Source organism: Argentina anserina, chromosome 7 (assembly GCF_933775445.1).
Source record: "Argentina anserina chromosome 7, drPotAnse1.1, whole genome shotgun sequence".
Lineage (NCBI taxonomy): Eukaryota > Viridiplantae > Streptophyta > Magnoliopsida > Rosales > Rosaceae > Argentina > Argentina anserina.
In genome coordinates, this window is record NC_065878.1 from 14,054,545 (window position 1) to 14,169,356 (window position 114,812).

Consider the following 114,812-nt stretch of genomic DNA (forward strand, 5'->3'; position numbering starts at 1 on the left):
TTTTCTTTTTTGTCATCTTTACTTGTTACTTTCTTTTCAATTATTATTTCAATCTTATCTTTCAATCTATCCTAATTTCATCTCGGTTTCTTTTGGATCAGTCCTATGATAGTTCTTTTTATGGGTTTTCACTTTTAAAATGTGGTCACCCAAAATACAAAAATAGAAAAATGTTGATCAACACCCCAAAGAAATCCTAAAAAAAAGACATGGATCACTTTATAGAAACTTGGATTCAACCGACTGGATACGTGCCAGCAGAGAGGTCACTGTGCCAGAAAGACTTCTCAGTCAACTTGGCTTCTTCCCCAAATGTCATGGCAATGAGTCAAACCAAAAGCTCAAACCCCCTTTCCTTCTCTTGTGGCTTCTTCACCACTCCGAACAACAGTAGTATCTCTACCTCTGTGCTACCATCAACTCCACACAACACAATTTCTTAATGGATTTCTTAACAGCAACTAAGGACTTAAAAAACAAAGTCTAAGCACAAGTCATATCATGGTCTCTCTGTGTGTCCGTACCTCTGCAGCAGGTCACTGTCTTCCACCATTAATACTCACCCCCTCATTAATTTTCACTCTGTCATTTCTGGGTTTGAGAGAATCCCAACATTAATGCCTTGGCTTCCCTCTCTCTCTCTCTCTCTCTCTCTCTTTCTCTCTCACCAGTTGAGTGTAAATGGAAACCTCAAAAACAAGCATTGAAGTCTCTCTTGCATTGTTTGGGGCCCAAGTCTCTTGCTTTTACAAACACGGTTCAAATTTCTTCTTCCCTTCCTTTTCTCTCTCTGAAACCAAAACCCCCCAACACATTTATTGCAAGAGACAGCTGAGAGGGAGCTTTCATTTTCCTTTGGCATTTGAGACAAGCCTTCATCCATTATTTTGCTTCCACTGTTCTTTTGGCTTCAGATAGACACCAAAAACCAGAGCATTTAATAACCAAAGCTCTGGACGTAAAGACTCTAGGGGGCTTAAAAGGGTGTTGCTTTGGGGTGTTCTTTAATAGTTTGGAGGACTTGCTGGTTTGGTAGTGGTGAGTTTCTGCTTGTGTTGGTGGTGGTTGTGACTTCCTTCTCTCTCTCTCTCTCTCTCTGTTTTATCTGTTTGGAATTAAAATCAAGAGAGAGATGGGAAGGGCTCCATGTTGTGACAAGAATGGGTTGAAGAGAGGTCCTTGGACTACTGATGAGGATGAGATTCTTGTCAATTACATCAACAAGAATAACGGACATGGCAGCTGGAGATCTCTTCCACAGCAAGCAGGTTTAGATTTCTTTTACTTCTCTATGTGTAATGCATGCTTGTTCTATCTGGGTTTTGGTCAAGGTTGCTATTTGGATTGTAAAGCTCAAAGCTTTTGAGACTCAAAAGTTGTTTGAGTTTGTTGCTTTCTGGAACCAGAGTTTAAAAAAAAGCCCCCCTTTGGAAGATTTGGGAACCCAAAAGGGTGTTTTGGCTGCTTGTTTTGTGATTTTGATATCTACCTGAAAGTGCTAAACCCCAAGTTGCAAGCTTTTCTTGTATTCTGAGAGTTATGTAGTTGTGCTTAAACTTTGATATACTATGATTAAGGATTTAAGGCGTTGTTGGCGCTCTCCAACCCTTTTAACCCTTTGGTTTACTTGGCATTTGTCGGTTTACAGTGGTAAAGTTTTCATGTTTATGACCGTAATCTTTATCTTATTTGTGCGTCTGCGTGTGGATGGAAGACTCAGCAAAAATTACAGTCACCTTCGCCTCCAATCTGTTTTGTTATGCAACTTCAAACATAGTGAGCAATCTCTTAATAGTCCAACCTGCTCTTACCATTTGGGTCACCTACAAATTAAAATGAAATCTGCTGCTTTGTTACTTCTGCTTGTGCTTTACCCTTTATTCTTCTGTATATCTGGATAAATTAGCTATAATTTACAGCTAAACTTCCCCTTTAACTTGCCTGTACTTATGAATTGGCCTTGAAATTCCAAGATATTGCGCAAGTTAGCTCAGAAAAAAAAAAAAAGCTTTGACCAAGTGTTTTCTGAACCAGGTTGGATCAAACAGGCTTTAATCATTCTCAAAAAAAGAAAAGGCTTTAATCATCTTAGCTAGAGACTATTATATTTCCGGAAGTTATGTTTGAGCGAGAGTATTAAGTAAGAATATAGCAAATACTCATCTACGATTTTCCACTTGATTAGGCCTTCTTCGTTGTGGAAAGAGTTGCCGACTCAGGTGGACAAATTATCTTAGACCAGATATTAAGCGTGGCCCATTCACTGAGGAAGAACAGAAGCTAATCATTCAGCTCCATGGCATGCTTGGAAACAGGTTTGTGTTCCTTGCCAAATAAAAACTTTAGTCAATTTGTTTGAATGTGTTTAGTCTCAGTATATACATGAAACCACAGGATAATTTAAAGGCTATGAAGGTAAAGATGACCCTGTTTACTATTTGCTTGTCTAAATTGTGAAGCTTAAAGTAGAATTATTATTTCTTTCGAAGCCATCCCAGCAAATGATCCCTCCTTTGCTGCATAAATTTAATTACAACCTTTTTCAGATTGAGCATTTAGGAACTGTATGTGTAATGAATTTGCACAACTTTATTATTTCCTGTATCTAGTAATCAATGTTGTAACTTTTTTGAAAAATTACTTTCAGGTGGGCTGCTATTGCTTCTCAGTTACCTGGACGAACCGACAATGAGATCAAGAACTTATGGAACACACACTTGAAGAAGCGCCTTGTCCGCAGTGGGATCAATCCTCAAAATCACGAGCCTTTTACTTCTGACGGTTCAACTCCAAGAGCATCAGCTTCCACCACGACACGCCACATGGCACAATGGGAGAGTGCTAGGCTTGAAGCTGAGGCTAGGCTGTCAAGGGATTCATCACAGTTCAATACGCCATTCCTGGAAAAATCTGATTCGGACTACTTTCTGCGCTTATGGTACTCTGATGTTGGAGAGTCATTCAGAAAGCTTCCCATGTCAGGTAAAACTCCGTCGGATAGCCCCATCTCTGAGGCATCTTCTTCAGGGAAGTGTAGATCAATCTCAGCTGTGACAACAGAAATTAGCCATTGCTTAATGGGGTCAGCAATCATGGGGGCCGATCAAGATGATGATATAGAATACAAGGTTTTCAAGTCTGTTACTGGTGAAGATATGGTCTACAGGATTTACAAGTCCATGGATGACAATGTGATACGTGGTTCTGACTCTTCAAGCACCAACAAATTAGATGACTCGTCAGAATCTCCAATGGATATGCTGCTGGATTACCCCATGAACAATGACATGAGCTTCTTTGAAGATGATATGCATAACTATGCAACAAGTACTTCTGCCAACGTAGAAAATGATTTCATCTGCCCTCTATGATTTGAAGCAGACCTTTGGAACTTCGTTTATATACGAGTTCGCTTCTTAAATTTTGCTATATGGTAGCTATTTCCTGTATTAGCTTTCAAAGTAGTGACTAGTGAGAGAGCAAAGATATGGGTCCTGTGCTTAATTTTTGGCTTACTGTTAGAGCAGTGCTGCTGCTTCTTGGTAGGAATTTCCTTATCAAACCGCGTGCTAGGATTCTGTCTGTACAGTAGTTGCAGATTCCATAATCGTTGCAGATATCTTATGTAACTTCGATGCTATTAAGTGCTAATATTCCATGTTTCCAGTTGCTCTCTCTTTTGGTAGTGGTGTTATGCCATATTATGATGTCATCTGGTTTAGCTGCTTGGCATCTCATACGTGTGTACTACATCAATTGGACAAGGTTGTTAATTAGAAACTAATACATCATTATGAACTGTGTTAATGGATCAATGAAAGTTTACCAACTCACTGCGGTAAAACAAATAGTGAAAACCAAAAGCTTAGTTTGGATTGCAAGATGAAATAGCACAGAACTGACTTTAAACAGGAAATAAGTTTGAATTGCAAGATGTATGTGTAGAGTTATCTATCTCATTGCTAGAAAGTAGAAACAAAAAAGATACAATCAAAACGAAAATAGCATTCTGACTTCACAAACGAAAGACACTTTCCTATACAGAGAAGAATATAATGAACACTACCTGAATTTTCCAATCAGGTTTTTGACACGATATGACAACAAACAGAAGAGAAAGATATACACAAAACACCAGTAGCTACATTGATTGTTTTTGAAACCAGACTCAGACTAAAGCTTCAAAAACAACCAAGGAACTTCTTAGGAATGCCCCCGGTTGCACGGTATTTAGCAGCCATTTCCTCTGCCTTGAGAAGTTCTTGGCCTCGCTCTGCTTGAATCATTGCCCTCTTTTCATCTGCTTGTTTGTGAAGCACGCCAATCTGATTTTTCATTTTTTCTGCGTATTGTGCCTTTTTCTTCTCCAATTTTTCCTGGTAGCATTCAGAGTTTGTTATATTTGAATTAAACTTAAAAGGAACTCTAACAAAAACTGCTTCAAACTCAGCCAACTTGGTTTCTAATCAAAGACTGGTTGGTTCCACAATTAGTGCCAAAATGTCATTTCTGCAGACAAGTGTGATATATGGTTCACCAAGAATGCGAATCTTGTCGTTTTGTGATACTAATCAGATAAGAGATCAGTTTTATTGGCAAGTTTGTAATGTCAAAGAATCATTTATGTTAAAAAATATTAAAAAGCCACAACTTTACCTAATCAGTCTGTGGATGAACCATAAGGTTCCACATGCTGTGGTGAATCCAACACCAAACAGAAACTAGAAATGGAAGAAGAATTTACCTCCATGGATCTCAATTTGGCTTCAATAGCTGATTTCTTGGTGTTTTCCCATGCAGTAACAGTTGAGAGCTTCTTTTCAGCCCTGTTTCACACAATTACATCTAATCCTTAGAATATGAAACTACTCATATAATCCTTAAAACTACAATATCAAACAGCAGAATAAGAAAGGCTCATTTCATCAATTATCAATCTGAACTGATTACAATCCAGTGATCCACTCACAACCTAAGAACTACTCTATCCTTGTGCCTCCCATGGTTTAAAAAAAACACAATCAAATCTAGCATATCACTAATTTAGCCAGATAAAGAAACCCAGAAGACTAGTTTAAAAAAATCAATCTGAGAGGGTAAAAACACAAAATCAGGGGCCTTACTTATTCTCTGCCTTATCCTTTTCACTGTCTTCCCATGCCCTCACAAAAGACATACTCTTCTCCTTCTCAAGATTTGCAAGAACCACATCTGCAACAAAACAAAAATCACCATCAACATGTATCATCTCAAACAAGCTCTACAACACCAACTCACCCCAAACAATAACCAACATAGTTAAATCAAAATAACCGCAAAAAAAAAACTGCAGCAGCAGAGGTCATCGGTTCAAATCTCACTACGAACTGAAACAGACAATCACCTCTATCATGTGATCCTCCGGAGGGCTTCTTATCAATGGTCTCAGGAGCCTCTGTGACAAAAAAAAAAGTAACCTTTTTAGTGTCACACACAATAGTACACATGGTGAAAGTTTGTTACTTTTTACTCCATATATTTCATGAAGAAACCTACTTTCAGGCTCAACAACAGCTAGAGCCTTGGTGTCATCAACAGAAGCAGCACCGGGTGGAGGTGGAAGCAGAGCCTTCTCCTTCTCATCTGGGGCGGAGGCCAAAGGCGGCTCCGGCGCCGGAGTAGGCTCGGTTTCCACTTTCTGAAGCTCACCTTCCATTTTTAGCTCAGTTTCAACTTTCAATAATGTAACGGATAACTCACACCTAGTGTTGTCGATTGTTTGGGTTATAAATATCAGAGTGAGGGTGTATGCGGTGGACGCGAGGATTTGTGGGCGTTCGATCTGGGTGATGGGTGGATCACACGGTTGATATGCGGTCTTGGAATTCATGTCGACGGGGGACTAAGGTGGTGGAGAGGCGCCACGTGGGCGCGGTTGGGATATGATTTTGTCGGCAGAGGCGGGTATCCGATGTGTCATCATCGTGGCGGGACATTCCTACGCGCGTAGAAAACGCGGGGACACCATATCTTCATTGCCTTCTTTTCCCTCTTGTTTAATTTTGCCTTTTCATCTATCTTTGTTGGAAGGAGAACAAGAACTGATTCTCTATAGTTGCTAATTTGTTATGCTTTTGAGGATTGAACATAAAATAAGAGTGAAATTCATGATGAAACTAGGTAGTAGTGCTTAAGCTCTTTTAACATAATTTACATAGTGTCATATGTTAGCGGAATTAGCGTTCAAGTGTCTACTAATAACAAAAATAAAGTAAAAATTTCATGTTTATAAGGGAAACACCATGATGGCTATATTGTAAAGATTAATTAATACGTCGACCAACCATAAAAATTATGTAGGTCATGGTTAATTCCAATTCTAAGAACAAATCAAGCGAAATACAAGCTATTTGAAAATTTCACGAGTGAAATATTTCATCTCCCATAGTTAAAGCTCGGCTTGATACTAACTTGGCTAATTTATCTTTAAAGTACGAGATGAACAATCTGTACACGAATTAAACTCAAACTATATGTAGTTCAATTAAACACTTAAGACTAGTTAATTTCTCATAAGACGGAGATTATATTTTTAATAATAAATGTGTAATAATATCACGCGCCTGGAGGGGGAGTACCTGCCTCAGAGCAAAACAATCAACAATTGACAGCAAAGATGGGTCACCATATTCTTAGTTGCTACAGTTATGTGGAGGACTGCGCTGTTGGCCAGCTGGCAGTATCCGATGAATACTATTCAAATAAGAAGCTAGAACCCAACATCTCCCCCTTCATTGCTTCCCTCAATATTTCACTTGGATTATTCCAAATTTGGTTTGGTGCTTTGCATCTTTGCTAATAGAGATACTGCTGGCTTTACCTGTCTAATGCCAAGATCATTGCCCTCTGTTTTCTCTTTTCTTGCTGGATTAACAATGACGGGCACTAGTTAGAAGACTTTACACCCACATAATTCAACTTTATACTTCTCTTTGAATATATTTTAGTAAGGCATTAAGTGTTAACTTATCAACATAAATCCCATCAATGAGATAGCTTGGCCGAGCATAACCCCAATTGTAAACACAAGTTTATAGGATTTGTTGGACTTTCAATATATTTCAATATATTTTCTTATATATTCGTTTCACTATAATATTACAGTGAGAAATTTTGTGTACACTCCTTAAACCTCTTAAAACACATCCCTAATATTTTAGAATTAAGAAGAAATTATTTAAAAAATGTAATTTCAATGTGAAAATGTTTAAAAAAACTCTAGTTTATCACTTGATAAAAAATGTCTTTATACCATAGTGCATATGATAAAAAGTTCCATTGATTTTGAATGAATGATAAAATGAGGCTATTTTTTTTCCATAAACTTTATACCCTCGCTTGTTAAACTTTAATCTAAACCCAACTATCTCCTCTCTCTCTCTCTCTCAAACCAATCCTTTTGTTTATGATTTTCTCCATTTTCCAATTCTCATTGTCCGAGCAACGAAGAAAAGTGAGCTATATGGACCAACCCTTGAAAATTTAAAGCCAAGAAGAAGAAGAACAACACTGCCATCAATTGCCTCTTGTATCAAAACGACATCGATGATGCGGTAGAAGAGGAGAACCAAACTGGGTTCATGTTTGTCAATGACTTCCGACTCGAGTCATAAGATGAATCGTCCATAAGGATGTGAATATGCTCAATGCTCTATTGAAGTATTAACATGTTTAATGAATTGAAGTAAATCCCTTTGTGGAGGTCAAGCTGGTCAGCATATATACAAAATAGGGATTTTCTAGAAGATGCATGGAAGGTGTTCGATGAAATGCGCGAGAAAGAATCTATAAATGTGGTCAACCATGATTGAGGCACATTTGAAAGATCAGATGTGAGGGGAAGTGGTGAAACTTTTCTTGATGAGTTGATGATGTGAAGGATAGAGTGTTGCTGAATTAAATTTGTTCCCAATGGTGCTACAAATTATGAGAACTGTTAGTCATTGACACAATTATTAATACCAACATAGATATTTGACAATTACTAACAGAGTTACCTATTAGTTACTATTATAGTTACCAAGACAGTTACTCAATTCCAATAGAGTTACTAATATAGTTACAAGATAGATACGCAATTCTAACAGAGTTATTAATATAGTTACCAAAACGGTTACTTAATTCCAACAAAGTTACTAATAGTTACTCAATTTCAATAGAGTTACTAATATATTTACTAAGATAATTACCAATATAGTTACCTAGACAGTTACATAATGTCAATACAATTACTCAATATTATCAGTATCTGCTCATGTAACTATATAAGTAATTGATCATGTAACTAATTATTTGGATAGACAATCAAACAACGATAGTTACGTGACCAGTTACATGGGCTAGTGACATGGTAAAACATATAATATTGGCATTGAGTGGCACACTGTAAATAATTAGTTGCATGAGTAGTCACTTGACCACATACTTGGGTGGTTACCTAGCTAGTATTTAAGTAGTTACATGGTTAGTTTGGATTCTCTTACTAAAGTTCTGATTAGAGACACAAACCTACTTGATCTTACATAGTTTATAACAATTTTCGGTAACTCCATTCTTCAGTTTCATATTGTGGCTTGTTTTTTTTCATATAAAGGTATTTTGGTCAAGATATTGAAGTACAGTGTTGGGTTTAGTACCATGCTACTACAATTATCATTATAGTTATCTAATAGCTTAGACAACAACATGACAATTACTGCTCCAGTTTCATTTCCAGAACCAACAATATGGCCAATAGCTTGGTAGTTACTGCTCCAGTTAACAATATAGTTACATGTCTAGTTATATATATGGTTAGCTATATGATCAGTTACTTGAGTTGTTACATGACCAATCACATAATAATTTACAAGACCAATTACATGAGCTAGTGACATAATCAGTTACCTAGCCAGTTACCCATATAGTTACTTAACGTCAATATAATTACCAAGGCATTTACTATTGATGTTAATACAGTCATTCAAACATGCTCAAGTAACTATCATTCAATATGGCATTGTAACATTTTGCTCGTTGTGATTGTTGTGATTATACTACTATAACTGACATGATGTCAACTGTCAAGTAGATTTATGACTATTATTGTAACTATGTAGTATGTACAATCAAAATATTTACACTTGTAACTATGTATGTAACTATCATTTACAAAAAGTTTGCAGTTACAAAACCAGTTACATAAATAGCGCTCAATTACTTGAATAGTTACATAATAAGTAACTTAAGTAATCTAGTTACATTTCTAGTTACTTGACTAGTTAGGTAGTTACTTTGTCAGTTACATGACTAATTACCTTGTAACTTTCATGTAAGTCGCACACTAGTCACTTGAAGTAATATTATGAGAAATTAACAACATATACATGTAAATGTTGGGTAACGGCTAGAATCTCAGTACTCCAACGGACGAGGGATATAATTTGGTTACATTGGTAGTTACTCAAGTGCGCCTTCGGGTATATAACCATATTCTTAGAAGTAAGGAATAGAGCTTTTGAATTGGTAAGTTAGTTCCTGGAATTGACAAAATAAATCATAATCAAACAGTTGCTCAACCAGTTACATGACTAACATAGTTACTCATATAGTTACCTATTTGGTTGCTTCACACTCACACAGTTACCTATCTAGTTACTTTAGACTCACACAATTACCTATCTAGTTACTTTAGACTCACACAATTACCTATCTATTTACTTTAGACTCACACAATTACCTATCTAGTTACTCACATCACACAGTTACATATTTAGTTACTTTAGACTCATATAGTTATATATTAGTTACTCACACAGTTTCTTATCTAGTTACTCACATCACACAGTTACTTATCTAGTTACTTTAGACTCACTTGGGTGTCTTTTGGATTGTTGTATGTACTATTGCTAGCCTTCTGTATTGTTGCCCTTGCTTTTATTGTTTTCTGGTAATTTAAAAAAAAAAACAACAAATCATAGGTAGATAATAAATACACGCACTAACACAGTTACTTTACACTCACAGTTACCTATCAAGTTACTCAAACAGTTACAATGATAGTTACATTCTTTGTAGTTATCTTGAGTGGTTTTGCAGGAGTGGTAGGCTTCTTTGTTGTCATTGCTTTTTTTTTTATACTGTAAATGTTTAAAGTAAATCATAGTTAGATGATACATACACTAACAATTACATTACCAAAGCATAGTAGTTATGCTAACAGTTACAAGCAGTGGCGGATCCTGGATCACAATACTAGGGATGTTTAAACTTCTCTACAAAAAAAAGTAGTGGAGAATATCGATAATGTGAGATAATTTTATTAATCAAAACCAAAATTTACACACAAAATTAATATAAATCTCTCGCACATACTAAAATTTTCTCACATATTAGTCGATGAATATTCGATCTCTCTAATCACCTCCTCATCATCTAAGATTCAACATTCTCTTTCTTAATATAAATTAACCAATGAAGACTGAAATCTTGAAGGTTGCAGTTGGTCATAAAAATTTAGAGAAGATATGGAAAAATAAATTTGAAGATTCTAACTCGCAAAGTCTACATTTCTCATAAAATCATGAAGTAATTTGATTTGAACGCTTTTGTTTTGGCTCAAGATTTTACATAATAGGATAATAGATTATATTTGAAAACGTACAGTGGTAATAGTGGCAGAGCGCATCGTAGCCTAGTTGGTTGAGTGAGACGTGCTATTGAGGGTGTGGAAGAACCGAAGAAGTGTGAAGTTAAGGAAGAGAGGAAGTCAAACTAGAATCTAGGGGATTTGGGGATGCTTCAAGAAACCCAAGCTAAAGAAATAGAGTTTTATGTACCTAGGTTTTTTTTTTCTCTTGTCTTAGATTGGGGGATGCTTGAGCAACCCCATAGACTAAGGTAGATCCGCCCCTGGTTACAAGTATAAAATGAAGCTACAATGACACTTATTATTGGATTTGGATCATTAATTCGCTTCGAGCGTTGCTCGTGATTTCTACCATCATCGTCATCGCTACTTCGTATGTCCTTTCTTTTCGCCATTTTGATTTTCTACTACAGAAACAAAGCAAAGCCAAAGTTATATCACAATTCTTGACATAGTTACTTACATAGTTAAGTGTATAGCGTATAGTTTTAATTTTCTAAAACAGTTACTTACATAGTTACAAAAGTGATCATAAACACAGTTACTCAATACTTTGAGTATGAAAAGCCCAAATGAAAAACACAAACGTATAACTTCAACTCATAGGATTCCTAACCAAATAATTATTAAAAGTTTATGCTCCATACATATACATGCTTACAGATCTCTGAACCTTAATAACTTAGCACTTGACTATAAGGAAAACACAACCAACCTACATGGATGGAAGCTTGTATCATATCTAGCCTATTGAACTAGGTATATATATAGTTACATAGATAGTTACTCGATTATCATCTAATTCTCATAACCTCCCTTATAGCCTCCACTTCCTCACCCTCTCGCCCTTAAACCTTTTTTGAGTTCCTTAGGCTCTTATTCACCAGAGTTAAAGACCCAATCTGCTCATCATCACCATCCGAAATATTTTCAAAAAGAAAAGAAAAACTAAGTCATCTCTCCTTGAAGATTCAAAGATTATGGTCTGTAACATATTTCCAGTATAGAGATTCCAATGAAGATGGAGATTAAGGCTTTGTTACCCAAAGATTCAAGTGGATCTCACCTTTGAGAACGCGAGGGGAGTGGATGAGGGAGAGAGAGGCGCCAGAGGGTTGTCTTTGTCAAGTTAGAGAGAAAAAGAGAGAATCTGGTCGCCGAAGGGTTGTCTCCATCGGGTTGGAGAGAGAGATGGTTTTGGTCTTTTGATTGGCAACTTTGATCCGGCGTCAGAGACCTTGTCTCGGGTTGGGAAGAGAGAGAGAGAGAGAGGCACAATTTAGGAGATATAAATCATATGATCGAGTCAGTTAAGATTAATGACACACTCGTAATAACTCAACATATAAAGGGTACAGATTTTACTCATACCCTTATTTATTAGAAGTCCAAATTAGGGGCCCTAATTAACATTTTGGGTATTTTGATGCCCTTAATAATCAAAACCTCTAGAATAAACTGAGATTATGTAGTTACGTAACATGACAAAAACAACCATATATAGCAAATTTGGGAAATATGAAATAAATTAAAAAACAAAAATCAAAATAAATTTGGAAACTAATTAATGTGAAATTGCAAGAGAATTTAAGATCACTTCTATTATAAAGGAACTTAAACGAGAAATTTGGATAATAGTTGATTCATTTATATCTTTCCACAAATCAATTCATAACTTGTTAATCTCTTCTCACGAAGTGAGTTGATCATTTGGCTCTTCTTCATATGAACACACTGCCGAGGTGTTGAAGCGTGTGTTCTTCATTTGTTTAGTTGTGATTTCTTGTTTAAAGATCTAAAAAGTAATAATAATATATTTTCACGATTTTCTAAGACATCTACAAATATATATATATATATATAATTATTAATATATACTAATAATTAGATATAGTCAAATAATAAAATAGTTTTATCTTTTTATGTGATTAGGGATATTTTAGATACTTCAGGTTGTGTATTTAATAAGTTATTAGAATTAAAATTAAAATAGTGGTGTATTGAGAAATGAGTGTGTATTAAGAGTTTTGAGTAATGTATATACAATTTCTCTGTTACAAACTTACGATGATAGGAGAATGTTGTCTCTTTTGGTTTCTTTCTCATCAATTTCTAATAGTAAATTAAGGATACAGCCAATGCTAACCTTATTCCTGTTTTGTAAATGACGATTTGAGAACTCGGGCCGACATAAATGCATGTCATGCAAAATCTTGTTTATGAGTAGTCGAGTTTAAACTATAAAATACATGAATTGTTTTTTAAATTAAATTCCTTGTCTAAAAAAGTGATTTGAATAGAGAACCATCAGATATTTATCACTTAGTGCTATGGTGGCACTGAAAAACTTATCACTTGAGTCAATTTCACTTTCTAATTAGTGAATGTGGTTTTACTTCACATTCAGCTACGGTAACACATAGTGATGGTAGTTTTACTTTATTTTTTTCTAGGTGGGAGAAGATTGAAGCTCAAAAATTTAGAGATTTCTCACATTCTCGCACTTCATCTTCATCATTCGTTGAGCTAATCCTAAAAACGTAATTCTTTTATGGTCATCCTACTTCACAATAAATAGTTCGACGTAGAAAACGGGCTAAGCTAGTCTGCACGACTGCACCTGTAAAAAGTAACTGTACTGTACGTAGAACGTATAAATACGGTCGTCATTTGACTCAATAAGTTTCAAGCCTTGTAGAACGCAACCGGCCTAACTCTTACCTCGCCGGCGCTACTCCCGCCACCACCCGTCCCACCACCCCACCGCGTCAGCATGACGCCACCTCCGGACTCACAGTGGGGCCACAAAGTCTCCGCCAAGGTGCTCTCACTCTACAACTCGCTCCCCAAGAAAGGGAAGCCTCAGGGCCGCGAAGTCTCCGTCGTGGCCGCCTTCCTCCTCTCATCTCCTCTCCAAGGTCACACTCCCCTCTCTTTCACTCCCCCTCTCAATTCTCCTTCTCCCCCAAACGCCGTCGTTTTATTTCTCTCAAAAGCATTCTCAATTCCTCAGAACTGGAAGTTGTCGCGTTGGGAACCGGGACCAAATGCCTCGGCAGCTCACTCCTCAGCCCCCGCGGCGATGTCGTTAACGACTCCCACGCTGAGGTCATCGCTCGCCGCGCTCTGATCAGGTGCTTCACTTTGAGTTCAGTCCGAGTTTTGTTCGGAAGCTAATGTACATTTGTTTTGTTTGTACGTTTGTTGTGTTTTGTTGTTTACTGTGTCGGCGGCGGTCTTGTAGTTAGTAATGTGTGTTGTATTAGGTTGTTCTATGCGCAGATTGAATGTCTTTCTCGAGTTGATAGTAAGGAGAGGGATGACAATGTAAGCAAACGATTGCGGAGTGATGATGTGGAGAGGTTTATGTTTGAATTGGAGCAAGAAAGTGGTGATGGAGGAGGGAAGTACAGAATGAAGAAGGGTTGGAAGTTGCATATGTATATATCCCAACTGCCTTGTAAGTTTTTTTTTGGATTGTGAATTGAAAATGATGAGTGTTCTCTTGAGGTTTTGGATAATTGGATTGTACTAAACTACTTATTGTTGGTCGGTTTTGTGTAGGTGGGATTGCTTCGTCGAGCTGTCTGTTGTCTCCCCCGAAATGTATCACACCTAGTGGAGGGGGTTCATTTGACGAGTTCGTAAATGAGGAGGCTTTGATTGAGAATAATGGTATTAGTTTTGAACTTGTTCTCATTTTGCTTCTGTGGATACTTTCAGGGGAAAGTATTTGATGTCTTTATTGAATGTTGTTACTTTCTCTGTGAAAGGAATTGTTAGTCTTGGCATGAGATTTGGTGACAGAGCATCTGTATGTTTTATGTTTTTTTTTTCAGGTGACGCTTCGCAACTGATTGGTACGGTTCAAAGGAAGCCTGGTCGTGGTGATACAACATTGTCGGTTAGCTGCTCTGATAAGATAGCCCGTTGGAATGTCGTTGGAGTTCAAGGTTCGTCCTTTGTTCTGGCATGTACTTCATCCCTGAGTACCCAATACTTGACACTTTAGTTTTGATATTATTTAGAAGTGAATGTTGTTAAAAGACATGATTTTTTTCTTAGATCAGGTATGCTTGCAGGTTAGATAGTGTATGGTGTGCTTGTGCTTGTTATACTTACAGTACTTTAATGATTGCACCATCAGCTGTAAGTTAACGATATAATTTGATTTATTATTCAGGGGCTTTGCTTTCCTTCTTTCTTCAACCTATATACATTTCTTCTATTACTGTTGGGCAATCCCCTAACAACAACTCTGAAAAGGTTGATGTGATTGATTGTCTGAAACAATCTTTGCATGATCGTGTCCTACCATTATCAAGCAAGCTGACCAGTCCCTTTCAAGTGAACCAGGTCTGTGAAGTGTCTACTCTGTGATATTGAAAATGTCAAGGTTGTTATAAATGTCTGCTAATGTCACTGGCAGCCACTACTCTGGGAAGCTCCAATGCCACCAAAGGAATTTCAACATTCTGAGACTGCTTTGTCAACTATAACATGCGGGTAATTTCAATATTCATTTGACATGTTCTGATTGCAAATTCATCCTATAACTGTTTGATTACCACTGATTTATTCATGATTTGATTCACAGGTACTCAATATGTTGGAGTAAGTCTGGTTTGCACGAAGTCATTCTTGGAACCACAGGAAGAAAGCAAGGCGCTGCAAAAGGGTCACGCAGTCCTTCTACTGAATCGCCAATATGCAAGTACGGTGATAAGTATATTGTAAAATATATTATTTAAACAATCCCCTACTGTCATTGAAAATTTGTACTTTGTACCATTTGGCAGAAAGCGGCTTTTGGAGATGTTCGTGTCCCTAAGAGATAAATGCCCCACCAAAATCCATGTCAATGAGATTTCATATCGAGATATCAAGGTAGAATCAGTATTCTGAATTTGGTTTTGTTTAAGTTATACTTGTGTGGCCAATGCAGTAAATGCGGGAACTTTGTTTAGAATGGAATGACTATTCCATGAGACCATGACATTAGACATTGTCAAAGTTAAGTTGTGGTAAATACGAACCCGTGGAGCCGGTGTAAGAGCTTTAGATGTAGATGTTGTAGTGCGCTTGTAATTATTTGTGATGCTCTCTGTTGCTGATTTGTTACTCTTTGAGTAGAATCAGTGTCAAATTATGAAACAAAACATAAAGAACTAATGTTCAAGTATATCGTTTATCTATAGGTTTCCTTTTGCTCAATTTTGTGCAGTACTATTAGTTATGTGGCCATCTACTCTGTTGTCTATCATATTTCGGAATCGCCAAAATAGAGTAGAAATAAGAGTTTCTAAGCTAACTACTAGCGATGTGTGCATTAGTGGCCATCACTTGTCATCCATTAACTATTTAATCCTGGAATCTTGATGCAGGAAATGGCTCATGAATACAATGCAACGTCAAAAGTTCTAAAAAGCGCACATACCTTTAGTAACTGGCTATTGAAGCCCCGAGCTTTGGAGGAATTCTCTACTATGGGAGAGGGAGGTCATCAGTTTTGTACTGCTCAATCTTCATCTACAATTAATGATGGGCCAGCGCATGTTGTGATCTTTATAGTGAAATTTATATAGTAATCTGAGTTTTGGCTAATGCTAGTGTTTTTAAACATGCAGACTCAAGACACTGATGTGGCTAGAAAGGGGTTCTACCGGCTTTGAGGACCAACATATGAGCTATGGGTTCAAGTCACTAACTGGGAAAATGTCATCTACCTTCAATAGCATGTTGCTGCAAACTGACACATCAATCTGGAAACATGTTTGTTGACAGACTCAAGGTTAGAGGATCTCACACTTTCTAGTGCGAATTGGTATTACTTCTCAGTGTGAATTTTTAGCTCCCTCCAACTGGGCATATCTGGAGTTTGATTCTGTGGCTTAAGCCATCTTGTGATTCATTGCAAATCAGTCGAACACGAGGTCTTATATGAATTGTTCAAACAGGCAAAAGAATTAGATGAACTAAAAATGAGATCTTGAATCTGTATCCTATTCGCTCTTATCACTAATGCACCATTTGTCAACTCCAGGAGTAACACTGCACCGGAAGATTGGTTCTTTGTCCCCCCCCTCCAGTGCAAGTGCCTAGGGAGAGCAAAAGAAGCAAATGAATTTGCGTAGTGCAGTAACGTAATGTCTGCCATGGAATTCCAAATGGTTCACTGACGTTCAATGGATTGCTTAACAGGTTAAGTACTTGTTACTCAAACTTCCCAAGTCATTAACTTCATTTTCATAATCCGTCGACTTATTCTTTACTTTAGTAGACCATCGACTTCTTAAACGACGAGTAAGTTGCACGGAATTGGTTGTGATGATAAGCCTAACTCTAACCCACCAGTCCAACCTACCAGTTATTGCACCCGAGTTGGAGAAACACTCCTGTGAGATGGGTGCAATGCTACTCCCTCGAAGAATTAGTGTTCGATAATGATATCGCAGTACTGTTAGCTAGGTACATCGCATGGTTTCGACGCATATTCAGTAATGTATGTAGATCCTTCACACTTGAGGAACGTGTGCATTCACGCCCGGCCCTTGGAAGAGAAGGAAACACAGCAAGACATCCCTATAAGGTGGAGCATAAGCCGGGGGTCTCCAATAAGTTTCATCTTCCTATGTGCTACTGTTACTCTTGGCAACCCTCCATATCATATTACGTTTTTCACCAGCTTCATTTGACGTTCAAACTGCATTTCTCTGCAAGTCACCTTTAACTGTCACTAGTTTTCACCCTTCAGTAACTTACCCGTTCTTAATACGCTGATCAATCCTTGTGACTTTCGTAATGAAGCTTGTTACAGTTTCAGATTCTTAATTACGCTAACCGAAAATCATGTTATTTATTAACTTCGACTTGACCACAAACCATGAATTTGCGACAAGATTAAGTTTCTCACTGATATATTAACAAGGTCAGACTAAACTTATCCCACCATTGATTTTGTTCCATCCTAAGAATAAATCGAAACCAATTGCCGCATTTTGAGTTGCCTTATTTACTTGGAGGTGCCTAATCCTCCCACTTAGCTAAACAAAGACAATTGAGCATCAAGGAATGGACAAAGTTGCCCTCTTCTGTAGAACTAACTACTTCAGTTTCTTGTGAAGTACAGACAAGGCCACAAGGGTACGTCGGCAATTCGATCTGGACATAATGTACAAGTGTCCCATTTCCATGATTTGAAGAAAGACGCAAACCTTGTTTTGAGGTCGGCCAGTTTGGCTCGATGTTAGGCCAAAACTTGGACTAGCTAGGGAGACTCGTGTTGTATAAGGAATCCTGCATTTGATTTGGAGCGTATTGTGGGTAGAAAACTTGTCTCAACCCTTTCAAAGTACGAAACCAGACTTCAAATAAGCGTTGGAAAATAACTACATTCGTTATATATCACTCCCATGCTAGTAGGACTTTCGAGTCCACAGAGCTGAGACTCAGAAATCCAAAAACAAGAAGCTGAGCAAGGCTCGTGAGGGTTTGTTAGGGAAGGCTGGCAAGGTGCAAATCAATCTGCTTACATAGCGATGAAGAGGAACAATGTGAAGCATTTGTATGATATCTTGGAGGGGTCAGGGTTGCATAGGCATTTTGCCGGATCTAGTTGGCAGCCATCGAAGAAGAGAAGCCGAACATTTACAACCGTAGCATTCTTGTCCTTGTTGTTCTTCTTTGTTGCTGCGCTGCTGGTATATGCTGCAGGCTGGAGTGTTAAAATTAACTCTGTAAGTTTAGTTAAACTCCTTTGCTTACCAAGTATGCATGAAGTTTCGTATATGCCGTCGTATTAGCATATATGAAGTTTAGTTTCATGATATCGCTCTTTGCAGTTTATATTTTCAGGTGCTTCTTGTAACAAATCAATCTTAACACCAACAACATCAATACCCAAAACCATTGAATTTCCACTCCAATGTGCTACAGACACTAATGTGACACAAACTTGTCCAAGAACCTACCCAAGCAAACACAACCCTGCAAACTCTAACCTCCCATCAAATGTCACATGCCCGTCATACTTCCGATGGATCCACGAAGATCTACAGCCATGGAGAGATACTGGAATCACGAGGGACATGGTGGAGCGGGCACGCATGACGGCACATTTCAGGCTTGTGATTGTGGACGGCAAGGCTTACCTAGAGAAGTATAGGCAGTCTATACAAACTAGGGACATGTTTACATTATGGGGCATTTTGCAGCTTCTAAGGGTATACCCTGGTAGATTGCCGGACTTGGAGATCATGTTTGACTGTGATGATCGGCCAGTGGTCCGATCAAGAGACTTTCAAGGACCAAATGCCGGCCCCCCTCCTATTTTCCGATACTGTTCGGATGAAGGCAGCTTAGACATTGTGTTCCCCGATTGGTCTTTCTGGGGCTGGTAATTGCTCATGTCCTACACTATGTTTGCATGTGAAATCCCTTGATTGTGACCATGTTAATCTATTAAAATATAACAAACTTTTCAATGCGGGGGTTTCAGAACACGAGTGTTCAAACTTTGAAACTTCAAATACTTGCCTATAGAAGGTTCTTAAATACTTGGATTCTCTAACATATAAAGCCATGGAATTTTGGTAGGGCGGAGATCAATATAAAGCCATGGAAAAACTTATTGCCAAGCATAAAGGAAGGCAATAGAAGAACAAAGTGGAAGGACAGGGTACCCTATGCTTACTGGAAAGGTAACCCACATGTAGCTCCAACCAGGAGAGACCTTCTCAAATGCAATGTTACAGATCAAAATGACTGGAATACACTCCTGTACATTCAGGTATATAGTAACTTCCCAACTATATCTAATCATATGAATGTAATTTTCTTGGCTTTTGATTTTAAACATAGAATGATGTATTGTTTCTGAACGTCTGTACATCAGAATTGGGAGAAAGAATCGGAAGAAGGGTACAAGCAGTCCAGCCTAGAAGATCAATGCAAGCATAGGTAGCATTCAAACTGTAGTTCGAAATTTGATCCCGACAATTTTATGTTTCACATTGTCTGCGCACTTTAGCGAGTTGATATACAAAGAACCTTGGTTTGTGCAGATACAAAATATATATAGAAGGATGGGCATGGTCTGTGAGTGAAAAATACATATTGGCATGTGATTCCATGACCTTGTATGTAAATCCTCGGTACTACGATTTCTACAGGAGAGGCATGCTACCACTGGAGCACTATTGGCCGATTAGGGACAACAACAAGTGCACCTCACTCAAATTTTCTGTGGAATGGGGCAATAATCACACAGAAAAGGTTAATCTTGGTCTCTGTCCCATAAAAATGTACATATCTGAGATAGTTTAATGTGTTATGTTCTTATACTGGTCAGAATCTAATACATGGTGCAGGCAGAGGAAATTGGGGAGGCAGCAAGCAAGTTCATACAAGAAGATTTGAAGATGGACTATGTGTATGACTACATGTTTCATGTATTGAATGAATATGCAAAGCTCTTGAAGTTCAAACCGACGATACCTCCCAACGCAGTGGAACTATGTTCTGAAACAATGGCATGCAGTGCAACTGGCACATGGAAGAAATTCATGGAGGAGTCCATGGTGATGTCCCCTCGCGAAGAAATTCCATGTTCTTTGCCTCCTCCATATGATACCGAAGCTCTTCATGATTTTCTTGAGAGAAAAGCCAACTCAACTAGGCAAGTGGAAGATTGGGAAAATGAATATTGGCAGAGTTCTGGTAAAAAACTATAGAGGACCCTTTTCTACATGCGTGTGCTCTCTAGTGCGTTTTCTTTGTGTTCCATTCCCTGCTTAGAGTATCAAATTGAAACCAACTTTACTGACCATGGCAACTGATCATGCCCATACTTCTGTTTACAGTATTAGGATGCCACTTAGAATTCCTAATGCTCGATTAGATGCCCCAACTTCTACTGTACCACTACTACCAAACACAAATTTGAAATGAGTAAGACTTTATTTTTGTTAGAACTAATGAGTAAGACTTGCTTTGTAAGAAAATAGAAAAGGAAGAAATCTGATCAAATAAGCCATAGCAAAGGAGTACTTTAGATCTGAAAAGCAAGCATCAGTGTAAGTAGCTCACACGCAGTTAACTTAGACTTTAACTTGATGATCAACATGTGACATAAAGACAGTGAGGGATGAATGAATCTCTACATGAAAAATTTAGAGTGCTCGCCCTTTTATGACATCCAAACTCATCTCACTGACATCAGTTGCCTGCAACTCGACTTGAATGCCTTCCAATTCCCGCTTGAATCTGTCCTTGGAGCTTGCATAAAGCATCTTACTTCTCACCCTCGAGGTATCCGGCGACCTGTATACAACAGAAAACAGCAGTTACATCGTCTAGTTTGCATGTCGTGAAAAATGCACCAGTGTTTGAAGAACAGCCATGTTCATGAACTATGTGTAACAGATTGATGTTCCCAATCATATCAGATATTTAGCATGCTATGGCGAAGTGAATTTTGATTTATAAGCTTCCTACAGAGAGCCCTTCAAAATTCACTCAAACTATTTGGTGCTTATGCAAGTACTTAAACGCTTCAACATTGTCAAGTAGTGACGCCCCATATATGCCCATGCTTATAGTTTTCTAGTCAATAGTTCATATGCATTTTTAAGGTCTACATATAATGCTTGAATGCTAACCATGAAATGAAGAAGATTTTGCTTTTCTGGCAGTTCTCATCAGTTGTGAAATCAAAATCATAGACAGCATAGCGGCACTCATCAGCAGGTATGGAATTAGTGAAGTCATCCTAGCTTTCATCAGGACCTCCAACCTTCTCTACAATCACCTGTTGCATCTTCTCTTCAATCTTGAACACAATGAACCGGTGGTTCCTCTTTGCTTTCAGTTCCAAGAACTTGAGCTTACAATCATCATGCACAGCCATTCCAGACGATGCGTTCGACTGTACCCAACAAATTCAGGGAATGTATAACTTGTAAATTTCATGATAACATATCACCACACAAGTGATACAACAACGTACGTGAGAATGTAACAACTCTACAAATTTGTAACAGTATGAGGTAGTGTGGTAGGCTAGGACTTAAGAACTTGGATGTAAGAGCACATACTTCAGATCACTATTTCACTACAAAGAGCATCACCATGGAGCAAAGGAACTCAATTTCTTTTTCACATTCCATAAATCTGAAATTTTGAATATGTGAAATTTCGATCTGAATGCACTCACTTTTTTCTTGAAATTTATCTCACTTTTATGCCCCAACAAGGAGAGAATAACACATTCTTTGTTACTCCATTATTAATCAATCAAATTTGTATCATGGGAAACTGATTATGTGTTATCTATCATATAATTAAGAAAAGAAACGATGCATATATATATATATATATATATATATATATATATATATATATATATATATATATATATACAGACCAAACTCCCTTAGTACCTGTGAGATTTTTAATTTGGCAAGTAGCCGTTTTCATAATTCTGTACGTTATAAGTCTCCCTCGATCATCATCTTTCATGGAAAACAATTAAGCATCAATACCATGTTGCTGTCTTATATGAGATGAACCTTCAGCAATGAACAAGGAAAATGAAGAAGAAAAAAAACAAGAAGAAGAAAATATGGATGTGACAGATCTGGAAAAAATAACGGTGATTTTGTTAAGTGCATAAGAAAATGAGTTGGGGATGGGAAGGAAGCCAACTGAGGGAGGAGAGATTTTTGTGGGAGGAAAATGGGGGATGTTATTTTCTTTTGGGATTATTGAAAATAATCTCATAATCTTAATTAGCCAAGGCTGATCACGTCAACAAAACTTTCATGTTGCCACATTTAACGGTGTATTGTGATAATATCAACTTGATGAAAGCTATCTTTTCCTCCTATAGTGATTTCTCAAACCTTGGTCTCTAATGCACTTCGTACAATTAACTTGATGGGAATATTTTAGGTGAAGCTTTATAATTTGTATCCATATTATTGAAGTAGAGGGATCAAAGTCATCAAAATTCAAACCCTTAATTAGCCTAAGCCAGTAAGCCCTAATAATGCAATCACTTTCGCTAACCCTAGATATATGTTCCACCATATTATTATACTCTTCAAACTTAAACGTAGGTAGCTAGAATATAAGGCAGTGAAGCTATGTTAACACACTTTTAATTATAGATAATTGTTTAGTAATTCTAAGTAAATTAGGAATTTAAAGTAACAAGTCGTTGTAGTATAGTAGTAAGTATTCCCGCCTGTTACCCGGGTGACCCAAGTTTGATCCCCAGCAACGGCGTTCCCAAAATTCTTTTGCTATTAATATCATACTAATGAAATTGCATGAGTCATAATTTTCCAGTTCATTGGCTCGTTTTTTTCGTTTTGCTGCAATTAGATGAACTTTATTTTGTTAATGCATGGTTTTGAACAATTAACTGTTCCAAATTCTGATTAGAGGAGAAGATAAAGATGTGAAAAGTTTTGACCAGACACTCTTCACTAGCATGTAATCTTCGCCAATTTGCTTTAGCTAGCCTCGGCAATGTTTCTATTCAAAACAAGCGAAACATTACTCAAAACTCTTATATAGACTACTATCAATCCGCTGGAAATTCTGTGAGGGAAATTAGTCTAAACAGTTCTTATGTGTTTTTTTTTTCTTAACGTATCATATAGTGGATCATAGTAAACTTTTCCCAATCATCCTCTTGGTATTGAGACCTAGAACTTTACACGGTGGACTCTCCATACTTGAATTGAACTAGGAGAGGGTTCACACTTCACATTGTGCTCATCATTCCAAATGCTTGGCTTGTTACTGCAAATTTAGACATTTGTGGACGTGAACATTGTGGTATACATGATTATCAACGGAAGTTACGGAACTACTTAATTTGTTGTGACTTAATTATTATCAATCATGGCATTACTGATGTAGATTTTGTGGTTATTAAAATCGAAGTCAGTTATCATAGAATTAAATATTACAAGAAACCCTTATCCACTTACTCTATACAAATATGCATGCCTAATTTTTTTAAGATATCAAATCTCATATGCATCCATATAGGTGATGTGTAGTACTTAGGCTATATAACTAATTCTTAATGATACTTAGTGCTGTCATCTGAGTCAGAATCATACCAACCTACTTTGCAAATTATAATTGAGGTTAATTAAACATGCATGTTGTGGATAATGTACGTGTATAATGTGTTCCCTTGAGTAGATGATCAAATTGTATGATCGATGCCGTAATATTTTTATATTGAGTCCCCATGTAATTAGATCATTCCAAAACTGATCACTCAGCTGCTTATTATGTAGTAATTAAGCATAATCAATGAAATAATCAGCTCATTCTGTTCTTCAAGAACATCAAAACCAGTTCAAAAGAAATAAACCCAAAAATCAAATCTCACATCTTTTGTACTGTGTGCATGTACACGTATATTGTGATTGTTGTCCCATAGCAAAACCCTGATTCACTTCTTACACTCAATTAAGCCAAGCCAGATTTGATTCTATTTACATTCATACTATTCACGAAGCATGTGAGGTAGTAAGGAATGTTCGTGTTGGATCGGAACTGAATCTTCTTAAAAGCTCGACAAGGATGTAATGTCCTGTCACCTGCATTTATATACGAGTCTTTATATATATATATATATATATATATATATACATTAATTCAAATTTTTTTTGGGGGTCAATTCAGAGAACTTCAATAAAAGAGGGCAAAGTCCAAACAGAGGAATAAACGAAGAAGAAAGAAGAAAGAAGAAGCAACAGCTAGCTAGGAAAAAACAACATAGAACAACATAAAGCAAACATAAACATACAAAAGCAAAACAGAACTGCAGGCCAAGATATATCCAACACTCTATATATATATATATATATATATATATATATATATATATATATATATAGTCCCTATTCAGAGTGAAGTTCTAATTTTGGCACACTTTTCGGTCAAATTTTTTCACAATAAACGATTCAATATTTAGGTATGTTATTCAAGATCATCTCTACAAAGTTTCATCCAATTTGACAATGGTTTGAGCTTTCAAAATTGAGATTTACACGAACGGTTCACGTTGAACCGTTTTAATTCATTCATTGATTTAATCTAATTTCAATACCTTAAAGATGTCCGAATTAAGTGAAATTTTGTAGAGATGATCTTGAATATCATACCTAAATATTGAATCGCTTATGGTGAAAAAATTTGATCGAAAAGTGTGCCAAAATTGGAACTTCACTCTGTAATTTCAGAGTGAAGCTTCACTCTAGATATGAACTATATATATATACACAGTCCCTATCCAGAGTGAAGCATCACTCTAAAATTACAGAGTGAAGTTCCAATTTTGACACACTTTTCGGTCAATTTTTTTCACCATAAGCGATTCAATATTTAGTTATGTTATTCAAGATCATCTCTACAAAGTTTCATCCAATTTGACAATGGTTTGAGCTTTCAAAATTGAGATTTACACGAACGGTTCACGTTGAACAATTTTAATTCATTCATTGATTTAATCTAATTTCAATACATTAACGATGTCTGAATTAGATGAAATTTTATACAGATGATCTTGAATATCATACATAAATATTGAATCGCTTATGGTGAAAAAAATTGACTGAAAAGTGTGTCAAAATTGGAACTTCACTCTGTAATTTCAGAGTGAAGCTTCACACTAATTAACTACGAACAACTCTTACAAAAGATTATACCTTAAGCATTTTTAAGTTAGAACTTAACAAAATGAAAATAGCAATTGTAGGACAACTTTGCAAAGGGTGCAACATATTAACTCTAATTTTGGTCGATGAAAGAGACAATGACTTTTCCTAGCCTTAGAAATTAAGCATTGGAGCAAATCAAGCAATACCTCATTCTTTATGGACTGGATTGGTTTAGCATTCGCAGTCATGAATTCCAATAATATACCTGGTGAATAAAGCAAAGGGACCAAAGAATGTTCCCAAAATCTTCTGATCGAGAACCTTGTCTGATCCAACAAAGATTTAGTCGGCTGCTTGATCAAATGGGGATACAGGCTAACTTGTTAGTTTCAATCCATCTGCCTATATATTTACAGTTTTACACACATAAGTAAACGATAAATTTTCAGATTATTTTTAATTTTCTCTGTACGTGTTCAATGTATTAAGAGCCGATGAATTACGGGTCACAGTATTAAGTTTTAATTCAATAAATTCATAGTCATTCAACGTCCATATGTTCAATTATCTGTAGAAAACAACTTGCTCTTAACATATGTTTTGCAAGCTAGTGTATGTTAGTATCAATTAACCATCAAAGGAGTCTACATTAACCTTAATTTTAATCAAACCAAATTCACTTGATTTGAAATTTTGTTTTCCAAATTAAAGAATTGAAGATTTTAATCTAAGCTACATTAACTATGTTAGGTAGCTAAAAGTCTTTTAGGAATTGAAGATTTTCTGGCCCCCCTCCCTCAGAAAATTAGTAACTACGTACGTTATACTTCTAGCTCCGTCGTGGAAGCTGTATGCAGTGTTCAATCTTCTAGCTAGGAAATCTCAAATGAGCAATTCTTAGAGTCGTTAGTAATTGACCATATTTGTAGAGCGTGTACCTTATGGTGATCCATTTGATTATCAATCACTTAAATAATTTGTTATAACTTATTATGATATTATCAATCATGGCAGCTGTTGTACTTTGGTGGTTATTAAAATCGAAGTTACTTATCGTATAATTAAGATACTGCAAGAAACCCACCAACTCTATACAGATATGCATGCCTATTTTAAAGATATCAAATATCGATCATATGCATCCATATGGGTGATGTGTATGCATGTTAGCTTTTAAACTAATTCTTAATGATACTTAGGGCTGTCATCTGAGTCAGAATCATTCCAACCTACTTTGCAAATGCTGCTGCCAAATCATGATTAATCTCAATAAAAAAATATGCATGTTATGGATAATGTGTATAATGTGTTCCTTTGAGTAGATGAAAAAGTTGTAATGATTTTGTGAACAAAAAGATGCACCTTGATTGACTATGATTATGGCCTTAAAAATGGTTGAACGTCGAGAATTCGTGCAAGATAAAATTGTAAGTGCATGTCCATATTGGCATATTGTAATGAATGATAGACTAAAACATAAGCAGTGAACTTTAGTAATAGTTGAAACCAAGCCTAAGCCAGTCCTAGGTAGGGATGAATTTTTAGACACCGAAAAAACCAACACTGAGAAACCAAAACCGATCTATCGGTTCTGATTTTAACATTAAACTGAATAGTTCAGTTTCGGTTTGCAGTTTCGTCCGTGTAAAAAACTAATTAAACTGAACCGGACCGAATCGACATATATATATATTAATTATTAATATTTAATATAGTAATAAGTATATGTCATGTTTTTATTAATTAAAAGTTAAATATGATATACATGATTTTACATGATTATAGCACCGAAATGTTTAATTTAATTGCTCACAGTTTCTAATTCATTAAATATTACATTTTGGTTAATACTCTATCATAACTTTGTTGATTTTATTTGTTGTTTATAACTTATCGCAATCGTTTACTTATTTTACTAATTTTGAAGTACTAAACTTGTAGTTTACTACTTTACTTTGATTTTATGTTAAGTGTGAAAGTTATTACAAATGGTAAGTTATATAACCGAAACGAACCAAATTGAATTGTAGGTTAATTGAAATCGTGGTTTTTAAATATTTTTTCTGATTTCGGTTTTGAGAAATACAAAACCGAGACCTCGATTTCAATTTTCGATTAGTGCTTTTAAACCGAATTGATGGAACCGAGTCCACCCATAATCCTAGGAATACTTATTTTCTCCTCATAAAAGGAATATGTGTATTCACTACATTGTCCCATGCAAAACCCTTGTATGCTAAATATTCCAATAAAAGAAATTGAGAAAAATTATACACATGTTAAATGAGTGTAAGAGTAATATCAGTGCATGAAGGGCCCAAGCCAGCAGGTTTCCTTCCAGTCTACACATGCTTCTCTTCTTTAAGGCATATTTTGTGTTGGATCAGAATTCAATCTTCTTTAAAGCTTGATAAGAATGTTATTAACACCACGCCTTTTAAAGGGCTAAACATCATGATTACTCGCTATTTTAGGGTATGATTAGCCCAAAAACCCATTACGCGCATTATTAGCCCACGATGACAGTTTGGTAATCTTAGTGGTCACACACTATTTGTCTCTATAAATATGCTTCTCCTCTCCACAACAAGGTAAGTTTCCTAAGTCTATACACTCACCTCCTCTCCTACCTAACTCTACATGTCTATCTTTGTAGTTGACTTAGGCATCGGAGCGTGGAAGGCTGGCCAGTACAGTCTTCACCCCGTGACGTCGTGTGTTCATGGTTTCAATTGACAGAGAGCTTCATCGGTTTGCCGGAGTTCCACCGACGGAATCCCAACGTAACATTTGGTGCTAGAATGAGGGTCCTCATGAGAACGCCCTCATAACTCTCTGCGAGAAATCCTATTTTTTGAAAAAATTTCTTCTCCGGTCAGCCACTATCTCCAATCTCTTCTGGGTCTCGTCAAATCTGCATAATGTATGAGAGAGAAAGTAGATCTGAAATCTTCTCCCTCCTCCAACACTTGCCTACTCGCACTAGAGTACCTCACAACCACAACTGTGAGACCCCAAGCATCAACCATGACCTCTGCGACATCCTCCGTTGCCGAAAAAAGGCCCAACCGCCAGCACAGCCGTGCCTAGATTTCCTTTGGACACCCACCAGAGTTCTAGAGTTTGTCCTCTCTACTCATATTGCTAGTGCGTCAAATTTATAATAAGTTTTGGGGTTATATCGATAATCGTATCTCGACTATATTGTTGTTTAGTTTCACTCAACATCTCTTCAACGATTACAACAAACAAACCTCTGGGTTCTCCAAATTGAGGAAGAGAAGAAGAAATTTACCTTTAGCTTTTGGGCTCACCGCCGACACTACCCGACGACTTGAATCGGCCTTGCCAAGGTTCTTGTTTCACCACAACATCAAAATCGCAACAACTAAACTTCTAGGTTATGCAAATCTAAAGGAAGAGTGTAGGACAGAGAAAATAAATCTCAGCCAGAGCCATTTGTCTTCGAGTTTGATGCCCCAACTAGCCGCCTCTTCTCTCCACTCGGGGGCCCTGTCTCGGCGGCTCCCATCATGTTATTCTCGACTCGTGGCCTTCATCCGACCTCGTAGCCTTCACTAGGCTGACCCCATGCCTCGTTCGGCCTAGCTTCCATGCGCCTCTGCCCGGCCTTGGGAACCCTGGCTGGAACCCCCGCATCTGCCTCTTTCTCCCGGCCTAGAAGCTACCTGATCAACCCGGTAGCTCTCTCTGCCCGGCTTGGCACTTCCACCTCCCCGACCCAGTTGTTGGATGCCCTGGCCAAACCCCCACCCCGACTGCACTCTCTGGCCCCAGTCGCTCACTCGCCCAGAGCTCCTCACCCGGCTGAGCCTTCTCTTCCTCCCAGCCTTGACACTATCCCGGATCAATTCTCTCTCGCCCAGAACATGAAGAGAGATGAGAAGCTTCGCTGCGCTTCTCTCCACACGTGTTGAGGACGAGAAAAGAAATAAAAGAGGGGGGGGGGTAACCAATCAACGAGCTTACTGTCACTTTCTGATTTCCCCCATCTAGATCGGTATATTTTTAGCAAAAGCCCAATTGCAATTTGTGCTCACTACCACAACACTTTTTAAATGGGCAATTGCATCCGTCAACCAAGTTATCCTTGCAATTGAGTGTCATGGGGTTGTCTGCAACAACACTTACATTTCTGGCACAACTACCACCGAAGACTATTCTTATATGTATTACCCCGGTGAGGAACAAACCACTGAGACGCTTTCTTATGTCGGCATATCTTGATTCATACTTCACCATCAAGACGCCACTGCCTCCATTATTTGGCTCTCTACTATTTCTTGGGCTAATGATTTCTTGGACACTTATATATTTCCCCGGTGAGGTACAACTACCACCGGGACACTTTCTTATATGATCAACAAGCTCCTTATCCCCTGACACTTGTATATTTCCCTGATGAGGATCAGATCACCAAGATGCTTTCTTACATGAGAAATAAACTCATTATCTGCTGACACTTACATATTTCCCTGGTGAGGCACAACTACTACCTGGATGCTTTATTATATGGACAAACTTATGAGCTTTACACTCTTGCATTTTGATTGCATTATCGCCATACATGTTTTCCCTTACGCCGCATATGCTACATCATTTTTGGATATAATTGATATGTGTACACATACTAGGGTAACGCTAAGCGGCAACGTCTTACGATCATGCCACACGGTAACACCTCGGGGCTAACACCTAAATGACTATACCTAAAAGGCTACACCCTATGTTTATTTCCTACGACATATCTCCGTGCATACTTTTTATGTTTTCTATACATAACAACATTTCATGCAAAATTATATAATTTCCTATCATTCACATTTTGACATATGCTTGCTGAACTGACTCTCTTTTTTATGGTTAATCTCTCCACGGGTGCTAACATCCATGGCTTACTCTCCACGGGTTCCTTACACCCACGTATTTGCCACTGGGGATCCTACGTCATTCGTCAGATCCATGGATGCCTGAGCTGCTCTAGTCGCCTATGGGCGTAGCATTGGTTACTCGCCATATCCATGGATGCTCCGGCTGCTAGTTAACCCACGTGTCTAGTCTCGAGATCCTAGGTTGCTCTCTAAGTCCATGGACGCTCCGGAGGCTAGTTAATCCACATGCCTAGCTCCGATTTTTAGTTAACCCATGTGCCTAACACTGAGATCCTAGGCCACTCTCCAGGTGCGAAGATGCTCGAGCATTTAGCTAACCCATGTGCCTGATACATAGATCCTTGACCACTCACCAGATCCATGGATGCTCTGGTGACTATTTAACCCACGTGCTTAGCCCCGAGATCCTAGCAAGTCACTCGCCAGACCCATAGATACCCCGGCTGCAAGTCCGCCAGACGACCTCATGCGTTACATGCATACTCGCCATGCCAACCGAGGCGAGTCCATAACATTCTCCGACACAACCCAACTTAGCTCCAAAGGAACTACGTTTGGTTTGATCTCATGCATGAGTACGTATATGTAGGCACTCTAGCACTCACCTAAGGGCAACCATCTAGCACAGACATCGCCATATGATCCCCCGGATCACAGATGTCACAGATCTCGCCATCTAATCCCCTTAATCATGTAACATATCGCCATATGATCCCCCAGATTATGATCACATCTAGCGCCCACATCGCAATATGATCCTTGGATCATGTCGGCACCTCGTATACACCACCACATGATCCTTCAGGTTGTAACATTCACCTATTTGGATTTCGGTTCTCTTCCGAAACCATACTTATCTCCTCATCTGGTCTCTCTGAGACTTGACGTCTTCACACCTGGTCTATCTCTTGCTAGCGCCATAGGGAGACCATGGGACTTATATATCATACCCACTGCATATACTCATCATGCATCAAGTGCATACTCATCGTGCACATCATTCCTCGCCATCACATGTCCCACGGACATGACACACATCACATTCACAATCATATTAACATTACACACATACTTGCATCATACGGTCTCTCTGGGACCTCGCATCATTGCACACATTTCTTTCTATATGCTTGAATAGCTCAGTTGGTTAGAGTATCCGGTTGTTAACCACAAGGTAGACCGCCCAGTTCATTCCCTCTCTTGCATGGGGACTTAGGGGACTAGGGACTGGTAGTGTCGCCGTCAGTGCTCCAGTTGGCACTCGTTCAGGCACACACTCCACGTGTTTTATTTGATAAAATCCCCACCGAAGAAAGTCTCTTGACTGGGAATTTAGGGACTTGTTAACACCACGTTCTTTAAGGGGTTAAACATCGTGATTGCTCGCCATTTTATGGTTTGATTAGCCCAAAAGCCCATTACGCGCATTATTAGCCCACGAGAGTAATTTGGTAATCTTAATAGTCACACACTATTTGTCTCTGTAAATATGTTTTTCCTCTCCACAACAAGGTATGCCTCCTAAGCCTCTACACTCACCTCCTCTCCTACCTAACTCTACATGTCTATCTTTGTAGCTGACTTAGGCATCATAGCGTTAAAGACTGGCTAGCCCGATCTTCACCGTGTGACACCGTGTGTTCATGGTTTTCAGGTAACAGAGAGCTTCATCGATTTGCCAGAGCTCTCCGGCCGGAATCCCGACGTAACAGATGTAATGTCTCACCTGCAAGCATTTACATATGCATTTAACTCTAACAATAATCCAAGATTTTGATGGATCAATTTTGCTGAAGCACATGCACACTAGATTTTCACTGATCTCATGGGTTTTCTCTCATGATCTTCAGAGAACCTTGTCTAATCCATAAAGCAAAGGAACCAAAGAATGTTCCCAAGATCTTCAGAGAACCTTGTCTAATCCAACAAAGATTTAGTCGGCTGCTCGATCAAATTGAGATATACGGCGACTGTACGTTTAGTTCCGATTCATCATCCTCATTTCTTTTGGTATTCTTCGTAAGATTTTGTGTTTGTTTTTACTATACATGTGCGACACATTGAGAGCCTTTGAATTATTGGTCTGCAAATAATTTGAACTTTACAATTCATAGCCATTGAGCGTTCATATGCTTCAACTTTAGTGGTAGAAAAAACTTGTTATTAACACATAACAACTTGGTCTTAACACATGTTTTGCAAGGAAATGTTCACAATCGAATAAGTTACCTTTTTTAATGGATAAATTACCAATTTTTATCAAACCAAATTTACTTGACTTGAAGTTCTATCTTCAAAATAAAATCTCTAACTCTAACAGTGTGTTTGGATAGTCTCAAATTTCCTGGAATTTTAAATAAAATTTGATATTTCATGATTTATTTTCACAAAATTTTTTGTTTGGATTAAAACTCTATGAAAATTATAATACTTGTGGAAAATAAATCAGGGAATTTAAGATGGAGATTCCCCACTTGAAATCCATCAAAATTAGGTGTTTTTTTTTCTGAATTCATTCTAAATGACTTTAATTTTTGTTATTTTAAAAGTTATACGTTATATAATCCAAACAATAAAATTCTCAATTAATAAAATACGTTTTATAATTCGCGGTGATTGAACAGAATAAGAGACATATGACTTGATGGGACTTTATATCGAGTTATAGACTTGATTTTACTTGGTGATTGTTAAACAGTTAAAGCATGACATCCAATGGCTGCTAACAAGATCAAACACTCCAAGTTAGGGGTCATCATTTGGCCCATGAGCCCGAGCCGCCCTACCCGCTAGGGCCGAAGTCCGACCCGGCCCTAATTTTTTCCAAATAGCGTAGGAGCAAATCAAACCTAGCCCGACCCGACCTTGGAAGCCCGCCTTGTTTGGCACTTTTAGGCCATAATTATAATTTACTTTTTTTCTTTCTATTTTAAATATTTTTTTCTATTTTTTTCTATTTTATATATATTTTATATACAATACACCTCACATTTTATTACAATTGATTTTGTAAATTTTATGCCTTATATTTCTATTTGTTGTGAAAAATAACAATGATTTTTGTGTAATTTGATATAAGATATTCATATATAATCACTTAGATTTAAAGTTGTAGATGTTTAAGTTAAATCTAAGGCATATATGTATTTATAATATGATCATATACTTGAAATAAAAAGCTTGTGTTATACTTACAACCACATAAGTATATTTTGAGAAACAAAATTAAATATAATATTTTATTATTTTTTAAACAAAAAAGCCATATTCGGCCATATTTGGAGGGCCGGCCCGACCCGCCCTCTTAGCCCTAAAGGAATATACATTTAGGGTGGGTAATAGTTTGAAAATCGGAGTCATAACTCGGCCCGGCCCATTTTTTGTTGACTTAGTAAAAGTCCGACCCGACCCTATCCTAAACCCTAAAATTAGGGTAGGGCTTGGCCCGGCCCGGGGCATGATGAGGTCTAAAATAGTGATTTGTCACCATGAGAGTTCAGATCACAATATGACGATCGAAATCCAAAATAATGCTTGTGTAATAATAAGACTTGGTCCTCCATCATTGTTTGTCCATTTCTATCATGACTTTCATGAAGTACGTCATAGTTGTGATTAACTTGATTTTCGTATCTTGTTGGCACGTCCAAATACACTGAAATCAAATTATTCTCTTTCTCACACCTTATCCCTAATTTTTAGTTAATTCACTCAGCCAGTCTGGCTAATTGCTACATACGTATTCTCTTATCTTGCTTCAAATGATAATGAATTTGACTACAATTGTTTCAAGGCCCCCAAAACAATCTACAATAATTGCTTCTTCTCCCTTGTTTATCCCAACAAGCACCAATATTCTATCCTTCATTTTGAAGCGAAACACAATTCTTGTTTGTTAAGTCAACTTGGTTACAATTTGACCACTGTTTTATAACAATACTAATGTCTTCCCATTTCCAAATCATGCCAATTATTCAGAATTGCGACAATTCTAATTAACAAATTGAGGGTATTTTTATCCAATTTTTACCAATGCCACCACTTCATCACCATGTCAATATCATTTGAACTCGATAGTCATTTAAAATAGCCAACACACAACAACTCACCATGCAGAGACCTTCGAATAAACTTTTGCTTATGCTTAACCTACAAGTTTATTAGATAGATAGATAATCCTCAAATTTTTGAAAACTCGAAAACAGCCAAGAAATAAGTTGGTGAAAGCCACGTGTCACATAGATCGTCTGTCCCTGTAAAAACCGCACTCAGAAAACGGAGCAATGACTACTGGTCTTTCTCTATGCACCAAGCTAAAAATACAACGCAGCGACTCAGAGAGAGAGTCAGAGTCGTCCTTCAACACAGAGCCTAGTAGACCCCCCACCCTTCTTTCTATGTAAAACACCAATCACAACCATTTATTCATTTAACTCGTTTTCGACGACTCTCTCTCTCTCTTCTTCTTCTCTCTCTTTGGAACCATCCCAGAAATACTACCACCCCCTATAAACTTCTCTTGGTCTCTGTGTTGTTGGGTTTCTATCTCAAAGCTGTGACCTTTTCTGAACTCAAACCTGTCAAGCTCCAAAAGAAGGTGAGTGTTCATCTTTTCAAACTGCCTTTGCACATGTTATATTGGGTGTTTTGCTTTGCTGTTGTGTGTTATGGTTGTTTGAGCTGAATAGGTGTTTGACCATTGAGGAAAGTTGAGAGCTTTGGGGTTTGGAGGTGAAGTTTGGTCAAAAGGGGAGGTGCTCTCATCTGGGTTTTCTTTTACTTGCTTAAATTTGAGAATTATCAGATAAAAAGGTTTAATCTTTGTCTGGTTTTTTACTTAAAAAAGTTATCTTTATGATTCCTCTTTTAGCTGGGTAATTGGTTTTTTGAATGTAAAAGCTTTTTATTACATGAAGTTCCTAGTAATCGTTGACCAAATTTTTAGTATCTGATAAAAAAAGTATTGGGTTTTATGTGGGATTCCGGCTGAACTATTTTGCTTGCATTAACTTTAGGTGAACAGAAAGGCAGGGTATATACCATAACTTTAAAGACCTGACTTTACAAATAGTTTGAAGTAATCTCAAAGAACATAGCAAGGAACCTGTGTTGAGATTTATTAATTTTTGCTGAGAAAACTGGACAAAGAGAGGGAATAAAGGAAGATTCTGTATGTTTTTGCCCCCCTTTTTGTCACTGATGGAATGAGAATTTGGATGTTGATGAATCTTAGAAAGGTCAAGCCGTTTTCTGCTCGTCACTCCTTTTATTCTGTTTTCATATTCTGTTGTAGATCATAAGCTTAATAGGAAGCTAAAAGATTGAAGCATTTTCTGATTTCATATTAGTGCTGATCTCTGTACTTACAGTGTACAATGTATTCGTCCCTTTTCCCTTAACAACACATGTGTTCTGTTCAGAAACACCTAACGAATGAAATTAGATTTTCAAAGGGAACAAATATGGGATGATATGAAAGAAGTTCTCCTGAGTATACGTTTATTAGGTAGTAAATTGAGGTAACCTAAACAATTCTGTTAAAATGATTTTATCTATGTGAGTTGTTTCATGACTCTTCTTTTTCTACTTTGAGTGTTTTGCATATCATATATATAATTTGAACCTCTTTGTTTTTGTGGGTTCTCAGGTTCTATTCATCTTGCCAGTCCCTGCAAGCAGCTAAATATATATTCTTCCCTTGATTTGCTTCAATTGTATCTAAGCCATGAGTAACCTCAAGTTAGGGGTTGAGGTTGTGGCTGCCCATGACCTCATTCCCAAAGATGGATCTGCTAGCGCCTTTGTGGAGCTTCATTTTGATCATCAGAGATTTCGAACCACTGTAAAAGAAAGAGATCTCAATCCTGTCTGGAATGAAACCTTTTACTTCAATGTTTCTGATCCGAATGACCTTTCTAACATGAGTCTTGAAGCCTGTGTTTACAACCATGGTAAAGCCAACTCCAAATCATGCCTGGGGAAGGTTTGTTTAACTGGGACATCATTTGTTCCATACTCTGATGCTTGTGTCCTGCACTATCCTTTGGAAAAGAAAAACCTTTTCTCACGTGCAAAAGGAGAGCTTGGCCTCAAAGTATTTGTTACTGATGATCCATCTATTAGATCCTTAAATCCACTGCCAGCGATGGACTCTTCAATGGATAGAGGTTCACGCCGCACACATGGTCAAGCACCCTTGCAACAAGTTCCAAGTGTTGTCCCAAATCCATTCTCTGATGACAGAGCTGATTCGAGACACACATTTCGTCACCTTCCAAATCCTAGTCTAGCACAGCAGCAGAATATTCCTTCAGCGGCTATCCAGCCATCAGTGAACTATGGGATGCAGGAGATGAGGTCTGAACCACAAGGACCTCAAGTTCGCATGTACTCAGGTCCATCATCTCAACCTTCTGATTATATGCTTAAAGAGACGAGTCCTTTCCTTGGAGGGGGGCAAATTGTTGGTGGACGGGTTATACGTAGCAACAATCCATCCAGTACCTATGACCTTGTTGAGAAGATGCAATACCTCTTTGTACGAGTTGTGAAAGCTCGCGACCTTCCCACCATGGATGTTACAGGAAGCCTTGATCCATATGTTGAAGTAAAAATAGGGAACTACAAAGGAGTGACAAAGCATTTTGAGAAGCAGAAGAACCCTGAATGGAATGAGGTCTTTGCCTTTGCTAAGGACAATTTACAAGCTCACACATTGGAGGTTGTGGTCAAAGACAAGGATCTCGTGAAAGATGATTATGTTGGGTTTGTGCGCTTTGATCTCCATGAAGTTCCTACACGAGTTCCACCTGATAGTCCATTGGCTCCAGAATGGTACAGGATTGAAAACAAGAAAGGGGAGAAGAGGAATGGGGAACTAATGCTTGCTGTATGGTATGGCACACAAGCTGATGAAGCTTTTCCAGATGCATGGCACTCTGATGCAATTGGTCCGGATGATAATTCTTCAGCTAGTTATGCGCATTCACGCTCAAAAGTTTACCATTCACCAAGATTATGGTATGTCCGGGTAAATGTAATTGAGGCACAAGACTTGATTATATCTGAGAGGTCTCGGTTCCCAGATGCATATGCAAAAGTACAGATCGGTAATCAGGTCCTAAAGACAAAAACAGTTCAAAGTCGAGTTCTGAACCCAATGTGGAATGAGGACTTGATGTTTGTTGCTGCCGAACCATTTGATGACCATCTGATTATTTCAATTGAAGATCGAGTTGGTCCCAACAAAGATGAGACCTTAGGAAGGGTTGCCATACCATTGAACACTGTTGAGAGGCGAGCCGATGATCGAAATATCCGTGGGAGGTGGTATAACCTTGAAAAACATATGTCAGATGCCCTGGAGCTGGAGGGTGAGCAGCGGAAGAAAGATAAAGAAAAAGATAAGTTCTCTAGCAGAATCCATCTTCGGGTTTGTCTTGATGGAGGTTATCATGTGCTTGATGAGTCTACTCACTATAGTAGTGACCTTCGACCAACAGCTAAGCCGCTCTGGAAGCCATCTATTGGAGTCTTGGAGCTCGGAATTTTAAATGCTGATGGTCTGCACCCAATGAAAACAAGGGATGGGAAGGGCACAGCAGATACATATTGCGTAGCAAAGTATGGGCACAAATGGGTTCGCACTCGAACCATAAATAACAGTCTAAGCCCAAAGTACAATGAGCAGTACACTTGGGAGGTATTTGATCCTGCAACTGTTCTCACAGTGGGGGTTTTCGATAACACTCAGATTCTTGGTAGTTCAAATGGTCACAGAGATGTGAAGATTGGCAAGGTCAGGATTCGTATGTCTACCCTTGAGACTGGTCGCGTCTACACACACTCTTATCCACTACTAGTCCTTCACCCTTCAGGTGTCAAGAAGATGGGTGAATTGCATCTTGCAATAAGATTTTCATGCACATCACTGGTCAACATGATGTTCAAATACTCTAGGCCTCTTTTGCCGAAGATGCACTATGTAAGGCCATTGACTGTGATGCAGCAAGACATGTTACGTCACCAAGCTGTCAACATAGTTGCAGCTCGGCTTAGTCGGGCAGAACCGCCACTCAGGAAGGAAGTGGTGGAATACATGTCTGATGCAGACTCTCATCTTTGGAGCATGAGGCGAAGCAAGGCAAACTTTTTCAGACTGATGACCGTTTTTGCAGGATTGTTTGCTGTTGGAAAATGGTTTGGAGAAGTATGCATGTGGAGAAACCCCATCACAACAGCACTTGTACATGTTCTCTTTGTGATGCTTGTGTGCTTTCCTGAACTGATCTTGCCAACTGTGTTCCTCTACATGTGTCTGATCGGCATTTGGAACTTCCGTTATCGCCCAAGGTACCCTCCTCACATGAACACAAGGATCTCATATGCAGATGCCGTGCACCCAGATGAGCTTGATGAAGAATTTGACACATTTCCAACGACTCGGGGTACAGATATAGTTCGGATGAGGTATGATCGCTTAAGGAGTGTTGCAGGAAGAATTCAAACTGTTGTGGGTGATGTTGCAACTCAAGGGGAACGGATTCAGTCACTACTCAGCTGGCGGGATCCTCGTGCCACTATGCTGTTCATCACATTCTGTCTTGTGGCTGCTATTGTGTTATATGTGACACCCTTCCAGGTTTTGGTTCTTTTAGGTGGGTTTTACTTCCTGAGGCACCCCAGGTTTAGGCATAAGATGCCATCAGCCCCAGTCAACTTTTTCCGAAGGCTGCCAGCAAGGACAGATAGTATGTTGTAGATGGCCTACTAAGATGTTGCTACATTTTCCCCTGCTGGTTTATCAATTTCGGATAGTCCTGGCAGTGGCAGTGCTTGTAGATCTTTCGGGTGTATCGGCTGCTCTTTTTATTGTGTATTTCGATCATGAAATACATATGTATGCAAACTGTAGAATTAAAATTAGTGCTTTTGAAGTCTGTATGTGAAGTATTTATCAATTGAATGCCAGTATTTGTTACATGTCTCTAATTGTTCATAATTCGTGTGCTGAATTCCAAAGAGCCTCTTCATTCAATTTCTCTCAAGCTACTAGCAAAAATGCAATAGCCTCCCCTATATCAAACCCCCGGTCATGCACGGTGTCATAGGTATCACATGTGATATATGTCAACCGTGCACAAGCTAATTTTTCTCGCCTGCCTTCTACCTATGATGGCGCTAAGGTGATCAATCCCAGCCAGCTTTCTTTCTACGCAGTAGAATCTCTACGTTTTGTTTACCCTTATGAGCGATTAACTCCCAACTCACAAGTCACTATACACACAAGTGTTTCCCAATTGTGCGGGGGTCAGGATCATGCAAACACACACACACACACACACACACACACACACACACACACACACACACACACACATTTGCCAAGGCATGCAACTGCCAAAGTAACTGCCCCTGAAATCGTGCACCAACTGCCCTTGAATAACCCCCTCTCAACATGCGCCAACTGCCCCTGAATAACCGCCCACTAAGCAGCTAAGTAACCACCCATAAAGCCCCTGTAACTGTTTAAGTAACTGCCATTATCCTTGCTTTGCAACTGCCCCTATTGATGAGGCTAATATCCCCGCAACCGCCTGCTAACAAGGCTAACTGCCTGCACGGTCTGCAACTGCCTGGTGAGGCTAATCTGCCTGCACTTCCCTCCGCCACTGCTGCTGCTGGCGAGGCTAATATCCCTGCACGCATCTGCGTCGCCTTCGGGTCAACCTTGCCTGGGTCTGTGTTGCCTTCGGGTCTCAGTCTGCCTGCGCTGTTACTGATGAGGCTAATATGCCTGCCTGCTATCGAGGCTAATCTGCCTGTCTGTCACTGAGGCTAGCCTCATTGCTAGGGAGGCTAATAGCTCCGCACGGGTCTGCACTTGTTCTCCGTCTTGTTCCTATGCTCATACTCCATGCTTTAAGCTTCTCACGCATGGACAAGGTGCAAGGTGAAACCATGCCATGCGCGCTCCTGCCTATAGCATTAGCGAGGGTATAACAAACCACCCCCACTAGAATTTGGCAACGCCCTCGTTGCCAAGGGGTTGTCAATCTCCATAGGCACTGACTTGTCTTCACCCTCGAACTCCTTGGCTGCAGCTTCCTTGCTATCCCATCCTGCTAAAGTGTTGGTGAAGTCTGCCTAAGTCTCTTGTTCCTCCTCGGTTAGCCTCTCCGACGAGTTCTGAATTTTTTCTTCAAGGATGTCATTCCGCGACTCCTTTTTCTTTTCTTCAGCTTCTCCCGACCTAGGTCATACATTGCCTTTGGTTTCAAGCTTCATTTCAATGTGCTTGGGTGCAACATCCATCTCCAAGCCTTCTTCGAGAACAACCTGGTCCGTTGCAGCCATTGTCTCTTCTATATGAGCAACCTGTTCCTTTGCAGCCATTGCTTCATTTCCTTGTGCAACATGTTCATTTGCAACCATTGCATCAGTCTCTTGTTGTGCATCCCGGTCCTTCGCAGCCATTGCATCAACTCCTTGTGCACTCTTGTCATTCTTTGCTCCTACATACTTGATAAAGGTGTACTCGCTGATCTTGGGGTCTTCCATGAGATCAACTGCTCCTTCTTCTATGCACAATGCATTTAACAAAACCATGGAACTTATGTTTGCTTCTTGTTCTCCAACAATTTCAGATTCATTGGAACCCTGTTCCAATGCAAGCAAAGCCGATAAGTTTGCTTTCGCTGGGCAATCCCTGGCTTTATGTGGCCCTTGACATAGGAAACAATCGAAATTCTCCCTACTTCGGTGGAAGTTATGGGTAGAAGTTGCCTTCGAACTGCCTCCTTGTTGAGTGATCTGAGTGTGGGGTTTGTAACTACCCTTTTTCTTCTTGTTCTTCTCAGTCCCTTTGTCTGAAAACATGCTGCTTGTCTGAAAGTCAAGCAAGCGTTCAGTTGCAACCAACGCCGACTATAGATCTACCACATTTTGCCTCCGCAATTCATTCTTTGCCCAAGGTTGTAATCCGGCCATGAAGCTAAGCAACTTATCCTCTTCTACCATGTTGTTAATATCAAGCATTATCGAGAAAAACTCCTTGACATATGCCCGAACTGAAGAACCCATCTTCAAGTTCCTTAAAGATTCACGAGCCACCCATGCCGAGTTGCATGGCAAAAATTGACTTCGTAGTTCCCTTTTCACTACATCCCATGTCTCAATGGTTTGCACTTCCTCACTTTGCTCCGCATCTTGCATCTTTGTACGCCACTAAAGCTTTGCGTCTCCTTCTAGATACATTGAAGCCATTGTAGCCTTCTCCGCTTCCGGAATGAGAGAACTTCTAAAGTATTGCTCCAAGTCCCATATGAAATTCTCCAAATCCTTGGCATTTCTTTCTTCCTTGAACATCTTAGGCTCATGTACTTTGATCTTTGGCTTGACACCTCCGTCAATGTTGAGCCTGCCATTGGCTGTAGCACTTTTCACCAAGGCCATGTTCTCTTCTATATCCGCCAATTTAGCCTTTATTGCGTTCGACAAAGGTATGAGATCAGGATACATATCTTTTGACTTTTCTTCCAAATCTGCTACATGTTGTGTGAAAGCTTCCCGCAATTTTATCACCTCAGTCCTCAAGTGTTCAACCTGTACTGCGAGACTAACAACTCTGTCTCCTTGTGGCGCGCCGAGGAAGTCATCGAATCTTGCAATGCGATCCTTCAAAGTGTCACCGGTCATTGCTCCTATTTGAAACAATCGCGATCCGGGACTGATTCTGCAACTCTTTACTGATTTATGGTGTGTCTCGGTTTCCACCACTTGTCTTATTGAGTCCTAGTATTTCTCGGTTTCCACTAAGCTCTTCCGCACGCCGTTGTCGGCCTTGCGCTGCTTCGCTGCCTTTAGTGTGTCTCGGTTTCCACTAACTGCTGCTACTAATGTTGATGTCGTCTTGCACCAAATTATGGGACCTTAGTGTGTCTCGATTTCCACTAAACTAATCTCTCCGCGAGCTTCCTTTGCCTGCGAGCGGTATGCAATAGTCTTGGTGTGCCGCCGTTTTCACCTTACTATACTGAGTCTAGTGTTGTTGGTTGCCACTAGCTCCAAAACTAAGGAACCTCAGTGTTTCTTGGTTTCCACTAAGCCAACTCCTTTTGGGGCCTTAGTGTTTCTCGGTTTCCATTAAGCCAACCCCTCCACACTCATATATCAGTTCCGTGTGAGTGCACGTCCTTGCCGGTCACCGTACACAAATATTAACCCCTTAACGGCAGCTCTGATACCAAATTGTCACAAGTATCACGTATGATATATGCCAACCGTGCACAAGTTAATTTTTCTCACCTGCCTTCTACCTGTGATGGTGCTAGGGTTATCAAACCCAGCCATCCTTCCTTCTACGTAGTGGAATCTATACGATTAACTCCCAACTCACAAGTCACTTTACACACAAGTGTTTCCTAATTGTGCGGGGGTCAGGATTATGCAAACACACACACTCAGATTTGTGGAACTATTGCTCCTTTTCTCATTTATGGAATTCCTAAGTAGCACGGACACGGACACGAGTGTCCGTATTGGACACTATTCGATACGTAGACACGGCATATAGAATTTGTTTTTGGACACGAACACGTGGTGGACACGTTAATTAAATCTTATTTTTAATATATATATATTTATTAAAAAAATTATTTTATAAATTTGAAAGTATTTAGAATTTTAGATGTATATATATGTCAAAGTGTGCATTAAAATGATGAAAACATAACTTGTTAGAATGGCTAATGACTTGATAAGTACCTTGGATAACCAAGGTTCGAATTACACCACAAGCATTCTTATTTTTATCACGAATTTATCTTCTTATATATATATATATATATATTAAAGAGTGCATAATTATAACAAAAACTGAATCTGTTGGAATGGTTGAGAAGTTGTTGAGTGCCTTGGATGACCAATGTTCGATTCTCACCATAAACACTTTCACTTTTATTATGAGTTGGAGCGTGTCCGATTCAAATACTCGCGTGTCCGGGCCGTGTCCAAAGTCAATACGGTGCCATGAGCACGTGTCTGTGCTACCTAGTGGAATTCAAAGTACAACCTAAAAATATAGCATGGATCTTTACAAGTGTTTCTTCCCCCAAAGTGTCATGCTTTCACCTACAAGCTATTTAAACCTACTGACCAGCATGGAAGTTAACATCCCCAACTTCCGTAGGACACATGTCATGCATGCCATTATTCTAGGTGTAGTGGACAACCCCCACTACTAGGTATATTAACTGTCAAGACCAGGTGGCAGGCTTGCATGCTTTGCCAAGGCATGCAACTGCCCCTGAAATCGTGCACCAACTGCCCTTGCATAACCCCCTCTCAACATGCGCCAACTGCCCCTGAATAACAGCCCACTAAGCAGCCAAGTAACCTCTCATAAAGACCCTATAACTGCCTAGGTAACTGTCATTATTCTTGCTTTGCAACTGCCCCTGCTGATGAGGCTAATATCCCCGCAACTGCCTACTAACAAGGCTAACTGCATGCACGGTCTGCAACTGTTTGGTGAGGCTAATCTGCCTGCACTGCCCTCCGCCACTGCTGCTGCTGGCGAGGCTAATATCCCTGCATGGATCTACGTTGCTTTCAGGTCATCTTTGCCTGGGTCTGTGTTGCCTTTGGGTCTCAGTCTGCCTGTGCTGTTACTGGTGAGGCTAATATGCCTGCCTGCTAGCGAGGCTAATCTGCATGTCTGCCACCGAGGCTAATAGCTCGGCACGGGTCTGCACTTGTTCTCCGTCTTGTTCCTATGCTCATACTCCCTGCTTTAAGCTTCTCACGCATGGACAAGGTGCAAGGTGAAACCATGCCCTGCGTGCCCCTGCCTATAGCATTAGCGAGGGTGTAACACACGGTCACATGGATCAAATATAAAAGGTGATAGACCACTTCTCATACAAGCTAAAACCTAAGAAAGTTAATGAAACTGCGCAAAAACGCGCTTATTAAACAAATCGAAGTCTGAAAAAAAGAAAACGGAAAAACACTTAAGCAAAGCTAAAGCATGTAACTCTCTTTAATCTAAATGTAAGATGAAGCCAACAAATCGAGCCAAGGGCATCAATTGCGTACTCTCATTAAAGAAATGATCGAAAATGTAAAAAAAAGAGAGATGATCTTTCATGGTGTAGCTACAAGATCACTTGCCCTCCGCCTCCCCTTGGAGGCTAGCATCCTCATTATCCTCCGAGCCCGACGCCATGTCCTCCGCCGGCTCCATCTCTTCCTCGGTCTCAGCAGCCTCTTTCTCCTTTTTTTTGGATTGACAGTCCTCACAAATGATGCCAATGTCATCTCCATCTCCGTTGAGTCTTCCAACTCCAATTGCCGGTGAACAGAGCCCTTCTTGTTGCGGCAGCCACGAGGCTGGCCAAGCTTCACCAGAGATTGACGTACACCTATCACCCCTATAGCCGTTGCAGTAAGCCCTAACTTGGTTGGTGATAGGTTAGTCGGCCTAATCTTCAATCCATGGAGGCCACACTTCTCTAATCCCCATGGTTGATCATCATACAAGTACGACAACGACCAAGCAGCCTTTCATAACGAAAGATCACTGTGATTACATCTCCTTCCTCCGACGAGATGCATATACGACACTCCACTCGCACATGGTGATTTAGAGGGAGAGAAACCCTAACCACCCCACGATGGAAATTATGGGTATCAATCTTCAAAACAGGGCCAATAGTCTCCCCCACCCTTTGAATCGCCGTCGAGGTATGCAAGGCCGTGGACAGGTTCTTCACATCCACCCAAATCCACACGAAATCGAGTGGAACAGCCATGATGTCAGAAAATCCGTCATAATCATTCAAGAGGATCATGACACGTTGGAAACCCAAAGGATCACCTTGGTTCACACAATTCACATCCTTCATATAGTGAAAAGGTGAATAGATATCGATTACCACAGACCTGGATCTCCATTGGAGCACTCAAGCGCCACATAGACCTTATGGCTTCTCTAAAGGCGTTAAAAGGTGCAGCTCGCACCGTATTAAACTTTCCGGCTAGATAGAACAGAGGAGCCACCAAACTAGCCTTTGGATACTTCATGTTGCCCAAATCGATTGTTTCTGTAACGACCCCAAAATTTCGAGCTTAAAAACTCAAAATTTTAAAGTCGTGAAACACCAAAACAATCTCAACAAATCGAAATCATTTTAAATGCACAGCGGATCATCACTGAGTTCTCAATACAACTCAGAAAACCAATTATTACAAACTAAATTTATAATTCAGCATTACATAAAATGGAAATGTAATAATCATCACAATCTCTCAAAAAACTCACAAATAAATCCTCACAAATTCTCACACACAATTCTGAAATGAAAACCACACCACAAGTAGGATAATGAATAACTTCGAGACTCCGGAGTCGTCTCTCAATCTCCACTAGTCAACACCTGCGGAATTATCTCCTACACCATTGAATTGGTGCACCGGGATTGTAAACACAAACCCGGTAAGCTTATAGCTCGTATGAGTAAAATGAAAGTATAATTCGCATATCAATATATACGAAAAATCACAAATCAACAAATATAAATGTACTCATGAGTCAATGGACGGCACATCTGGTTGTCCCAAAAATATATGAAATGAAAGTGCTCATGAGAAATCAGGCAATCCTTCTGGTTACTCAAATACATTTATAATATGGGTACTAATGAACGCTGGTACACATATGTTACCCCTCACGTAGTACACCGCCGATATTGGGTAACCACCTACTACCCAACATCCAAAACAATATGAGTACTCATGAGCCGATAACCACCCGTTACCTCACATGCAGTACTCTGGCAGACAGACTAGAGCTCTAGCTGTATCATAACGTTCGCCCGGCCAAAGGCTAGGTTCCGACTTGCCAAACACGTACAATAATCTTACATCATATTGTACCAAAAATCAAGTCTGAAGACAATCAACATTTTAACAATCTCCATGTTAAATTCACGTACAATAATCACACCTCATATTGTACAAATCAAAATCATGTACAATAATCACACCTCATATTGTACAAATCAAAATCACATGTTCGATATATAAATCTCGTCATTAAAATGACATAATCACGATAAAATCATAACAGTATATTATATAGCAAACTATATATATATGTACCTATTTACCATTTATACAATATATATATATATAATCCACTATATCATATACATGTGTTATTTCATAAACACGTCCGAAGACAAAAACTCATTCGAAGACAAAACTCGTCTGAAGACAAAACGTTTTAACAAACTCCATGTTAAAATCACGTACAATAATCTCACATCATATTGTACAAAAATCAAGTCTGAAGAGAAATCAACATTTTTAACAAACACCATGTTAAAACCACGTACAATAATCACACCTCATATTGTACAATTTAAATCACATGCTCAATATAATTCTCGTCATCGAAATGACCTATTCACAATGAATTCATAACAGTATATAATATAGCAAACTATATATAAGTACTTATTTATCATTTATACAAATATATATATTCCACTATATCATATACATGTCGTATTTCAATATTTAAAACTCTTGCAAAAATCTTGAATTCACCACAAGGGTAGATTCGTAAATATGTGAGATTTTACTCACCTTATCGACTCGAGCGTAATTCCACAATTTCCGAAGATAATTCATTTCCTTGATTTATCGATCACCTTGAAAAGATAAGAAAAGAATTTAGAAACGTTTCGTAAACCTTTAAATGCCGAAACAATAATAATCGGTTACTGTTCAGCAATTTTCGGATTTACGTATCCACTGTGTACTATTCATGTATTTACTATTCATGTATTACTGTATAAATACACATCCAATACGTATTTCTATACGAGTACATACTGTTTACGTATTCTTGTACGTATAAATACTATTCAAATGTACGTACTGTCTCTGTAAATAATAATTACTGAATTACACTTCCAAAATTACTTTTTACATTTACTGAAAGTAATTACATTTAAATTTATCATACGTAAATAAAATTTTCTTTCACTGTACGTAAATTACTTTTACATTCACCGTGCGTAAAAATAAAATTTTACAATTTACTGTGTCAGAGTTACTGTTCACGTGCCGCCGCACGTGGCGGCGCGTGGGGTACACGCGCCACTCACCGGCGACCGCGCGTGGTGCTCACACATCACAACATCACAACATCGAATTAAATGGATTCCTTACCCGTATAATGCCCTTAGATGGTCGGAGAACTCGGGATGTCGGTGGAGTCGAGATCGAGAAATCAGCGATTTGGGCGATGCGATTCGAGCTCCGGTCCCTGGCTCTGGAAGTGAAGAGCGGCGGAGGGGATGAGCACCGAGGTCTGCGTTGCATGGTGCGGAGCATGCGGCGGCGTGAATTATAGGAGGCTCGGTTGTGGCTCGCTGCTTCACGACGACAAGGCGGGGCGTCATGGGCTCGGGGTCCGACGCGGAGGTCCTTGCGAGGTCGTGTGGCGAGGCGGTGAGGACCACGTCGCTCCGTCTGAGGAGATCGCCGGAGGCGATTTGAGGGAGAGGTGAGATCGGGGAGAGAGAAAGTCGCGAGGGGTGAGAGAGAGGGAGGGGGAGGCGGATGAAGGGTTTCCAGAAATGGAAACCCTAATCCCTAAAATGTTCTATTTATATCCGTTTCCAAAATCGGAAATGACATTCCGTCGTTAATAACTTTCGCGTCCGACGTCCGATTCGAACGCGTGACGTGTCCACGAACTCGTATCGATGAGCTCTACGACTTCTGTGAAGGAAGTTTTCACAACCGAGCGACGGAATAAATGTCGATCTATACGTTGCGGTAACGTTACGTTTTCTAATTAAACGATCCGAAAACGTTTCCGTTTTCGTTTCGAAATGTCGCGAACCACCAATTGTCGTCTTGAGTTAATTTCACAAATTTAGCACTTTGAAAATACTCGACATTTAGTTTCGAAAAATTTGGGTTATTACAGTTTCATCATTGGAGAGAGAGAGAGAGAGAGAGAGAGAGAGAGAGAGAGAGAGAGAGAGAGAGAGAGAGAGAGAGAGAGAGAGAGAGAGAGAGAGAGAGAGAGAGAGAGAGAGCGCTCCGAGAATAATAACGTGCTTGATTATCACTATATCGCAGAAGCCTCAAAGATCTGCTAGCCAGAATAAACTATACTAAAATATCAGTTTGGGATTCATAATATTGTTTTTCTTCTTTGGTGCTTGGAGATGCATGTATATAATCAATATTTCATCTTATTTTATAACTAGAACTTAGAGTACATGAGGCCTCAATCCGCCTCATACATAGGCTAGGCAAACGAGGGAGACCTTGATTACTGAAACTTATGTTACATGTGGAAGCTAGCTAGGTCTCATTCAGGCATCAGACCATTGTACTTCCATTTCACCCCAGTCGCTTTCCGGCACTCCCAATGCCTTCCACACAGCTTTAGAGGCATCGACTATATTGTTAGGACATGGAGGCTGATAATCATGATCAGAATCACATCCCATTGAGGAATCACACTCATCAACAACCCTGGCCTTGACACTTTTTCCATTACCATAGACCATAACGTAGTCTAAGCATCTCCTCCGGTTGCTGAACCACCCTGTTGACAATGCCACGACGGGGGTGTTATCTGGATGGTATTTATCGTCACACTCGGATGGTGCTCCACCATCACCACCTTTCTGGAAGCTGTTGATAGTCAAGGTTGCTTTCGTGCGCTGAGACACCTGTGGTGAACATTTGTAAGTTGTGTAAAGCTTTCCTCTTTTACAACACTCAGACTGGTTCTCTTGGTTACATTGATCCAGCGGAGGATTTCTACCAATGATTTTGCCACTTGGATTGCAGGTTTGAGCTTCAATACTCAACCAGTGTGAAACAAAAATGATGAAGGCGAAGAGAAAAGTCCCTGTACATATATGGCACTTCATGCTTTTTCTTCTTTCTTTTGTGTTAATGTTGGTTTGAAGAAGTTACAACCTAAAGTTGGCTATAAATAGAGATCATAAACACGGCTTGAAACAGCATGCTATTTTTTATGCGTAATCATGACAGGTTCTTGTATTGTTCTCAGTAGAATGACTGCCGTATATGGTTTCTTAAAGATACCATATCATGCAAGTAGCGTTCATTGAGGTATATGAATTGAAATGAAATGCATGTTTCCAGAAAAAAGTGATTATATCATCATGATCATGCAAGTAGCGTTTTTGTATTTTCTGCTGGTTTATATACTAGAATATCTATCAATAAATAGGTCTGAGAAGCTCCATCAATAATATAATGGAACGCTCAAGTGATCCATTACAAACCTTAACACAGCCTCCATTTGAATCTCAAACCAATACTAGAGATGACCACATAGAGCAGTATTTGAAAGTTTTGGTTGTTAGTAGTTTCCAGTAATATTACCAACTTCCTACCTTTCCTTTTTGCTGTTGGAAACCTATTTCAGTTGGAAGTTAGGCACCATGATCACAGATCTGTTTTGATGATTGTAGTACATCAGTAAAAAAATTAATAAGCAGCCAATAGGTCCTTTCTGAATCACACTCTTCCAAATGATAAAACAACCAAGAACAAAGGAGCATCCTTGCCTATTAAATAAAGCAATATAGCAATAAAGAAGTTTCATTCAAAAGTTAAATCATCTGATCGGCACATTTTTATTAGAAATTTTCTGCGCTATCATTCGATCACGATGTAAACAAAAGGCCAAGGTGTGCGGATGGGGACAATATATATGGATACAACATATGGCCTTGCATCAATTTTGCTGATGGGGGCAGCATATATGACTCTTTCCAATTTGACACACAAGTAGCAAGAAGGTAGTCAATTCTGAGTGACATGTGACGGCGATGCAGTTCCTCATTAGACATTTTTCCATTTGTTTGAGTACTCATACTGATTGGTAGCTTCTGAAAGGTGCTTTAAAATATTGTCAACATGAATTAGGCAGAAAACTGCTACTTTGTCATTGCAGACGAGGACTGGGGTATGCATAAACATAAATCTATCAAACATGCTGATCAAGAAAGTAGCAGAGGGAAGCCAGGGATGAGGATTGCATATAGTTATTTAATACTCAGGACTGTTTAGCTGATGTAGTGTCTAAAATGTTGAATGAAATTCTGGTTGTTTAGTTTCTGCCAAACTATTAGCTCGCTTTGGTTGTAAGAAGGGAAATTTGTCATTCTCTCTGCGAACATCAAGAAGGAATTTTGTTGGAAATTCTTATAAATAGCCAAAAACAAAATGCTTTGGCATCAAGCATCTCTCACAACAGCACAAGTAGAGAGACATACAAGATGAAGAGCTTTTTCTCAAAAGTGTCTATTCTAGCCATTCTCCTCGTAACAATTTTCTTGGTTAGTGAAGCTCAGCAATGTCGTCCAAGTGGCAGAATTAGGGGCAAGAAGCCTCCTCCTGGACAATGTAACAAGGAGGATGACTCTGATTGTTGCAAAGCCGGAAAAATGTACCCAAAATACACTTGCTCACCACCAATATCTGGCAACACCAAGGCCTACCTTACTCTCAACAGCTTTGAGGCAGGTGGTGATGGCGGTGGTCCATCTGAATGTGATGGCAAGTACCACAACGACTGTAATAACCCTAAATTTCAAACAATGTTAGTTTGATTTGAATTCTATAAAATTTCGAATTTTAATTAGAATGAATGTGTTTGGTTGCGACGTTAGTAAATGAGAAACGGAAACGTTCTCGGAACGTTTAAATTGAAAAACGTTACATTTCCGTAACGTTTATATCGAATTTTATTCCGTCGATCGGTTGCGAAAACTTCCTTCACCAAACTTGTAGAGCTCGTCGATACGAGTTCGTGGATATGTGACGCGTCCTAATCGGACGACGTACGTAAAAGTTATTAACGACGGAAGTTAGTTTCCGATTTTGGGAGGGGGTATAAAAGGAAATGTTTTCAGCTAGGGTTCCCATAATTGGAAACCCTTTCGTCCCTCTCTCACCCCGCCTCCCTTTCCCTTTTCTCCCTCTCGCTCTCCCGAGTCTCCCCCTCTCTCTCCCTCACTGCCCACCGGCGATCTAGCCTCACCGGCTGCCGTGAGACTCACCACCCACCCCAAAGGCGTCGCTCGACCACCCTTAGTCACCCCTGGACGCGACGAGCCGCGACTCGCCACCTTGAAGCTCGGGGATCTCATCGCCGTGCTTCCACATCGACGACGTGCTCGAGGAAAGCTCGCCACCACCCCTCCTCATCCCTGGAACCCCGCGTCAAGGATTAAGCCTCGAGTCGCCGCCTACCTCCACTACTGCTCGATCTCCTCCGCCGGCACCTCAAGCTTCACCATCGTCGATTCAAGGGCTCCGCCGTGCAATCAAGGTAAGGATTGATGATATTGATGTTGTGTGATGATTTTGGATGATTTTGGGATGGATGTGTGGAGATCGGAGGGGGATTGGAGAAGGTTTGAAAGAGAAGGCTTACCGCCGCCGTGAGCGGCGCGTGTGAGTGCGTGGAGTAGCCTAGGGGCGGCGTGAGGCCGAGGGAAGGGCGGAGGAAGGAAGGGGAGAGTTTTGGGGCGGCGGTGGCGTGCTACGCGCCGTCCCTGGGCTCGGCGCCTGTGCCCCACGCGCGGCCTGCCGGCGGGTGGCGCGTGTACCCCACACGCCGCCACGTGCGGCGGCGTGAACAGTAGTCCGAGAAGGGTATTTTGGTAATTTACTACGTATGGTAAATGTAAATGTAATTTTTATTTACGTACGGTAAATGTAATTAAATTTTACCTACGGTAAATGTAAATATAAATTACTTTCAGTAAATGTAAAAAGTAATTTATAAAAGGGTAATTTAGTAAATTTTATTTACTGAGATTGTATTTACATTTAAACAGTACGTATACGTACAGAAATACGTATATAATATTTATACGTACAGAAATCCGTATATAATATTTTATACGTACAGAAATACGTATATAATATTTATACGTACAGAAATACGTATATACTATTTATACGTACAGAAATACGTATATACTATTTATACGTACAGAAATACGTATATACTATTTATACGTACAGAAATATGTATTAATGGTATATTTGTACAGTAACCGTGAATAGTAACAGTGAACAGTAACCCTGAACAGTAACTTTGTAAAACCGAAAATTGCTGAACAGTATCCGATTATTACTATTTCGACATTTAATGGTTTACGAAACGATTCTAAATTCTTTTCTTATCTTTTCAAGGTGATTGTTAAATCGAGGAAAGGAATTATTTTCGGGAATTGTGGAATTACGCTCAAGTCAATAAGGTGAGTAAAATCTCACATATTTACGAATCTACCCTCGCGGTGATTCAAGATTTTCGCAAGAGTATTTAATAATGAATTACAACATGTATACAATTTGGTGGATTACATATATACCGTATAATGGTAATAAATACATATATATATATAATTCATTATATTATATACTGTTATTAATTCATTAGAAATGATCATTTCGATGACGGAAGTTTGTGTATTGAGCATGTGTGGTGAAATATGACATGTATAAGATATAGTGGACTATATATGTATTGTATAAATGGTAAATAAGTACGAATATATATAGTTTGCTATATAATACTGTTATGATTTTATTGTGATTATATTGAGCATGTGATTTGAATTGTACAATATGACGTGAGATTATTGTACGTGATTTTTAACATTGAGATTGTTAGAATGTGAATTGTCTTCGGACCTGATTTTTGGTACAATATGATTGTGAGATTATTGTACGTGTTTGGCAAGTCGAAACCTAGCCTTTGGCCGGGCGAAAGTTACGATACAGTTAGAGCTCTAGTCTGTCTGCCTTAGTACTGCATGTGAGGTAACGGGTGGTTATCTGCTCATGGGTACTCAGTTTATTTTGGATGTTGGGTAGCGGGTGGCTATCCAATATCAACGGTGTATTACGAGAGGGGTAACAGATGTGTACCAGCGTTCTTGGTACCCGTATTATAAATGCATTGGGTAACCAGAAGGGTTACTTAATTTTCTCATGAGCGTTTAATTTCATATTCTTTGGGTCAACCAGATGGGCTGTCCATTGACTCATGAGGGCATTTATATTTGTTGTTTTGTGATCTTTCGTATATTTTGATATGCGAATTATATTTTGATTTTACTCATACGAGCTATAAGCTTACCGGGTTTGTGTTTACAATCCCGGTACACCAATTCGGTGGTGTAGGGGATAATTCCGCAGGTGCTGATTAGTGGAGATTGAGTGACGACTACAGAGGCTCGAAGTCATTCGTATCCTACTTGTGGTGAGGTTTTAGCGTGGATTTGTGTGTGAGAATTTGTGTAATTTCATTTGTGAGATTTGTGAGTGATTTGTGAGGATTATTACATTTCTATTTTATGAATGGATTATAAATTTAGTTTGTAATAATTGGTTGTCTGAGTTGTATTGAAGACTCAGAATTGATCCGCTGTTACACTTTAATGATTTCGATTTATTGAGATTATTTTGTGTTTAATGACTTTAAAATTTTGAGTTTTTAAGCTCGAAATTTTAGGATCGTTACAACGACAATACTCCAGTTGTTGCATTATCCACTGGATGGTATAATGGTGGATCAAGATGCCTTAACAACATCAGAATTAACGGAAATGGGCGCAGCGTGGTGGCCATGGTGGTGGATGAGTGTGATTCTACAGAAGGCTGTGATGCAGACCATGATTACCAGCCTCCTTGTCCCAACAACATTGTGGATGCCTCCAAGGTTGTCTGGAAAGCCTTGGGTGTGTCTAAAGACAATTGGGGTGGCTTAGATATTACATGGTCTGACGCTTGATAGTTATATTGTTGCCTGTCTAGCTTGCTAGAAATATGTGATGTACATCATCGAATTATCATCTTATGTTCTGTTTATGTGGAATATATATCAATATCTACAAACGACTCCTATTTTATTTTTCTATTAGTCATCACAAGTCCAGTAATTTAAAATACAGACTACCTGCATATTCCAACTCTATGGCACAGAATTGCAGTGAACTATGCAATTAACTAATATACAAATGAACTATGCAATTAAAATTTCTTGCAGAGTTGCAGTGTTACGACCCGAAATTTCGAATGATAAAAATTTAATTTTGAATCCATGATAACTCTAAAACAATCTCAAATATAATGAAATCATCTTACATCAATAGTGTATCGAAACTGAGTTCACAATATGACTCATTTGATTTGAATAATATGTAATAACCCGATTTTTCGGAAACCAATTAGTTGAATTTTTGGAATTTATTAAGTATGTCAAATTTATTAAAACGCGGTTGTTTCGCTTTGCGATGTTGTAAGATAAAAAACGGAACCGTTATCGGAAATTTTAATTAGAAAAACGTTATGTTTCCGTGACGCGAGAATTGACTTTTACTCCGTCGCTCTTTTGTGAAAACTTCCTTCATGAAAGTTGTAGAGCTCGTCGATACGAGTTCGTGGACACATCACACGTTCTAATCGGACGTCATACATGAAAGTTATTAACGACGGAAGTTAGTTTCTGATTTTGGAAGTGGGTATAAAAAGGAAATTTTTAGAAGTAGGGTTTCCATTTTCGGAAACCCTTTCTCTCTCTCACCCGCCTCCTTCTCTTCTCTCTCTCTCTACATTCTCTCTCTCCCCGATCTCTCCCTCTCTCTGCAAAACTTTTCCAACGATCTCCTCCCCTGCGCCACCGTGACTCTCACCGCCTAGCCTGGAAGTGTCGCACGGCCCTCCGCAATTAACCCCGAGCTCGACACGCCGCCCCACGCCGCATCGGAGCTCAACAGACAACACGAAGAATCGGTAGAAACCGCCGCCGTCCAAGCTCTCCTCCGACGAAGCCAGGGCTCAAGGCAAGCGCTCCTCCACCGCTCTTCACCCTCGGTGCCACCTACAATCGGAGGGGGAACTCGAGATCGCGCCGCTCCTCACCACGAATCGAGCATGGTCGGTCCAAGCTCTCCGACGACCTCCGGCGATTCCAAGGCGTGAAATAGGTTTGGGTTTGATTAATTCGATTGTTGAGATGCTTGTTTGTGCATTTGTGGTTGAATTGGAGTGATTTTGGGGAAGATCGGAGGAGGAATAGTTGGGTAGGAGGCGGCCGGAGGCCGTGGAGGGGAAGAGGAGAGAAAATGGAGGGGTTTGAGGGCGGCAGTGGCGAGCTACGCGCCGATTTTAGGAGAGGCCCGTGGGCCCCACGCGCTGTCGCCGGAGGTGGCACGTGAACCCTACGCGCTGCCACGTGCGGTGGCGGGTGAACAGTGATTTCAAACAGTATTTTTGTAAAATTATTTTTACGTACGGTGAATGTAAAAAACTAATTTCCTTACAGTAAATGTAAATTCATTTTACGTACGGTGAATGTAAAATTATTTTACGTATAATAATTGTAAAAATAATTTCTGAAAGGTAAATTGGTAATTATTATTTACTGAGCCAGTATTTACGATGGAATAGTACATGGACATACATGAATACGTAAATAGTATGTACATATACAGAAATACGTAAATAATATATACTCATACATGAATACGTAATTAATATGTATTTGTACAGTAATACATGAATAGTAATTACATGAACAGTAATTTCATAAAAACCAAAAATTGCTGAACAGTAAAACATTATTACTGTTTCGGCATTTAAGGTTTTACGTAACGATTCTAAATTCACTTCTTATCTATTCTAGGTGATCAACACAACAAGTAAAGGATTCGAGTTCGGAATCATGGAAATTATGCTCAGAAATATAAGGTGAGTAAAATCTCATAGTGACGAATCTACCCTTGCGGAGATTCATGATTGCGCTAAATTTAAAAGAATGAACTATGATATGTATATGATATGGTGGATTGTGTATGTGTATAATTCGTAAAATAGGTACATATATATGGTTTGCTATATTATATACTATGTAATTTCCGTTTGAGAACGAGTTCATTATAGCGTTGATATTTATTTATTTGAGCATGTCAATTTGATTTGTACAATATCATGTGATGATTGTTTGTACGTGGTTTTAACTTGAGTTATGTTAAAAACGTTTTTTGTTGTCTGTGGACTTGTCTTCGGATGTGTTGGCATGTCGGAACCTAGCCTTGGTCGGGTGACAGTTACGATTCAGTTAGAGCTCTAGTCTGTCTGCCGAGGTACTAACATGAGGGGTAACAGAGGTGTACCAACGCTTATGAGCACCCATATTTTTGGATATTTGGTGGCGAGAGGTTGCCCAATGTCGGGCGGCGTACTAACATGAGGGGTAACAGAGGTGTACCAGCGCTCATGAGCACCGGCTTTATAGATGCATTTGTGTACACAGAGGGGTTGCCCGATTTCTCATGAGTATATATATTTTCAGTTAATATTGGACAACCAGATCGGTCGTCCAATGACTCATACGTGCATTTATGATTGATGCTTTATGTATTTTCGTATATATATTTATGCGAGTTATATTGTTGTTTTACTCATACGAGCTGCAAAGCTTACCGGGTTTGTGTTTACAATCCCGGTGCACCTATTCGATGGTGTAGGGGATAATTCTGCAGGTGTTGATTAGCGGAGTTGACGGACAACACTGAAGACTTTGAAGTTGTTTTATTTTATCTTGTGGTGAGGATTGAGAAGTTCTATTTGATATAATGCATGAATTATAAATTTGGTTTGTAATAATCAATTTAACTGAGTTGTACTATGAGCTCAGTAATGATCCGCTGTGACTTTAATATGATTTCGATTTATTGAGATTTTTTAGAGTTTTCATGGCTTCAAAATTTGAGTTTCATATTTGAAATTTCCGGGTCGTGACATAATACATTACTAGTTTATACACTCAGTATTAAAACAGTTGGAAATGTAATATTCACAAATAGAAAAAGGAAACTCTCAGTAATCCTCCGAGTAAGCTGTCCGAGCCTTCTAATCCCCACTTGTAGGACTATCCCCTACACCATCGATTAGGTGCACCAGGATTGTAAACACAAACCCGATAAGCTTTGCAGCCCGTATGCGTAAACAACCATTATAAAATACATCACATACGAAGGAAATATAACAGATAATATTTTAAGACATGTGTACTCATGAGACACTGGACAACCCATCTAGTTGATCCAATATTATTTAAAAATATGTGTACTCATGAGACACTGGGCAACCCATCTGTTACCCAATATCATTTTAAAATATGTGAACTCATGAGAGGCAACCCATCTGTTACCCCTCATGCAGTACACCGGCAGACAGACTAGAGCTCTAACTGAATCGTAACTGTCACCCGGCCAAGGCTTGGTTTCGATACTGCCAACACGTCTGAAGATAGAAAAACGTTTTAACATGACTCAAAGTTAAAAACCACGTACAATACAATCTTCACATGTTAATGTACAACAACCAAGCGACTCTTTGTCAAATAAAATAAATATTGGTGCTATAATAAAACTCATTTGAAAATAAGAATGTGACAGTATATAATATAACAATCCATATATATGTATCGTATTTACCATTTATACACATACACAACCCACTATATCATATTCATGTCATAGTTAGGTCTTTTAAATAAACCGTAAATATGAATCACCGCTAATGGTAGATTCGCCATAGTGAGATTTACTCACTTTCTTTTCCTGAGTGTAATTTCCATAATACCGAAAGCAAATCCTTCACTTGGTTTTGTCAACTCACCTAGTTGTATAATAAAGTGGTTAGAAACGTTACGTAAAACCTCTGTTACCGAATCAGTACTACTGTTTACTGTTCAACAAATTACAGTTTTTACGTAAATACTGTTCATGTATTACTGTTCACCAGAGTACTGTTTCATTGTAATTACTGGTCACGTAATTACTATTCAGAAATTTAGTTTTATAATTACTACTCAGAAAATCACTTTTATAATTTACTGTATAGAAATTACTTTCACATTTTTACTGTACATAAATTACTTTTTATATTTTTACTGTACATACGCAAGTGAGTGGGGTAGGTATTCTCATGAACCTTTAACTGTCTAGAGCCATACGTAACCACACCTCCATGCAGCATCAAAGAACTTCCAAGAGATGTAGGAATCAAACCTAACATCTCCACTATCGAACTAGCAATAAAAGAATGCGATGCTCCTGTATCAAACAATACTCTAGCAAGGTAGTCAAAAATAGGTAAGGTACATTCCACTCCTGTGTCTCGCTGACCCACTGCAAACACTCTAGCTTGGCCTGTAGGTAACTGCTTCTGCTGATGTTCCTGTCTACCTTGCTGAGGTCGGGTGCAGTTTCTAGCCATATGTCCCACTTACCCACACTTAAAACAGCCTGTTTTCTTTGATTTCGGACAAATTGTGGCGTAGTGACCTATTTCGTTGCAAACGAAACACCTTACTGATGCTAAATGTCTAACAGGTGCAGTGCTAACATATAGAGATGCCACCTTAGCTAGAGTCTGGTAATAGGTCCTCGGGCTCTTCCAAGATCCACCTTTCGGTCCCGCAGACCCGCTGCCTGAACTGATTGCCTTCCCTTTTCCTCGAGTATCCCTAACTTCCACACCTCCTCCGTGAGTCTTATTAGCCTGTTCCAAATTCAGGGCACTCTCATACATCAGCTCCTTGGTAGACAGACAAAGTGCTGATATGATGGTCTTGTACTGTTGCTTAAGTCCCCGTAGAAATTTCTGGGCTAAGGAGGTCGCACCCATTTGCCTGACAAACCGATATAACTGTGCAAAATAGGCCTCATACTCCCTGACGGTCATATCTCCCCGTACTAGATCAAGGAACTCAAGTTCTAATTCCTCCTACACTGTAGCTGGGAAGTACGTTTCGTGAAAGAGTTCCACAAAACCCTCCCAAGTCAGAGTGGACACATCCACAGTCCGTCGTACTCTTCCACCAATCCATAACATCATCCTTTAATAAAAATGTGGCTATCATCCTCTTCTCGATCTCCGAGCACATCACCATCTCAAAGTAGGTTTCCATACCCTCGATCCAATGATCCACCACCATATGATCCAGGCTCTCATGAAATGATGGTGCTGACAGACTACTGATGTCCTTGATCAGCTTTAGCACACGACCCTCGTCTCCAATGACAGCCTCGGAGTCAACTTGTGGCGACACCTCCTTATAGAGGTTCTCCACATTGCGGACTCGGCCTCCAGCCCTCGCTCGGCCTCGGCCTCTTGCCCATCCTCGACCTTGTGCACGACTCTTCTCTAGATTCATCAGCTTGAAACATTTAAACACTTAGGCAATACATGTAAAATCATGAACCCAAATAAACTAGATCCAACATATATTAACTAAGATATTTATAGAGAAGGTGAATCATCGAAGTATTATTACAAAACTTCTATTAGAGGACCAAACCTTAAGGTATGGCTCTTAAAACTCTTGCGTACCCAGCGACATATCAATACCGAAGAGCATGTGATGGGGGTCCGCTGCAGTCGGGCCATCACTCCTGGATGATATTGATAGATCACCAAATACACAACCTACGCTCTGATACCAATTGTCACAGCCCCAAAATTCGAACGATAAAAATTCGAAATCGAAGCCATGAAAAACTCTAAAACAATCTCAACTGAGTTCATAGTACATCTCAGTCGATTTGATTATTACAAAACCAGTTTATAATTCAAGCATGATAACAAATAAAAATGTAAGATCCTCACAATCCTCACCACAAATAGAAATAATAAGCTTCGAAATCTTCAGAGTAGCCCTCCAATTCTGCTAATCCACACCCGCATAACTATCACCTACACAATCGAATAGGTGCACCGGGATTGTAAACAGAAACCCGGTAAGTTTTGCAGCTCATATGAGTAAATCAACAATATAACACACATAGTAAACAAAACGAGATTTAGATGACATTTAAATATAAATGCACTCATAAGATACAAGACGGCCCATCTGGATGTCCAATAATATTTGAAAATATGTGTACTCATGAGACATTGGGCAACCCATCTGTTTACCCAAATTACATTTATAATACGGGTACTCATGTGACACATGTACTTATCTGTTACCCCTAATGCAGTACGCCGCCTGATACTGGGTAACCCATATGTTACCCAATATCACAAAAATATGGGTACTCATGAGACCCAGGAAACCCATCTGTTACTCCTCATGCAGTACACCGGCAAACAGACTAGAGGTCTAACTGAATTGTAACTGTCACCTGGCCAAGGCTTGGTTCCGATACTACCAACACGTCCAAAGACAGAAAAACATTTTAACATAACCCAAAGTTAAAACCACGTACAATACAATCTTCACATGTTAATGTACAACAACCAAGTGATTCTTTCTCAAATAAAATAAAATATTGGTGATATAAATACACTCATTTGGAAATAAGAATGTGACAGTATATAATATAACAATCCATATATTTGTATCGTATTTACCATTTATATACATACACAACCCACTATATCATATTCATGTCATAGTTAGGTCTTTTAAATAAACCGTAAATATGAATCACCGCCAAGGGTAGATTCGTCATAGTGAGATTTACTCACTTTATTTTCTTGAGCGTAATTTCCATAATACCGAAAGCAAGTCCTTCACTTGGTTTTGTCGATCACCTAGTTGTATAATAAAGTGGTTAGAAACGTTACGTAAAACCTCAGTTGCCGAATTAGTACTACTGTTTATTGTTCAACAAATTACGGTTTTTACGTAATTATTGTTCACGCATTACTGTTCGCGCAAATACTGTTCACGTATTACCGTTCACCAAGTATTGTTTCATTGTAATTACTGTTCACGCAACTACTAATCACTGAATTACTATTCAGAAATTTAGTTTTACAATTACTGCTTAGAAATCACTTTTATAATTTACTGTACAAAAATTACTTTTACATTTTTACTATACAAAAATAACTTTTTACATTTCAATGTACATAAATTACTTTTACCATTTACTGTACATAAATTATTTTTACAAAAATTATTGTTCGGAATTACTGTTCACGCTTTACCTCAAAACACGGGCGTGGCTTGCCCACCACCGCCCAAAACTCTCTTCTTATCTCCTCCTCCCTTCCATCAGAGCTCCCAGTGGCTTGCAGGTTGCACCGGTGGTGAGGATCGGCCAAGATGAGCTAGGCCCGTGCACTGGTGTCGCCGGGAGAAGAAGCATGGACGATGGCGGGTTTCTGCAAAATCTTCGAATCGCCGGTCGAACTCCGATGTGGCGTGAGGTGGCGTGTCGAGTCCAGCGGTTGATGCTGAGGATCGTGTAGTGCCTTTCAGGTTGACGGTTAGGGCCACGATGGCCGGTGTGGTGAGATCGGCGAAGGAGATTTTCGAGAGAGGGGGGTTGAGATTGAGAGGGAGAGAGGCTGCAGGGAAGAGAAAGAGAGGAAGAAGGGTTTATGTTTTAGGAAACCTTAGTTTCCTAAAAATCTTTTTTTATACTTTTTCCAAAATCGAAAATCAACTTCCGTCGACGATAACTTCCAAATAGGACGTCTGATTAAGGTGCGTGATGTGTCCATGAACTCGTATCGACGAGCTCTAAAACTTTCGTGAAGGAAGTTTTCAGGATATCACACTTTCTGGTAAACTAGAAATTTATTAGGAATGTCATTTAGATTGTGGTGGTGAAATTTAGTGGTGGTCGGAAAACGGTGCCGGCGCATAAACAATGAATGTGAACACTGTTTTCATGAACAGTGGTTTATGAACAGTGTTTTAAACGGAGTTATGTTAAAATGTTTTTTGGTCTTCGGACGTTGTTGGCAGTAATCAGAATCAAGCCTTGGCTGGGTGTCGGTTACGATTCAGTTAGAACTCTAGTCTGTCTGCCGGTGTACTGCATGAGGGGTAACCGATGGGTTGCTCAGTGTCTGTCGGTGTACTCATGTGTTTGGGTGATTTTTGGTAACAGATGTGCTGCCCAGTGTCTGTCGGTGTACTACATGAGGGGTAACAGATGGGTACCTGGGTCTCATGAATACCCATATTTTAAATGATTTTTGGTAACCAGATGGGTTGCCTAATACCTGCGTTGACTGCATGAGGGGTAACAGATGAGTTGTCTGGGTCGCATGAGTACCCATGAATTTCAATGATTGTGGGTAACAGATGGGTTGCCCAGTGTCTCATGATTACACATTTTTTTAAATGATATTGGGTAACATATGGGCTGCTCAATGTCACATGAGTACGTTTGTTTTTAAATGTTATCTGTCATATTTCCTTTGTATGCGATGTATGTTATACTGTTGGCTTACTTATACAAGCCGAAAAGCTTACCGAGTTTGTGTTTACAATCCCAGTGCACCAATTCGATGATGTAGGGGATAGTTCTACAAGTGGGGATTAGTAGATTCGGAGGGCTTACTCTGAAGATTTCTTTCTTATGTTTTTGGTGAGAATTTAGTGAATTTTACATTTTCATTGGTTATAATACTGAGGTATAAACTTTTAATGTATTATTCAAGTCGACTGAGTCATGCTGTGGACTCAGTTTCGATATACTGTTATTATAGGATGATTTCAATATATTTGAGATTGTTTTAGAGTTTTAATGGTTTCGAATTTGAATTTTTATCATTCGAAATTTCGGAGCTGTGAGATCATGGGACACTGGGTAACACATCTGTTACCCAATATCATTATACGGGCTTGAAAATTTTAGATTATATAACAGATAACATCTGTTGCAGTTCAATCCGTTATGCAATTTTAGATCTTTAAATATAATCAATTAGTTATTAGTTGTGTCATTGAATAAAAATATTCGTATAGAATGTAGGTACTCTAGTCTGAACTACGTGAGGACGATAGGATCGAAGAATTAATCTAAATATATAAGCAGCTAAGGACTGTCGAGTTTATCACCATCCCTTTCTACTTATTGTTTTGGTGTATATTTGGTGCTGTGTTTTGTGATCTTGGTTGATTAAGACACTAGAAAATCCCCCAGAATCAGAAAACAACGGTTGTAAAGTCTTGGAATATCTGCATTTCAAAATGAAAATATACAATTTGCACCAAAGCTTGTAAAATCACTAGAATTTCAGTTCGATTATATTTAATAAAACCCAACTACATCTCCAATGGTCCAGTGGTCACAACATTTTTCTGCTTACCAGCCATTATTGAACAACAAACTGAAGATCAAACTGAAAACATATTATTTATTAAATTACCGCCTCCAGTATCAGGATATCACCATATGAGTACTAAAGACTGCATTCATTTTTTACTAGCCATGATCTGCTTCGCTCTTTATTTTCGATAATAGGGACGAAGTCACTCTTATTTGTATCACAATATAGAGGCCGTCACTCGTTCATGCATCCGACCAGAATACCTTCATCTCACCCCAGTCCCTGCTGTTTTCCTTAACTCCCAAGGCCTTCCAAACAGCTTTAGAGGCATCAACGATGTCGTCAGCACATCCTCTTGTTGAGTCACATTCATCAACAACCATGGCTCTCACACTCCTTCCATTCCCATTTATGGTAATGTAGTCAAAACACCTCTTCCCATTGTTGTACCACCTGGTGGACAATGCCACGATCATGGTCTTATCAGAGTGATATTGACCGTCACATTCAGACGGTCCACCACCATCACCACCTTTCTCAAAGCTGTTGATCGTCAATGTTGCCTTTGTATGCTGCTGGGACACCAAAGGAGACTTTTGACCGACTAGTTTGCGACTTGCACCGGAGGTCTGAGCTTCAATGCTCAAACAGACTGTCAACAGAATGATGAAGATGAAGAGAAAAGCACCGGAAGAACAAATGTGGTACTTTTGCTCCATCTTCTTCTATAACACTCTCTGATTTGGTTTTGGTTGGTTTAAAGAAGTTGTATCCTATGTTGGCTATATATAGAGATCTTGAATGGTTTAAAAACAGCTTGGGCTAGCACGCTATTAATATTTTAAAACCATGTAATCCCTGTAGAAGGATTCCAGTGCCGTTTAAGATACCATTCTGTATTATTGCTAATTAGATACTGTCAAATTGGGCAGTAAGAGTCCATTTAGATAAAATATGCATACACGTCATTACATCACCATCTACAAGGAACCAATTCTGTAGTTAGTGATCGCAGCTGTCCAAGTTTGTCTTGATTGATTAGTACTAGAACATTTCATAATATAGAGAATCTTACATTACTGAAAATTCTCATGCATAGATAATAGATTACTCCATAGATCAATTGGAATCTTAAAATTGCACTAAAATGCACCATATATTTTGCTTGAAACTATGAGTGCTAATACATGCACACGCCTGTGTGTGTATATATCAGTTTTTCAACATTCCTTTCCCCTATGATGAAATGAAGGACCACCATGACAGTTCAGCTGTGCTGATTCTACTCCATCAATATCAGAATTTATACAGCAAATATGTCATTTCTGGTAATTCTCTGCTGCACTGCTTTCCCACAGAAAAACATCTAAGAAATATATTATTCAGAATTTAACCAAGCTTACATTGTTCTAGTTTTCTTAACCATCTGATTCTCCTTTTTTTTGTTTTTTGGAATATTATCTTGTTGCTGTGCTGCTTTACATAATTACAAGGAAAATTGTTGCAATGGGAATGTTGATGGCGATGTCAACCAAGGAATGAAACAACTCAAGTTTCCTAATATAGAATATCAGTAGTCAATTCTAAATGACATTCACAATGACAGGATCATATTTTTGAAGTGGTAAGAACTAGGAATACTAACTTTTGTCAGTAAACTCTGATTGATAATTCACTTTTTATAAATAAATTGCTACTTTGTCAATGCACATACAGTCGTTGCATTCAGATTCAACTTGCATAGATGGAGGGTAAATTATCTGTTTTAAGTGAGAATTATAACTGAAGCTTGGAGATTGATTACATCCGATCTTTCAGGAAGCTTTAGGAGGACACACCATCTTGAAAATGAGCAATAATAGGTTCTTGGAAATGGCACGGTACATGGTCTGACTAAATATACTTTTGTTTCAGCACAGATGATAGATTGCTAGTTTTTTTTTTAAATGTCGATGTGGATGGTTTCCAACACAATATAACTGTCAACATAAAATTTATGTTATTTACATCATGGAATAGTATTATCTTCTGTTTTTTTTTATCTGATAATAATATATACCAATAATATCAACAAAGGATTTCTACTTTCTTTTTCTAATACTCATCTTAAACCCAGCCAGTTTTTGATAATATAGGTAAATTGCTATTCCAAATCCATGGTACAGAACTGCAAATTGTAAAATAATATATAGATGCACAAATTGCTTGAAGTAACTGTCTATTTCTATGTCATACTCAATTATAATCTCTCAGTAGAATAGAAATACTAAACCACTCTGCAGTTGTATCTGTTATAATAAAGCAGATGGTATGTATTATTGGATAGTTTGTTTGATAAAGAATGTCGATAAAAAAATTTAGTCAAGACAATAACAAAGATCTAAATAGGCGGGATTGTAGATTGTATCACCATCTCTTTATTATTTATTGTTTGAGTCTACATGTGGTGCTGTGTTAAGTGATCTTAGTTGATTATAACACTAATAAAGAACTTCAGAATCGCATGACATGGTCATAACGCCTTGTAATTGCAGAAAATGCAGAATGACACGTGAGAAGTTCTTTGAACTTCGAATTGTCAATGAATATAACAATCTGTCTGCACCTGCATGTATATACCATTGTCATGCACCAAGCTTCTAAAACCATTGTAATTGTATATGTAATAGACTAACTGCGTTACTTACATACATGTATGATACGATGTAACTTCATTAGTCCAGTGATCATACAACAGTTTTCGGCTTATCAGCCATTCATGAACACAGAACTGAAGATTAAACTTAAAGATGGTGTGAAGTGCATATATTTTTTTTATTAAGTTACTGCCTCCATATCAGCAATTCAGTATATGAGTTCTAAAGATGCCCTTTTTATCACTTGCCAGCTTCTTCACTCTTTATTTTCGATTATGGGGAGGAAGTCACTCTATGAACTTTCTTCACTCTTATTTGTACCAAAATATATAGGCACTCACGCGATTAGGCATCAGACCAGAATACCTTCATCTCACCCCAGTCCCTGCTGTTTTCCTTAACTCCCAAGGCCTTCCAAACAGCTTTAGAGGCATCAACGATGTCATCAGCACATCCTCTTGATGAGTCACACTCATCTACAACCTTGGCTTGCACACTCCTTCCATTGCCTTCTATGGTAATGTAGTCTGAACACCGCTTCCCATTGTTGTACCATCCGGAGGACAATGCCACGATCAGGGTCTTATCGGAGTGGTATTGGCCATCACATTCAGCTGGTCCACCACCACTACCACCTGCTTCGAAGCTGTTGATTGTCAAGGTTGCCTTTGTATGAGACACCAGAGGAGCCTTTTTTCCTACTAGTTTGCGACTTGGATTGGAGGTCTGAGCTTCAGTGCTTAAACAGATTGTCAAAAGAATGATGAAGATGAAGAGAAAAGCACCTGAAGAACGATAGTGGGACTTCATATTCTTCTGAACTTGCTGATTTGGTTTTGGTTGGTCTGAAGAAGTTGGATCCTAAGTAGGCTATATATAGATTTCATGGATGCTTGAAATAGCAAGGCCTAGCAAACCTTGTATGCTTTTGGTATCATATAATCCCTGTAGAATTAATCATTCGACTGACCTCTACCACTTTATTATAAGTATACTGCCAAATTGGGTAGTAAGAGTCCATACATACAATCTGATACAGCTCATTATATCACCTCGTAGTGAACCATTTTTGTTGGTAATGATCGCAGCTGTGTAAATTAACTAAGTTGGCTTAAGAGAATTACTACTAGCTAGAAGATTTTTGAAAACAGAATCTGACGTACAGATTTTCATCAATTCAAGCTTACTCCAAAGATCCTTTAGAATCTTAAATTTAGTCTCTGATTAATTAAAATGTACAAAGGCTTAAAATGCATGAGTACTTGATCAGTAGTTTGGCTAGGAAATTCTGATTGCCAATATCAACTCTATAGATTGGATAATACGTTCTCACTTCATGACTACTTGATCAGTAACTTTGGGAACATTGTCACGACCCCAAAATTTCGAGTATGAAACTCAAATTTCGAAATCATGAAAAAATATAAAACAATCTCAATAAATCGAAATCATTTTAATGTCACAACGGATCAATACTGAATTCATAGTACAACTCAGTCAAAATGATTATTACAAATCAAATTTATAATTCAACATTATATCAAATGAAAATGTAAAAATCCTCTCAAATCCTCACCACAAGATAGAATAAAACAACTTCAAGTCTTCAGAGTTGTCCGTCGATTTCCGCTAATCCACACATGCAGAATTATCCCCTACACCATCGAATAGGTGCACTGGGATTGTAAACACAAACCCAGTAAGATTCGCAGCTCGTATGAGTAAAACAATAATATAACTCGCATAAACAATATATACGAAAATCCACAAAGCATCAATCATAAATGCACTCATGAGTCATTAGACGGCTCATCTGATTGCCTAATAATATGAAAATATATGTGCTCATGAGAAATTGGGCAAGCCCCTGTTTACCCAAATGCATTTATAATACGGGTACTCATGAGCGCTGGTACACTTCTGTTACCCCTCATGTTAGTACGCCGCTGACATTGGGCAACCACTTGCTACCCAATATCCAAAATATGGGTACTCATAAGCCGATAACCCATCTGTTACCTCTCATGCAGTACACCGGCAGACAGACTAGAGCTCTAACTGTATCGTAACTTTCGCCCGGCCAAGGCTAGGTTCTGACATGCCAACACGTCCGAAGACTGGTCCGAAGACAGGTCCACAGACCACCAAAATTTTTTTAACATAACTCAAGTCAAAACCACGTACAAACAATCATCACATGATATTGTACAAATCAATTTGACATGCTCAAATAAATAAATATCAATGCTATAATGCACTCATTCGCAAACGGAAATTACGACAGTATATAATATAGTAAACCATATATATGTACCTATTTTACCAATCATACACATACACAATCCACTATATCATATACATGTCATAGTTCATTCTTATGAATTTAGCGTAATCATGAATCTCTGCAAGGTTAGATTCGTCACTGTGTGATTTGACTCACCTTATATTCCTGAGCGTAAATTCCACGATTCCGAACTCGAATCCTTTACTTGTTGTGTCGATCACCTAGAATAGATAATAAGTGAATTTAGAATCGTTACGTAAAACCTTAAACGCCGAAACAGTAATAATATTTTACAGTTCAGCATTTTCTGGTATTTACGAAATTACTGTTCGCGTAGTTACTATTCACGTATTATTGTACAAATACATATTCATCACGTATTCATGTATGAGTACATACTATTTACGTATTGTTGTACGAGTACATAGTACTTACGTATTTTCTGTACATCCATGTACTATTCAATTGTATATACTAACTCAGTAAATAATAATTACTGATTTACCCTTCAGAAATTACTTTTACAATTACTGTACGTAATTTACATTTACCGTACATAAAATAAATTCACATATACTGTACGTAAATCACTTTTTACATTCACCATACGTAAATAAATGTTTACAAAATTACTGTTTAAATTCACTGTTCACGCGCGGCTGCATGTGGCCGCGCGTGGGGTTCACGCGCCACCTCCGACGACTGCGCGTGGCGCTCACGCGCCGCCCACAGTGACAGAACATGGGGCCCACGCGCCTACTCCAAAATTGCCGCGTAGATCGCCACCGCCGCCCCAAAACTCGTTCTTTCTTCCCCCTCAACCTCCTACGGCCTCAGGCTGCCTCCCTGCCCTCCTAAGGCGGCGGTATCCTCACCACCCCCTCAATTCAACCAAAAATTTACAACCAAGCATCACAACAATCACAATAAGCTAACCCTCACCTCGATCGGACCTTGGGACCGTCGAATCGTCGTCGGAGAAGCTCGAGATGCCGGCGGATTCGAAGTTGAGCAGCGGCGGTGCAAAACGTGAATTCGATCGCCGATCTTGTCGCATGTGGCACCGGGGCGAGGAGAGGTGATGGTGGTGTGGTCTCTGTGCCCTAGTTTCGCCGGCGACGTGCTTGGACGGCGGAAGAAGTCACGGAGCTTCGGAATGTCGCGCGGAAGCTCGCGGCGGCGAGGCGAGGTGCGTCGAGCTCGAGGATCGTTGCGGTGAGAATTCCGATTAGAACGTGTGTCGTGTCCACGAACTCGTATCGACGAGCTCTACAACTTCCATGAAGGAAGTTTTCGCAAACAAGCGACGGAGTAAAAGTCGATTCTCGCGTCGCGGAAACGTAACGTTTTTCTAATTAAAAATTCCGACAACGGTTCCGTTTTCAACTATCAACGTCGCAAAACGAACAAATGTCGTTTAATAAATTTTACACTCTCTAATAATTTCTAAAAATTCAATTTATTTGACTCCGAAAAATCGGGTTATTACAAACATGATGACAATTCCGCATTTCTGATTACTATATCAGTAGAACAGTTAATGCAGCAAATAGATCCTTTCTGACAGTTCTGCTACAGTTCTCCACCTAAAGGGCCTAAACATCACATCCTTCTGAATTTACACTAAATTTAAACATCTCTTGTCTTGTTTTTCATCTGGTGCCCCCTATTTTATTAGAATATTGTCTTGCATTTGTGCTGCTTTATGTAATGACAAGGTAAAAGTTGTTCACGGGAATATTATTGGCGATATCGACCAAGAGATAAAACAACTACTCCTCATTTAGATTAAGAAAATAAGTAGTCAATTCTGAATGATATACACGATGACATGACAGTTTTCTTTTGTTTCTAAATTCTGTTTCAACTTGTTGCAGAAATACTGACTTTGGTTGGTAATGGCTAAATATTAATAGTGCAGATAAAAATCTGATAGAAGATTCTGAGTGCTAATACAGTAATACATATTTATCAATTCTTGAACATTTCTTTCCTTATGGTGAAACATGACTTCAGTACATAGTAGCTTAGTGCAGAGGGACTAGTCATCCAATATAACAATTCTGCAAGTCTTATTCTACTACATCAGTGTGAAAATTAAAACAGCAAATAGATCCTTTCTGACAATTTTCTGGAGTGATTATCCACTGAAGAGAAGCTAAACAAGACAACCTTCAACAATTATACAAAATGTACATTTTTCTTGTTTGCTTTCATCTGAGGTGTCCCTTATTTTGTATTAAAGTGTCTTGCAATTTCGCGGCTTTATGTAACTACAAGGTAAAGATTGGCCATAGGAATATTAATGGCGATTTCATCCGACATTTAGATGAAACAAACTCAGGTTTCCTCATCTTTCCTAGAAGTGCCTACTACTACACCACACTACATTTGACATAAGCTAATATATATGTAATCAATTCTGAATGACGCACACGATGTATTGATAGTTCCTATGGTTAGCATAACCTATGTCAACTTGTGGTAGAAAAATCGACTTCGCTTGATCGTAACTATGATGCTGTAGGAAAATTCTGCTAATATTCACTAGTACTTTTGAAATATAATCGGTTACTTTTGAAACTCTGCCAACATTCAACTTCGATTTGCATCAAAGGCGGAGACACGTAGGAGCCTACTGATTCCTGTGCACCAGTAATGTAATACTCTGAATTTTCGGATTTGTTTTGTATAAATTCTTGTAAGTCATTTAACTTGGAAATTGAATAAAATCACATTTTTCGTTTTCTCGTCGATGTCAAATGAAAAGAAACCGACTTTGGAAATTTACTTCGAAAAGCGTTACATTTTCTTTAACTTGAGAGTCGACTTTTATTCCGTCGCTCGTCTCTGAAAACTTAATTCACGAAAGTTGTAGAGCTTATCGATACAAGTTCATGTACATGTCACGCACCCTAATCAGACGTCGTATGTGGAAGTTATTATCGATTGGAAGTTGTGGGATACAGTTCTCTCTCTCTCTCTCTCTTTCTCTCTGTCTCTCTGTCACAACCCTGAAATTTCAAGTATGAAACTCGAAAATCGAAGTCATGAAAACTCAAAAACAATCTCAATAATTCGAAATCAGCTTATCGTCACAACGTATCATTACCGAGTTCATAGTACAACTCAGTCAAATGGATTATTACAAAACCAATTTAAAATTCAAGCATTCTTTCAAATAAAAATGTATAATCCTCACAATCCTCACCACAAGATAAAATAAAACAACTTCGAAGTCTTCAGAGTTGTCCGTCGATTCTGCTAATCCACACCTGCAGAACTATCCCCTACACCATCGAATAGGTGCACCGGGATTGTAAACACAAACCCGGTAAGCTTTGCAGCTCGTATGAGTAAAACAACATTATAGCTCGTATATAAATACAAAAGAGAAATCACGAAATCATTCAATTATAAATGTACTCATGAGTCATTGGACAGCTCATCTGGTTGTTCAATAATACTTGAAAATATAAGTGCTCATGAGAATATCAGGTAACCCATCTGTTTACCCAAGTACATTTATAATACGGGTACTCATGAGCGCCGGGTACTCATCTGTTACCCCTCATGTAGTACGCCGCCAGACATTGGGCAACCACATGCTACCCAATATCCAAAAATGTGGGTACTCTTAAGCCGGTAACCTATCTGTTACCTCTCATGCCAGTACACCGGCAGATAGAGTAGAGTTCTAACTATATCGTAACTGTCGCCCGGCCAAGACTAGGTTCCGACATGCCAACACGTCCGAAGACAACAAAAACATTTTAACATAACTCAAGTTAAAACCACGTACAAAACAATCCTCATATGTTATTGTATAAACCAAGTAACATGCTCAAATAAATAAATATCAATGTTATAAATGAACTTATTTGAAAAACGGGGATTTGACAGTATATATCATAGCAACCCATATATATGTATCGATTTTACCAATTATACACATACACAACCCACTACATCATGTACATATCATAGTTCAATCTTTTAAAATAAGTGTAATTATAAATCTCCGCTAAGGGTAAATTCGTCACTGTGAGATTTTACTCACCTTATAATCCTTAGCGTAATTTCCATAATTCCTCAAGGGAATCCTTTACTCGTTGTGTCGAACACCTAGCATAGATAAGAAGTGAATTTAGAAGCGTTACGTAAAACCTTAAATGCCGAAACAGTAATAATGTTTTACTGTTTAGCAATTTCTGGTTTTTACGAAATTACAATTCTCGTAATTACTATTCATGTATCACTATTCAAATACGTATTGTCTATGTATTACTTTTCATATACGTACTGTTTACGTATTCATGTACTCTGAGGTACTATTCATAGTAAATACTGTCAGTAAATACAAATCATTTATTTACCTTTCAGAAATTACTTTTACAATTTATTGTACATAAATTACATTTATATTTACTGTACGTAATTTACTTTTTAAAATTACCGTACAGAAATAACTTTTTACAAAAATTACTATTTCTAAAAATACTATTCATGTGTCGCCGCACATAATCAAGCTTTAAGCCTTTTAAAATTGTTAATTTTCAAGCCGTTCATATCCTTGTTTAGTAGGAATTATAAGAAAATTTTGTGCACTATTAAGCTCAAATTCCTAGCTCCGCAACTGACTTGCATGATGGTGAAATAATTGAGAATTGTAACTAGTATTTGGGATTAGTTAAAGATTGAGGATATCTATGGGAAATCTAGGACTGAGGACAATACATCATCTTAAAAGTCAGCAGAATATCCTTGGACCTGGACTGACTATACCTTTGTTTCTGCCTAAAATGTAGTAGAAGAAATATTGATGTGGATGTCAACATAAATGATGAGATGACTAGCAACAGTTCAACAGAGGTAAGGATTAAGGAAGCACAGAAAAGCACTAAAGGCATGGATATGCAGATAGTCAGACATGCTTTTGACCCTTAAATTGATGGTATACATTGCAGTTTTGATTATCATTTACTGTGAAATCTAGAATAGCGTAGACCTTAATTTGCTCTATTTCATTGTAAGAATGAAATTTTGTCATTTTTCATACATCAGATGGAAATTTTGGGTGGGAAACTGATTCATAAATAGCCAGGCTGAGAAGCATTTACACATCAAGCATTTCCCACAATACCATACAGAAACATAGTTAGGTTGAGAGAAAATGAAGAACTTTTTCTCAAAAGGGCCAATTCTAGTCATTCTGCTCTTAACAATTTTCTTAGTTAGTGAAGCTCAGCAATGCCGTCCAAGTGGCAGAATTAGAGGCAAGAAGCCTCCTCCTGGACAATGTAACAAGGAGGATGACTCTGATTGTTGCAAAGCCGGAAAAATGTACCCAAAATACACTTGCTCACCACCAATATCTGGCAACACCAAGGCCTACCTCACTCTTAACAGCTTTGAGGCAGGTGGTGATGGCGGTGGTCCATCTGAATGTGATGGCAAGTACCACAACGACAATACTCCAGTTGTTGCATTATCCACTGGATGGTATAATGGTGGATCAAGATGCCTTAACAACATCAGAATTAACGGTAATGGGCGCAGCGTGGTGGCCATGGTGGTGGATGAGTGTGATTCTACAGAAGGTTGTGATGCAGACCATGATTACCAGCCTCCTTGTCCTAACAACATTGTCGATGCCTCAAAAGCTGTCTGGAAAGCCTTGGGTGTATCTAAAGACAATTGGGGTGGCTTAGATATTACATGGTCCGATGTCTAGTTACATTGTTGTCTGCCTAGCTAGCCTCTTGATACCATACTGTTCTTGGTTACATTGTTGTTTTCTAAATTGTTTTTTTTTTTTCCTTTGCGTCTTCTTTAGCTCTTGTGCTTTATATCCATCATCCATGTATGTATGTACGAGGATCTGTTTCAAATATATTATGCACATTATCAATGTATTATCTTCTACTTTGTTTCTGTTAGATATATCCCAATATCAAACAAGGACTTCCATTTCAACTTTCTTACTGAGATACCTAGTTATTAACAATACGGGCAAACTCTATGAGAGAACTGCATGCAATTCCCATATACATGAACTGCTTGATGATAAAAATCCCCCAGCCATGAGAAAACATTAAACAGCAATGCATTAAGAAGAAAATAAACTAGCAACACCCCTATAATAAGGCTCAAACAACTCCACCAACGAACTTAGAAAATGAAAATTCCTTGAAAGAGGTCCGAAAATTCACAATAGAAAAGATGCGAAAAGTACCTTACCTTGGTTGGTCAGAGAAGAAAATTGAAAGAGATCTGCACACGTCTTCTACAGAGCTCTCTTCATCTCCTCTGAGAAATAACTTCAAAATCTTTATGAATTTTGTATTTATTCCTATCCTTTATAAATCCTCCACATTCCAACATTTAATGAAATCCTTGCGAATTTTGAATTTTCGAGTACAAAAATATTTTAAAATCAATTAAACATATCAAGATTAATTACAATGACGTTTTAAAAATCCTAATAGAATATCAGTGGAATGTTAAAAGCTTTTAGTTGAATAGTACGTCGTATTAACAAGACAAGCGCGTGAAATGAGCATAGTATTCATAGAAAATCTAGAAATGTAAGAAAAAATAATGTGGTTGTGTATTGTATCACTAACATGAGTGATTATTCTGAGTACCTGCCACACCACGTGGCACTGTCATGTGGTGTACCTAGCCAATCATATTACGACATTGTATAATGACAAAAGTTTATTTACATATAAAAACCATCAAAAATAATCACAATAAAAAATGGACTAATAGCATTAAGGGGATACGGAACGTGAGATATGTGGCGGGTATTTATAATAATTTCTCCACTAACAAAAGGGAATTTATCAGTTCTATATTTGCAGCGGTTAGAAAGCTAGCAAAATTCATCAAGATTTGAAATGCTCAAAATATCTTGAATTGGAAAAGATACTTTAAAAAAAATGCCAGGATTGTGAAGAAGATAAGAATTTGGTGAACCTATTGGTTGGTGCTTCTTTCGCTGATAGTAGAATGCTTGTAAAATCATGGATTCTGGTATATCTTTATTAGTTAACAGAAACTTCTATAAATCTATCTTCATTGATCCAATGATTACAACAGTTTCTGATCACTAGCCATTCATAAACAAGATCTGAAGATGAAACTTAATTAAAGTTTGAACTTTGAATACAGAAGGTACGGTATGTAGCTAGCACAAATCTTATTGATTCATTCCTTCCTGTAATTGTATTTTCTTCTGATGCAATACCTGTTATTGTATTACTACGTATAGTTTAATGTAGAAGCAGCAATTATAGATTGGAATATTACTCGAGGAACTTCTTCACTGTTATTTGTATCATATAGAGGCCGAGCAATCAATCAATCAATCAATCAATCAGGCATCAGACCAGAATATCTCCATTTCACCCCAGCGGCTGTCACTTTCCTTAATTCCCAAGGCCTTCCAAACAGCTTTAGAGGCATCAACAATGTTGTGAGGGCATGGGGGCTGGTAATCATGTTCAGGATCACAACCTCTTCTGGAGTCACACTCATCAACAACCTTGGCGTTCACACTCCTTCCATTACCATGTATGGTAATGTGGTGTAAACACCTCTTTCTATTGTTGAACCATCCGGTCGACAATGCCACAACCAGGGTTTTATCCGAGTGGTATTTATGGTCACATTCTGAAGGTCCACCACCATCACCTCCTTTCTGAAAGCTGTTGAGCGTTAAGGTAGCTTTAGTATGCTTGGTCACCGGAGGTGAGCAATTGAAAGTGGTGTAGAGCTTGCCTTTTTTGCAGCACTCTGAGTGGTTCTGAGGGTTACATTGTTTCTTAGGAGGCTTTACGCCAACTACTTTGCCACTTGGTTTGCAGGTTTGAGCTTCAATGCTCAAACAGATTGTTACAAGAATGATTAAGACGACGAGAAAAGCACCGGAAGAACAAAAGTGATACTTCATGTTCCTTTGTTTCCTGCTCCTTTAGGTTGGTTTGAAGGAATTAGATCCTAAGTAAGCTATATATAGACTACGGAGTTCATGAATGCTAAGAACAGCTAGGTTGCAGGCTTAAAATTTTAATATGACATAATCCCTAAAGAATGATTACTGTTCAAGATACGGCTCCATAATGTAGCTAATAAGCATAAAGTCAAATTATACAGTAAGATTCCGTATTGGTAAAGTGTCATTGTGTGCATACAGCTCATCATTTTTGTACTCAATGATGGTCCTGTTTGCAGCTGTGTAAGAATTGCTTGGTTGATTAATACTAAGAGAATCCTTGTACAAGAGAAACTAACTAACGATTCATTAATGATAGATTACTCCAAGGATCTTTTAGAATCTGAAGAACATATATATATTCGTACTGCAAAGTCAGGAGCCTATTGAAGTTTAACCTCAGCTCCTTGTCCTTATAATTAACATTATATGTTGATGCCTAGCCCGATGGATGTCTTCAGGTCTTCGGTGTCTCCACCAATTGTCCTACACACTGCTGATGTTTCATGTTCTTTGTACTTCGGATATTTTGGTTTCGGAAGTTGGATCCTAATTAAGCTCTATAAAGAGATTATGAATGCTTGAAAAAGCTATAGGTGAAATGAAGCTACAGACAAAGAAGCCGGCTTGATATCGATTGAGTAAATAAGTATATTGATATGAGCATGATAATGTTTTTAATATGTTATCTCTTTAATTTAGTTTAGTTATTCTCTTAATAATATTTATTTAACTTAGTTTATTATTTTTAGGTACATTAGAGCAAAATAAAAAGAATATGTGTTTAAAGAAGCAAAAAGAACAATAAAACCCGAAATCAGGATTCTGCTTCTGTAAAACAATCAACTTCGACGAACCATAGCGGACAATTTATATGGAGGAAAATTATGTATAATATATTGATGAAAAACCCTATGAGTCTACTTTCCAGACCCATTAGATTTACAGCAATATCTATTTTCTAGAGAAAGTTATGATCGACTTTGTCACAACCCCGAATTTCGAATGATAAAAAAAATTCAAATTCGAAGCCATGAAAACTCTAAAAAAATCTCAAGTATATTGAAATCATTTTATAGTAACAATGTATTGAAACTGAGTTCACAGTACGACTTAGTCGACTTGAATAATCCATAACCAGTTTAAAGCTTAAGTATTATAACAAATGGAAATGTAAAATTCACTCAATCCTCACCACTAACAGAAAAAAGAAATCTTCAACAATCTTCAGAGTCGGCCCTCCAAATCTGCTAATCCCCACATGCAGAGCTATCCCCTACATCATTGAATTGGAGTTTTTTAGCCCGTATGAGTAAACCAACATTATAACATACATCGCATACAAAGGAAATATAACATATAACAATTAAAGACAAATGTACTCATGAGACACTGAACGGCCCATCTGGTTGCCCAATTGTAATACCCCGAATTTTCGGGTTGGCTTTGTATAATTCATGTAAGTTATTAAACTTGGAAATTGAATAAAAATCACATTTTTCGTTTCCTCGTCAATGTCAAACGAAACGAAACCGACATCGGAAATTTAAACTGAAAAACGTTACGTTTTCTGTGACTCGAGAGTCGACTTTTATTTTGTTACTTGTCTCTGAAAACTTCCTTCACTGAAGTTGTAGAACACATCAATACGAGTTTGTGGACATGTCACACACCTTAATCGGACGTCTTATGTGAAAGTTATGATCGACGAAAGTTGGTTTCTGAATTTAGAAAACGTATAAAAAGAGGTTTTTGGGAAACCCTAGTTTCCAAAAACAGAAACACTCTCTCTCCCTCTCCCCTGCAGTCTCTCTCTCCCTCACGACCCCGACCCCCTCTCAAAGAAATCTGCTCCGCCGATCTCACTCCTCCGGCCACTGTGGCCTTCACCGCCGGTCCCAAAGGCACCACACGGACTGCAGCTCCTACCCTTGGACGCGACACGCCGCCGCTCGCCGCATCGAAGCTCGATCGACGACTTGAAGCTTCTGCGATTCGCCGCCGTCAAAGCTCCATCTCCACCGACGCGAGCACTCATGGAAAGCTCCTCTCCACCGATCCTCACCCACTGGTTCCACCTGCAAGCAATTTGGGGCTCGAATTGTGTCGTACTTCACCCTCCGCGAAGTTGATCATCGGCATCTCAAGCTTCTCCGCCGATCTTTCGGCGGTCCAAGGGTCCGATGTAGGTACGAAAACGTCTCTCTCCGTACGATCTACATTTTTTATGTTGAATGTCTTGTGATTGGATGATGTTTCGGAGGAGGAGGTGTTGGCGTGCATACAGTTGCCTAGGGCGGCGCGTGGGAGAATTTGAGGTGGCGGATAGATGGCATTGGGAGTGAGTTTTGGGTGGTTGTGGGCAAGCCACGCGTGCGATTGGAGGTGGCGCATAAGCACCAGGCGCACCGACTGCGGGTGGCGCGTGAGCGCCACGTGCGGCTTACGGTGGCGGCGCGTGAACAGTAAATTACTAACAGTAATTTGTAAAAGTAAATTTCTGAACAGTAATTTGTAAAAGTAAATTTCTGAGTAGTAAATTGTAAAAGTAATTTTTGAACGGTAACTTGTAAAAGTATTTCTGAACAGTAATTACATGAACAGTACTTACAATGAAGAGTAATTACGTAAAAACCGTAATTTGTTGAATAGTAAACAGTATACTGATTCGGCATATGAGGTTTTACATATCGTTTCTAACCACTTTATTATGCAATTAGGTGACCGACAAAACGAGTGAGGGAATCACTCACGGTGTCGTGGGAATTACACGCAGGTAATAAGGTGAGTAAATCTCACTATGATGAGTTTATCCTTGGCGGTAACTGATATTTACATTTTATTAAAAAGATCGAAGTATGACATGTATATAATATAGTGGGTTGTGTATGTGTATAAATGGTATATACGATACATATATATGGTTGATATATTACATATTGTCACGCTCTTATTCCCAAAGTTGTGTTGTGACAACTATATATAATTTATTTGAGCAAGAGTCGCTTGATTGTAGTACAATAACATGTGTGGATTTTTATTGTACGTGGTTTTAATTTGGTTGTGTTTGACGCAGCTGTGACTTATAAGATAAGCTGACTTATACTTATTTATGAGAATAAGTTACTGATAAGTTAAGTAGCTGACTGTTTGGTAAACTGACTTATTATAAGTGACTTTTAACGGCATAAGCTTTCCAGAGTATTTGATAAACTTAAGCTAACTTATGCTTTGTATTCGTATAATGACAATTTTAGACATCAAATGATTTCAAGTTTTTTTTTTTCCAAGAATACATTTTCTCTCTTGTTTCTTTGCAAATACAATATAACTTTTTTATTTTCTCTTTTTTCTATCACTTCCCCTTATTAGTATTTTAACTTTTATTTTCTTATTGACTTCAAGTAACATTAATAAATAGATATTCTATGTTTTCTGATATTTAATAACAAAATACATTTTTCATTGACACAAATAATGTTGAAAATATCTTAACACATTCAACCAATCTCAAAACCAAATAACAAACATTTTTCATTTGCATCAAGTAATTTCAGGCTAAACACACTCATCAAACTTTGAGTAATCTCATTTATTATTGCTTCCATTTCTTGTGCATCATGACCACGCTCATTCTCCTCTACATATAAATCCATCCCCATCTCATCATCTGGTATGTTAATCATTTTGCATCTCTAACCCTTCCGACTTCATTTTTGTGTGACTTTGACTGGATACTCATGATAAATCTGTAGGAGTGCTTTGTTCCTTGTTGTCAATTCCAAACGCAGAACTTCATGAACAAAGCAAACATACATTAGTCAATAAATCAACCTATTGATCCCTCATTTCTATTTTTGTGACTTTGACTGGATACTCATGATAAATCTGTAGGAGTGCTTTGTTCCTTGTTGTCAATTTTAAAAGCAGAACTACATGAACAAAGCAAACATACATTAGACAGTGTCTTCAAACTATACAGTTCTGCATCTTTGGATTTCCAGTTAGAAGTTTTCCAAGTATAGCCATATTCAAATTTTAACATCAGTTGATGCAGAAAGAACTCAAAAGGTATTGAAATGTGAAAAAAAAAAACAGTATAAGGTTGGATGTAAAAGCTAACATCTTATTATGTGATGACAATACTAACATCTCAGTATGTAAAATTCCTTCCCTTGATGTTACTAAGTTCCTTATATTAACCAGGAACACAATCATAAACATATAGCTGAAATAAAAAACCTGAGAGCAAGAAAGTCCAAAACCAACATAAGAGGCTTCACTGAGTTTCACTTCAAAGGTTGGCTTATAACTTATAAGAAGAAAACATACTTTTTTTTTTGTAAAATCGTCCATTTTTTTTCTCTTTTCTCCAACAACTCAGATCAAACATAAATAAAAAAAGAGACTTTTGGCTGTCAATGTCTCAATGCCTTCGAGGACTAAACACAATCTAATCAAAACTAGGATAGTAACAAAGACAAGTTCAGAACAGATTGATGAACATGAAGTGTGCCAAAATCATTCACCAATTATAAACCAGCAGCAAAAGAAAGAGCTGTAAATATATATATACATATATATATATAGCATAACAAGAGAGAAAATAAAAGTATCAAATACTCCCAAGCATTTTTAGTCGTAAGTTGTTAAAAAAAAAACACAAGAAATAAACCTGAATTGAGGATGACCTCTTTAGCCCTTTGCACCTCCTGTTGTTGGTCGGAACTGGCATCAATTGACATTTGTTCAGGTCCAGGGTCCACATTCCCCCTTGGCACCTCAAAGTCATCCCCATTACTTAGCTCTCGTTCCATGTAAAACCTAAAGGCCAAATGGATAAACGGAGGATCCAGCAGCATTAATTTGAAGTCCTTGACAGTCCCCACCTTGAAGCTTAAAGACTTCGCAGCATGCTCAATCTTGGCCATAATAGCCGTTGCCGAGCACTTGGAGGTGAACATGGTCCCCGCCTTTCTCTCGCTCTCAAACAAATTAGACAAATCAAATCCAGAAGACATGGATGAGATGAACTGGAAGGCGTTGAAGAAGTTGGGCGACGACGACTTGTCGTTAGTGGCAGCAGGAGCAGTAGAACCAAACTCATCGTCGGACTTATTAGAAGAAGCAGGGGCCTAAAAGACAAGGGGCTGCGTGTACCCTTTCCGGAACCAAGGCACGCGCATGATTGCAGGGATGGTTATTCGGCGCTCAGGATCAGAGACTAACAACTTGGAGACGAGTCGCTTTGCTTATGTTGAAAACCACGGCGGGCATTCGAACTCTGCTTTGAAAAACCTTCATGTACATCTTCATCAGGTTCTCGTCTTGAAAAGGAAGGAACCCGGCCAGCAACACGAACAGAATGACTCCGCAGGACCATATATCAGCTCTGGAACCATCGTAGCCTTTCTTCCTAAGCACCTCGGCCGCCCCACGTAAGCAGGGGTGCCACACAATTCTCTACTCTCCTTTTCTCACCTTATCCAAAGCCCCAATCTTCACACCTAAATTCATTCACCTCCCCAATCTTCACACACCTAAATTACCCAGCAAAATAGGAAATTCAATTTCAGAGAAAACTGGATCTCACCCATGTATAATTTCAATCTCCGATTAAAGCCCAGAAACAAAAGGAGGAGAAATGAGAAACAAGAGAGAGAAATGAGTTGTTTACCTCTTGAGCAGATGCAGACCTCAACCACGAAAAGGAGGACTGAGAAATGGAGGCACACTAGGAGAAAGGGGGGAATTGACGAAAGGGAGATATGAGGCGGTCTGATTCGCAAGATGGAGTTCAGGCGTTTAGCTTAGGTTTTGTGTTGGTAAGCTTGTAATTTTCTGCCATCGTAAAGGGTACTCAATTGTCATTTTTAAACATTCATTAATTCGCGAAGACTGAAACGCGCTGACTTTATAATTATAAGGAAGGGTGAGTTAACTTTTGTTTATCGTCTAGAAATGACTCACGCATATGAGATAAGTCAGTTCCGTGAGACTTTACCAAACACATATTCCTCCTCATCTTATAAGCTAAGGAGCTTATAAGCCCCGCCAAACGCGACCTTTGTCGACTTATCCAAAATACAAATCGGCTCGATAACAAAGGTTACTTTCTCCCTCACCTCAATGGAGCTGTGATCAATCACATGTGACTCATCTGGTACATACTTCCTGAACATGGAAATATGGAAGACATTGTGAACATCAGACATGTTCATAGGTAAAGCTAGCCGATAGGCCAAATCTACTACCTTCTCAAGAATCTCGAAAGGCCTAACATACCTCGGAGCTAAATTTCCCTTCTTGCAAAATCTCACCACACCCCTCATAGGAGAGACTTTTAAGAACATATGGTCACCAATCTCAAACTCGACATGTCTCTCTTTAAGTATGCATAGCTCTTCTGTCTACTCTGGGCTGTTTTGATCTTATCTTGAATAATCGAGATCTTCTCCGAGGTTTCCTGAACCACCTCAAGACCCATTAGTGCTTCATCACCAACTTCGGCCCAACGAATAGGTGATCTACATGGTCTACCGTAAAGAGCTTTATAGGGTGTCATGCCGATGCTATAATGGTAACTGTTTTTGTAGGCAAACTCAATCAACCTTAGGTGATCCTCCCAACTTCCTTTAAAATCAAGAATACAAGCTCTCAACATATCCTCCATCACCTGATTTACCTTTTCCATTTGTCCATCAGTGTGAAGATGAAATGTTATACTCATATCCAAAGTAGTACCCAAAGCCTTCTGTAAACTACCCCAGAACTTCGAAGTGAAGCGTGCATATGAATCAGAAATAATAGAAACAGGTGCACCATGAAGTCTCACTATCTCATCCACATATAACTTCCCTAACACATCCAATGAGTACTTCATCGATACCGGAAGAAAATGCGCTGACTTCGACAATCGATCAACAATCACCCATATTGCGTCGTGACCCTTCTTGGACTTAGGCAGTCCTGTCACAAAGTCCATTGAAATTTGCTCCCACTTCCAAAAGGAATAGACAATGGTTTCAACATGTCAGCGGGTTGCTAAGAGGCCTTAACTTGCTGACAAGTAATGGCACTTTGATACGAACTCTGCCACGTCTTTCTTCATCTCATTCCATCAAAATTGCCTACAGAGGTCTTTATACATCTTGGTGCTCCATGGATGGACTGTATAACGAGATCGGTGTGCTGCACGAATGACCTCCTCCTTGAGATCTGTACAATCTGGAATACACAATTTTGTCCCAAACCTCAAACCTCCATCGGGTCCAACTCTCCACTCGGAAGGACATTTTTCCTCAAGTGAATCTACCACTAGATTTGCCAACCTAGCTCGTGAAAAACTATCTTGTGTCTAACCTTGAATGATCCTTGAAATTAATGTAGGCTGTACTGAGACACTACCAAGGAAGACTGTTGGTTCTCCTCCTGATTGCACAAGATCAAACTCAAATGCGGTCTCAAGCATAAGCCATACTTGAACCATCAAAGAAACTATCATACCAATTGGTTTCCTACTCAATGCATCGGCAACCACATTTGCCTTTCCAATATGATACTCCAAAGTGAAGTCATAATCCTTAAGGAGTTCCATCTGTCTCCTATGTCTCATGTTCAACTCCTTATGTGATAACATGTACTTCAAACTCGGGAGTTCCTATCGTAATGCAAATACTAGCTTGGCTCAATATTACCGAGATAATGGTATACACTTTCGTGTACGAGCTAAAGCATTATGTATGTCTGATGGAGATCATATACACTCAGGTACCGTAGTAGGTAAACTTGAGGGGGAAATATAAATCACTTTAGGCTTTGTTGATTTACTACGTGATGATTTTATTGAAAAAGATCGAAGCCGCGGTATTTATTTCGCTCAAAATTGGGTTTCTTTATCGGGTGTTTTACCTGTGGCTTCTGGGGGTATTCATGTTTTTTACCTGTGGCTTTCGGGGGTATTCATGTTTGGCATATGCCTGCTCTGACTATCAGAAAAAAGTTGAAATTTCTCACCATACAAGTAATGCCTCCAGATCTTTAAGGCAAAAACAACTGCAGCGAGTTCTAGATCGTGAGTGGGGTAGTTCTTCTCATGGACCTTTAACTGTCTAGAACCATAAGCAACCACACCTCCATGCTACATCAACACACACCTTAAGCCTTGATGAGAAGCATCGCTATAAATGACATAACCACCCTCATTAGTGGGAATTGTCAACACTGGAGTTGTAGTCAATCTAGTCTTTAGTTTGTTGAAGGCCTCCTCACATGTTTCTGTCCACACAAACTGAACATCCTTCTTGGTCAACTTGGTCAAAGGCGATGCAATACTAGAAAATCCTTCAATGAAACTCCGGTAGTAACCTGCCAACCCAAGGAAACTACGAATCTCTGTAGGAGTCTTTGGACGACTCCAACTCTTCACTGCCTCCATTTTTTATGGGTCTACTAACACGACATCCTTCGAGACCACATGACCAAGGAACTTAACTTCTTCCTTCCAAAACTCACACTTCTCAAGCTTGGCATACAACCTTGCTTCCTTTAGAGTTTGCAGCACAATTCTCAGATATACCACGTGCTCCTCTTGGGACTTAGAGTCTATCAGGATGTCATCAGCGAACACTACTACAAACTCATCCAAGTATTGGCTAAAGATTTGGTTCATCAAACTCATAAAAACGGTATGTGCATTTGTTAGACCAGAGTTGATGGTAGCCGGATCTCAGACAACAAACTCATAGTGTCCATACCTGGTCCTGAAAGGCGTCTCTGAGATATCTTCCTCTTTCACTCTGAGTTGATGGTAGCCGGATCTCAGATCAATCTTAGAGAATAATATAGCCCCTCTAAGCTGATCGAACAAGTCATCAATCCTAGGCAATGGATACATATTCTTGATGGTCACCTTATTCAATTCCCTATAGTCCACACACAACCGCAGGGAATCATCCTTCTTTTTCACGAACAACACCGGTGCACCCCAAGGTGAGACACTAGGTCTAATGAACCCAAGGTGCAATAACCCATCTATCTGCACCTTCAATTCCTTAAGTAAATTCTGCTCCATTCTATAAGGTGCCTTCGATACAGGCGTTGTACCGAGTACGTCATCGATGTAGAAATCAACAACTCTCTAAAGAGGTAAACCCGGTATCTCTTGAAATACCTCACTATACTCGGACACCACAACAATGTATGCGATAGCTACTTCCTTATCCACATACTCCACATGTTCCAAGACTCCTACTCTCATGACATTATTTGACTTGACGCAACGATAACGAAAAACTGGCTCCCCGGGACTATAGAAAAACACTACCATGTCAAAGCAATCGATCAAAGCATGTTGTGGCTTCAACCAATCAATTCCTAAGATCACATCATAGGTGTAGTCCAGAATCACTATCAAGGAAGCTGAGAATTCTCTACCTCCGATCACAATAGGACAAGCCTTGGAGATTTTCTCAAGCTCAAGAGAAACTCCAAGAGGTGAAGTGACACATAAAGAGCTTCCAAGAGATGTAGGAATCAACCCTAACACCTCAACTACCGAACTAGCAATAAAAGAGTATGATGCTCCCGTATCAAACAGTACTCTAGCAAGGTAGTCAAAAAAAGATAAGGTATCTTCCACTCCTATGTCTCGCTGACCCACCGCAAACACTCTAGCTTGGCCCGCATGTAACTGCCTCTGCTAATGTTCTTGTCTACCTTGCTGAGGTCGGGTGCAGTCTCTAGCCATATGTCCCACTTGCCCACACCTGAAATAGCCAGCCTTCCTCAGCTTTGAGCATAGTGACCCATTTCGCCGCAAACGAAACACTTTACTGATCCCAACTGCCTGACAGGTAATAGGTCCTCGGCCTCATCCAAGATCCACTTTTCGGTCCCGCAAACCCACTGCCTGAACTGATTGTCTTCCTTTTTCCTCGAGCATCCCTAGACTCTATTTCACCTCCTCGAGTCTTATTCGCCTGTTCCAAATTCAGGGCACTCTCATACATCAGCTCCTTGGTAAACAGACAGTGCTGATATGATGGTCTTGTACTCTTGCCTAAGTCCCCGTATGAACTTCTGAGCCAAGGAGGTCACACCCATTGGCTTAACAAATCGATATAACTGTGCAAAACAGGCCTTATACTCCTTAACGGTCATATCTCTCTATGCCAGATCAAGGAACTAGAGTTCTAGTTCCTCCTACACCGTAGATGGAAAGTACTTTTCTCGAAAGTACTCTTTCATCAATCCATAACATCATCCTTTAAGAAGAATGTGGATATCATCCTCTTCTCAATCTCCGAGCACATCACAATCTCAAAGTAGGTTTCCATACTCTCTATCCAATGATCCGCCACCATATGATCCAAACCCAATTGAAATGATGGCGCTGACAGACTACTGATGTCCTTGATCAGCTTAAGCACACAACTATTGTCTCTAACGACAGCCTCGGGGTCAACCTGTTGGACCGCTGGTGCCTCTTCCTCATAAAGATTCTCCACATTGCGGACTCGACCTCCACCTCTATCTCGGCCTCGGCCTCTCGAACAGCCCTTCTCTAAATTCATCACCTTGAAACATTTAAACACTTAGTCAATATATGTATAATCTTGGACTCAAATAAAATAGATCCAACATATATTAACCAAGATATTTAGAGGAAATATGAATCATTGAAGTGTCATCACAACACATCTATTTAGAGGAACAACCTTAAGGTGAGGCTCCTAACACTCTTGCGTACTCAGTGACATATCAATACCGAAGAGCATGTGATGGGGATCCGTTGCAGATGGGCCATCGCTCTTGGATGATATTGATAGATCACCAAATACGCAACCTACGCTCTGATACCAACTATCACAACCTTGAATTACGAATGATAAAAAAATTCGAATTCAAAGCCATGAAAACTCTAAAACAATCTCAAGTATATTAAAATCATCTTATAGTAACAGTGTATCGAAATTAAATTCACATTACGACTCAGTCGACTTGAATAATCCATAACCAGTATATACCTGAAGTATTATAACAAATTGAAATGTAAAATTTACTCAATCCTCACAACAAATAGAAGAAAAAAATCTTTAGCAATCTTCAGAGTAAGCCCTCCAAATCTGCTAATCCCCACATGCAGAACTATCCCCTACACCATCGAATTGGTGCGCCGGAATTGTAAACACAAACCCGGTAAGCTTTTCAGCCCGTATGAGTAAACCAACATTATAACATAGATTGCATACAGATGAAATATAACATATAACATTTAAAGACAAATGTACTAATGAGACACTGGACAGCCCATCTGGTTGCCCAATATTATTTAAAAAATATGTGTACTCATAAAACATTGGGCAACCCATTTGTTACCCAATATCATTAAAAAACATGGGTACTAATGAGACCTAAGTACCTATCTGGTACCCCTCATGCAGTACACCGGCAGACACTGGGTAACCCATCTATCACCCAATATCACTCTAAAACATGGGTACACATGAGCCCAGGCAACCCATCTGTTACCCCTCATGCAGTACACCGGCAGACAGACTAGAGCTCTAACTGATCATAACCGACATCCGGCCAAGGCTTTGTTCAGATTTAATGCCAACAACATCCGAAGACCAGAAAACTTTTTAACAAGACTCGATGTTAAAACGTAACGTTTTTCAACTTAAATTTCCGAAATCGGTTTCGTTTTGCAAGGACATTTATGCGGAGGCATAAAAATGCGATTTTATTCAAATTACCAAGCTTATAATTTACAATAAATGATACGAATTTAATCCCGAAAATTCGGGGTATTACAGACTTAGTGAGCGGGGGTCGATATGCGTGATTTTCTTATTGTGGATCAAAGTTTTATTTTAAGGCCCAGATGAAAGTGCATATCTATGTTGTCATTCCTATACAAAGTGCGTACGGTTTCTTAGTTGGTTGTAGTTTTATATCTTTAATTCTGATTTCGTTGAATTAAAATTATCTTATACAATTAAGGTGATGTGCTTAAAAGAAGTTCTAATTTGATTAGGACTTACATGTGCCAGAAGGAAAAAAAAACTAATTGGAATAGGTTTTTATGTTCTTGGTTATCTGATTAAATTATTTTATTAATACTAATTTTATTGGTATTAATAAAGGAATTTAAAAAGAAGTCATATTGTAATTATGACATTGTTTCCTTATTTATTTGCTCTTGATATTAAATTTTATTAACCTTATGGCAGGTAATTTCAATAGGAAAGGAAAAATCAAACCGATAAAGGAACTTGTCAAAGATTGAAATTGATTGAAGATTCAAGCCGTGGTGATTGATTTTATAGAAAATTACTTAGTGGTACTAAACCATATTTGAATTAACCCAAAATTCATTTTTCATACTTCTTATATAAATTAAGACATAAGCTCAAGCCTAAAGAATAAATATGTAATAACCCGATTTTTCAGGATCAATTTATATGAATTCTTAGAAATTATTAAACTTGGTAAAATTAATAAACCGCATTTTTTTACGCTTCGCGACGTTGTCAAATCGAAAACGGAACCGTCTTCGGAAATCGAAATTGGAGAAACGTTACGTTTCTGCAACGCGGGAGTCGATTTTTACTCTGTCACTCATTTCCGAAAACTTCCTTCACAAACATTATAGGGCTCATCGATATGACTTCGTTGACACTTCAAACGTTCTAATCGGGCGTCGTACATGAAAGTTGTTAGCAACGGAAGTTAGTTTCCGATTTTGGAAAAGGGTATATAAAGAAATTAATATGGGCTAGGGTTTCCATTTTCGGAAACCCTCATTCTCTCTCCTCTCCCCCGCAGCTCTCCTCTCTCTCCCCGATTCTCTTTCTCTCCCCCTCACCTTCACCGACAATCTCCACGACGCCGGCTTCTGTGGCTCTCACCGCCTCACTCAAAAGCTTCGCATGGTCTACCGCAGCAACCCTCAAGCTCGACATGCTTCCATTCGTCGCCGTGAATCCCGCGCGACAACCCGAGCCTCCTGCGATTTCCGCCGCCGTTCAAACTTTCCTTCCGGAAACGCAAGATCTCGGCACTTATCCCTCTCCACCCTCTTACACTGTATGCAAGTGATTGGGACTCGATTAGAGCCGCAGCACATCCTCCCTGAAAAATCGCGCACAGTCGGCGATCTAAGCTTCTCCGGCGCCATTTCGGGGTTCTTAGCTTCTATCTAGGTGAGGGTTCGTTTAATTTGATTATTTAGATGGATTGTATGTGGAATTGTGGAGATTGGTGGAGAATCAGAGGAGGAAGGGAGATTCATACCGCCGCCTAGGGCGGCGCGTGAGGGAGTGTGAGGGGGGTAGAAGGCGGCCCTAGACCGTGGGAAGGTAGAGGGGAAGAAAAGGAGGTGTTTTGGGCGGCGGTGGCGAGCTACGCGCTAGTTTTGGAATCGGTGTGTTGGCCCCACGCACTACCACTGTTGGCGGCGCGTGAGAACCATGCGCGGCTGTCGGAGGTGGCGTGTGAACCCCACGCGCCGCCACGTGCGTCGGTGCGTGAACAGTTATTTTTCAAACAGTAAATTTTTGTAAAAAGTGATTTTTATACAGTGAATGTAAAAAGTAATTTACGTACAGTAATTGTAAAAATAATTTCTGAACGGTAAATCAGTAATTAGTATTCACTGGATAAGTAATATGTAAACAGTATGTATATGAAAAGTAATACGCAAACAGTACGTACATGAATAGTAATATGTGAACAGTATTTCTGTGAACAGTAATTTCGTACAAACCGGAAATGGCTGAACAGTAAAACATTAGTACTGATTCGGCATTTGAGGTTTTACGTAACGTTTCTAAATCACTTCTTATCCATTCTAGGTGATCGACACAACAAGTAAAGGACTCGCTTGTGGAATTGTGGAAATTCCGCTCAGGAATATAAGGTGAGTAAATCTCACTATGACGAGTCTACCCTTGGTGGTGATTCAGAGTTGCACTTATTTTAAAAGATCGAATCATAATATTTATATAATATAGTGGGTTGTGTATGTGTATAAATGGTAAAATCGATACATATATATGAGTTGCTATATTATGTACTATCATATTTCTATTTCCGAATGAGTTATTGATAGCAATGATATATATTTTATTTGAGCATGAGTGGTTTGATTTTTATACAATAACATGTGAGGAATGTAATGTACATGTTTTTAACTTGATTTATGTTAAAACGTTTTTCTGTCTTCGGACATGTCTTCGGACGTATTGGCATGTCGGAACCTAGCCTTGGCTGGGCGACGGTTACAATTCAGTTAGAGCTCTAGTCTATCTGCCGGTGTTTAGGCATGAAAGGTAACATATGGGTTACCGGCTTATGAGTACCCAAATTTTTGGATATTGGGTAACAGAGGGTTGCCCAATGTCTGGCGGCGTACTGCATGAGGGGTAATTGATGAGTACCTGGGTCTCATGAGTACCCGTATTATAAATGTATTTGGGTAAACATATGGGTTGCCTGATTGCTCATGAGCACTTATATTTTCAAATATTATTGGACAACCAGATGGGTCGTCCAATGACTTATGAGTACATTTATAATTAAATATTTTCAGTATTTTTCTTTTGTATTTATATGCGAGTTATATTGTTGTTTTACTCATACGAGCTTTAAATCTTACCGGATTTGTGTTTACAATCCCGGTACACCTATTCGATGGTGTAGAAGATAGTTCTGCAGATGTGGATTAGCAGAATTGACGAACTACTCTAAAGATTTCGAAGTTTTCTTATTATACTTTGTGGTGTGGATTGAGAGGATTTTACATTTCCATTTGATATAATGCTTGAATTATAAATTGGTTTTGTAATAATCTATTCGACTGAGATGTTTTATGAACTCAGTAATGATACGCTGTGACGATAAGATGATTTCGATTTATTGAGATTGTTTTAGAGTCTTTTTTTTTTCATGGCTTCAATTTCGAGCTTCAATTTCGAGTTTCATACTCGAAATTTCGGAGTCGTGAAAAAATAAAATAAAATTGATTAATTAATTATTGCAAAAATATCCAAAATACTTTTATTTTTGTGAAATTTACCAAATGCCACTTCTAAATCTAACAAATTTCTCTCTCCTTATTTTTTTTGTTTTTTCAGGCAAATATAAGTTTTTCGGCTAAACCACCCGCAATTTGGAGGTGACCCAATATATAAAGTTGTTCTTTATGTCATGGGCTTTCATTTAAGTACCATATTGCATATGTTTTGAGAAATTTTGAAATTTTGACTTTTGCTTTTTTAGTCGACAGTAGCAGTTAGTTTCTTAGTCGACAGTAGCAGCTAGATTTATAGTTGACAGTAGCAGCTTGATTTATAGTCGACAGTAGTAGGTACATTCTAAGTCGACAGTAGCAGTTAGTTTTTATAATCGACAGTAGCAGATAACCTCTCCATTGATAGTAGCAAACACTATGGGTCAAAGAGGGCTAAAAAAGTAAAATATTTTATGACATGTGGCAACTTGCCATTATTTGGTCCTTATTTATAAATTTTGTTCATTATTTGCTTTATCAAATTAAGTAATGAGTTATTTGTAAACTAAATTATTGTCTTGTACTTTTAAGTAGTTTGTTATTGATTTTAGTCATTGATCTCATGAGTTGTATTTTAAGGTAAATTGCATTCATGCTTATCATACGTAATATTGTTGAAATGAGATTTTAAAGTATGTTTTGTTTTGGAAAATATCTAATCTGTTTAAAATTATTTTGTTTTAAAATGGAAAAATATTTTCCCAAATTATAGCAGATTTTTTAATTGATATGTTTTCCTTTTTGTATAAGATATGCTTTTAAGTGAGGGGAAAAAGTTTATTCTTCTAGAAATAGACATTTGAGAAATTGTGAAGGTTAGAGATTTGGAGCTTATAGAATAAGTTGTGATACCTCTGAGTTTATTTTCATCTCCTATCTCTCATATATGATGTAGTGCTCATTGTAATAGAGTTATTCACAAGTTAGCTCCTAATGCCAGTAAAGAGGTCGCGTTAGTACTTCTACTTGTGAAAGCTTTAATCTTAATTGCATCATTTATATTTGGTTGTGTGATTAACCAGAAGTATTGATTCTTATTTGCACTGTTGCACTTGAGAATCAAATGATCTTTGTGGTCAATCAAAATATATGGTTTTTGTTTGAAACATTCATTCATCTCATGTTCATATGTGTGACTCATTGAGATCAGTGACTATCGAAGTTGAAGAGAGACTTGATCGTGTTCAGTATCAAGAGTGAAGAGAATGCGTGTTTAGTCTTTCATAGATCAGATCTAGTATGATTCTATAGTTTAGATTCAATATTGAGCAAGTTAACGTGTAGTGCTAATAAAGAGATCGTGTTAGTACCTCTACTTGTGTATTATGTATCTTCATTGATCATTAGTGGATTTGATGTTGTGTGGACTACGTTAAAAGTTTCGCAATGATTTTTACCTTGAGGAAGGTTTCCACTGTAGTTAATAAATCATATGTCTTAATGTGATTGTGTGATTGTTTTAACATTATCTAATTAAGTTCCTTACCACATTGTTTCATCTAATATTTTCACTTGACCACTCCAGAAATCTCATGGACGAATTTTCAAGGTTTCTTAACCCTAGTTACATTAGAAAAACAGGGGGACATCCTCTAGAGAAGGAAGGGAGGCAAGGAGGTAGAAAGAAAAATGAGAGAAGAGAAGAAGAGAAAAGGAAGAAAATGGAGATTCGGGCAACCATACATCATGAAGATCTCCTACATATCATCAAGTTCTTCTTTCTCCTCCTTTAAATCTTCTCACATGTATTCTTTGATGTTCTTATTCAAGATTATGCGTAACTAAACTCTTTAGTAGTTAGAGGCAGATCAAAGCCCTCGGTACATCTTGATTTTGAACCCCAATTGATTCATATAATTTTTTATGACAATTTCGTTACTAATTGTTCATTAATAATTCTATTGCATCTTTGGATTGACACTTTGATGCATATTTTAGGATTTATTATCTTGAATGTGTACATTACCAACATATTGTTACATATTCTATGAGAGATAACAGTTCTTTGCAGGCATTTGTGTGAAGTGATTCTTTAGTAATTTAAGGTTACCGACATTGACTTTAGATTTTTTTTTGTTACTCAATTATTCTTAGATCTTCCTGATTTCAGTTATTTTGGTTCAGATATCAACATTTCATAGATAAATTAATTGAGAATATAGTTAAGTCGATAACGACATTTCACTTAACATAGCAAGTAAGAGAACATAATATGGTTAATGACCTAACACTATTGGCTTAACTGTGAGTGCATTTTCATCTATAATTATTGACATTATTTTTGGGTGATTGAAATATATCTAGTGGTGGAGGGAAGTTCATATCTATTGTTTATCTCATATTTACATCTATATTCACTTTTTGATATCATGTTTTCAACAGTACTTCTGTTTTATTTATTTTGTTCACCAATCAAATCAACTCCATACACGTTCTTGTATATATGTGAATATTGTAGATAATCTTTTTACTAACGCTCTATCTTCAGAGTACTCTCAATCTCCGGCCTATAACAATAACCTTTACTAACCACTATACTATCATCTACAGGGTTTTATTGATGGCCTTAAAAATGCTCCGTCATATACTATCAAATTGTGCAGTAAGCTTCAATGTGAATTACAATGTACGTAATTATCTGCCTACAGCTAATTCATGCATTGTATCACCATATCCAAGCAACTTTACCTACGTACTATTGGATCTGTACTGCATGCTGATAATTGCCATCCTAAAATAGATAATTGCCAATGAAAGATTGCTTGCTCGAAAGATCCATAATTAAGAATATTAAAACCCCCTATAATTAAACCAATATCAGAAATGCAGATTGGTGAGCTTATTGAAGTCCGGTATGCATGGTATGTTAGGATCTTGATTTGGTTGTTAAGATCAGTACGTAACTTTGAAGTCAATTCACATAGTTGTGAGTTGTGATTCTCCTGGCCACATTTGTATGCTCCTTTCGGACGATTACGCTACGTAGGTCTGATTCTCTACTGAAAAAAATATCCTTCAAAATCACAGTAAATGTACAATAATTTTATTATTGTCTGACCATATATAGCTTCTTATGTAATTACAATGTGGAGGCGGCCATGGGATCATTAAACTTGATTGCAAATTCGCAATTTCAAACAACTAGTTATCGTTTCCATATATATATATATGATTTTTCTTAGCTAAGGAGGTCTGCACCAATGGTTTTGGTGCGGATTATCATTTTTCACCATTTTTCTATTGAATCTCCTCATCTCTACTGTCTAGTATCTAGATAATATTGTGTATATCGTATCTTCAAAATTTCAACCAATTTATTGATCATAAAAACCCTAAAAATCGAAAAATAAATGGACGGACTGAATTATGTCAAACATCAACCGTTCATATTTTTAACAGAAAAACACACTTTGGAGAGCCTTAACAATTACTAAATTTGGTGAAAGTTTGCAGAGATGATCTACACAATATTATTTAGATACTAGACGATGGAGATGAGGAAATTCGATCGAAAAGTGAATATATATATATATATATATATATATATATATATTGAAGTACTGAATTCTAATTAGGATGTGTCAGACACTGATATACATTTTGTGAACAAGCATTCATGATTTATATTTAGAATATCGAACATGATCAATTGTGTAATATATATTCTCAATTTCTCATAATTTGTTATCCAAAAGGCTATGTGTGATCTAAGCTAAACTTGAGCATCTGCGCGCCACTAGAAGAAATGCGTGCGTAACAAGAACGTGTAACATAATAAGTGTGAACGCCACTCCTTAAATGGGGTGATCTCCAGCTTAATCTCTTCCAATTTCGGCCGTCGGACCAGTGATCGGGACCCTAATAAGTCCAGTTGGAAGGCAATCCGGTCCGGTAGCCTCACTACTTAGTCGTGTATTACCATTAACGCTACTCATAGTGGCTTGCCTAAATGACAAATGCTATGTGTTGGCACACATTCCTACATGAAGGAAGAGCCAGACACATTTTTCAATGCACCTATAAATAGGCTGCCTAAACCATTTAATAAATGTAATGTATTCATAAGTCCTTAACTCTCAAACTTATTATATATCAGATTCTAACTTAAGTTTCGGAAGATCAAAGAGGGCGCACCATTAACCCTTTGAGTTTGACTTGTGTAGTGTGCAGGTCTCACTGAGCTGACACATCGGAATACAAACCTACGAGGTTAGGTCCCCCGGATTTAACTCTGTAACAATAAGAGAGACTCCCAAGTTTGGTAATGCTTTTAATCTCATTTTATCTCCTTGAAAAATTTGATTCTGGCTCTCGAGGTTGGTAATTAATGCTTATGATTCTAGCTAGCTATCTGGGATATTCTGATCTTATAGAAATTCGAGGTTTGCAGTGAATTATGAGTATTGGTAATTATGCATTAATTTTCAGTCATGAGTCATGACGCCTTCGCTAATACAGGCTGCTGTCACGAGCTGAGTAGCTTGGTCAACTTCAAAGATTCGAATCAGTATTGGAAAACTTGGTTTTTTTTGCATAGGTTACAGAATAGTCGACCTAGCCTAACCTCACTATCTAGATGCTTGAACTAGCTTAATTACCGGTGTACTTAGTCAAGAAAATTTTCAGCAACTATAAGTGGACAGATTTAGTCTTAATTAGCAGTCGATAGCTTCAGAGCTTATCTTAGCTTGAAGAATAGGCAAAGTTTAAGTACAATTTAATTGGCTGTATGTGATTCTATATATGTATATATATGACAAGGATGCATGCAGTAATATATTATCATGGTGTATGTCATATATCTGGTATCTCTAGCTCTTTGATTATTATTCAATCGGCCGGAACAAAATTTGGGTCGAATATGCAAAATACCAAAATAGAATGCTGAACTTTTGATTGGCATCATATCGTATACTTAGCTATATATATAGACCGATCGGATTTTTTTCATGCATCAAGCAAAGAACTGAGTAGTCAAAATGAAGAGCTTCATTGTAATAACCCGATTTTTTTTTCGGAACAATTTATTGGATTGTTTTAAAATTTATAAAGTTTGTGAAATTCATTAAACGTGTTTGTTTCGCTTTGCGACGTCAGAAATCGAAAACAGAACCGATATCGGAAATGTGAATTAGAAAAACGTTACGTTTCTGCGACGCGAGATTCGACTTTTACTCTGTCATTTGTTTGTGAAAACTTCCTTCACGAAAGTTGTAGAGCTCGTCGTTACGAGTTCGTGGACACGTCACGCATTCTAATCGGACGTCGTACATGAAAGTTATTCATGACGGAAGTTAGTTTCCGATTTTAGAAGTGGGTATAAAAAGAAAATTTTTAAGAGTAGGGTTTCCATTTTCGGAAACCCTTTCTCTCTCACCTCACCCGCCTCCCACTTCCTTCTCTCTCCCCGATTTTTCTCTCTCTCCCTCAGAAAAATTCACGCCGGCGATCTCCTCTCCTGGGCCGTTGTGTCTCTCACCGCCGGGCTCTAGGGCATCGCACGGACCTCCGCAGCATATCCCGAAGTCGAAACGCTGTCCAGCGCCGCCGTGAGCCTTCGCGCTCCAACCCGAGACCGCGATTTCCTTCGCCACTGTCGAGCTCCACCTCCGGCGATCTCCGGTGGTTCTCAAGCCCCAACAAGATATGAGTTTGCTTGTTTGATGGATCGGTGTGTTTGGTTGTCAATTTGGTGGTGTTTTAGTAGTGGATCGGAGGAGGAGGAGGGATGAGGGTACCGCCGCCTTAGGTGGCACGTGTGGGGAAGTGGGGTAGCCTAGAGGCGGTCTGAGACCGTAGGAGGTAGAGGACGAAGAGAGGAAGAGTTTTGGGGCGGATGTGGCGTGCTACGCGCCGGTGTTGGAGTTGGCGAGTTGGTCCCACGCGCTGCCACTGTGAGTGGCGCGTGAGCGCCACGCGCCGCCACATGCGGCGGCGCGTGAACAGTGATTTCGAACAGTAATTTTGTAAAATTTATTTTTACGTGCGGTAAATGTAAAAGTGATTTACATACAGTAAATGTGAATTTATTTTACGTACGGTATTGTAAATATAAATTACGTACAGTAAATGTAAAAGTAATTTCAGAAGGGTAAATCGTAATTATTATTTACTGAGACAGTATTTACCATTGAATAGTATGCATACGTACAGAAAATACGTAAACAGTATGTACTCATACATGAATACGTAATTGATATGTATTGGTACAGTAATACGTGAATAGTAAATACGTGAACAGTAATTTCATAAAAACCAGAAAATTGCTGAACAGTAAAATATTATTACTGTTTCGGCATTTAAGGTTTTACGTAACGATTCTAAATTCACTTCTTATCTTTTCAAGATAATCGATACTTCAAGTAAAGGATTCACATTTGGAATCGTGGAAATTACGCTCAGGATTATAAGGTGATTAAAATCTCACAGTGACGAATCTACCCTTGCGGAGATTCATGATTACGCTTAATTAAAAAGAATGAACTATGATATGTATAAGATATAGTGGATTGTGTATGTGTATAACTGGTAAAATAGGTACATATATACGGTTTGCTATATTATATACTTTCATAAATTCCGTTTGCGAATAAGTTCATTTTGGTGTTGAGATTTATTATTGAGCATGTTGATTAGATTTGTACAATATAATGTGATGATTATTGTACGTGGTTTTAACAAAGAGTTTTTTTAAACGTTTTTGTCTTCGGACGTGTTCTTGTCTTCGGACGTGTTTATGTCTTCAGACGTGTTTTGTCTTCGGACGTGTTTATGTATTCGGACCAAGTTACATTATCTGATGTTGGAGTCCAAAAGTTACATTATCTCAGGATTAATATGACCCGATAAATGTACATTGTCAAAACATCTAAATATTTTTATTTGCCCAAGTTTATTTAGTACAATCCCGAAATATATTAATATTAACTAAAAATTAGTAAATCCGATAATTCCGATATATCCCCGATATATCTTTTTTTCCCTCAACCGATACAACCCCGATAACCGATATTTAGACCATTGCATGTGACCATAGATTGGATGAAAAAGTTAAATTTAACGGTGAGGGTGCAAATCGATAGTTTTTACCAAGTAGAGGAGGCAAATTTTCGCATTAACAAGTTCGGGGTGTAAATTGACAATTTGAGCCAAGTTCAGGATTTATTTTAGCAATTTTTCCTTTTTCAAATGAGTTAATTTAAATAGCTCCCACCTATCTGGCTCCTTACCATGAGTAATATCTTGTGCAGTGTATGTAACAAAATTCAGTAACAAAACTGGTTATCTAAATTAAAGCTATTAATTTCCTTATATCATGTCAATATTTAGGGTCTCCCGAGGGGAATTAAATTCTTAAGTCATCAATAAAATGAAAACGTTACTACAACTCCCTACTGACCAACATTGGAAAAGTAAAAATAAAAAGCCACTACTCACAAAATTTTACAGAGGCGTACTAAACACATAGGGTATCCAACACACAAAATTTGAGATGATTTGGAGCTAATTTGATATCATAGAAATCAAAGATAAATTTGCATTAGGCAGGAAAATTGAAAATTAATCTTACATATTCATGAGCCACATTTGCATATGTTTGAGTCCTTGTTGATTGATTCATCCTTCTCTGAGAGCGATTTTTTTTACTGACCCTCATAATCCTCTGTGTTACAACTAACAACAATTATACCTATTTTCATGCATATCATGTACACATGACGGTTCGAGACCAAAAACAAGTGCTTACCTGATGCTTTTTCTTGTCCATGTAATTAACAAAAATTAACCATTGCTCCAAGTTGACACGATCATCTTTTGGCTTTTGAAACCTACGGTTCGAGTTAATGAATGGTTTATACCATTTTTTGTGCAATTGGGATTTCCAATGTTTTCCACCGTTCATTAAGCTTGCTCAACACTCGTTTCTTGATTTTACCTTCTAAATTCTCAACATATGGATCAGACCAGTCAATTGTCCCCTACAAAAACAATATTTACATGCATTAGTAGAAGAAAATTATTTTATGGTTTGTACGAAAATTGGATGCAAGATTAAACACACTACATGAACACGTTTCCAAGCCTTCTCATGATTGTCACTCTCATGAAATTTCCGGTAGTCAGGTATGCTTATTGGAAAGAGCGTAAAGTCTTTTTCCAAGCAACCTAAAAATCTTAAGAATCTTGCAACCTTCTTTCGTGGACCCTTAGGAAGTCCAAAACGGTTCCACAACAATGGTTCTTCACCCTCAGATGCCCAGTTATTTTGGTTTGGACCTCGATGCTTATTTGTTCCTTCAAGAGGATCAACAGGACCGTGAGTCTCATCTTAGTGATTTCCATTGACGTCTTGTCTCTCTCCTTCATTGTGTTCATTGAACCAGCCACCTACATCTTGCGTCTTACTGTCGTTATACACATTTTCCTCATAACTCATTCCATGTTTATCTTCAATTTCATCAAGGTAACTCCTGTCAAAACGATAGAAATTAAAAGTTAAACAATATAGATCATAAAAACTATGAAAGAGATCGCTAGAGCATCAAAATCTCATGAAGAGAGCAATGAGAGAATGAAACTAGATTGTTAAACCTTCCCCAAATCTATGTTTCGTAGTTCTGACCTCCACTACTTCTATAAAAGTGGTTTTCACATACGTGGTTGTTTTTGTCAAGGAATAAAATATCGGTGATTACGGAAATATCGAAGATCTAAAAAATAGAAATTTCGACATAAATTTCGGGGAAATATCGATCTTGAAAAATAATTGAGAAAATTAATAGGAATTTGAATAAAAACATTGACATTTTGAATGGAATTTTGAGAGATGTTTCTTTGATCAATTATCTACTATATTTCATAAGAAAATATCGTATAACTATTAGTCTATAATGAGTTATAGTAATTTGAGGTGAAACAGTCGTCGAAAATTTTGAAAAATTGACACTTTAACATTTAAACATCAAATTTTTTTATGACTGAAAATCCAAAAAAAGGCTAGGTCATCACACCTTATATATGTGAATATGATACATTGAACATGAAATTGCATGGGTGATTTATAACAACGTAGAGGATCTATGAGATATAAAATTTTAAATTATTAGGACTTTGCACAAATTTTAATTATTAGAACCTTATACCACATATAGAATCTGTTATAAATATTAATTTATGGTTATAGTGAGTTGTATTATAAGTTAACATGATACGGTACATACTTAACCATTGATAATTAACAATAATTTACTTTATTTATTTAATCCATGACCCAATAAGACATGAAAAATAAGATAATGATCATGAAAGGTGTAACTAAGAATATAGTGAAATTGAATTTAATTATATAGAAAAATATATTAAAAGGTATAAAAAATTTAAATTTATTGAAAATATCGGGAAATATAGGAAAATATTGGGACATATCGGGAAATATTGAGGAAATATCGGGAAATATCGGTAGTGAAATTGAATTTAATTATATAGAAAATTATATTAAAAGGTACACAAAATTTAAATTTATTAGAAATATCGGAAAATATCGAAAATTTCGAATGAAATTAATTTGGTATAGCAAAGATATATCCTTATCCAAAAAAAATGAAATTATCGCCGAAATATCGACGATAATTTCGATTTTGAAGTCCTTGGTTTTTATACATATATCATACCAATAACCAATGTCTTTATCTCCATCAATGAGTTTGAAGTAATTTTGGCGCACCATTGGTGGAAAAACAAAGATTTGTCCGGCCCCAATCTCCCAAAATTTCATTGTTTCCCTCTTTATTTTCTACATGTGAATTTAATATCTTTTTTTTTTCTGAGGGAGAGAATTGTGGAATCATATTTGGTAGTCTGAAGACAATTAAATAAGAAGTAGACTCCATGCTGCTTCTTCAACTCCTAAATATTAGGGTAATCAACAACTTTGAATGAAATTAATTTGGTTTAAGTTTAATCCAATCTTTACAACCAAATCTGATCCAATGTTATAGGCAAAAAGATTAAACTGAAAATTTTAATATTCAAAAAATCAAACATCTTCTTTCCCGCACCAGGGTATAATTCAGTGTCAGCCTTTTCTAATAGTCGATAAAATCTTTGTGCATCAGGGGTGGGGCCGTTTGGCAAGCATGGACCTTCAGTATAATTATGTGGTTCTGATGAATCATCTTCACCTTCATACATGCCAAATGCATCATGCAACAGATCGTTCGTATTAGACGAAGGTCCCTCTGTTTGATGTGGTATTGATCCTGGAACATCATGATCAACTACATTCGGTAATTGCTCGCCATGCTCTGCCCAAGTGTTTGCATACTTCGGACACATGCCATCCACCGCAAGATGTTGTTCAATCACAGAAGGCAGTCTATTGTAGAGATTCCGACACTTTTTGCATGGACACTTGATGGTACCTTCAATGGAAGCATGCTGTAAGGCATAATCAAAGAAGGCATTCAAACCTGCTTTGTATTCTTCACTGGTTTTGTCTAAAAATACCCATTCCTTGTCCATATTGTTTGAATAATATATGTAACCAATTGCTAGCTGCTGTGTAGGAAAAATATACAGTAGTTAGTAGATTAACTTCACAAGTAGTATTGATTAATAATAAAGAATGGCAGAACATAGATTATTGCAAATATTTCATATATATGTACCTTTGATTATTGCTATCTCACAACTCAAATTATTGATTTTATTTTTTAATCAATTCATGAACCACGTACACTATATATATACTACCTCAATACCAACAACAGTAGGTAATTAACAATAGGAACTAAACTGTAATGGAGAAGGAAATCGTGGGTAGTTAGAATTGGGTACGGAATGTTAGGGGTGCATAGTTAGCATTTGATATGGATAATAGAGTGTATCTATTAAATATTATACTACACACGGTAGTTAATTGAAGACGGAAATTGTGGGTAGTTAGAATTGGGTACGGAAAGATGGGGGTGCACACTTAGTATTTGATATGGATAGTAAGACTGTACCTATTAATTATCATATTAGATACGAAATCAGAAATTTGTGACTCATAATAATACGTATATACATGTATTTCCTACCTCATATCAAAGACGGAAATCATGGGTTAGTATTGATCACGGAATGTTAGGGTGCACAATTAGCATTAGATATGGATGATAAGATTGTGCCTATTAATTATCTCATTAAATAATACATATAAACCTATGTTATAGAAAAAATTGGGATTGTACTCATATTTCCTATCCATTTAAAATAAACCTTGCCTTCTCCCTACAACTAATTTATTATATTATACTATTAATAATTATTAGTAAACCAATGTTAATTTATTAGATACGTATATATGTAGATATTTTGCATTTATACACATGAACTAATAATAGATAGGGGATTTGAAACTCTATTAATATAAAGAACCATACCTCTAAAAATGGTATTTAGACATCCTTACTCAGTAAACCTCAATTTCACTTTTATAAATACCTAAAATACTATTTAAACCTCCAAAGTTTCCTAAAATGCCCATTTTCTAATTTGATATATCAATCATACTACTATCTATTAATTTCTTTCTTACTCTATTTCAAATTCATTTATTATATACAACTCGAAAAATGCATAATAATCACACAAATTATCTTCTCGTATTAATTCGATCAATATTCCACTCGTTTTCTAAATTCATAATAAATTGGTAAACTATATTTTTCATTCATTGATATTATAACATATATGAAATATTTTAACCTCTAATTAATGAGTTTTGTTCATCAACGTATATGAAATATTCTAACCTCTAATTAATGAGTTTTGTTTTCTCAAATCGAAGTTTATGTGAAATTTTATATAGTTATATAGTTTATACATTAAATCGTCCACATTCAATTTGATGTTTATCAACTACATTAATTTTTTCACTAATGATTTTATATAAAAAAGGTAATCGATTAAATCATTTAATGCAATTTGATATCCCATTTTGGATTGTCGAGCAATAAATATAAAAGATAATTATCTCATTTGTATTTTATAATAAATAAATAAGGAATTATTTTGTATTTTTATTGTTATATGTTTTTGGTAATTTCACATGCATTGACTAAGTCAAAACTATCTAGGAAAAAAAATAGAAGTTCAAGTGTATTTTTGAGAGATATGAATATGAGCTCCTTTATTAATATTCATAGAATAAAAGATACTAAAAGTTTAAACCGGTGTCATTTGCTCCGCTCAAACAATATTGTTAAGAAAAAGATCGAGTATCCAAAAGGGGTGGCTAATACAGACTTTTCTAGAGGTGATATATATATATATATATATATATATATATATATATATATATAGCTTGTTTCTCTTGGTTTTTTTTGTTTGTGTACGTATCTAGTGTTGTATTGTAACATTTTGTTTTTTAAGTGAGGTTCTTGAGCTCTTGCTTAGACAATAGACACTTACACTATGTAATAACCCGAATTTTTAGAAACTAAATGTCGAGTATTTTCAAAGTGTTAAACTTGTGAAATTAATTCATGATGACAATTGGAGGTTTGCGACATTTCGAAACGAAAACGGAAACGTTCTCGGATCGTTTAATTAGAAAACATAACGTTACCGCAATGTATAGATCGACTTTTATTCCGTCGCTCGGTTGTGAAAGCTTCCTTCACGAAAGTCGTAGAGCTCATCGATACGAATTCGTGGACATGTCATGCGTTCGAATCGGACGTCGGACGCGAAAGTTATTAATGTCGGAAGTTCGTTTCCGATTTTGGAAATAGTATAAAAGGAAGGAGAGGAATATGATGTGAGATTATTGTACGTGATTTTTAACATTGAGATTGTTAAAATGTTGATTTGTCTTCGGACGTGATTGGTACAATATGATGTGAGATTATTGTACGTGTTTGGCAAGTCGGAACCTAGCCTTTGGCCGGGCGAAAGTTACGATACAGTTAGAGCTCTAGTCTGTCTACCTTAGTACTGCATGTGAGGTAACGGGTGGTTATCTGCTCATGGGTACTCAGATTGTTTTGGATGTTGGGTAGCGGGTGGCTATCCAACGTCGACGGTGTATTACGAGAGGGGTAACATATGTGTACCAGCGTTCTTGGTACCCGTAATATAAATGCATTTGGGTAACCAGAAGGGTTACTTAATTTCTCATGAGCGTTTTATTTCATATTTCTTTGGGACAACCAGATGGGCCGTCCATTGACTCATGAGTGCATTTATATTTGTTTGATTTGTGGATTTTCGTATATATATTAATATGCGAGTTATATTTTCATTTTACTCATACGAGCTGTAAAGCTTACCGGGTTTGTGTTTACAATCCCGGTGCACCAATTCGATGGTGTAGTGGATAACTCCGCAGGTGTGGATTAGCGGGAATTGACGGACCGCTCAGAGGACTTGAAGTTATTCATCTCCAGCTTGTGGGAGGATTTTGTGTGACTATCTTGTGAGTTTGTTGTGAGGATTACGCAATTCCATTTGTTATAATATTGAATTATAATTTGGGTTGTAATAATCGGTTTAACTGAGTTGTATTTTGAACTCAGAGATGATCCGTTGTGGCATTTTAAATGATTTCGATTCGTTGAAATTGTTTGGTGTTTAACGACTTTAAAATTTTGAGTTTTTAATCTTGAAATTTTAGGGTCGTTACACACTAATTAACCCAGTGTAAGGGCTCACCGCTCACATATCGATCTCAAGTATAATTGAGAGCTAAGCCGTATCAAGGAGCTCGAATATGATTATATCCTAGAAATAAATTTATCAATAGATATGTTTCAATTCGGTAAAAGGATGGGTCATGTTCCCATGTTTCAATTCGGCAATAAAAACTTGAAAGATATTGTCTTAATTGATTGAGTTTCCTTGGCCTGAAAGCTAGGCATGTTCTAGCTTGAGAAAACCCTCCGGTTCATGTAACCACTCTTATCTGCTCGTCTTATCGAGTTGGACTTTTCGTAATTCAACTATTGTGTTACACAAGAACACATACTAGGGTCCAAATTACAACCTCAATTTTTGGTGATAACGAAATATATAACAGCAACGTTCGAATTATTAATTTTGTATATTTGTAAATCTCGAAGGATCTAATTAGTCTTTCCCATTGATTGACTTCTAAAATTGAAACATCCAAGTTCATTTCGCACAAGAATATGCACCGGTACAAAACCAGACATCAAATACAAGTGTTTAAGGATATTTACCTCTGCACATTATCAGCTTCTTCAGTAAGACAAGTTTTAATCGTATCTATTATATCGGAAGAGGGAATCTTGAAGAAACAGTATGGTATACTGATTCTGTAGAGACGAATGTGTCATAATATGAGGCAGTTCATGGTCTCTCTATATATATCTAACTTGGGGTTCAACCTCTTCAAACCAACACAAACGAAGCTTGAGCATTAAAGAGGAAAATGAAGATCCAGATTTGTTCTTCTGTGGCATTTCTCTTTATCATTATCGTTCTTGGTACGAACTTGCAGAGCATTCAGGCTCAAACCTGCAAGCCAAGCGGCGGGATAAGGGGAAAAAAGCCTCCTCCGAAGCAATGCAACAAAGAAAATATGTCCGAGTGCTGCAAAAAGGGCAAGCTCTACCCAACATACGAATGCTCGCCGCATGTGTCCAAGTTTACAAAAGCAACATTGACGCTCAACAGCTTTCAGAAAGGCGGTGACGGCGGCTCACCTTCTGAATGTGACGGTAAATACCATCGGGATAACACCCCGGTGGTGGCATTGTCAACAGGGTGGTTCAACAATAGCAAGAGGTGTTTGCACTACATTACCATCCATGCAAACGGGAGGAGTGTGAAGGCCATGGTGGTTGATGAGTGTGATTCCACTATGGGGTGTGATGGTGAACATGATTATCAGCCTCCATGCCGTAACAATATTGTTGATGCCTCTAAAGCTGTCTGGAAGGCCTTGGGAGTGAAAAAAAGTGACTGGGGTGAAATGGAAGTGCACTGGTCTGACGTCTGATCTTTTGAGTAGTGCCTAGCTTCTCACTTCATGAATTATCAATAAGGAGTGAATTGGTTACGTACTTCTGTAATTCTGAATAAGGTTACTTACTCTTAACACTAAATAAGACCCGATGAGCTAGAATAATTGGCTGATTTGGCTCAGTTGTCGATGCATGGATAACCAAAATAAAAGGCGCTAGTTGAAAATGTTCAATGACATTGTTGGACTGTCCTGCGCGCCTAATTTGAGGCTATATATGCCTACTATGTATCAATGTATGTGTTTTATGAAATTAATGAGAAAAAGGGAATTTCAGTAAGGCCCTAATTAAAAGGAGTTCGGCTAGCTCGTATATAAAGCCAATATATATATTGTAATAACCCGATTTTTCGGAACGATTATTGGATTATTTTAAATTTAAAAAGTTTGTGAAATTCAATAAACGTGTTTGTGTCGCCTTGCGACATCGGAAATCGAAAACGGAAACGTTATCGGAACGTTTATTTGTAAATCGAAAACGGAAATATATATTGTAAAGCTCGTCGATACGAGTTCGTAGACACGTCACGCATTTGAATCGGACGTTGGACGTGAAAGTTATTAACGTCGGAAGTTAGTTTCCGATTTTGGAAACGGGTATAAAAGGGTAATTAATGGAGCTAAGGTTTCTATTTCTGGAAACCCTCACCCCACGCTTCCCTTCTCTCCTTTGTCTCTTCTCTCTCTTCCTCCCCGAGCTCTCCCTCCCTCCCTCACTCCCTCGTCGGCGACCTCACCTCATCGGCTGCTGTGAGTCTCACCGCCCATCCCAAAGGCGTCGCTCGACCTCTTGCAGCCACCCCTGAACGCGACACGCCGCGGTGCACCTCGCCGAAGCTCCTTTGAGGATACCGAGCTCCTTCAACTCGCCACCGCTCGACCCACCATCTCCGGCGACGCAAGGGCACGGAGGAGATCCTCTCGACGCCGATCCTCGCCCTTGGTGCCCTCTGCCATCGAATTAGGGGCCAAACCGCATCGATTCAAGTCCTCCCCGAGGAATCGAACACCACCGGCGATCCGAGCTCTTCCGGTGCCAAATCGGAGTTCTTAGCTTCAATTAAGGTATGATTTGATGTAATTGATGGATTGAGTGTGATTGTTGTTGGATTTTGGCTTGATTGGAGGAAGATCGGACGTGGAGGAGGAGGGGAGGTTACCGCCGCCCTAGGCGGCGCGTGTGGGTGCGTGGAAGAGGTAGGAGACGGCGTGAGGCCGTGGGAAGAAAGAGGGGAGAAAATGGAGGAGAAATGGGGCGGCGGTGGCGTGCTACGTGCAGGTCTTACGCTCGGTGCGTGGGCCCCACGCGCTGCCACAGTGAGTGGCGCGTTCGCCGGAGGTGGCGCGTGAACCCCACGCGCCGCCATGTGCGGCAGCGCGTGAATAGTGTTTTCGGGAACAGTAATTTGTAAATTTATTTTTACGTACGGTGAATGTTAAAAGTAATTTACGTATAGTAAATGTAAATTTTATGTACATTCGGTAAATGTAAAAGTAATTTCATAAAGGTAAATCGGTAATTATTATGTACTGAGACAGTATTTACGATTGAATACTATGCATACGTATATAAATACGTAAACAGTATGTACTCGTACATGAATACGTAATTGATGTGTATTTGTACAGTAATACGTGAATAGTAAATACGTGAATAGTAATTTCGTAAAACCAGAAATTGCTGAACAGTAACATATTATTATTTTTCGGCATTTAAGGTTTACGTAACGATTCTAAATTCTTTTCTGATCTTTTCAAGGTGATCGATAATTGAAGTAAAATAATTACTTTCGGAATCGTGGAATTACGTTCGAGATTATAAAATGAGTAAAATCTCACATTTACAAATCTACTCTTGAGGAGATTCAAGATTATGCATAATGTTAAAGAATGAAATATGACATGTATATGATATAGTGGAATATATATTTGTATAAATGGTAAATATGTACATATATATAGTTTGCTATATTATATACTGTCAGGATTTCGTTGCGAATAAGATCATTTTGATGATGAGATATATATATTGAGCTTTTGATTTGATTGTACAATATAACGTGATGCTTATTGTACGTGGTTTTAACATTGAGTTTTGTTAAAACGTGTTTTGTCTTCGGACGTGTTTTGTCTACGGACGTGTTTATGTCTTCGGACGTGTTTTGTCTTCGAACGTGTTTGTCTTCGGACGTATTTTGTCTTCGGACGTGTTTATGTCTTCACACCAGTCTTCAGACGTGTTGGCATGTCGGAACCTAGCTTTTGGCCGGGCGAAAGTTATGATACAGTTAGAGCTCTAGTCTGTCTGTCGGGGTACTACATATGAGTTATCGGCTTATGAGTACCCATATATTTTGATATTGAATGACAGATGGTTGTCCAATGTCGGCGGCGTACTACATGAGGGGTAACAAAGGGGTACCAGCGCTCATGAGTACCCGTATTTTAAATGCATTTGGGTAAACAGAAGGGTTGCCCAATTCTCATGAGTACATATATTTTCACATTATTAGACAACCAGATGGGCCATCTAATGAGTCATGAGTGCATTTATATTTGTTGAATTGTGGATTTTCGTATATATTGATATGCGAGTTATATTGTTGTTTTACTCATACGAGCTGCAAAGTTTACCGGGTTTGTGTTTACAATCCCGGTGCACCTATTCGATGGTGTAGGGGATAACTCCGCATGTGTGGATTAGCGGAAATCGACGGACCGCTCAGAGAACTTGGAGTTATTTATTTCCATCTTGTGGTGAGGACTTTGTGTGGATTTCTTTGTGAGGATTTTGTGAGAATTATACATTTTCATTTGTTATAATGTTGAATTATAAATTTTGGTTTGTAATAATTGGTTTAATTGAGTTGTATTTTGAATTCAGAGATTATCTGCTGTGACATTTAAATGATTTCGATACATTGAGATTGTTTTAGTATTTTTCATGATTTCGAAATTTGAGTTTCATACTCGAAATTTTGGGATCGTGACATATATCATACATCCCAGTACGTACAGAAGACTTTGATATTTCTGAAACTACTGCAAATCTAGAAAATTTAAACCCCAATTAATCAGAAGGACACCCGAAGAGCTCCATCATCACTAGGCAGGTCCTTCTGGAGCTCACTCTACTCCATGTCTTCGTTGGACGATTCTTCGGTCCCGGTACGGACGTACGGTGTTGTTGTGCTTTCTGGCGTATCTGGGCGTAGTTATGTACCTCTGGTTACCTCAGAAGCTTAGGATCCATCCCTTTGGTGGAAGTGTGGCGATGCCTCTGGTGCTTCATGAAGCCATCCCTGTGGGATCACTACAAGAAAACTTGTTTTTTTATGACACACAATGTGTGTTGTTAAAGACATATCCTGTGTGTCGTAAAAGACCATGTCGTAAAGATAATTTTATCTTGCGACACATAATTCGTGTGTTGCAAAAGACATTTTTGTGTGCCGTAAAAGACATTTTAGTGTGTCGTAGAAGATCATTTTGTATGTCATAAAAGACCTTTTTAAAGTTTCAATTGTGTCATAATAGATCATTTTGCATGTCGTAAAAGACATTATTGCAATTCCAATTGTGTGTCATGAAAGACATTTTTGAATGTCGTAAAAAACATTTTTGCAATTTCAATTGTGTCGGAAAACACACTAGTGCTTGTCGTAAAAAACAATTTTGCAATTTCAATTGTGCCGTAAAAGACACTATTCCAAGTCGTAAAAAGATATCTTCATTCACTTTTCAGTTTTCAATACGATACTCACTCGAGATTAACTTGGAAAGTCAATTGTAAACAAAAATCATCCAATTGAATAGAATGTTGCAAGGAGATTAAGAATTGATAGAATACTATACAAATCCAAGCAAAGTTTTAATAGAGACCAAGTTATGTTTCAGATTTTAACAAAACTGTTGAAAATCAATAGCAGACCAAAGTTAATCCTATCAAGATCAATACTCCATCATCTGCCTTCATCCTCTGCAATAACAAAACAAGATTGTTCAGTAGCAGTCAATAGCATGTATATAAAATGCTATTGAGGATTTAAGTGAGGATTTTACTGTGTCTCATTGCTAGATTAATCACCTCTAAGCCTTTGAAATGCATCCTAACACAAATATCTATTTCCATTACCAAACCCACTGGATGTAGTGAGTTCATCAGTTCACGTATGTAATATACCCATGTCAATCAACTACTAAAGGTCTAAAGCTCCACAACTACAGTGGTGAGGCTCTTCTGATCAACTTTGTAAAACATATGTATAGGAGAACTATTGTGATCGAAAAAATGATTAGGAGTATGGTAGATTAATCACCTATAGTAGTTTCTGGCCAAAGACCACCAGAAATTATATCAAACAATTAAATAAGCCAAAGACCACCAGAAATTAAAGTAGGGAAAACACACACAAAGGAAATGTCACACCCAAATCACTAACCTGCATCCCTCTTTTGACTCTTTCTAGGCCTACTAGGTTCCTTACTGCCACCATCTTTGGTTGAGTTCCTATTTGCTTTACGCTTATCCTTTGCAATCCAACTAGTAGACCGTACCTCACTTGTGTGTTCCTAAATAATAGCAAAAAAGACAATGATAAATTGACCAATTATTTGAGCTAAATAGCAACAACAACACTAAAAAAAGTATGTTGATGCTTAAGGCTTACATTAACATTGCCTCCAATCGCTATCTGAGCAAGAAGTTCTCTAATCAATTGTGACAATTGTTGCACCTATTGTGTTTGAGAAGCAAGAGCGTTTTCTAACAGAGTGACTTATTAGCAATATGTGTTTGACCATCCACTTTTGAAGGAAGTGCACCAAACCCGAGCCCTCAAACTCTTCCTCGCGGGTCAGGACTAAGCGCCTTTGCAACAGCATAAGTTCTTATAGAATATGGTTATGTCATCTCTTCTTCCTCCTCCCTGTATCTTCTTACTAGTCTCAGTACATAACTCAAGATATAAATTTCATATAAAACTAACTCAATAATGAATGAAATGACCAAATATGAATGAGTACATATTCAGGATTTAGTTCTTACCACTATTTCTGGATCCTCAACTTGTTTGTCTGCTTTGTTCTTCACTTCATATGCCTCCAGCCAAACATCAGACCTTGTAATTGCATCTGGATTCTCACTTCGTTGCTTCTATAAAATGACATATACATATCAGCTTTCTTGTAATATTAAGACATCAAATTGTAACCATATATAGTTTTGAATTGTACCAGTCTTCTTCAATACATGCGAAACGTTTTCTACTTGTTCTATGCATCAAGCTCCTTTCCTACCGCATCAATCTGAACCTTTCGCAACTTGTCTATTCAAAAACCATAGTGACAACATTATTGTCTTTACAAAGAGGAAACATTACGTGGTTTGCATGTAATGAACTTACCATATATTCTTCTGTGGTTCTGGATTTGACAAACTTCAACCACGCTTCCATTGAATCTATATTATCAGGTTTGAGTATAGCAGCATCACGTGGTAAGCCTACTAATTCAGCTTTGTCCCTCACTTCTTTCATAATCTTTGATTTGTAATTTTTCCAAAGCTTAATCATTTTACGCCACACATTTTGTTTGCATGCTTCTGGAACAACATATTTTTGCTACAAAGCACAATTGAGCTAATGTCAATTTTAGCGTCTCTGATGGAATTTGACTATACATACAAAATGTGGAATCAATATTGGTATTGCTTTTCAATTCAATCATGCATAATGTACTGCTTATATAAAAGCAGTTCATAAGTGTATTCATCAGTGAGAGATGAATACTGATATCAAAGTGCCATACTGATATCAATACTTTTAGATATTTATATTTTCATGATTAGGATAATGACTTCATTAGGTACAGATTAGGATAATTACTTCATCTAGTTACAGATCACCATTTCTGCAACTATGAACTAGATCTCAAATCTATCCATAGATTGAAAATCAAATTGAAATTGAAAATCAAATTTAATGTAGATCATTGATATAATATTTCATACAAGTTCATTCCATTAGTAATTAACACCATAAAACCAAATCTATATCTAACAACATATAAATTGTTATACAAGTTCATTTCCTTGTTATGCTCATATCTAACTCCATTATGTTCCGAACCAAATAGAACCTCCACCATCGCACGTAACTCACACTAAAACCAAAATCAAACTCGAATTTAGACAACCCATAGACAACCCATTAAAATTCATCCATATATTGAAAATCAAATTGAAATTGAGAGAGAAAGAGAGAGAGAGAGAGAGAGAGAGAGAGAGAGAGAGAGAGGACAAGAATGCGAAGACGAGTTCCGACGATGAAAATCACCGTCACAAGACGATTCCGACGCGTTTCGAATTCAAATTCTACTTCAGAAAATGCATTTCCGACCTGTAAACCAAATCAAAGAAGAAAAATCAAATCAAAACTAAAACAAGAAGTTCAGAAACAAACAAACACTCTATCTATCCACCGAAATTGATTCAACCACAGCTTTTCGAGCTCAAAATTAGAGATGGAATTGAAACAACTAGAAAGAGAATTATAGATTGTGTAGTAATAGAACAAATCCATACCTTCGAAGATTGTGTGGGAGAGAATTTGAAGACGAAGAAGGAGAGAAAAGATTGTGGGAGAGAAGTTTACATTGTTAAGCTAGCCAGTGTGGGACTATGTGGGTTGTTAGAACTCAATTTTACTTTTATCCCCTTTTTTTTTAGAAAAGAATTCAACATTTTAAAAATTATGACATACATTTTATGCAAGTCGCAAAAAACCTAACTTATTTACAACACATATTTTTGTGCACGTCGTTAATGTAAACTAAACTTACGACACACATAAATTGTATATCGTAAATGACTCATACATGCGCACTTTAACGACACATTTTTAAATATATGTCGTAAATGTTATATTTTACGATACACATTTTATGTGAGTCGTGAATGACTATCTTAGCGTGTGTTGTAAAATGTGTGTCGTAAAAAACAAATTTTCTTATAGTGGATTTGCGGGACAAGCTAGTTGTGAGCTGACTGAGCTTTGTGCCTCTTTGACTTGGCCATACATGTCGAAAAGAGAGTGTGCTTCGACGTGCGCTAGCTAGGGTTCTTCCTCTTCTATTTTAAAGAAAATATTTCACTATCGGTACCCAAACTATTGTAGCAAGGTCAATGTAGTACCCAAACTCAGAGTTGTACCAATGTAGTACCAAAACTTGTAATTCGCTATCAACGAAAGGTCTGAGCCCAATTTATGTTACGACTATGTTATCTCGATCACGTGACCACACAAAAATTTCAACATTGGTACCCAAACTCTTATGGCAAGTTCAATGTAGTACCTAAACTCTGAGTTGTACCAATGTAGTACCCAAACTCGTTTTTCTCTATCAACGAGGGGTCTGAAGCCAATTTATGTCACAACTTCATCTTCTAGGCCACGTGTAGTAATTTTTTTGTCATTTCTCCCTTTCTTCTCCTTCTCTTTCACTCTCACTCCTTCCACACTTTATTTATGAGATCAGATCTTCGAGGCAAAGTAACACTACGGGTTGTGTTTCTTCCAATCTCTTCAACCACGACGACAACTTCTCTCAGCTCGGCAGCTCCACCTTGAGCCACCACATCATCTCCCTTACCTCCTCTACGTACGACCTTCTCTCCCTCCACCTACGACATTCGAGGCGTGTAAAGTGGTGCGGTCGGTAGTCGAGAATCTCAGAGTGAAAGTCTGCGAGCGTGAGATGTTGATGGATCGGGGGTTCCAAGTAGAGGTGGAGGAGCTCAAAGATGGTGTTGGTTGTGAAGGAGGAGGCGATGGGGATGAGAGGAGGTAGAGCTCCTCGATGTCGCTCTGTAGTGGTGAGGTGTCCAGAGTGTAATGAGAATGGGTTGGTGATTTCCCAATTTGTAAGTTGATTATGAATTCTAGATATTTACTGTAAGAGTTTCTTATTTAGGGCTTTATAACCCACATTGGTTATTTAGGTAAATATCATTTTTATTTTGACCCATAATACGAAGCTGTGACGGAAATTGGCCTCAGACCCCTCATTGATAGCGAAAAACGAGTTTGGGTACTACATTGGTACAACTCTGAATTGAGGTACTACATTAACCTTGCTACAATAATTTGAGTACTAATGGTGAAATTTTTTCTGTTTTAAATTAGAAGTCCTTGATGGAAATTTCATGTGGTCCGACGTAAGTACGCACTAGAATATATATTCTAATTAACGGACTACTAGTTAATAGAGTCACAGTTCTTGAAATGATTTTCATACCACTGAAAGCCTCCTGAGAAACAGTTAAAACTTTTTTTTTGGTCAATAAAAAAAACAGTT

At 38.2% G+C, this 114,812-nt stretch overlaps 12 protein-coding genes and 1 long non-coding RNA gene across 20 annotated transcripts; 6 read left to right on the top strand and 7 right to left on the bottom strand.

Annotated features, from left to right (window-relative positions):
• The first annotated feature begins 1,095 nt into the window (after nt 1–1,095).
• On the top strand, nt 1,096–3,802 carry LOC126801585 (transcription factor MYB17). Its single transcript, XM_050528981.1, has 3 exons — nt 1,096–1,268; nt 2,186–2,315; nt 2,648–3,802. The coding sequence occupies exons 1-3, from the start codon at nt 1,133–1,135 to the stop codon at nt 3,369–3,371; spliced, it is 990 nt and encodes a 329-aa protein (XP_050384938.1). The 5' UTR covers nt 1,096–1,132; the 3' UTR covers nt 3,372–3,802.
• A 134-nt stretch (nt 3,803–3,936) lies between these two features.
• On the bottom strand, nt 3,937–5,744 carry LOC126801586 (remorin-like). Its single transcript, XM_050528982.1, has 5 exons — nt 5,536–5,744; nt 5,384–5,434; nt 5,124–5,211; nt 4,745–4,826; nt 3,937–4,376 (listed from the first exon to the last, which is right to left on the bottom strand). The coding sequence occupies exons 1-5, from the start codon at nt 5,693–5,695 to the stop codon at nt 4,182–4,184; spliced, it is 576 nt and encodes a 191-aa protein (XP_050384939.1). The 5' UTR covers nt 5,696–5,744; the 3' UTR covers nt 3,937–4,181.
• Nucleotides 5,745–13,342: 7,598 nt separating this feature from the next.
• LOC126801539 (tRNA-specific adenosine deaminase TAD1) lies at nt 13,343–17,465 on the top strand. 5 transcript variants are annotated; one of them, XM_050528920.1, is made up of 12 exons: nt 13,343–13,584; nt 13,680–13,800; nt 13,933–14,126; nt 14,231–14,341; nt 14,506–14,619; nt 14,850–15,022; nt 15,096–15,172; nt 15,264–15,380; nt 15,466–15,553; nt 16,051–16,172; nt 16,294–16,457; nt 16,710–17,465. In XM_050528920.1, exons 1-11 carry the CDS (start codon nt 13,440–13,442, stop codon nt 16,445–16,447), a joined length of 1,416 nt encoding a protein of 471 aa, XP_050384877.1. In that variant the 5' UTR covers nt 13,343–13,439; the 3' UTR covers nt 16,448–16,457; nt 16,710–17,465. The 5 variants fall into 5 exon arrangements, with proteins under 5 accessions (XP_050384877.1, XP_050384876.1, XP_050384878.1 ...); XM_050528919.1 differs by lacking the exon at nt 16,710–17,465 and having other exon boundaries at nt 16,294–16,635; XM_050528921.1 differs by lacking the exon at nt 16,710–17,465 and having other exon boundaries at nt 16,051–16,177; nt 16,294–16,439.
• Nucleotides 17,466–17,980: 515 nt separating this feature from the next.
• Nucleotides 17,981–20,579, top strand: LOC126801538 (uncharacterized). Its single transcript, XM_050528918.1, has 6 exons — nt 17,981–18,402; nt 18,508–19,061; nt 19,262–19,454; nt 19,560–19,624; nt 19,729–19,939; nt 20,035–20,579. Exons 1-6 carry the CDS (start codon nt 18,205–18,207, stop codon nt 20,395–20,397), a joined length of 1,584 nt encoding a protein of 527 aa, XP_050384875.1. The 5' UTR covers nt 17,981–18,204; the 3' UTR covers nt 20,398–20,579.
• Nucleotides 20,580–20,835: 256 nt separating this feature from the next.
• LOC126801493 (actin-depolymerizing factor 8) lies at nt 20,836–21,599 on the bottom strand. Its single transcript, XM_050528855.1, is given in 2 exon segments — nt 20,836–20,986; nt 21,325–21,599. Coding segments are annotated over 2 exon segments (399 nt in total). The 5' UTR covers nt 21,573–21,599.
• Nucleotides 21,600–34,705: 13,106 nt separating this feature from the next.
• LOC126801626 (FT-interacting protein 3-like) lies at nt 34,706–39,249 on the top strand. The gene is made up of 2 exons (XM_050529045.1): nt 34,706–34,860; nt 35,911–39,249. Exon 2 carries the CDS (start codon nt 35,989–35,991, stop codon nt 39,022–39,024), a length of 3,036 nt encoding a protein of 1,011 aa, XP_050385002.1. The 5' UTR covers nt 34,706–34,860; nt 35,911–35,988; the 3' UTR covers nt 39,025–39,249.
• Nucleotides 39,250–48,661: 9,412 nt separating this feature from the next.
• On the bottom strand, nt 48,662–64,197 carry LOC126801977 (uncharacterized). The gene is made up of 2 exons (XM_050529483.1): nt 63,678–64,197; nt 48,662–49,145 (listed from the first exon to the last, which is right to left on the bottom strand). Exons 1-2 carry the CDS (start codon nt 64,148–64,150, stop codon nt 48,662–48,664), a joined length of 957 nt encoding a protein of 318 aa, XP_050385440.1. The 5' UTR covers nt 64,151–64,197.
• LOC126801978 (putative ripening-related protein 1) lies at nt 50,609–54,138 on the top strand. The gene is made up of 2 exons (XM_050529484.1): nt 50,609–50,895; nt 53,865–54,138. Exons 1-2 carry the CDS (start codon nt 50,609–50,611, stop codon nt 54,136–54,138), a joined length of 561 nt encoding a protein of 186 aa, XP_050385441.1.
• Nucleotides 64,198–66,146: 1,949 nt separating the features above from the next.
• LOC126802399 (putative ripening-related protein 1) lies at nt 66,147–66,901 on the bottom strand. Its single transcript, XM_050530019.1, has one exon. It carries the CDS (start codon nt 66,875–66,877, stop codon nt 66,413–66,415), a length of 465 nt encoding a protein of 154 aa, XP_050385976.1. The 5' UTR covers nt 66,878–66,901; the 3' UTR covers nt 66,147–66,412.
• Nucleotides 66,902–73,502: 6,601 nt separating this feature from the next.
• Nucleotides 73,503–106,433, top strand: LOC126803620 (uncharacterized). Its single transcript, XM_050531398.1, has 2 exons — nt 73,503–74,079; nt 105,942–106,433. Exons 1-2 carry the CDS (start codon nt 73,525–73,527, stop codon nt 106,431–106,433), a joined length of 1,047 nt encoding a protein of 348 aa, XP_050387355.1. The 5' UTR covers nt 73,503–73,524.
• Nucleotides 75,733–76,308, bottom strand: LOC126802396 (putative ripening-related protein 1). Its single transcript, XM_050530016.1, has one exon. The coding sequence runs from the start codon at nt 76,306–76,308 to the stop codon at nt 75,733–75,735; it is 576 nt and encodes a 191-aa protein (XP_050385973.1).
• On the bottom strand, nt 79,836–82,161 carry LOC126802397 (uncharacterized). 2 transcript variants are annotated; one of them, XM_050530018.1, is made up of 3 exons: nt 82,028–82,161; nt 81,026–81,890; nt 79,836–80,143 (listed from the first exon to the last, which is right to left on the bottom strand). In XM_050530018.1, exons 2-3 carry the CDS (start codon nt 81,369–81,371, stop codon nt 80,061–80,063), a joined length of 429 nt encoding a protein of 142 aa, XP_050385975.1. In that variant the 5' UTR covers nt 81,372–81,890; nt 82,028–82,161; the 3' UTR covers nt 79,836–80,060. The 2 variants fall into 2 exon arrangements, with proteins under 2 accessions (XP_050385975.1, XP_050385974.1); XM_050530017.1 differs by lacking the exon at nt 79,836–80,143 and adding an exon at nt 80,162–80,282.
• Nucleotides 106,434–110,207: 3,774 nt separating the features above from the next.
• Nucleotides 110,208–113,129, bottom strand: LOC126802750 (uncharacterized). 3 transcript variants are annotated; one of them, XR_007673005.1, is made up of 8 exons: nt 113,041–113,129; nt 112,757–112,855; nt 111,863–112,078; nt 111,693–111,784; nt 111,505–111,612; nt 111,128–111,391; nt 110,900–111,029; nt 110,208–110,436 (listed from the first exon to the last, which is right to left on the bottom strand). It is a non-coding gene; the product is annotated as an uncharacterized LOC126802750 (long non-coding RNA). The 3 variants fall into 3 exon arrangements; XR_007673006.1 differs by having other exon boundaries at nt 110,208–110,423; nt 111,128–111,403; XR_007673004.1 differs by having other exon boundaries at nt 111,128–111,403.
• Nucleotides 113,130–114,812: the final 1,683 nt, after the last annotated feature.

Excerpts from the sequence above, each read along its gene's own strand:
- LOC126801586 (XM_050528982.1), bottom strand. The coding sequence starts at position 5,695 with ATGGAAGGTGAGCTTCAGAAAGTGGAAACCGAGCCTACTCCGGCGCCG. Across the intron at positions 5,435-5,535 it reads AGCTGTTGTTGAGCCTGAAA|AGGCTCCTGAGACCATTGAT; the intron begins GTAGGTTTCTTC and ends TTTTTGTCACAG. Across the intron at positions 5,212-5,383 it reads CGGAGGATCACATGATAGAG|ATGTGGTTCTTGCAAATCTT; the intron begins GTGATTGTCTGT and ends GTTTTGTTGCAG.
- LOC126801626 (XM_050529045.1), top strand. The coding sequence starts at position 35,989 with ATGAGTAACCTCAAGTTAGGGGTTGAGGTTGTGGCTGCCCATGACCTC.
- LOC126802399 (XM_050530019.1), bottom strand. The coding sequence starts at position 66,877 with ATGAAGTCCCACTATCGTTCTTCAGGTGCTTTTCTCTTCATCTTCATC.
- LOC126801539 (XM_050528920.1), top strand. The coding sequence starts at position 13,440 with ATGACGCCACCTCCGGACTCACAGTGGGGCCACAAAGTCTCCGCCAAG. Across the intron at positions 13,801-13,932 it reads GCTCGCCGCGCTCTGATCAG|GTTGTTCTATGCGCAGATTG; the intron begins GTGCTTCACTTT and ends GTGTTGTATTAG. Across the intron at positions 15,173-15,263 it reads TTGTCAACTATAACATGCGG|GTACTCAATATGTTGGAGTA; the intron begins GTAATTTCAATA and ends TTTGATTCACAG.
- LOC126802397 (XM_050530017.1), bottom strand. The coding sequence starts at position 81,371 with ATGTCTTCTGGATTTGATTTGTCTAATTTGTTTGAGAGCGAGAGAAAG. Across the intron at positions 80,283-81,025 it reads AGAGGTCATCCTCAATTCAG|TTCTGCTTTTAAAATTGACA; the intron begins GTTTATTTCTTG and ends TTGTTCATGTAG.
- LOC126803620 (XM_050531398.1), top strand. The coding sequence starts at position 73,525 with ATGAAGAACTTTTTCTCAAAAGGGCCAATTCTAGTCATTCTGCTCTTA. Across the intron at positions 74,080-105,941 it reads TAGATATTACATGGTCCGAT|GCTCAAACCTGCAAGCCAAG; the intron begins GTCTAGTTACAT and ends CAGAGCATTCAG.
- LOC126801538 (XM_050528918.1), top strand. The coding sequence starts at position 18,205 with ATGAAGAGGAACAATGTGAAGCATTTGTATGATATCTTGGAGGGGTCA. Across the intron at positions 18,403-18,507 it reads GGAGTGTTAAAATTAACTCT|TTTATATTTTCAGGTGCTTC; the intron begins GTAAGTTTAGTT and ends CGCTCTTTGCAG. Across the intron at positions 19,940-20,034 it reads GCAATAATCACACAGAAAAG|GCAGAGGAAATTGGGGAGGC; the intron begins GTTAATCTTGGT and ends TACATGGTGCAG.
- LOC126801585 (XM_050528981.1), top strand. The coding sequence starts at position 1,133 with ATGGGAAGGGCTCCATGTTGTGACAAGAATGGGTTGAAGAGAGGTCCT. Across the intron at positions 1,269-2,185 it reads ATCTCTTCCACAGCAAGCAG|GCCTTCTTCGTTGTGGAAAG; the intron begins GTTTAGATTTCT and ends CCACTTGATTAG. Across the intron at positions 2,316-2,647 it reads CATGGCATGCTTGGAAACAG|GTGGGCTGCTATTGCTTCTC; the intron begins GTTTGTGTTCCT and ends AATTACTTTCAG.
- LOC126801978 (XM_050529484.1), top strand. The coding sequence starts at position 50,609 with ATGAAGAGCTTTTTCTCAAAAGTGTCTATTCTAGCCATTCTCCTCGTA. Across the intron at positions 50,896-53,864 it reads TCTGAATGTGATGGCAAGTA|TTACAACGACAATACTCCAG; the intron begins CCACAACGACTG and ends ATTTTAGGATCG.
- LOC126802396 (XM_050530016.1), bottom strand. The coding sequence starts at position 76,308 with ATGAAGTATCACTTTTGTTCTTCCGGTGCTTTTCTCGTCGTCTTAATC.
- LOC126801977 (XM_050529483.1), bottom strand. The coding sequence starts at position 64,150 with ATGGAGCAAAAGTACCACATTTGTTCTTCCGGTGCTTTTCTCTTCATC. Across the intron at positions 49,146-63,677 it reads AAGGTATTCTGGTCGGATGC|CTGCAATCCAAGTGGCAAAA; the intron begins ATGAACGAGTGA and ends TGAAGCTCAAAC.